Source organism: Salvelinus namaycush, chromosome 2 (genome assembly GCF_016432855.1).
Source record: "Salvelinus namaycush isolate Seneca chromosome 2, SaNama_1.0, whole genome shotgun sequence".
Taxonomy (NCBI): domain Eukaryota; kingdom Metazoa; phylum Chordata; class Actinopteri; order Salmoniformes; family Salmonidae; genus Salvelinus; species Salvelinus namaycush.
In genome coordinates, this window is record NC_052308.1 from 41195453 (window position 1) to 41339631 (window position 144179).

A 144179-nucleotide genomic window follows, 5' to 3' on the forward strand; every position below is an offset into this window, starting at 1 on the left:
CGGGCTGTTTAGCAAGGATACTGCAGGAGCCTCTATGGAATCGACAGACCCTTCCACCGGTGCAAACAAAGGACTAGCGGCACGAGCTCGCTACTGCGCCGAATCTCGAGAGTTTCATTTGCTAGGCCCTATACACTCTGACATTTTCTTTCAAGAACGGTTACTCTTAAATTCGGTTGATTTAAGATTAAAATTAACCAGGGCCAAGGATGATTTTTGCCTGATGTCTCCCCAAGACGGGGATTTTAGTTTGAAAGTGTTGGGGGCCACCCTTTTTATTAAAAAAGTGTCTGTATCTCCGGCCGTACGCCTGGGTCACTCACATGCTTTGATGAAAGGAAATGCCCTTTACCCTCTCCAAAGAATTACCATGAAAACCTTTAGCATACCTGTGGGCAGTAGAATCTGCAGTCAAGAAAACCTATTTCTAGGCCCTTTACCTAGATATGTGGTTATAGGTCTGGTTGATCACGCCTCTAATACGGGGAGTTTAGATAAAAACCCCTTTAATTTTCAACACTTCAATGCAGAGTATGTAGCTCTCTGTCAGGACGGACGTCAGGTTCCGGCGAAGGCTTTCCAACCCCAATTTAATAACAACATATCTGTGCGAGAATTTTACAATCTATTCCTGGCTACAGGGCGACATCTAAAAGATCTCTCTTTACCTATTGACAGAAATGATTTTGCAGAGGGTTACACGTTGTATGCTTTCAATTTATCCCCTGATGATGACACCTCAGGAAATCTGTCTGTGGTGTCCCAAGGTAACCTCAGGCTGGAAATGCGTTTCCGTACACCTTTAGCCTGTACAGTTAGCATGATTGTTTACGCATGCTCTGATTCAATCTTGGAAGTGAATGCCCGAAGACAGGTCTTAGTGGATTATTATTAAGAACCTTTGAGCAAAGACATGAATACCCAAGAGTTGGACGGGCTCATGAGCCGCTTGATTGGAAAACAATTTTGTGGAGTGTTGGCTTGTGATGAATTACCTATTGAGATATGGCCTGAGAGGCCTGCAATGTTTATTGTCAATACCCATCCTAAACACATGCCTGGTGAACATTGGCTAGCTATGACATTAGAACAGGAAGGTGGACGAAAAATCTCAACTTTTTTTGATTCCTATGGCTTTCCCCCCGGTTTTTCACATTTCCCTAAATCTATTAAAGATTTTTTGACCCTAAACGGTACAAAGATCTACTACAGCATCAAACAAGTGCAAGATAACCTTTCCACTACATGCGGTCACCACTGTGTATTTTACCTGTGCCAAAGAGCCCGGGGAGTTTCTTTTGAAGATGTTATGTCTCTTTATAAGGATGATTTAAGAAGTAATGATAACCTTGTATCTTGTTTTGTTAGAAAATATCAAAAGTGTTCAAATGTGTGTCCTTTAAGAACGCGTAATCAAGGCGTATGCTCACGTCATATGTTTCAAGAATGCCACAAATGTTAACTTGCTTATTTTTCAAATAAAAAATTTATTGAATTTAATCATAGTCATTCAAAAGTCATTTTCAAAAGGCTAACCACCCTGAGAGATCGGGATTAGGAAAAGGTCCTGAGACGTTCATGGGTGTAAATGAGTTATCATCATCGTTTTCATAGGGGGGAGGTGTCGTTGGGGCATCTTTAGGGGTGCTGTATCTCGTTGAAGGCTTTTGTTTTAAAGCTTGAATCTGTTGACGAAGCTTATGGTTGGGTACACCGGAGAGGGGAATGTTGAGGATTGCCAGGGCCTTAAGAAACTGACGCCAGCCGGGAGGCCTTCGGTCATCAGCAACCTTGTGGGCCGCCGTGGTACTTTTAAGCAAGTCCAACATATGGGAACCCCTAACCACAGAGCCCTGAAGGATAAACTCTCCAGAGTCGTTCCAAGCAGCTATCCCCTTTGAGTCTTTTATCTTGTTCATAATGTATTTAACATTCTTCCTGTTACGTAAAGGCACATGTGTCAGTAGGTCATGCATAACTTTATCTTCAAATGGCATTTGAGCTTCACCAGACATATTATCACCACTAGGTAAGATCGCCGGTACAGGCCTTACAGGGGCATGGCTATCGTTAGGTTCGACATCTGTTAAAGGGTCCGGTAGGGAAAGGGTTAAATGGCTAGTCTCTCTCTCCCCTTGTTTTACCCGAGTCAAATACCTTTGCATTAGGTTTGTGTATTTTTGAATCTTATCATAGGGGTTCAATCCTTTTCGGTTCAAGACATCCTTCATGGCCGTATCCAAATCATTTTCAGCTGTTTGTCTGATATTTTCAGGACCCTGCATTTGTTTTTTAAGTCTATCCAACTCTTGTTGAGGCACCAAGTACATTTTAGTGGCCATCACACCGCGTGTTCAACCCCCACGTCTGGCCGCAATAAGGCTGGTGATGAAGGGCACGGCTATACTGAGTAAAGGCAGAAGAAAACCCCCAGACTGTTGTATACTATGTCTTTTCTTTTGAAGACTGGCCCTTTTATTGGCAAAGAGTTTGATCGCGGTCTTTTGTCTCTTTAATTTTTTCAATTGGTTCAGGGTGAGTGGAATGCGTCCTTTGAGAAGATTCAAAGCAATCTCACATAGGGCTAATATGAGATCTGAAGAACAGCGACCCAAGATGGCCTTCCGTTCTTTAGCTGTAGACCCAACTAGCCTTCTCAAGAGGGGCAGGTTTCTTTTTAAACGCAGAGACATAGCGTTTACTTTTTAGGAAGGTATGCAGCAGGCCTCTCCCCCGGAAACAGCCCTGTACGTAGCCTAAGGTGTTCTGGAGTATTTGCTTTTAAATCCACGATTAAATAAGAAAATGGCTCTTTGGTAGCGTCCTCATAGCTCTCCATAAAGTATGATTTCCGTCCAGGGTACATCTGCTGAGCTAGAGTGCTAATTTGCAGTTTGTCTCTAGGATTTTTAAACAATACCATGTAGTTGGCATTCAAGCTAATGGTCCGACTATTTTTACCTTGGTGAAACACATTCTGGACCAAGTAAAGCACGGACAGGTTTCTATGATGAGTATATTGGGTAAAAGCTCGTGCAATTTCGGGGTGTTCGCTACCAGCAAATAGCATATCGTCCAAAACCAGCAGATTATTTTTATGTGGGGGGAGAAGTTCATCATCAGACAGAGATTCGGGTATTCCTTCAACAAACTTGATTTTTATTGTCTTCAATAATTCATCATACAGAGGTTGGTAACATGAATAACACCATACAATATTGTCAGGCTTTTGAGATAACACATGTTCAGAATTCTCTAAAATACTTTTTACAAAAAAAGTTTTACCACTGTTTGAAGGGCCTGCAATTAATGCTGAAAAAGGCAATTGTAGACGGGGGTCAAAACCCTCGACAGCAGTCATTATATCTTAAGCTTTAAGACACACTGGGGGCTTGTATCATAAGTCAGTAGCCAAAGGGCAATGTGGTACCGTCAGGCATTAGACGTCTCTTGTCATAGACGACCCTGAATCTTTTAGTGAGTGGGGCGTTTCTTAGATGGAACCCCTTTTTATCCCTCACTATTTTGTTGTAGGAGCTCAAAATCTCCAAGTCACTATTCCTGTCATTTACGTAACCCTCGACCAAGCGCGTGATTGATTCCAAGTTTACACGCGGGGCATTTTCGTAGTTTTGAGTCACGCCTTTGGCTTTCAACACCACGTGATTGGCTTTAGTCCTAAACGCATAGCTTTTGGGACCACATGAGGACCATTCAGTGATATGGTCACCCTCTTCGAGTTCACTAGTTAAACCCCCAAGATAGTTGCTAAGTGGGGGGTTCCAATCCCCCGGCTTGCTTACATAGACCACAGAGTCTGTGTCGTGGTAAAGAACCCGCCGCTGAAGCTGTTCCATGAGGGTGTACAGTTCAAGTCGGCCATAGGCTGTGGTAAATGCTGCAAGAAACACATTTACATTACCCGGGGGTAGAACCCACTTTTGGTTGCGCCGCCATTGCACCAAGGCAATGTCTTGACTCAAGAATGAAAAATGTGAAATTTCGTATTGGTCCGAAAAAACAAATTCCAAAAATTCTTCCGGGTCTTTAATGATCGAAGTTGTTAGCATATTGCATCTCTGCGCTAATTTCCCCCAAAGGGAGTTCAAGTACAATTTCGAAACATTTCTTTTGGTTTTGTTGACCTCTATTCTGTCAGGGTCAAGAAGTATGCCTTCTCTGTCATGGTAGTCTTGAATGTACTTGTCTTTACTCTCTTGATCTGTGACCGATGCAGGATAGCCTGAAGCCATCTGCTTGCATCTCAAGAAGGTCTTGATGTACTCTTTAAAAAGTGTGTCTGATTTCCTGGAAAAGTTCCACACTTCAAAGATTTTGGCCACGCGATACCCCTTCTCTAAAGCCTTAGAGAATTCAACGGTGACCCATACACCGGTCAGGGCTCTTTCTTGATCTGAGTGATCACATGGGTTTTCCTGGTTGTTGTTTTCACAGCATGTGCGACAAAGGGGAAAGAAAAGTTTTCCTTTAGACCCCTTGTAAGGCAACACAGGTATAAACAGACCCCTAGGAGGGTAGACAGTCGCTTTGATTAAACCAAAATAATTTTGAGGTATGTCAAAGTCGCTGTGAATAATTTCAGGATGCCCTATAGGATAGCATGAGGAACTCATTACATGAGGATATAGGGATGTAAAATCTACATAGCCTATGGTCTCGTCGGGTTGAGCTACATAACGCAATGTCAAAGCATTGGTCCGGCCTCCAAACAAGGCCTGTCTCGGTTCCAGGGGCTCTGGAGGGTCATATTGGGTAAGGAAGGCCTGAACATGAGGATCCGCCTTTTTGAGGGCTGTCCATTCGTGCTCCCACAAAACCACAACTTTTAACCCGTAAGTAGCCTTTAAAGAATTCAGTTTGTCTTGAAACTCTTGGTACATTTCCCCAAAAGTCTTTTGGGTTAGGACACACATGGCCTGGGGAACAAAGCATAATTTACAACCGTGGAAGAAACAACCGTTGTACTCATACACTGTCTCAACCCCGTCAAGCTGTGTGTATCCATCTACATGGTAAGGCCCAAACGCCTTCTCACCCCTATTCAAAGCATGTTGGATAAAAATATCTTTATCCTGGGCCAAGTACTCCAACCATTGAATGGAACCACTAGAGTAGGCCTTGAATTGGCGTTGGTAGTTGTCTGGCGATGGGATAGCTATAGATGCTGGAGTTAGATAGTGTGTACGATAGGTTTTCATGCACGCGGGTTTTCATGCACGCGGATGCAATAGTTGTACAGCTCCAGGGGTCAATGCCCGCATCTTTGATTACCTCTTCTCTGAATCTGAGGCATCCTTCACGAAGTATAACAACGTCATTGTCACAGTATGATTCCATCTCTTTATGAAAATCAAAAGTGCCATGTCTTACTGTCTCGTACCACGTCATGAATTTCTCACGCTCTTTGGGAGACATTTGATCACACCCGTACATTTCGGGGGATGGATAAGATCCTATATAATGTAGATTCTCCTCAGATGTGAAGAAGTGGGGGAAATAACCTTTGACAGAGTTTTCAAAACCCAAGGCCTCTGGCATTTGAGCCAATCTCATGGGTAAGAAGCTTAAGCTGTCAATGTATCTCTGTTTGAAGGCTGGGTCAACAAAACATAAGATTTTACTCCCTTGAGCAATAACACTTGGCGCAACGCCTTGCTGTATCAAAGGGTTCAGAAGCAGATAGGAGTCATAGGCTCTAGCATTGTGAGCTATAAACGTGAAGTTTCTGTACTGGGCCTTTCTAAAATGTTTTAGAAAGAGCCGGGCACAATTGGGCCCCTCGGCCGACCACTTTTCACCCTTGAAAGTCATGGTGGATACAAAAATAGGCAAGTGAACCCCTGATTGCTGATTTGTCTCAAAATCATAAAAAACATATTTCTCTGTATGTTCATCTTCAGCCAAGGGCTGAATGTAACACTCATGTGGTACTTCTTGAAGCACTTCTGCGTCTCTGCTTTTCAAAGGCCCTTTACAGATTGGGAAATGTAGAATTCCACAAACATGGGGTTTAGGGCTGTCTATTTTAAGTTTGTAATTGCAATGACATTTTGGACATTTCTTGTTAATGTCACAACTGCTTACAGATTTACAGGCCTTGGGGTGCCATGTTTCAGTTTTGTGTTTTTCGTAACAGTAGGCCGAACGACATGTGCGGTGACAATCCTCACAGGGTGTCAAGTTTAGCATTTGCATAGGGCAATGTTTATCCAGACATACTGAACAGTTATAACGACACGAGTGACCCCCCAGGCGTGTGTAGCCTGTATGACAGGCGGGACAAACATATGGGGCGCCTAAAAAAGCTGTGATGTTAGTTACGGCATAGTAATGCTCATTTTGCACATAAAAGTACATAGTCTTAGGCTGTGGCGCTTGTATATTTTGGAACTTTAAGAGAGCGTCATTAGCTCTACTGTGGTACAAAACCACAATCTTGATATTCAGAAAGTTTTCAAATTTGACTATGTCCGAGAAAGCCACAGGATCCTGTATACCGAGACCGACAACCGTTTGTAGCTCTTGAGCTTTCTGTAACGCTGCGCGTTCTGTACATCCTGGGCTGAGTAAGTGGGCCAGCCCTAGGGCAAAGCATAGCTTATTACCAGGATTGGGAACGATTATGAGGTAGGCCCTTTTATTGCTTATGATTTCTGACTGCATTAGGCTATCGAGCTTCCTTCTCTGACCACCGCCCCCTTGTGGTTGACGTACTAATTGTACTACAAGTTCGAGGGTCCTATCTGCTAGCACGTTTAAATTTGACTGAACAAGGCGGTCTAGCAGGTTAACAAATTGTTCAAGATCTGCTTCACCATTCTGTAAAATAAGCGATACACGCTCTGCAGACTGTCTCCACAAATTTCCAACTGTAAGAGATCCCTTGGTTCGCTATAATCTCTAACTCTATCTAACAGTTCATTCAAAGTGTCCATAAGCATTACGTAAAACACAGCATATTCCCGAATCTGACCCCCCCATGCGAAATTGAAAAACTGTCGAACCTCAATATTGTGGAATTTATTTCGATACAAAACATGTACACTGCGATCAAGACCATCCCCATCCTGATTTGCTAGACAATTGTCCAACTGTTCAAAAACATCGTATTGGGTTTCAGACTCTTCGGACATGGGTGTTAAAGGCTGGCTTAGAGGTGTAGGTGGTGCAGAATTAAACCTAGGGCTCTCGTTCTGTACACTGCGCTCAAGACCTTCCCCCTCCAGATTTGATAGACATTTGTTCAGCTGTTCAAAAACATCGTATTGGGTTTCAGACTCTTCGAACATGGGTGTTAAAGGCTGGCTTAGAGGGGTATGTGGTTCAGAATTAAACCTCTGGCTCTCGTTCATCTGGGTAATTAAAGATATGATTGATTCGGGTATCTGTGATAACCTGTTTTCATCGGCAGGCCCTGACTCATTCATACGTGTAATAATTTCTATGAGTTCGGAGGGAATCTGGGATAATAGGTTTTCATCTATAGGCACTATGTCAATTAGCCCCGAATCATTCATATGGTTAATTATATCTTGGAGCTCTGTAGGGATTTGCGCTAAGAGGTTTTCAATTGTCTCGCTTAGGTCTATAGGTGGCGCCATTTGTCTACTTAAGGATGTGTGTTCTTGTGTTTTACATATGTGTTTTTTAACGTCGGTATTTGCTTGTTTTAACCCTACTGTTGTTTAACATGCGGGGAAGCTCTCTACGCCAGAATGACACATCCTGACTGTATTGATGCTCGAATAGAATACACATACGGCGTTGAAGTAAAGCCTTTCGTGATCTTAAACCCTGTGTAAAAGCCTTGAAAAACCTGGCTTGGTCTATTTCAGAATCGGCTGTTGCCCCCCCAGAATTGGCCTCTTCAAGAAGGTTGGCCACTTCACAGAACATTAAATCGTCTACCTCAGAAATGTCATTTAAACCTTTGAAATCATCAGGCTTCGATGTTCTGTTGACTGGGGTCTTTGGCGCCTCCTCGGGGTCTAGATGTGTAGCTTCTTGGATGTCTTTATACGCCGGGGAGGAGTCTGAAATAAAAATAATACATACAAAAAAATAGGTTATTAACCCTAAAATATGTTTGATAAAAATGTAAAATACATTTCAGATATAAGCCTATATATTAACAATACATTAATTAAATACCTCGGCTTTTTTGACGAGGGCTGTTCTGAAGAAGCTCTGAGAACTCGGGAACATGTCTTTGGGCAACCCTAATTACCGCATCTGCCTGGTCTGTAGCTTGTGAGCCTGAAAAAAATAAAATAAAAAAAAACAGCATTAGGCCATGTTTTAACATATTCAGGCATAAAAATAAAATATATATATATATATATATATAAATAATAAAAATAATAATAATAATTGATTCATACCTTGTCCTTGGAACGCTGTCTCGTGAATACCCGCCCAGTAGTATTGTTCGGGTGAAGCGGACCTGTGGATCTGGGCACTGATTGTCCGTTGGTGTTTAGAAATATGGGGCGCACCGGGGTCCTGGCCCAGGGGAGTTGACCTGCCGTTTAAAGTCTCTGTTCGCGGCTTGTGTGTAAATACATCCTGGGAGTAGGGCAGAATTGTCTCGTAGGCATATCCTTCACAGAAACCGTGCAGACTCCCTATGGCATCATTTAACCTTCTAGGCTGTATGTCCGCTGTAAACACATAAAATAACTTTTAATATAAGATGCCGACACTTTTTGTTTTTAAGGTATAAATATTCTTACGGAATTCTTGGAGCTTACTTACTACAATTCAGGGTCGGCGTTGGGATGCAAGCAATTTGTTCCGGAGACCCTATGGCCGGTTCGAGCTCAGTTATACCTCGGAGAATCTGCGTGAAGGTTTGAGAATCTAAAAAAACATTAGATAATATTAAAGCTATAATCATTTTAGCTAATATTGACATGTTATACGTTAAGAATCCGGGCCCTAAGGCCTGTTTTATATTTCTATAACATACAACGTTTTCAAACAATTCCCCACAACAAACAAATCTAATATATAGCATATATAAATATTTATTTCAAGAACTAACCTTCAGAAAGATCCATGAGGAGGTTTTTCCCAGATTATCTTTTTAACGGGTCCGTCCGATAACTATTCCTGGGGGGGATGCTGTAGGGTAAATTTGTAGCGGCGCTAAAACGGGTCTAACAGGGGACCTGTTTTGCCTAGCTTTTGTACCCTTCTAACTCGAGGGGTGTCGTATTTTTTCGCGCTAAAACCCTCCCAAGATATATTTGACACATTTCAAACACATGGTATTGGGGGTGTCTAAACATTAGGATCCTTTTGGATATTCTAAAATCTCCGGGGTGCTAGCACCTAGATGCAGGGGTGGGGTGGTCTCGACATCGCTGGGATGAATGATTTTTTAGCCCACCTAAAAAATAGTTTTTGAAAGGACTTTGTGTTTAGGAGGCTTAAGACACAATATTATTGTTGAGGGGGTAGGCATCTGTTTTGCAGGATAGTGTAAACCCCTTTTTCTGTTTTTGAAACACACACACACAGCCACTACAGAAAACTCCCTCACGCACATACGCGCGCACATGTCTTTTTTCCGCAAGTTTTTTTCTCAGGGACAGACTGCGCTAAGAGTGAACAAACGCGAGAGTTCATAACGTGGTGAGATTCGGCTTTTAAAAACCCTTTATTTCATTCAAAATATTTAGTACATACATTTTATAGCCTTACATTCTTAAGGTATTTTACGATTCCTTTCTTACAGATCCAGGGGGCTTATGCAACCATCCCCCATTATCAGTGTCCAGTTCGCCCTCAAAAGGCCTGGCTCTCTTGCAAGGTCCATCAACACTTGGTAAGTTTTCACTCCAGGGGTAGATCCGACGTCGGGCCTTTTGGTCTTGACTCTGTCTCAAGGAAAGCCTCGCCCAGCGCTGTAACTGTTCACCATTTTGGAAGAGAATGTCCAGCTTATTCATAAGGGTTATGAAAATCGGATAATCCACCCATTTAAAACTAAACACAGGCATAAAAAAGTTTACCTCTTTGCAGGCTCTGGAAGCTACAGGAGAATTGACAGACTTTGTAGCATTAGCACCATCATAAACTTCACAGGCTAAAATTGTCACTTTGTTATTAGGGGCATAGTCCATTGAAGCGATTCTTAGAGCTTTCAGATCACTGCGTCCGCAGACCTGTTCTTCCAACGCATAGCCCGGCACCTGTGTACCACTCAGAGCCTGTTCAATTTTGCAGAGCGCCAGCCTGATCTTTAGCCATTCTCTCATCCCCAGAGCAGGAGAAAAAATCCCAGGTTTTGCATGATAAAGGGGTTTGGGTCCACTGTCTGTGAACATCTTTACCGTAGAATCCTCCGGGTGGAATATGTAAGAAATATGGCCCTCACTCGTACCCAAAAATCCTTTAAAACATTCTGGAGCTTCACACAGAACTTCTTCAAGGCTTTGGTCACTGGGTTCATGACAAGCCGAGCATAACATCCCTAAAATTGGCATAGGTGTCATTTTTGTTTAATATTCAGGGGGGTTATCATGTACAGTCTTAAACAGGAATTGTTCAGGCGCTTTATAAGGGGCATTAACCAACCCAAACCGTGAGAAACAGTAACAGGTTGACCTGACACCTGGTCACTTACTCAACCCCCCAACCCTACCCCCCTAACCACCACGATGTCCTGACCTGAAACCCAAATATTGGCATGCACCCTTCTACAGGACATAGGGTCATAAATCATTACATAGGGTCATAAATCAGGCTTGGGTCATAAATCATTACCGGTTGACCTGACAACTGGACCCTTACTCACCCAACCAGCCCCCACCTAACCACCAGGCTTGCCTGACCGGCAGCCCTTGGGCATGCACACGTCATCAGGACATAGGGTTCACATAGCGGTCACATAGGTTCACATAGGGTCATCAATCAAAATTTTGACGCGTGACATCTACTTTAATCTCTCTGAGGCAGATAAATAATAAAACATGTGGTAGACCCTCTGTTAAATAAAACATTTCTTGAGGAAGGATCAAAGCCAAAATATGATCAATGGCTCATTCGAGAGAATACATCCTCCCGAGTTTTGACATCAGCCAATATTGAAATCTGACATGTATGATAGCCATTTTTGCTATCTAAATGTCGTATTCCTATTAATCTAATTGCTCCCGAGTGGCGCAGCAGTCTAAGGCACTGCATCTCAATGAAAGAGGTGTCACTACAGTCCCTGGTTCGAATCCAGGCTGTGTCACATCTGTGATTGGGACTCCCATAGGGGCGCCCACAAATCAAATGTATTTATAAATCCCTTTTTACATCAACCGTCACAAAGTGCTATACAGAAACCCCACTTAAAACCCCAAACAGCAACCAATGCAGATGTAAAAGCACGGTGGCTAGGAAAAACTCCCTAGAAAGGCAGGAACCTAGGAGGAAACCTAGAGAGGAACCAGGCTCTGAGGGGTGGCCAGTCCTCTTCTGGCTGTGTCGGGTTGAGATTATAACAGTTTGGACCAGCGTCGTCCGGTTTTGGCCGGGGTAGGCCGTCATTGATAATAAGAATTTGTTCTTAACTGACTTGCCTAGTTAAAAAACGGTTCTATTTGAAAAAACGTCCAATGTAGTGAGAGCGACTTGATCACATCCTGCTGGTTTTCTGTGTGCTTGACCGCCAATAATTCAAATACACGAGAAAACATTCAAAATTAGTTAACCTTTCCTTTAAGACGCTTCTTAAGTTTTAGCATAATGCATGTTTTGTGAGGTCTGCTCCAAAAAGGGTACTTGCTATATTTCCATTATTTTGGATTATTGAAGTCATCTTACACCTTGATGACATTTGCATAGGATACAAGACATCAAAGCAATAACGAACTGAGCAGAATCATCACAATAAATGGCAAAACCATTAATCAGTCCAATTGTATTGAGGATTCCTTTAATTTAATGTTCTTTCTGCATTAAGACACTAAGACCGGGATTCAATCTGATTGCTGATGTAGATAATGCCGCTTTTAAAGACAATGTTCCCACTTTTGCGGAGATTGCATTCACAATGAATGCTGCAGATGCCGGATCAATCAGGTATTACCTTTAAATGTTGACTCAAGCGAGCTTTAACGCAGATCTAACGCGGATCAGATTGAATTTCGGCCTAAAACATGAGGGTCTACCTATATAAAGCAAGGAAAAATGGACCAATATAAACGTACCACCCCTCAACTTCAATTTACTGCAATTGTACATAAGAGTCAAAATATTTAAAAGGTCCATGTCAATCTTAACAATCATTTTTTATTATTATTACTATGATTTCATACAGAATAAAAGTAGTGCATATATGGTCCTGGGGCTTACCATTATATAATACTAATACATACATGATCTTGGGACTTACAATTATCTAATACATACATGATAGTGTGGATTACCATTATCTAATACATTGTGTTGAATGATCCCATTTCTCAGAAATAAAGCATAATCCGATGGTGAAACACATGGATTATTCCTGCAATGATGTTCAATTGCACTTATTACAGGGCACAGGTAATATTGAAACATTTCAGAATTTAGGTAACATGCTGAAAATCGAATTGCAGTTTCTATTTAAGTGTGTAAACCTAATGCTAGTAAAAGTTTCTCAACACAGTCATCAATTGTCAGAAGTTAAAATGTATTCCTTTACTTCAAAAACAGAAGTATACAAACTGACAGAGAAGGTTATTTAAGCAATAAGCCATGAGAACCAGTGGATTATTGTGAATAAACCATGGCTAAGGTTGGCTTGCTACCAAAACTCCTTGCTCTGGCCAAACGCTCTGCCACACCCACGGACAATATGTTTCTTCTCTGCAATGAGGCTAGATCTGAGTACCTCCCTGACGATTTCTAGAACGCAAACACATTCTAACCATTCTGATTGGTCCCAGAAACTGATGGGTTGGGCCAGAGCCAGAACACTTGGGTAAAGCAGCGTTTTGATACTCTGATTGGTTAGAGATGATCCAATCAGTGATGATATTGTTTTGTACAACACCCCTCATTTTGACAGCTTTACAAACAACTTCAACTATGGCAATAAATGTTGATTTGATTTCTATTGCAACATTGTTGCACAGATTGGAGAGGCAGACAGCAAGGCTTATACAACCCCCCACTTTTGAAAATCAAATGAAAGGCTAGAAGTAATAGGTAATGTTTTTTAGTGGAGATAAAGTTTATGAATTGCCTGGCTGGGCTGTGGGACAGTGGAAGCACAGTGATAATTAAAATGTTTAATAATTAAAATGGATAATCCGTGAATAACGCATATCAACCAATCAGCATCCAATATCAAAATGTCCCATTTTATAGCATACACTTTCATTGGCATCAGCGCTAGGGTTAAACATTTTACAAATGTTCCATCCAGAGAAATTCATTTTCTTCCGGACAACCCGGTATTTCTCACCAAAACCGGAAGGGTCATTCAAAAGAATTATAACGCATATAAATAGGCTTGTGTCTGGATTTGATTAGAGCTTTGATCGAAAAGCCTGATGCTACCTGAGGCTGATGAGCTATACATTAAATACATTTTATGAGCCCTACAATAAAGACATTTAATGAGCCCAAGCCCAAAAGAGCCCAAACAATTGTGGCATTATCCAATACATGATCTATATATGATCTAGGCTACTGCACATTACACACAACAGAACAATATAAAAGCCCATAGGTGTAGCTAGCTACATGCTCACTTGGGTAAATACAAGAAACTAGCTCCAGTAGGCTAATGTTTTTGAGTGTGAACTGTATTAATGTACTGCAGTGGTGGAAAAAGTACCCAATTGTAATACTTGAGAAAAAGTAAAGATACCTTAATAGTAAATGACTCAATTGAAAGTCACCCAGTAAAATACAACTTGATTAAAAGAGTCTAAGAGTATTTGGTTTTAAATATACTTAAGTATCAAAAGTAAATGTACTTAACCCTTGTGTGGTGTTTGGGTCTGAGGGACCCATTTTCATGCTTACTAACAGAAAAATGATACAGTTAATTATTGAGGAGGATTCAGGAGGAGGATGCTGGTGCCCAATCCGCCCGACCCACAGAACAAACAACTCCAATACCGGAAGTATGTGTGAGTGATGTTGCATTTGTGTGTGTCTGACTCTCCTAACTTGGCCTGCTGTAACTATATATGTGAGTGAGTGAGTGAGTAAGATGTTAGTAAAATTCCTGAACGAAGTGTTGTCATCACTCTAGATTGCAGCTGGAAGCAACAAGAAGAAGCGCTGCGATGTGTGTGGGCCCAAGAAGGGCAGGAAGACACAGTACACATGCATCATGTGTAAGAAATACATTTGCAACACACACACAGTAAAACTCTTTACCTCATGTGGTGTGTAGACCGTCCATAATTTGTGATCAATGGGGCTCATTTCTCATTTCCATAAAATACTGTTTGTTAAATTTGTCCTTTCAATTTGTTCAGTTCGAAGCAATAAACATCAATAGTGATGAAAACCTTGTTTCATTTATATTTGTTCAATATAAACATGATTTATTCCACCAATGTCTTGATTATAATTGACTGTTGTTTACAAAAATCACATTTGATAAAAAATACAAAAATATCAGATAAATAGAAAATATTAACCATGTATAATATCTATATTGCTTGTAATTGATATAAGTCAACATCAAAGTATTAGGTATTTTTACGTAAATTGTTATGGCTGTATTGTTTTAAAAACCCAATAATGTCGTGGGTCCATCAGACCTGCGAACATTCGGTAAATAACAAAAACATGAACTCCACACAAGGGTTAAGTGAAGAGATGTACTGAAACTGAAGAGCTATAGCTAGGTAATGACTTCCTTTTCCACGTGAAAAAAAATGGTGGACCAAGACCTGCTAGCTACGTTAGCTAGCTAGCTTGGATTTCCTACAAGGAATCTTCCTCCCGAAAATATATTTTTACAGGTGGGTGTGACACCTACTCCCGTTGCCTGCTGCACCGCTGCTTGGATTCCACCCTGGTGATCTGTTCACCGTCTGCCCTGGCCTGTCTCCCCCTGACTGGTACAGGAACCCTCGCCACACTCCCCCCTCTCTCCCAAGCTTTTGCTCACCTCCAGCACACTGACAATTTTTTTCTTGTGCTTTATGTTGTTTGCCTCATGACTCCTGTATGCTTTGTTGGCTATGAACTTGCTTGTTTACCCGACCGTGGGACAGACTATGTTTGTTCCCACACCCAGGACACTTACACTCTATTGGTTATACAGACTCTTGGCCTCCCATCCTGTTCTAACCACCTCTCGCCAGCTTTGTATTCATGTTACCTGATGAAATTGCTGTACAATATGGTCTTGTTGCCATCTAATGCACATTCAAATGTCATAAATCAACACTCCGAACTCTCCCTATCCTCTGCCATGCCCTGATTGTATTACTGCTGATGATATCTGGAAATGTGCATGTACACCCTGGCCCATCTACTGTTGCTGGCTCCAATTCTCACGTGTGCTCTGATATCTGATTTACTGATTTCTGCTATCGTAAAAGCCTGGGTTTTCTGCACGTTAACACTAGAAGCTTATTACCTAAAATGGATCAACTGAAAGTGTGGGTTCACAGCTCCAATTCAGATGTGTCGGTCATTACTGAGACGTGGTTAAAAAATAGTGTTTTGAATACTGATGTTAATCGTTCTGGTTATAACCTTTTTCGGCAAGACAGATCTTCCAAAGGTGGTAGAGTGGCAATCATTACCAAGGAACACCTTCAGTGCTCGGTCGTCTCCGGCAAGTCTGTCCCCCCAAAAATTGATTTGCTGGTTTTAAGCATTAACCTTTCAAGTAGCTCTTTGTTGACTTTTGCTGGAAGTTATTGTCCACCATCAGCACAGGCTTGTACCCTAATGCCCTAACCTCTCTCATGGCCCCTTACACAAACTCTGAATTTGTTCTGCTAGGTGACCTAAACTGAGACATGCTTAAACCACCTGAACAAGTCCTTAAGCAATGGGACTCCCTAAATCTTTCTCAGATTATTACCAATCCCACAAGGTATGACTCCAAACACCAAGAAAAGGCTACTCTCCTTGATGTTATCCTCACAAATAATCCTGAGATATCAGTCTTGTTTTTCTGTAATAACTTTAGTGATCACTGTTTTACAGCCTGTGTTTGTAACGGCTGCTCAGTGAAATGACATGTCCTGATTTTTCATAGAAGCTTGCTAAAAAACTTTATTGAGCAAGCCTTCCTTCATGACCTGGCTTTTTTTTCAGTGGTATTGTTAACAAACACACCCCCATAAAGAAAATTTGTTCAGCCCCTAGTTCGACAGTGATCTGGCAGAGTTACTCCACCTCAAGAATTCCATTTGGCAAAAGGCTCGGCACACGCACACTCAGGTTGACTGGCTTTCGTTTAGGCAAATGAGAAATAAGTGCACTCAGGGTATCCGGCAGGTTAGTTACTTTAACCTTTTCTCAATAGGGGGTGCTGTTTTCACTTTGTAAAAATTTCGTTCCCAAATTAAACTGCCTCGTACTCAATTCTTGCTCGTACAATATGCATATTATTATTACTATTGGATAGAAAACACTCTCTAGTTTCTAAAACCGTTTGAATTATATCTGTGAGTAAAACAGAACTCAAGTTGGAGCAATTTTCCTGTGAGGAAGTGAGAAATCTGAAATAAGGCAGGCTGTTCTGGGGTCAGTTTATTAATTTGCATGTCTTCTATTGGTCGAGATGCACTGCATACGCCTTCCCCTAGATGTCAGCAAATAGTGAGAATTGGAATGGAGTTGCTAGGCAGATCTGACGCCATATAAATGGGCTGGGAACGTGGGGTCCAGTCTTTTCATCTTTCGCCATGACGCAAGACAGACCTCAGGATGGCGTTCTGGAAAGCTACCGTTATAGGCCTTAGATATATCCGGCTCTGATTTTATTCGATATAGGTGTTAAAGACATCATAATGTTGTTATTTTAAACCGAGTTATATCAGTTTATATCAGTATATTGCGATTTTCGGTATTTTATTTGTGCTGCGTTATGGTGAGTTGGACACGTCTTCGCCACATGGTTAATGTTTACTGCTAATTCCAAAGTTGAAGGCGACAATCTACAACCGAGCAACGATTCCTCTGGACAAAGGACAACTTGCCCAAGATTCTGATGGGAGCTCATCAAAAAGTAAGAAGTATTTATGATGTTAATTCGTTGTTCTGTTGAAAAATGTAAAACTACTGTTCCGCCATTAATTTCGGTGCGGTCTCGCTTTAACGCACGCTGTATGTCGTAGTAACGTTAATTTTAAAAATCTAACACAGCGGTTGCATTAAGAACTAATGTATCTTTCATTTGCTGTCCAACCTGTATTTTTTAGTCAAGTTTATGATTAGTTACTGATTAGATTAGGTGCCTCTCCCAAGATTTCTCCCGACATATTGTTGGCAGCTTGGCTACTATTCTCATTGTATAACCACGATTTGTGCCGCTAAATATGCACATTTTCGAACAAACTCTATATGTATTGTGTAATATGATGTTATAGGACTGTCATCTGAAGAAGTTTGAGAAGGTTAGTGAAAAAATTAATATCTTTTGCTGGTTTATTCGTTATCGCTATTGTTGGCTTGAATCAATGCTGTTGTGTGGTTGGCTATTGTAGTAAGCTAATATAATGCTATATTGTGTTTTCGCTGTAAAACACTTAAAAAATCTGAAATATTGGCTGGATTCACAAGATCTTTGTCTTTCATTTGCTGTACACTGTGTATTTTTCATAAATGTTTTATGATGAGTATTTAGGTAATTCACGTTGGTCTCTGTAGTTATTCTAGTTGCTTTGGTGAGAGTTGTGATGGTGGCTGCAATGTAAAACTATGATTTATACCTGAAATATGCACATTTTTCTAACAAAACATATGCTATACAATAAATATGTTATCAGACTTCTTGTCATTAGGGGGTGCTGTTAGCACTTTGTGTAAATTACGTTCCCAAATTAAACTGCCTCGTACTCAATTCTTGCTCGTACAATATGCATATTATTATTACTATTGGATAGAAAACACTCTCTAGTTTCTAAAACCATTTGAATTATATCTGTGAGTGAAACAGAACTGGACTTAGAGCAATTTTCCTATGTGGATGTGAGAATGCAACATTTTGCAAGCTGTTCTCAGATCTGTTTATAAATCCGCCTGTCTTCTATTGGTTGAGATGCACTGCATACGCCTTCCCCTGGTTGTTAGCGAATAGTGAGTCTTGAAATGGAGTCTCTAGGCAGATCTGAAAGGTTATAAATGGCTTGGCAAGGAGGTGTGCGTTCTTTTCCCTCTTCGCTCTGACGCAGAAAGGAGCTTGGCATATCGTACCAGAACCTTCGGTTATAACTCTTAGAAATATCCGGCTGTGTTTTTATTCGATATAGGTGTTAAAGACATCATAATGTTGTTATTTTAAACCGAATTATATCAGTTTATGTCAGTATATTGCGATTTTTCGGATATGTATTAGTGTTGCGTTCTAGGGAGTTGGTGATGTCTGGACCACATGCCTAATGTTTACTGCTAATTGCAACGTTGAAGAGGACATTCTACAACCGAGCAACGATTCTTTTGGACAAAGGACACCTTTCCCAAGATTCTGATGGGAGTTCATCAAAAAGTAAGAACTATTTATGCTGATAATTCGTTGTTCTGTTGAAAAATGTTACATGCATAAGCCGCCATTAATTTCAGTGTAGCCTCGCTTTAACGCACGCTGTATGTTGTAGTAACGTTCATTTTAAAAATGTAACACAGCGATTGCATTAAGAACTAATTTGTCTTTCATTTGCTGTCCAACCTGTATTTTTTAGTCAAGTTTTGGATTAGTTACTGATTAGAATAGGTGCCTCTCCAAAGATTTCTCCTGACATTTTCTTTGCAGCTTTGCTACTTTTCTCATTGTATAACCACGATTTGTGCCGCTAAATATGCACATTTTCGAACAAACTCTATATGCATTGTGTAATATGATGTTATAGGACTGTCATCTGAAGAATTCTGAGAAGGTTAGTGAAAAAATTTATATATTTTGGTGGTTTATACGTTATCGCTATTTTTGGCTTGAATCAATGCTGTTGTGATGTTTGCTATTGTGGTAAGCTAATATAACGCTATATTGTGTTTTCGCTGTAAAACACTTAGAAAATCTGAAATATTGGCTGGATTCACAAGATCTGTGTCTTTCATTTGCTGTACGCTGTGTATTTTTAAGAAATGTTTTATGATGAGTAATTAGGTAATACACGATGGTCTCTGTAGTTATTCTAGTTGCTTTGGTGAGAGTTGTGATGGTGGCTGCAATGGTAAACTATGATTTATACCTGAAATATGCACATTTTTCTAACAAAACATATGCTATACAATAAATATGTTATCAGACTGTCATCTGATGAAGTTGTTTCTTGGTTAGTGGCTATTTATATCTTTATTTGGTCGAATTTGTGATAGCTACTGATGGAGTAAAAAAATGGTGGAGTAAAAAAGTGGTGTCTTTTGCTAACGTGGTTAGCTAATAGATTTACATATTGTGTCTTCCCTGTAAAACATTTAAAAAATCAGAAATGATGGCTGGATTCACAAGATGTGTATCTTTCATTTGGTGTCTTGGACTTGTGATTTCATGAACATTTTATTATATGATATCCCTGTGGCTTTAGGCTAGGCTATGCTAGTCAGCTTTTTTGATGGGGGGATCCCGGATCCGGGTTTGTGAGGCGTTAGAGGTTATCAGACTGTCATCTGATGAAGTTGTTTCTTGGTTAGTGACTATTTATATCTTTATTTGGTCGAAATTGTGATAGCTACCTATGCAGGAAAAAAATGGTGGGAAAAAAAAGTTGTGTCTTTTGCTATCGTGGTTAGCTAATAGAAATACATATTGTGTCTTCCCTGTAAAACATTTAAAAAATCAGAAATGATGGCTGGATTCACAAGATGTGTATCTTTCATCTGGTGTCTTGGACTTGTGATTTAATGATATTTAGATGCTAGTATTTACTTGTGACGCTATGCTAGGCTATGCTAGTCAGCTTTTTTACTGATGGGGGTGCTCCCGGATCCGGGATTGTGATGAAGTAGAAGTTAAGGAGCAATTCTCTCTCTGTGGGTCTATCCCCAAGAAGTTCTGGAAAACTATACACCCTCCTCCTCAGAGCTGCCCATGTCCCTTAATGTTGATGTTGTGGTTGTTACTGACAAGGAGCACGTCTGAGCTATTTAATCACCACTTCATTAGTCAGGATTCCAATTTGACTTAGCCATGCCTCCTTGCCCGTCCAACATTTCCTCTTCTCCCACCCCTTCTAATGTGACTAGCCCTGATGCTCCTCCCTCCTTTTGCCCTGCCCCGCTACAAAGTTTCTCCCTGCAGGCAGTCTCTGAGTCCGAGGTGCTAAAGGAGCTCCTTAAACTTGACCCCAAAAAACCATCAGGGTCAGATGGTTTAGACCCTTTCTTATTTAACATTGCTACCCCTATCATCGCCAAGCCTATCTCTGACCTTTTTAACCTGTTTCTCCTCTCTGGGGAGGTTCGTATTGCTTCGAAGGCAGCCACGGTGTGTCCTTTATTTAAATTGAGATATCAAGCTGATCCTAACTGTGTTGGAAAAACGTGTCAATAATCAACTGACTGGCTTTCTTGACGTCTATAATATTCTCTCTGGTATGCAATCTGGTTTCCGCTCAGGTCATGGATGTGTCACTGCAACCTAAAAGGTCCTAAATTATGTCACCATTGTCCTATTTTTATTGACTTTTCATTGACCATTCCATTCTTGTGGTGCAGCTAAGGAGTATTGGTGTCTCTGACAGGTCTTTGGCCTGGTTTGCTAACTACCTATCTCAAAGAGCGCAGTGCATAAAGTCAGAACATCTGCTGTCTCAGCCACTGCCTTTCAACAAGTCAGTACCCCAAGGCTCGATCCTAGGCCTCACACACTTCTCAATTTCCAAGCTCTCTCATCCATGTATATGCAGATGATACAGTCTTATACTCAGCTGGCCCTTCCCCAGATTTTGTGTTAAACGCTTTCCAACAAAGCTTTCTTAGTGTCCAACAAGATTTCTCTGCTCTTAACCTTGTTCTGAAAAACCTCCAACACAAAGGTCATGTGGTTTGGTAAGAAGAATGCCCCTCTCCCCACAGGTGTGACTACTACCTCTGAGGGTTTAGAGCTTGAGATAGTCACCTTATACAAGTACTTGGGAGTATCGCTAGACGGTACACTGTCCTTCTCTCAGCACATATCAAAGCTGAAGGCTAAGGTTAAATCTAGACTTGGTTTCCTCTATCGTAAATGCTCCTCTTTCCCAACCAGCTGCTAAACTAACCCCGATTCAGATGAACATCCTACCCATGCTTGATTATGGAGAAGTCATTTATAGATCGGCAGGTAAGGATGCTCTCGAGCGGCTAGATGTTCTTTACCATTGGGCCATCAGATTTGCCACCAATGCTCCTTATAGGACACATCATTGCACTCTATAATCCTCTGTAAACTGGTCGTCTCTGTATACCCGTCTCAAGACCCGCATGTTGATGCGTATTTATGAAACCCTCTTAGTTCTCACCCCCCCCCCTATCTGATATATCTACTGCAGCCCTCATCCTCCACATACAACACCCGTTCTGCCAGTCACATTCTGTTAAAGGTCCCCTAAGCACACATATCCCTGGGTCGCTCCTCTTTTCAGTTCACTGCAACTAGCAACTGGAACAAGCTGCAAAAAACACTCGAACTGGACAGTTTTATCAGCATCTCTTCATTCAAAGACTCAATGATGGACACTCTTACTGACAGTTGTGGCTGCTTCGCCTGATGTATTGTTGTCTCTACCTTCTTGCCATTTCTGCTGTTGTCTTTGCCAAATAATGTTTGTACCATGTTTTGTGCTGCTGCCATGACATATTGTTGTCATGTTGTGTCACTACTATGCTGTGTTGTCATGTGTTGCTGACATTCTATGTTGTTCTCTTAGGTATCTCTTTATGTAGTGTTGTGGTGTCTCTCTTCTCGTGATGTGTCCTATATTTTTATTTAATATAGGACACTACAAAAGGCCTTTTGCCTTTTGGTAGGCCGTCACTGTAAATAAGACTTTGTTCTTAACTGACTTGCCTAGTTAAATATAGGTTAAATAAAATTAAAATAAAAAGTGTCAGAAGTAAAAGTAAAAGGGTGAATCATTTCAATTACCTTATATTTAGCAAACCAGATTGCACTGACTGTCTTGTTATTTTTTTTTGGGGGGGGGGGGGGGGGGTAGCCAGGGGCACACTCCAACACTGAGTCCGCCAGATTAGAAGCAGTAGGGATGACCAGGGATCTTCTCTTGATAAGTGTATGAATTGGGCCATTTTCTGTCCTGCTAAGCATAAAAAATGTAAGTGAGTACTTTTGGGTGTCAGGGAAAACGTATGTAGTGAAGTAAAAGTAAACTTTGTCAAAAATATGAATAGTAAAGTAAAGTACAGGTACTCCAAAAAACGACTTAAGTACTAACTTAAGTACTTTACACCTCTGCTGTACTGCATTGTATTATACTGTATTATATAGACTGGAATTACGCACATCGTTCAAACCATGATAAAGCAGGGAGAGAACATGTGATTCTGGCGAAGCACATGCTGCCTACAAAGTTACATGTATAGGCTAGCGAATTTGATTTGACTTTTGAAATATAATAGGGCCTATTTGTATAATTAGTAGGCTGACGCATATATACCTTTCATTATATTTCCCCTAATGTTATCAGCCTACCTCCTCTTTCTCTCTTTATTGTTGCTTCATTCCTTCCTTGCTTTCAACAGGTAAATGAAATAAGTTCTATTGTCCTTATCCTCATCATTCTAATGACAACCTTGAATAATATAGGACTTGAATTAGATGCAAAAGGATTTCACTTCTCTTCACAAAAATGGAATGGTTATGGGTCTAAATAAATAACTGCTATAGCCTACCGCCATCGCATGTTTGCCCTTCTTCATTATTGTCCTCCAAAGTTTTATCATTGGAATTGGAAATTGGAAAACAAGACAACGGTGTGCTTTAGGACCATGTGGACATCTCCGAAAACCACTCCCAGTGAAAGGGAGCGGTTTTGGGATGTAAATCTCGGTAACTGGGCTCCCGCCTTTCAACCCTAATCAGAGCATCATGGGATGAGAGACAGGTTGAAACCTTATCTTCAACGTTTGTGAACTGGACCTCCACTTAAGATGGCAATCAAACTGGATCCTGTTTCGATGGGGATTCCCCTGAGGGAAAGAGGCTAGCGCGAGGGATGACGGGGTAAAATTAACGTGTTTGGACTGCAGCCCTGGTATCACTTTGGCTCACGAGCCCAACTCCATTAAACAATGTCATGAGACTCGTTCAGTCACATGGGAAGACTTCATTGAGTTTAATGTTGACGTGCACTGTTGTGCAAATGGATACTATCCCCACTGGGAGACATGTGCAGGTCAAAACACAGATGTCATTGTAATAAAGAAGGGGGTGCTTCCCCTCTAGAACTCTGAATCTCACTCTGAGGATCTATCAGTCACGTTGGAAGATGTCTGATGGTAGGGTAGTGTCAGTAACAAAGAGACAGGGTAGGGTAATGTCGTTAACCCCTGCCGTGACGAAGAATCCTCTATTTCATGGAAGATCAAAGTTATGTGGTGTGCATGACACCATCCAAACAGTCTTTGAGAGTCAAGTTAACACTGTGTGTAACAGTGGTCACCAACCGGGCGATTGCAATCGACTGGTTGATATTCTAATATTCTTTTCTATTCTAGAAAAACAAGCCTTTATCTGATTGTCCCTGTTTTCATTTTTCTCCACTTTTTGGGTTGGTTCCTCTTTACGTTTACTGTGGATTTTCTTTGTTTTTTGCTTCTTCTTGGGCTAATTTAGTGGGTGCTCATTGTGGATGTATTTTAGGTCACAGTAGTCAACTTTCTGTGGACACCCTCATGAGTGTCTTTCCAAACCCTGCCTAAAACCTCACTTGTTTTGTTTGGTTGTTGTCAGTGACTTTTTGTAAGTTCCCCTTTCTGTTTGAGCGACCATTTTTGATTTTCTTGCTGGGTAATTTAACACTTGCACTACAACAAATACTGGAGCTCTATTGAATGAGTAGGGAAGTGTATTGATTAGCTTGTTTTGTTATTATTAGCGGCTTCTGTCTTTTTTTAATATAAAGGAATATTTCACTTTCTCTGTTCATAGGAGTAACAACATACATTTTTGCATGAGGCAGAAATAATGCAGTGCGACTCGAGTTTTGCTATCAGCTGGAAGACAGTGTTCCATTTTGGTCAGTGGAGGAAAGGGAGAGCAAAGGGACGTTGAGAGGCGGAACCTCAGTCTGCAGCTCTCCCTCCGCTGAGACTGACCATCAGATGCAGGCACCGTCAGCCCAGTAAAATAAAAATATTTATTACCTGGTGTGATCATGTAGCCTACCTCAAATATTGATTTTTTTTTTTTTTTTAATGGACTGAACAACAATTAGTTGGCAAGGCAATTCAAGCAAAGCCAATATGCAGTGATAATGTATTGGCCCTATAGCCTACTACACAAACCTTACAGCGACAGTACTGTTTTTAATAGGTTAATGTTGCATAGGCTTACGTTTTTTAAGTTATGTTGAAAATAATCCAAGCAGTAGATCTCTGCTTGCATTTTGACTCAAAGTGATCTTAACTCAAAAGGTTAGTGACCACTGCTGTACAATAATTACTGACAAATTCCCTCAAACCTTTTTCACAATAAAAAGGGAAGTAGGCCGATATTGTCTAACTTTGATAGCATAAGATTAGGTATCCTATAGTCTAAAATATTTCAAGCAATAATAAACAAGCATGTTTAAACCTCCGCTGTTGAAAATCAAATGATAGGCTAGAAGTAAAGGGAAATAATGTGTAGATGCTTTTTTTACTCTGATAGAAAGTTTATGAATTGCCTGGCTCAGCTGTGGGACAGCGGATGCTCAATGATAATTCAAATGGAACTGGCATTTGTCGTGGATTATTGTGAATAACTAACTCTTATCAACCAATCAGCATCCAGTATCCAAATTACCCGTTTTATAACACAATTTCATTGGCATCATGGCATGAGAGACAGGTTGAAATCCTTTTCTTCATTTGGTAGGGATAAAACAGGAGAATATCAGAAGTCAAATGAATCTAGTATGCCTTCATGGCATGTAGGGAGTACACTCAAAACAAATAACTATGGGTGTTCTGTTTGTATTTAATCTGTTTGTATTTAAGCTATTGATCCCCAAAAATATATCCTCTGTCCACTTGAGGTGATGACACCTTGTATTGCTTTGGCTCATGGGCCCAACTCCATTGAACAATGTCATGAGACTCTTTCAGTCACATGGAAAGACTTCCTTTAGTTTAATGTTGACTTGCACTGTTGCGCTGATGGCTACTAGGTCAAAACGTAGAGGATTGTTTGGTCCATTCTATTTCATGGAAGATCAAAGCTGTGTGTGTGGTGTGCATGAAACTGTCCAAACAGTCTTTGAGAGTCAAGTTAACGCTGTGTGTAACAGATAAATTCACTCAAACCTTTTTGACAGCAAAAACGGAAGCATGCAGATATTGTGTAACTTGGAGAGCATATGATTCTCTGTTAAATCTTTCAAGCAATATAAACTTAATTTGTATAAAAATAGGTACCTTTAGACATTTTTTTATATTTATATACAAAAATGGAAAACTTTCACAAGAGGGAAATAGTTGCCAAATTTCCATGTCTTCTCTTGTTTGATGAATTACGTGGTTGTTGATCTCTTACTGGCAGGTAAAACCAATCCTACAGAGAGAGAGAGAGTGAGAGATGTTACTCAGAGTAAAAGTAAATGAGTTTAAATACAAACATTAAGGTTAACTGAACGTTGCAACACATTATCTTTCGCATGCAATAAACTGAAAAATGTACAGTACTTTAATTACATTTTACTCAAGTAGAAATACAATTACTGAAAAATACTCAAAAGTACAAGTTCTCGGAAAAGCTACTCAATTACAGCAACGAGAGTAGTTGTAATTAGTTATTTTACACCTCCGCTTATGGGCTATCATGTGACATGACCTAGATTTAAACCTTTTATTATAAGCATTGTGTAGGAAAGAGAATTACACCAAAAATGAAATGAATTGTTTGAGGTTGATGCTGGACAAATTGACGCAAAGAAAAGGGACATTTGGCTGACAAAGCTTTAAATAAAAGTTAGAATCCAGGTCATGTGACATCATTGTCCTAAACACGGGTCCCTAGTCATATATTACACTGGTTCTCTCCGATCTCAATAGGGGTCCAGTCAATCCCAAATATGGGGCCACAATCCCAGATACCCTTCTTGAGTAATTGAGACACATAAATACCATTTTGAAATGAAAGACTCAAAACAAAACCAGACCCTGGCCATCTTAAGAGCTTGAAGCGGAATAAGGGTTCAAGATTTTATTTCCACATTTTTTTCACATTTCTGTTTTTTCATCAGAAATAATTGCTTATGTGTGTGTAAAATATAACTGTTCTCAATTTTTTTATTCATAGATTTTACATTGTTTAGCTGGAATGGAATGTTCGTATCCTGTATATTTGACTGTGATAGTGGTAGTCTCACCTATCTAGCTTAAGATCATTGCAGTTAATGTAGTCACTCTGGATAACAGCATCTGCTAAATTACTCAAATCGAGAGGTTCTATCTACATTTTTGTCCAAATTTAGTTATTGACATTGCCTTGTTCTGTTCAATGTTCTCTATTTATATAGTACTCTAAATACCCCAATTCATGTTGTTACGTTCAAAAGAATACAACAGAGACATTTCTAGCACCATTCAAACCAATATGGGTTCAGAACTTTAAAGCCAGTTATCTCAAAATCATCTTTTTGCAGATAGAACCGTATAGTCCCAAAATGTAAAATGTTAATGTTTTACATACAGATCTCATATTTCTGTATTGAATATTTTTTTCCACCCTTTTTAAGTATCATTTGTGGATGTATCCAAAAATATATATTTTGTTAATTTTGATGGATAGCATTCATCAAAAAACATTATTATTTGTCTCTCTGAAATGAAACCATCAAACAATAAAACCTAATTTACCAATATTTCTGAAAATTAAAATATAGCATTTTGGAATTAAACTCTTCAGATCTTCTCTAATGACCTCCAGAAATCATTTTGCATTTCACTCTCACTGAAGAAGTGGGAAGGAAGGGTAGTGGCTCTTACCAGCTCTCTCACTCCTTGGCTTTACAATATTGTAGCTCAATGTCCTCAATGCTGCTGCATGCCCTGTGGAACATATTACACAGGTTAGGTTTCAGTGCAGACTAGTCAATGGCATTGTGAGGGTGAGGTATCATATTCATGATGTAAATATAGGCTACCCAAGTTGCAACAGAACAGACCATTTCTGCAGTTTTATCCTAATCAATTATCTGGAACAATACATTCTTTGACCTGGACATAGGGATGGACACCAGGATCACTAGGATAACACTGAACACACCGATAAATGCTGCTGTCTAACATTTATATAGCCTATAATGTAGTTTTCCAGATATCTTTAGAGGAAAAATCAATATGAGTTGGAATTGATTATAAGTTGCAAATGATCTTGAGCCAAAACAATGAGTTCATCACCTGACAATTTCTGTAGCTGTAGCACACCAACAACATCATGTTTGTGTTGTGGTTGTTGTTGCTTAGCAATAGTGCCGCGCTGATCAGTGTTAATAGCCTTCAAAGGACTCTACTGTTCATTATGTTTTCTGTTTTTACCACCATGACATTTAAGGATATAATTAAATAAATGTACCTCTGGTTTTCAATTATGCTGGTACTGTGGATAAAGGCTTGGAGTCTCTGGAAAAAAAAAAAATGTAATTCGATTTTCATTTAGGAAGTAGAGAGGGAAGGGTTAGCATGGTTTTTCCCCACTGTTAGAGGTAAATGTAAACTACCACTGAACAAAAATATAAACGCAACATGTAAAGTGTTGGTCCCATGTTTCATGAGCTGAAATAAAAGATCCCGGAAATGTTCCATACGCACAAAATCCTTATTTCTCTCACATTTTGTGCACACATTTGTTAATATCCCTGTTATTGAGCATTTCTCCTTTGCCAAGATAATCCATCCACCTGATAGATGTGGCATATCAAGAATATGATTCTGCACCTTGTGCTGGGGACAAAAAAAGGCCACTCTAAATTGTGCAGTTTTGTCACACAACACAATGCCACAGATGACTCAAGTTTTGAGGGAGCGTGCAATTGGCAAGCTGACTGCAGGAATGTCCGCCAGAGCTGTTGCCAGAGAATTTAATGCTCATTTCTCTACCATAAGCTGCCTCCAACGCAGTTTTAGAGAATTTGGCAGTACGTACAACCAGCCTCACAATTGCAGACCAGGTGTATGGTGAAGTGTGGGCGATTAGTTTGCTGATGTCAACATTGTGAACAGAGAGCCCCATGGTGGCAGTGGGGTTATGGTATGAGCAGGCATAAGGTACGGACAACAAACACAATTGTATGTTATCAATGGCAGGGAACTCTTTGAAGACAGTACAAAACGTGTCAATTACCACGTCATTTTGAAATACCAGATAAATACCATCTGACACAGCATTACAGAATGAAGTGCTACTGAAATCACTTCAGGCTGTTTTCAGTGTTTCATTAACTTTGCATTAAGCACTAACCCAGAAAACATGTCCAGATTAACACAATGCGGTCTAAAATATTGGCTTCAAGTAGGCTGCCCACATTGGGCCGATGTGCATTTCCTCATCTACTCCACATTGGCCCCCAAGGCATTTCCCCAGTGTGTCCCAGTGTGGGAAGCCCATATCTTGTGAGGGCAGCCCTCACTTTGCTTGAAATAATCTAATCTTTTCCCAGCACACAATTCCCACATTGGCACAATGTGGGCCCAATGAGGGTTAAAACATTAGACCCATGTAAACTGCCCATATTGTGCCAATGCACCTTTACTCATAGGCTCCACATTGGCTCCAAGGCCAGCTCTCACTTTGCCTGAAATAAGCCCACCCCTAAGAAGCAGGATGTGCAGGTCCTGGGGTGGCGTGGTTACACGTGGTCTGCGGTTGTGAGGTCGGTTTGATGTACTGCCAATGGCGTTGGGGTAATGGTATGTGTAGGCATAAACTATGGACAATGAACACAATTACATTTTATCGATGCCAATTTGTATGCACAAAGATAGCGTGATGAGATCCTGAGGCTCAGTGTCTTGCCATTCATCCGACGACAACACCTCATGTTTCTGCATGATAATGCATGGCCCCATGTCGTGAAGGTCTGTATACCATTCCTGGGAGCTGAACATTTCCCAGTCCATGGCCTGCATACTCACCAGACATGTCACCCATTGAGCATGTTTGGGATGCTCTGGATTGACGTGTACGACAGCGTGTTCCAGTTCCCGCCAATATCCAGCAATTTCACACAGCTATTGAAGAGGAGTAGGACAACATTCCACAGGCCACAATCAACTTTATGTGAAGGATATGTGTCGCGCTGCATGATGCCATTGGTGGTCACACCAGATACTGACTGGTTTTCTTATCTACGCCCATACTTTTTTTAAGTATCTGTGACCAACAAATGCATATCTGTATTCCCATCATGTGAAATCCATATATTAGGGCCTAATGAATTGATTTCAATTGACTGATTTCCCTATATGAACTGTAACTCAGTAAAACCTTTTAAATTGTTGCATGTTGAGTTTATATTTTTGTTCAGTATAGTTATCTCACAGCTTGTTGGCAGAGTGGGTGACAGCTTAGGTTGGCACTGCCATTGCTTGTTCAGTGTGTGATCCATCTTACCTTCTTCTCACTGAGACAGAATAGGGTTATGATCAGGATTGGTCCGCCGCACACTGCTGCAATGATAAAGGCTGTCTGGTAGGAGATGCTTGAATCGGAATGACCAGTTTTCCCATGCCGGAATTCCTTCACTGAGCCTTCATTGGACCTTTCTGAAATAGGAGCATCGTCCACATCTGTCCTCTCTGACAGGATATCTGAGGGAGAATGAGGAAGAACATGAGCCATTGTTTGGAGACTGAATCTTTATTCAAAGCTCAAGGGCATTTATTTGATGGTCCAAAGTGCAGTGGGGAACCATGAGTGCCATCTAGGCCTTCAGAGAAGGACAAAATGTTTTGACATTTATACAATTTAAACTCAAATGTTGTCATTTATATATCATCTTTACAATGCTTTAAATGATCTTCTGATTTCATCTCTTCCGTTTGTGTTGGAAAGAGAAGGGTTAATACTGAAGAGAAAAAAATATCCAATCACGATTTTCTTTGGTGGTCTCTGCGTAGAAATATATAGCTAGCTCAGCCAGGCCTTCAGAAGCTGGACAGAAGGCCTTTGCCATTAAACAACAGAGTTTCTAAACCCAGAGGTGCACGAAACCAAGATTCGAGCCAATGTCTTAAGTAGTTAAACATGTTATTACTCCAACCTCTTGAAAGCGACAAACTGACACGTTTTCATTTTCATGCAAAACAACTTCCTATCAAAGGAGTGCCTTTGCACATGGCCGTTTGGCGAGGGACGACCTTAGTAGAAGTGTTTCTAGTGCGCATGAGCTTTGCTTGCCAACATCGCCATAACATTGTCTACAAGTGTGATCGGAGATTCTACTGTAGAAGCAGTTTTAGCTTTCATACTGTACTGTCTTTGATTCAACTGTATTAGAGGTGAATCTTGGGGTGACAGTGGAGTGAACCAATCACATGTTGACTTGCAATGGGCGGGACAGTTTAAAAAAGGGACGTGTCTAGGCCTTCTTAAAGGCTTAGACGGGTCACTACTGAGAGCGCAAGAAAACATAATCAGTGGCGCAAGCAGTAGTTTTCTCATGCAAATACTAGTAACTTTAGTTAAGCTTGTGTTGTAGTAGAGTGACAATGGCGACAGCAGCTGCAGCAGCTGTTATCAACTTCAAGGTGGATGTTACTCATTTGTTAGCAACACCCTTTTCAAGATTAACTTTCACCCTCTTTCAAACTTAATTTGCAAATGATCATCATCTGGTGAGTGGCACAGTTTTTTTTTTGTTGCAACTCACTTGTTATTAGTTATCTCTTTGAAAGCAATGAAAAATTGCTGAACATGAACTTCCGATCACTGGTTAGGGAGTGAACGATACATGGAGAAAATCGGACGTGAAATGAAAATGGACGGCCCTCCCTGAATGCTTGAAAAAAAATGAGTGACTCTCCCCTATACCCCAAAACAATAATGAAAACAAAGTGGATAGCAGAGAACATGTCTACCGTTTACGCTCACTTCTTGGACAGACCAGAGCCTTAGATATGCAGTTTTAGAAACTGTTCTTCGTCCTCTAAGCATTTTATGGCAACACAGGAATGTTGACGTGCACAGGGCTGCGGGCCAGAAGGTTGTGGGTTCACAGACCACCGTGAACAAGAATAGGGGTGGAAAGATCTCCTTTATAGTAAAACCATTGCATGAATCTATCATCGTATTTGCAGGTCTGAGAAAAAAAATGCCTTTTATAAAAATGTCATGCAATTCTATGTCATTTTACATATTAGCTGACACACAAATTACAAAAATTACAGGCTAAGTATGGACAGAGATAGGCCTGTGTTCATCTTATCATATTTCTCCAATGCCAAATCAGTGTGTCTTGTTTACAACGAAACTGCCCCTGTTTGCAAATAATTATATCTGAGACGTTATTAGGAATACGAGCATGGTACTTTCAAAAGTTAGGCCTGCTTTCCACCCCAGACAGAGTAGGTTCAAGTTTCAGCACCATAATGTAAGAATCTGGCTTATTGTGAGGTCAATAAATCTGATTGATACATATGCTGTATTTTGTTTTTCGTCAAATCAATTATAGTAGTTGCAAGCTATCAAAGTTGACCTCTAGTCTTCCTTATCTTTGCGCTCTCCGTCTCAAACTGAACAGAACATAGGCTATAGGCTAGTCCGCCCGCAAGATGGTGCATTTTTAGATAAGGCCTATTTTCTGAAGAAACCTTTGACTTTCCTCCTGAACTGCCACTGCAGCCTTAAACAGCACAGCCATTGGTTAAGCAACACACACAAACGTTGTTGATCAGCAAGAGCAGATTAGGCCTGGGCTCAGGTTTGGAATATCCATTGCAGTGTGTAATGCAGACTAATTATATTTACACCATTCCAGCAGCTATTTTAGAAATATAAACTTATTCTGTGTTTATCCGAGCTGGCACTTCACAGCCTATAGGCTATGGATCATTTGATTGAGACCACAATATTGAAATTGATATTGCGCGCCCAGCGGAGAATCAGAGATGAGGGGCGGTATCAGACACACATCGTTATGTATATCCTAATAAGCAACTAGTTCTAAAACACTGAGAAATATTGAAATTTCATCAATTACAAATGACATGACCCTCCCCTGGACTAGATTGAAAAAATACGAATTCCTCTCCTCCCCCTGAAAAAGCTTGACCCTTGACCCCTTTTCCTCCAGGTAGTCATTCTGTACATTTCGATCTGTCCCTTAGTGTGATGAACGTGATCAACTATATTTGCACTGGGAAGTAACAGCTCATTTTCATTTTGGAAAATAAATGGTTGTGTTTTTGTATTGTTAGGATTTCATGAGGCCTAACATTATTTGATGCCGTGTGTGACTGCTGTCGCCTGTCTATCAGCCTTGTATATGTGTTTGACCAAAATTGTCTCACCTTCAGCACCATGGCGTGCTGAAGGTGTTGTTGTCAGCCTTGCTGACGATGTGATACTGGTTTTAGGCTACCAAAGGTTGTGTAAACAGTGTGTTTTTTATTTTGCTGGTTGCATTTATGCTGTGTCACGTGTGACTATGCCGTTTCTGTCTCTGTGTGTGCGGCAGCCCAAAGCGTGGCCAGGCATGTTTGATTCATTCATAATGGCATCAAAGCGCATTGCTCCTCCTTGGTCTGACTACAGAAGTTATAATGACAGGCACATTAAGTGGATGCTATGTTTTCTGTAAGTTTTCTTTTCTTTTTTTTTGAGTTTGATACAACATATTGGAAGATTACTGGTCCCGCTGAAAGCCTAGGTCCTATAGTCACTGCAGAAATGTTTCTAAATAAATGACATGGTGAAATGGTAATAGCACAGCATTTGGTAGTATCAGGTAAGTATCAGGTTAAGCCTTGATCTACAAGTTCCTCGCCCCGTGGAAATCCCCATCAAAATCCGTCTGTTTAAGCTGGATATCGTTTTTTTGCATGGGCTGCATCTCAATCCACCGCATCAGGCGACATTGCCCTTCAGCATCTGCTGTGAAAATTGGCCCGAGCTAGAGCTGTTTGTCAGACCATGAGAAATCCCCAAAATCAGGCTTCTCACAAAAACGTCTGTAGCGTCCGAACGGTTTGTCCTACACACTAACCTGTCTGTGGAAAGCTGAAACTCTCACGAACACGATGGTGTTCTCCAGAAGGTTCTCTCATCTGAAGATCCCCGGTACAAGATTTAAAAAATGAATGGAAGTACAATATACATGGAGACAGTTTCGTTCCTAAAATAAGGGGATAAATAAAAAATAAAAAAATATATAGTGAAAAATAAAATAATACAAATATTGTGGCATACAGCAGGTCAGCCACCAGGGGGAGACTCGTCGAGGCCTGGTGGCAGACGGAGTCTACATCACGAGCCCATGGCTCCCTCTGCTGGACGTGCCAGGTCTTGACGGGCTCTCCTACCAGGACTAATTGGGGCTGATTGTGGTTGGTGGGTAATCAAGGGCTGATTGCCCACCAGCTGTACGAGTCCCATAAAGCTGCCAGAAGGGCAGCACACAAGGAGGGGGACTAGGGGAAGAAAGGTGACTTCCGTATAGTTGGAGACGGTGCCCGAGCTAAAAGGAGGGAGTTCAGTGTTTGTGCCCGACAGGATACAGCAAGACCCGGAGCCCAGAAGACGGTATCCCGGAGAGGGTCTCATGGGGGAGACCTATCCTTTCTTTTGATTTATTATCTAAATAAACACCATTGAAACCGAGCTAATCCTACTCTGTCCGTGTCTGATCTGTGTAAACATCTTGACCAAACCCCCTGGTCTGCCAAAAGTGGTGGAGAATGCGGGCATTCTGATAACGTGGTCAGATCAGGGTTGACGTTTACACAGCATCAGCATGGAGGAGCTGATAGCTCAGTTCGTCCGGGCCCAGCAAGCACAATAGGCAGTTCAGGAATGAACGCTGGAGAAACAGCGACTACAAAACATCCTCCTCCTTGAGGAAATCAGGAAGCTGCAAGGAGGAGTGTCTCCTGAATCACATCCCAACCAGTTTTTAATCAAGCTAATGGAAGACGATGATATTGAAACATATTTCTGTACGTTTGAATGGACAGCGCTACGGGAAGGATAGCCAACTCCGCAGTGGGCAAGTCTGCTGGCCCCGTTCCTCTCTGGGAATGCCCAAAAGGCGTATTGGGACCTGACCAAGAACAGGCGGCTAATTACGGCGGACTCAAACGGGAGATACTCAGCCGCTATGGGTACAGCCTGGCCCATCAGGCTCAACTGTTCCACGACTGGAGGTTCGTACCCGACGCATCCCCCGAGCCCAGATGAGAGACCTACTGCGCGTCACCAGGGCATGGCTCCTAACCGACGTATCCACCCTCTCATTCCTCAACAAAGTGGTCCTGGATCGCTTCTACGGGCGCTACCCCACAACATGAAGAGGGCAGCACGTCTATGCACGCACCAGACCTTGGAGGGCCTCCTGGAAGCAGTGGAGACGCATCAGAACACTCAGGCCCTGCTTAGTACCACCCGGTATCCCGAGGCCATTCCCCTACGGGCGGCGGTATCCAAGGGAATCGCCAAGGGAGCTGTTCCACCTCTTTAGCCGGGTGGGCATCCCGAACGAGATCCTGACAGACCAAGGTACTGAGCAAGACCCGGAGCCCAGAAGACGGTATCCCGGAGAGGGTCTCATGGGGGAGACCTATCCTTTTCTTTAGATGTATTATTTAAATAAACACCCTTGAAACCGAGCTAATCCTACTCTGTCCGTGTCTGATCTGTGTAAATGTCTTGACCAAACCCCCTGGTTTGCCACCATTATATATATATATAGTTTCCTGCTCTTTTTTATATCTCTCAGATTTAGGACATACCCCCCCCCCCCCCCTGCTTAGACAGGGCTTAGACTCTAGAGGGTTAATACCAGTGGAAACAGTGCAGTCAAATAAATTGCTAAGCAAATTGTGTAGTTTGAATCCGTGGGAGGACACAAAGTAGTTCAAACAGGGTGCTTTGCTTTACCTGTGCTGAATACTTCCTTATAAGATGTCCTAGGATGGTTTGGCTCAGTCTTCGTGACTTGGTCGGGTGCCTCTGTAGTTGTGTGTTGTTTGTCTGGCTCCTCCACTGTCATCTTCAAACGTGGAGATGCTTCGGTCATAGTGCTTTCAATCGGAGGGTTCCAGTCATGTAAATATCTCTCTGAGCCTGGGTATTTTTCTCTAGTGTCCTCTAGTTGAGGGGTCTCTGTTGAAACCCCATCCTGAAGTATTCCATAGTTCCTGGCATCCAGCGACCTCTTGGCCAACACATAGGCAGTGCTCTCATCACTACTGGGGGTGATGCCAATCAACTTGTAAAGGAAAGGGACTGGTGTGACAAGCTTGGCCCCAGCAACAGCGAAGGGACTGTGGGGTGAGCCTGCTGCTTCTCTCCCTGCTGGTCGGTCTGTGGAAGTCTCCCTTTTCCTCTCAGTCTGGGGGTAGTAAAATGTCTCGTCATGGGAGCCAACGGTCCCCAGGAGAACCAGACTAGGAGGGGAAGACGGGGAAGGGTCGTTCGTGGCAGACGGGGTGTCAGCAACTGCCTGGTAGAGTGCAGAATCTGACTCAGTTCCATTGGGTGAAGGTGGATGAAAGTCCCAGTGTATATCCCCCTCTCTGCCCCCTCCAAGTGAACGTCCATCGGGGACAGTCTGCTGCAGCTCCCTGGGGAAGGGGGGTCTTACGGTATCAGAACTCACCAGGAACACCCGGGGCTCAGCGCCCTTGGTACCCAGGGATGGATGAGTCGGCCTGGGAGGCACAATCGAGGTGAGTTGGGAGAGGGTGAGCTGTGGAGGACTGCTCCATACGCTGTGGGACACCAGGGAGACATCAGGGGTCACCGGACCCACTGTTGGACATGTACACTGGCGTTCAGGTTCAGCTAGGGCAGAGGACAGGGACATGTAACATGGGAATGGTTAGGGTAAATAGCTCTAAGAGAACAGTCTGAAAACAGCTTTGAGTAATCATGGATGGCAAAATGTTTTCTTCTGAAACAGCAAAGTAAACATATACACAGAATCTCTTAATAATTTCTGAGAGCATTGCTGGCTTTTTAACATGAGGCATTGTTGAGGTGTGTGTTTGAGATTTTCTGGTGTTAATTTAGGTATTAACTAGATTTTATATGGGATATAATGTTATTTTCCTCATAACATGCAAGTTGACAGATCCAAATGAAAGATGATCCTTCCAGCCTACGCTCATAAAATATACCACTACGGGGGACAAATAGCAATAACAATCAATAAAGTATGTGGAAGTTATGGGAGACTGAAACCACCAGTAAAACTATACAAAACGACTACCTAGCTCTTAGAATGGATATTAATAGATATTATCATAATTATTAGTTTATATCTCCTGCTACCTGCGGTGGTGGTGGGAAGGGCAGTGGTGGATTCTAGGTAATCCTCTGCATACTCTTCCTCGCAGTTCCAGTCGACGGGCCCGTTGCTCTTGGTGATCAGGGTCATGTACATCTCAATGACCCCCCGGGCTTTCGTCAGAGCATCTCTGGGCGAGGTGCTGTGCATTCTGACAAACTTCAATGGGGTGTCCTGTGACACGGATGGCAGGAGAACAGGAGAGAGGAGATGGAACGGGTCACATTCATTCCCTACTAACAATTCAAAACCTCCTGAAACACTTTCAAGTGGTTTTTAATGGCACTTATTGAATAACACATCATGCTTAATGAATGTTTCTAATGATGAAAACTCAGATCTCAGTGAAGGGAGTTGCAAGAGGAGCAGGCCATTGTAGATCATTATATACAGTATTCTCACAAAATGAAAGTGTCTGTTTTCAAAGCTACTGCATTGGCTTTCGGCAATCTTGGCTTAAGTCTTAGAGTATTTAAAAGTTTGAAAGGGTTTTGTAAAGATCTCTAAAACAAATTACTTTGCAAAAAGTAAAACTATTTCAAAATATTTTGTTTGATTGCAGGAAATCAACTAAGAATTTTTTCAATCAATCACTCTGATTGGATCAAGTCATTTATTTTGTATTGGGGTTAATTTAATATTTGATCATGGATAAGACATTCACATTTAGCTTGCCCAAACTTCACAGTGAGGATGTTGGACAAGGGGTTCTCTTAATAATAAAGGAAAAATCAACCCCCAAATTATATTTTGGTAGTTTTTCCTTTGGTGTACTGTTGATACAGTACCAAATGTTTTGCATGTGAGCAGCAAAGATCATCCATTATATTGACAAGATAGTCGGGTGACCACTCTAATGGAAATACATTGACGGCAGGCGGGCGGAGGCGAGATTAGGAGGGACCATTCTATCCAGTGAGAGGGCAGATGAGCGTGTGAAAGTGAAAAACAGGCCCAACTCCTATATAAAGTAGTCTTTTTTTTAAGTTGCCGAAATGACACTTGCGTCCACTTATATCAGTGCATTCGTTGCAGCCTAACCATTACATTTTGTTGTTGACCAAATTCAAAACTCATTGACCTCCATACAAGAATGCCTCAATTCGTGGTTTTATTTTCTTGGACAGATTTTAGGTGGAGTAAACCCTCTCGCTTCGCCTGTCAGCAGCCAAATTTTCAAGACATAGGATTTTCAAGACGCAAAGTGTCACTTGCCACCTCATCATGATGATGCATTTTGCATGATGCACCTTGGCACAATCCAAAACACCTTTGGAAGAGACTGTTCCTGGACTAGAGTAGCAAAGCTCATAAGTAAGTAGCACTCACCTCAATCTCCTCATTAATTTCAGGTATGCAGTTTTGGGAGTAGAGGTCATATATGACCCTTTTCAGGAGTTTGACATAACGCCCGTTGTCCGATTTCCTGACATACTGGAAGTGTGTGTTCAGAAGCTCCAGGATTTGTGGAAATGCTGCTTTGATGTAACAGACTTCACTCTGTGTTTCAAAGGAAAAAGAAACCTATCGTCACTGCATTTTTTAACACTGATTTGTATTGAGACTTGACTCTCCTTTCCAAAAGCAGACCAGGGTTAGGGCTTAAATTTTTTTTTTTTTTTTTACATTATATAGATGTGGAAATAGCTGGCAAAATGGGCTTTTGGATGTCACATCCAGGCGTGTACTTAATGTATTTGTAGTCTTGGACCGACAATATACAGTGTATTTGGAAAGTATTCAGACCCCTTGACTTTTTACACATTTTGTTATGTTACAGCCTTATTGTAAAACTGATTAAATCTTTATTTTCCCTCATCAATCTACACACAATACCCTATAATGACAAAGCAAAAACAGATTTTTAGACATTTTTGCAAATGTATTACATTTTTTAAAGTGTTCAGACCCTTTACTCTGCGCTTTGTTGAAGCATCTTTGGCAGCGATTACAGCCTTGAGTCTTCTTGGGCATGACACTATAAGATTGGTACACCTGCATTTGGGGAGTTTCTCCCATTCTTCTCTGCAGATCCTTTCAAGCTCTGTCAGGTTGGATGGGAAGCGTTGCTGCACAGCTATTTTCAGGTCTCTCCAGAGATGTTCGATTGGGTTCAAGTTCGGGCTCTGGCTGGGCTACTCAAGGACATTCAGAGACTTGTCCCAAAGCCACTCCTGCGTTGTCTTGGCTGTGTAGTTAGGGTCGATGTCCTGTTGGAAAGTGAACCTTCACCCCCAGTCTGAGGTCCTGAGCGCTCTAGAGCAGGTTTTCATAAAGGATCTCTATGTACTTTGCTTCATTCATCTTTCCCTCGATCCTGATTAGTCTCCCAGTCCCTGACGCTGAAAAAAAAATCACCACATCATGAAGCTGCCACCACCATGCTTCACCGTAGGGATGGCACTTGGCAATCAAGCCAAAGAGTTCAATCTTGGTTTCATCAGACCGGATAATCTTGTTTCTCATGGTCAGAGTCCTTTAGGTGCATTTTGGCAAACTCTAAGCAAGCAGTCATGTGCCTTTTACTAAGGAGTGGCTTCCGTCTGGCCATTCTACCATAAATGCCTGATTTGGTGGAGTGCTTCAGAGATGGTTGTCCTTCTGGAAGGTTCTCCAATCTCCACAGAGGAACTCTGGATCTCTGTCAGAGTGACCATCGGGTTCTTGGTCACATCCCTGACCAATGCCCTTCTCCCCCGATTGCTCAGTTTGGGTGGGTGGCCAAACAATTTATTTAATCAATTTTAGAATGAGGCAGTAACGTAACAAAATGTGGAAAAAGTCAAGGTGTCTGAATACTTTCCGAATGCACTGCAGTTGTCCATTTTCAAAGGGGATATCCTGTTTTAACCTTAAGTATGATGATGGGGTGGCCACACCTATCTTGTTTATATACTTTATAAGGTCCTAAGGCCATTTGTAATATATTGATGCTGCAATTGGCCCAACATCAAGTTTGATGTTGGCTGTGCCACGCCCAGCCACCCACTGAAGTTACAAGTGTCCAGGGGCAAGCCTTCTTATATCCATGGTCTGATTGGCCTGAGACTCACATATGCATCTCCACAGACACGTTTGAGTGAAAATTCCCCAGAGAAATCCCCCCAATGGCTTGAAGGGTTTATAGACTACATATGGATACATACCCTTACCTAGATTGAATTTGGAAGTCTTCCCAAAAAGGGCAAAAAAAAGGCTCAGAAACTCCTGGTTTCAACATACTGTATGTGCCTCTTTTCATCCCTGCAGACAATAATCTGAAGAAAAAAGTGTGAAGTTCTCCCCTTGAAATGTCTTGCCACCCTACCCAATGGGTGTTGGGTGTATACACTGCAAGACCTTTGTCACAACTGAAAAACAGGCAAGAGATGAGCAAATTGCAATGTTTAAAAAAATATTCTAGTGTGAAAGACAAGTAAGTCCCTGTTGGTGTAAAACCCCGCTGGTGTAAAATCAACTCTGTTTGCCCCCCATCCCTCTCGGTAGTCAATCAACCCATTGCGAGATGCAATCCTACTGACAGTCAAAATCTTGACTCCGAGAACTTCAGAGACAGCTGATCTTCACATACAGTACCAGTGTTTGGAGACACCTACTCATTCAAGAGTTTTTCTTTATTTTTACTATTTTCTACATTGTAGAATAATAGTGAAGACATCAAAACTATGAAATAACACATGGAATCATGTAGTAAGCAAAAAAGTCTTAAACAAATCAAAATATATTTTATATTTCCAAGTCTTGAAGGAGTTCCCACATATGCTGAGCGCTTGTTGGCTGCTTTTCCTTCACTCTGCGGTCCATCTCATACCAAACCATCTCAATTGGGTTGAGGTCAGGTTATTGTGTAAGCCAGGTAATCTGATGTGGCACTCCATCACTCTCCTTCTTGGTCAAATAGCCCTTACACAGTCTGGAGGTGTGTTGTGTCATTGTTTTGTTGAAAAACAAACAATAGCCCCTAAGCACAAACCAGATGGGATGACGTATCGCTGCAGAATGCTGTGGTAGCCATTCTGGTTAAGTGTGCCTTGAATTCTAAATGAATCACAGACAGTGTCACCAGCAAAGCACCCCTAGAACATCACACCTTCTCCTCCATGCTTCACGGTGGGAACCACACATGTTGATATCATCCGTTCACCTACTCTGCGTCTCGCAAAGACAAGGCGGTTGGAACCAAATATCTCACATTTGGACTCATCAGATCAAAGGATATATTCTACCGATCTAATGTCCATTGCTTGTGTTTCTTGGCCCGAGCAAGTCTCTTTTTATTATTGGTGTCCTTTAGTAGTGGTTTCTTTGCCTCAATTCGATCATGAAGGCCTGATTCACGCAGTCTTCTCTGAACAGTTGATGTTGAGATGTGTCTGTTACTTGAACTCTGAAGTATTTATTTGGGCTCAAATGTCTGAGGCTGGTAACTCTAATGAACTTATCCTCTGCAGCAGAGGTAACTCTGGGTCTTCCTTTCCTGTGGCGGTCCTCATGAGAGCCAGTTTCATCATAGCGCTTGATGGTTTTTGCGACTGCACTTGAAGAAGTTTTCAAAGTTCTTGAAATGTTCCAGATTGACTGACCTTCATGTCTTAAAGTAATTATGAACTGTCGTTTCTCTTTGCTTATTTGAACTGTTCTTTTACCAAATACTGGTGGCATACAGAAGATAGCCCTTTCTTGTCACAACACAACTGATTGGCTAAAACACATTAAAAAGGAAAGAAATTCAACAAATTAACTTTTAACACGGCACACCTGTTAATTGAAATGCATGATTACCTCATGAAGCTGGTTGAGAGAATGCCAAGAGTGGGAAAAGTTGTCATCAAGGCAAAGGGTGGCTACTATGAAGAATCTCACTTTTTTGGTAACTACATGATTCCATATGTGTTTTTTCATAGTTGTGATGTCTATCCTATTATTCTACAATTTTGAAAATAGTAAAAATAAAGAAAAACCCTTGAATGAGTAGGTGTGTCCAAACTTTTGACTGGTACTGTATATTGCCCCATTCATGCCCAACAATACTTTTGGGAGAAGTTCAATTCATACAACCCTAAAGGCTTGAAGAGTTTCATAGACTACATAAGGATAAATACCCTTACCTAGATTGAATTTGGAAGTCTTCCAACAAGAGGAAAAAAACACCTCAGAAACACCGGCTTTTCACATATGTGACATTAATGAGGGTCGCCAAACCACACATATGAAATTTTGAAAAGATTATGCCTTTTTAACCCTTTCAAAAAGCCCCTATAACACCAATTGAATGCACTTCCTGCTCTGCTGGATCCCCTGCAGTTTGTGTATCGCACAAAGAGAGGTGTGGACGACATCAAGCTGTTTTTAATGGATACCATCGACAGACATCTGGAGAGCAGGAGGGCCTTTGTTTCTGGACTTTTCATCTGCATTTAACACCATGCAGCCTTCCACCCTAGCCAGAAAACATGACTCACAGTTCAATCTCGACCATGGCCTTATCTAATGGAATATGGATTTTTTAACTGACAGGCCACGGAGAGTGTATGTTAATGTCAGACACCCTACTCACTTGCACAGGTTCACCACAAAGGTGTGTATTGTCGCCCATCTTTTTTAATTTTCTACACCAATGACTGTCAGGGTGCCCATGCCCACCGCCATTTTGTGAAGTTTGCCGATGACACATTCCTTCTCTAACTCCTCTCAGGGTCTGAGCAGGACCACAGCCCAGCCCTTCAGGACTTCATTCTTGTGTGACAGTGCGCTGCTGGAGTTGAATGTGTCCAAGACGAAGGAAATGGTTGTTGACTTCAGGAATGGACGCCCCCCAGGATGGACCCAGTGATCATCCATGGTGAGGAGGTGGACATTGTGCACCAGTATACATATCTTGGTACCATCTTTGATAATAACCGGAAGTTTGAACAAAACACAGACGCCGTCATCAAAAACGCCCACCGGAGACAGTACTTCCTCAGAAACTGAAATCATTCAGTGTTCACAAATCTATATTGTAAACCTTTTACAGTTCTTTCATTAAGAGCGTGTTCTGTTTCTCTCTTTAAAATGCTGGTTCACATCCCTCCAAGGACCACCTCCAAGCCATTGTGAATACCTGCTCTAAGATCACTGTGGTGCCTCTCAGAAGTCTGGCCTCCTTCTTTGAGCAGCAGGCCAGGAGGAAGATGTATCGTGTAGGTCCCGTGTAGCTCAGTTGGTAGAGCATGGCGCTTGCAACGCCAGGGTTGTGGGTTCGTTTCCCACGGGGGGCCAGTACAAAAAAAAAAAAAAAAAAAAAAAAAAAAAGTATGAAATGTATGTACTTGTAAGTCGCTCTGGATAAGAGCGTCTGCTAAATGACTTAAATGTAAATGTAAATGTATGACATCCTGGGAGCCTGCACCCATGTCCTCAACCTGCAGTTAAAACTGCTCCTTGGACGCCACCTGCACTGTCTGAAGTGCTCCACCAATAGGCATATGGCCTCATTTGTGCCAGAGGCAATCCACCTGGTTAACAGGACCAACAAGGAAGATCTAGCGACTATTCTAGACATAGTTTAGCCCTGAAATGGATTAAGGACTGTGGCTACCATAAGTTTGTAGTTTCTTAAAATGCAACATTAACTTTTAATTGATGCCTTAGTGTATATATGGATGAATACCCTTACTTAGATAGAATTTTGAAGTCTTCCAAAAAGGGCTGAAAAAGGCTCAAACACCTGGTTTCAACATATGTGCCTCATTTCATCCCTGTAGACAAGTATCTGAAGAAAAAAGTGGGAAATTCCCCTCTTTGAAACGGCTTGCCACCTCACTCAATTGGTGTTAGGGTTATACACTGCAATAACTTTTTGATAACTGAAAAAGAGGCAAGAGTTGAGCATATTCCAATGTTTAAATATATATATTCTGGTGTGAAAGACAAGTCCCTGTTGACTCCCCTGGTGTAAATATCTACTCTCAGTTTGCCCCCATCCCTCTCAGTGGTCGATCATCCCATTGCGAGACGTTGTCCTTCTGACAGTCAATCTTTCCCCAATAACTTCAGAGACAACTGATCTTCACATATACTGCCCCTTAAATGCCCCCCAACAATACACAAAAAAAAGTTTCACATTTGTGCCGGTTCATGAGGGTCACCGAACCACATACAGTGCATTCGGAAAGTATTCAGACCCCTTCCCCTTTTCCACATACTGTTACGTTACAACCTTAATCTAAAATGTAATATATATTAATTAGCGTTCAAAAATGTGGGGCCCCTTAGAAATGTCCTTGTTTTTGAAAGAAAAGCTAATTTTTTTGTCCATTAAAACAACATCAAATTGATCCGAAATACAGTGAAGATGCTTAGTGGGACTCTCACAGGACAATGACATTATTATATTATTATTATAATATTTAGCAAAGATAGGTCTACAATTTGTTATTTTGTTTCTGTAAGGCATTTAACAAACTACAATGGACTAACATTGAAATTGGAGTTTATTCCAAGGCAATGCATAAAAGTCCGGAAATACACAACATGAATCAACCACATATTTTGCCATGGAGCACATTCTGATTGGCCAAGCCTCGACAAATCCACGACTACATCATCAAACCCAGCCATTCCGCAGCAACGCCAGCAAGTGCTCTGATAATTGAGATGGTAAAAATAGCTAAAATATTTCTCACACACCCTAGAACCTATATCGCTACCACCTGTGCTTAGATTTACCATTGCATTAGGCTTGTTAAAATAGAGCCCATAGAGTTGATGTAACGGTTCTCCTCTTCCTCTTCATCCGAAGAGGAGGAGCATGGATTGAACCAAGACGCAGCGTGATACTTAGACATGATATTTATTTAGACAGGACAAAACAACGAAGACAAAAAACGAACTATACTTGAATTAACTAACAAAATAACAAAACGAATGTAGACAAACCTGGACATAAGAACTTACATGTAACACGAAGAACGCACGAACAGGGAAATGACTACATAAAAACCGAACAAACAAAATGAACAAACAAACCGAAACAGTCCCGTATGGTGCAACATAGACAGACACTAACACAGGAGACAACCACCCACAAACAAACAATGTGACACCACCTACCTTAATATGATTCTCAATCAGAGGAGATGAAAACCACCTGCCTCTAATTGAGAACCATATTAGGTACCCATTAACCAACATAGAAACAGAAAACATAGACTGCCCACCCAAACTCACGTCCTGACCAACTAACACATACAAAACTAACAGAAAACAGGTCAGGAACGTGACATAACCCCCCCCTTAAGGTGCGAACTCCGGGCGCACCAGCACAAAGTCTAGGGGAGGGTCAGGGTGGGCATCTGACCACGGTGGTGGCTCAGGCTCTGGGCGAGGTCCCCACCCCACCATAGTCAATCCCAGCTTACTTCTCCCCCTCAGAATGACCACCCTCCTATTCCACCCACCTAATATAAGAGGCAACACAAAAATAAGGGACAGCTCCGGAACAAGGTAGCTCAGGACAGAGAGGTAGGTCAGGATAGAGAGGTAGCTCAAGATAGAGAGGTAGCTCAGGATAGAGAGGTAGCTCAGGATAGAGAGGTAGCTCAGGATAGAGGGGCAACTCCGGACTGAAGGGCAGCTCCGGACAGAGAGACAGCTCTGGACTGAGGGGCAGTTCTGGATACATGGCAGCTCTGGACGCTCATGACTAGCTGACGGCTCTGGACGCTCATGGCTCGCTGACGGCTCTGGACGCTCATGGCTCGCTGGCGGCTCTGGCAGATCCTGTCTGGTTGGCGGCTCTGGCAGATCCTGTCTGGTTGGCGGCTCTGGCAGATCCTGTCTGGTTGGCGGCTCTGGCAGATCCTGTCTGGTTGGCGGCTCTGGCAGATCCTGTCTGACGAATGGCTCTAGCGGCTCCTGACTGACTAACGGCTCTGACGGCTCGGGACAGACGGGCGGCTCTAATGGCTCGGGACAGACGGATGGCTCAGACGGCACTGGGCAGACGGATGGCTCAGACGGCACTGGGCAGACGGATGGCTCAGACGGCACTGGGCAGACGGATGGCTCAGACGGCACTGGGCAGACGGATGGCTCAGACGGCACTGGGGAGACGGATGGCTCTGGCCGGATGAGACGCACTGTAGACCTGGTGCGTGGTGCCGGAACTGGAGGCACCGGGCTAAGGACACGCACCTTCATGCTAGTGCGGGGAGCAGGGACAGGGCACACTGGACTCTCAAAGCGTACTATTTGCCTGGTGCGTGGTACCGGCACTGGTGGCACCGGGCTGAGGGCACGCACATCAGGACGAGTATGGGGAGAAGGAACAGTGTGTACAGGGCTCTGGAGACGCACAGGTGGCTTAGTGTGTGGTGCCGGAACTGGAGGCACTGGGCTGGAGACACGCACCATAGGGAGAGTGCGTGGAGGAGGAACAGGGCTCTGAAAACGCACTGGAAGCCTGGTGCGTGGTGTAGGCACTGGTGGTACTGGGCTGGGGCGGGGAGGTAGCGCCGGAAATACCGGACCGTGCAAGCGTACTGGCTCCCTTGAGCATTGAGCCTGCCCAACCTTACCTGGTTGAATGCTCCCCGTCGCCCGACCAGTGCGGGGAGGTGGAATAACCCGCACCGGGCTATGTAGGCGAACCGGGGACACCATGCGTAAGGCTGGTGCCATGTATGCCGGCCCGAGGAGACGCACTGGAGACCAGACGCGTTGAGCCGGCATCATGGCACCTGGCTCAATGCCCAATCTAGCCCTACCAGTGCGGGGAGGTGGAATAACCCGCACCGGGCTATGCACACGTACAGGAGACACCGTGCGCTCTACTGCGTAACACGGCGTCTGCCCGTACTCCCGCTCTCCACGGTTAGCCTGGGAAGTGGGCGCAGGTCTCCTACCTGCCCTTGGCCCACTACCTCTTAGCCCCCCCCAAGAAATTTTTGGGGTTTCTTCACGGGCTTCCGTGCTAGCCGCGTACCTTCATAAATCCGGTCTTGAGCTTGATTCTCCGGCTTCCAGCCACGTCTCCTTGCTGCCTCCTCATACCACCGCTCTTGGGCTCTCGCTGCCTCCATCTCCTCACGAGCGCGGCGATATTCCCCAATATGTGCCCAGTGTCCTTTTCCCTCCAAGACTTCTTCCCAAGTCCACGAGTCCTGATTGTTTGGTCGCTGCTCGTAGTCACACTGCTTGGTTCTGGTAATTTGGTGGGTGGTTCTGTAACGGTTCTCCTCTTCCTCTTCATCCGAAGAGGAGGAGCATGGATTGAACCAAGACGCAGCGTGATACTTAGACATGATATTTATTTAGACAGGACAAAACAACGAAGACAAAAAACGAACTATACTTGAATTAACTAACAAAATAACAAAACGAATGTAGACAAACCTGGACGTAAGAACTTACATGTAACACGAAGAACGCACGAACAGGGAAATGACTACATAAAAACCGAACGAACAAAATGAACAAACAAACCGAAACAGTCCCGTATGGTGCAACATAGACAGACACTAACACAGGAGACAACCACCCACAAACAAACAATGTGACACCACCTACCTTAATATGATTCTCAATCAGAGGAGATGAAAACCACCTGCCTCTAATTGAGAACCATATTAGGTACCCATTAACCAACATAGAAACAGAAAACATAGACTGCCCACCCAAACTCACGTCCTGACCAACTAACACATACGAAACTAACAGAAAACAGGTCAGGAACGTGACAGTTGAAATGTATTACATTTTGAGTTTGCATCCCAATGTTACACTTTATATGCATCACAGAAGACTGAAATACAACGAATCCGTTTGACATAGAAACACCCGTTTTCTGTGTTAAAAATAAAATAATGATGAAGTTATGAAAAATATTAACATTCCATCCATGAGGCCACTAGAGGACAATTTGGTGATTTGACTGCAGGAAAGGGATACTAACGATGGTTTGGGAAATAGCTTGGAGATTTAACAATGCTCCTACAAAGGTTCTAACATTAAACTTAGACTTAACTTCTTGGGGATATAGGGGGTGCTGTTTCGCATTAGCATAATTTGCTCAACAGATTAAACTGCCTAGTACTCAATTCTTGCTCGTACAATATGCATATTATTGTTATTATTGGATAGAAAACACTCTCTAGTTTCTATAGCCGTTTGAATTATGTCTCTGAGTGGAACAGAACTCATTCTACAGCACTTTTCCTCCCAGTGAGTGAGTTTTCAGAACTCTTGGCCTCTGGTTCCAGATCAGTTTTAAAGCCATTGTAAATCCTATGAGGATACAAACACTGCCCACGCCTTCCTCTAGATGTCAGTAAGTGGTGACAATTTGAATGGAGTCGATTGCGCAATCATGGCCTCTATAAATCACCAAATACCGGAAGTAGCGTTCTTTTGGACTCTGCGCTCAACGCAAGAAGGACATCTGACTGGCCTTTTTCCAAGCCTTGGTTTAGCCAGTAATATAGCGCCGGTCATGTTTTTACTTGTTATAGGTGTTAGAAACATCATAAGGTAGTTAATTTAAACCGTTTTATAGCAATTTATATCCGTTTAGTGCGATTTTGAGGCATTGCTTTCTGAGACACTTTGAACCGCTGGGCACGTTTCCAGTTCATGCCGAACGTTAGTGGGCATTTCCACATGGCAAGAGGACAGCTTTCGACCAAGAAAGGATTCATTGCCCAAGATTCTGATGGAAGAACAGCTCATAGTAAGAACAATTTATGATGATAAATCGTGTTTCTGTCGAAAAATGTTAAACGCTTATGCCGCCATTTTGTTTTGTATAGCTTCGCTTGGCGAACCCTGTATTGCACAGTAAGGATAATTTTAGAAATGTAATTCAGCGATTGCATTAAGAACTAATTTGTCTTTCGATAGCTGTCCAACTTATATTTTTTTAGTCAAGTTTATGAATAGATATCCATGAGACAAGATCACTGTGAAAGATGGCGACCGACATTTTCAGGCTAGTTTTGCTAGTATTGTCATTGTATAACCACGTTTTTTTATGGCTAAATATGCACATTTTCGAACAAACTCTATATGTATGTTGTAATATGATGTTACAGGAGTGTCATCGGAAGAATTCTGAGAAGGTTAGTGAAAAAATTAATATATTTTGGCGATGATAACGATATCGCTCTCTTTGGCTTGAATCAATGGTCGGGTAACGTTTGCATATGTGGTATGCTAATATAACGATTTATTGTGTTTTCGCTGTAAAACACTTAGAACATCTGAAATATTGTCTGAATTCACAAGATCTGTGTCTTTCCATTGCTATGTGCTGTGTATTTTTAAGAAATGTTTTATGATGAGTAAATTGGTAAAACACGTTGCTCTCTGTAGTAATTCTAGTCGCTTTGGTGAGATTTGTGATGGTGGCTGCAATGGCAAACTATGATTTATACCTGAAATATGCACATTTTTCTAACAAAACCTATCCTATACAATAAATATGTTATCAGACTGTCATCTGATGAGGTTTTTTCTTGGTTAGTGGCTATCAATATCTTAGTTTAGCCGAATTGGTGATAGCTACTGGTGTTGAGAAAAAAGGGTGGACAAAGAAAAATGGTGTCTTTTGCTAACGTGTTTAGCTAATAGATTTACATATTGTGTCTTCCCTGTAAAACATTTTAAAAATCTGAAATGGTGGCTTTATTCACAAGATCTGTATCTTTCATTAGGTGTCTTGGACTTGTGATTTAATGATATTTACATATTTAGATGCTACTATTTAATTGTGACGCGATGCTAATCAGTGAGGGGGGGGTTGGGGGTGCTTGTCAGTTGGGACGCTAGCGTCCCAACTATCCCAGAGAAGTTAAGGTGCTTTGGGGAAACCAACCCCGGCCACTCATGTCTCAACAGATAGTCCTTTCCTCTTAGCCATATCAACTTTGCTTCCTGTAACACTAGACTCAAGGTGTAGTAAAAGTTATCAAGCTAGTCATCTTGACTACTTATGTCATTCTAGTTTTGATAGGAGACAGAATGCTGTCGGACCATCAAATAATTGGCATATACATTACTCTTGCTGAATTTCCACATGGGTGAGAATATTGGAAATGTAATCAAAGCCTATTGGATGATAACTTGTTTTTAACTAGGACAGAGGAATGTATAACTGACTTTTTCAGACATAACATAGGTACAGCAAATCCCCTTATTGTATGGGACACTTTGAAATATGCCTTTAGAGGCCATGCAATTCATTACTCATGTAACGGCTTTCCTCTTCCTCTTCATCCGAAGAGGAGGAGCAGGGATTGAACCAAAATGCAGCGTTTTGATACGACATGATTTTTAATTAACAAAACAGAAAACACGACGAACACTTGAATAGTTACAAAAACAATAAACGACGTAGACAGACCTGAACGACGAACTCACATGAACCACGAAGAACGCATGAACAGGAAAACTGACTACATAAAACGAACGAACAAACAAACAAAACCGAAAACAGTCCCGTGTGGCGTAACATACACAGACACTGACACAGGAGACAACCACCCACAAACAAACAGTGTGAAAACACCTACCTTAATATGGCTCTCAATCAGAGGAAATGAAAACCACCTGCCTCTAATTGAGAGCCATATCAGGTCACCCTTAACAAACATAGAAACACACAACCTAGACTACCCACCCAAACTCACGCCCTGACCGTCAAACACATACAAAATAACAGAAAACCGGTCAGGAACGTGACATAACCCCCCCCTCAAGGTGCGTACTCCGAACGCACCACCAAAAGTCTAGGGGAGGGTCTGGGTGGGCGTCTGACCACGGTGGTGGCTCAGGCTCAGGGCGAGGTCCCCACCCCACCATAGTCAATCCCAGCTTACGTCTCCCCCTCAGAATGACCACCCTCTTACTCCACCCACCTAATTTAAGGGGCAACACCAAGATAAAGGACAGCTCCGGGACAAGGTAGCTCAGGACAGAGAGGTAGCTCAGGACAGAGGGATAGCTCAGGATAGAGAGGTAGCTCAGGATAGAGAGGTAGCTCAGGATAGAGGGGCAACTCCGGACTGAAGGGCAGCTCCGGACAGAGAGACAGCTCTGGACTGAGGGGCAGTTCTGGATAAATAACAGCTCCGGCCTGAGGAACTGCTCATGGCTGGCCGACGACTCTGGACGCTCATGGCTGGCTGACGGCTCTGGACGCTCATGGCTGGCTGACGGCTCTGGACGCTCATGGCTGGCTGACGGCTCTGGACGCTCATGGCTGGCTGACGGCTCTGGACGCTCATGGCTGGCTGACGGCTCTGGACGCTCATGGCTGGCTGACGGCTCTGGACGCTCATGGCTGGCTGACGGCTCTAGACGCTCATTGCTGGCTGACGGCTCTGGACGCTCATGGCTGGCTGACGGCTCTGGACGCTCATGGCTGGCTGACGGCTCTGGACGCTCATGGCTGGCTGACGGCTCTGGACGCTCATGGCTGGCTGACGGCTCTGGCAGATCCTGTCTGGTTGGCGGCTCTGGCAGATCCTGTCTGGTTGGCGGCTCTGGCAGATCCTGTCTGGTTGGCGGCTCTGGCAGATCCTGTCTGGTTGGCGGCTCTGGCAGATCCTGTCTGGTTGGCGGCTCTGGCAGATCCTGACTGACAAATGGCTCTAGCGGCTCCTGACTGACTAACGGCTCTGACGGCTCGGGACAGACGGGCGGCTCTAATGGCTCGGGACAGACGGATGGCTCAGACGGCACTGGGCAGACGGATGGCTCAGATGGCGCTGGGGAGACGGATGGCTCAGATGGCGCTGGGGAGACGGATGGCTCAGATGGCGCTGGGGAGACGGATGGCTCAGATGGCGCTGGGGAGACGGATGGCTCTGGCCGGATGAGGCGCACTGTAGGCCTGGTGCGTGGTGCCGGAACTGGAGGCACCGGGCTAAGGACACACACCTTCAGGCTAGTGCGGGGAGCAGGGACAGGGCACACTGACCTCTCGAAGCGCACTATAGGCCTGGTGCGTGGTACCGGAACTGGTGGTACCGGGCTAAGGGCACGCACCTCAGGGCGAGTGCGGGGAGAAGGAACAGTGCGTACAGGGCTCTGGAGACGCACAGGTGGCTTAGTGCGTGGTGCCGGAACTGGAGGCACTGGGCTGGAGACACGCACCATAGGGAGAGTGCGTGGAGGAGGAACAGGGCTCTGAAAACGCACTGGAAGCCTGGTGCGTGGTGTAGGCACTGGTGGTACTAGGCTGGGGCGGGAAGGTGGCGCCGGAAATACCGGACCGTGTAGGCGTACTGGCTCCCTTGAGCACTGAGCCTGCCCAACCTTACCTGGTTGTATGCTCCCCGTCGCTTGACCAGTGCGGGGAGGTGGAATAACCCGCACCGGGCTATGTAGGCGAACCGGGGACACCATGCGTAAGGCTGGTGCCATGTAAGCCGGCCCAAGAAGACGTACTGGTGGCCAGATATGTAGAGCCGGCTTCATGGCACTTGGCTCAATGCTCAATCTAGCCCTACCAGTGCGGGGAGGTGGAATAACCCGCACCGGGCTATGCACACGTACAGGAGACACCGTGCGCTCTACTGTGTAACACAGTGTCTGCCCGTACTCCCGCTCTCCACGGTTAGCCTGGGAAGTGGGCGCAGGTCTCCTACCTGCCCTAGACCCACTACCTCTTAGCCCCCCCCAAGACATTTTTGGGGTTTCTTCTCGGGCTTCCTTGCTAGCCGCGTACCTTCATATCTGCGGTTTTGAGCTTGATTCTCCGGCTTCCAGCCACGTCTCTTTGCTGCCTCCTCATACCACCGCTCCTGGGCTCTCGCTGCTTCCATCTCCTCACGAGCGCGGCGATATTCCCCAATATGAGCCCAGTGTCCTTTTCCCTCCAATATTTCATCCCATGTCCAGGATTCCTGTGTAGCAGGCCACTGCTCGAATTCACGCCGCTTGGTTCTGGTGTGGTGGGTGGTTCTGTAACGGCTTTCCTCTTCCTCTTCATCCGAAGAGGAGGAGCAGGGATTGAACCAAAATGCAGCGTTTTGATACGACATGATTTTTAATTAACAAAACAGAAAACACGACGAACACTTGAATAGTTACAAAAACAATAAACGACGTAGACAGACCTGAACGACGAACTCACATGAACCACGAAGAACGCATGAACAGGAAAACTGACTACATAAAACGAACGAACAAACAAACAAAACCGAAAACAGTCCCGTGTGGCGTAACATACACAGACACTGACACAGGAGACAACCACCCACAAACAAACAGTGTGAAAACACCTACCTTAATATGGCTCTCAATCAGAGGAAATGAAAACCACCTGCCTCTAATTGAGAGCCATATCAGGTCACCCTTAACAAACATAGAAACACACAACCTAGACTACCCACCCAAACTCACGCCCTGACCGTCAAACACATACAAAATAACAGAAAACCGGTCAGGAACGTGACAACTCATCTATAAACAAAAGCAATTTAGGTCAAAGGAGTCCATACTAACAAAGGAAATAGAAGGTCTAAAAGAACAGATAAATAGCAATAAAAACTGTGCCATAGTGGCTCAGAATAAGTTAGGGGAAAAACCACAATAAATGGAGGAACTTATTCAAGAAAGATCAAGTGCAATGTATATTTTTTAAATAAAGCAAACTGGATGGAATATGGGGAAAAACTTACCAAATTATTTTTGAATCTTCAACACAGAAATGCTACCAAAAATAGTTTTCTGAAACTTGTTGCAAATGATGGATTCACCCATGATTAATCAAATTATATTTGAAAGAGGAAGCAATGTACTTTAAGCATACGTTTTTGTTTCTGTCTCTGCCTGGCCGGTTCCCCTCTCTCCACTGGGATTCTCTGCCTCTAACCCTATTACAGGGGCTGAGTCACTGGCTTACTGGTGCTCTTTCATGCCGTCCCTAGGAGGGGTGCGTCACTTGAGTGGGTTGAGTCACTGACGTGATCTTCCTGTCTGGGTTGGCGCCCCCCCTTGGGTTGTGTCGTGGCGGAGATCTTTGTGGGCTATATTCGGCCTTGTCTCAGGATGGTAAATTGGTGGTTGAAGATATCCCTCTGGTGGTGTGGTGGCTGTGCTTTGGCAAAGTGGGTGGGGTTATATCCTTCCTGTTTGGCCCTGTCCGGGGGTATCATCAGATGGAGCCACAGTGTCTCCTTACCCCTCCTGTCTCAGCCTCCAGTATTTAAGCTGCAGTACTTTATGTGTCTGAGGGCTAGGGTCAGTTTGTTATATCTGGAGTACTTCTCCTGTCTTATCCAGTGTCCTGTGTGAATTTCAGTATGCTCTCTCTAATTCTTTCTTTCTCTCTCTCGGAGGACCTGAGCCCTAGGACCATGCCTCAGGACTACCTGGCATGATGTCCCCAGTCCACCTGGCCGTGCTGCTGCTCCAGTTTCAACTGTTCTGCCTGCGGCTATGGAACCCTGACCTGTTCACCGGACGTGCTACCTGTCCCAGACCTGCTGTTTTCAACTCTCTAGAGACCGCAGGAGCGGTAGAGACACTCATTAATGATCAGCTATGAAAAGCCAACTGACATTTACTCCTGAGGTGCTGACTTGCTGCACCCTCGACAACTACTGTGATTATTATTATTTGACCATGCTGGTCATTTATGAACATTTTAACATCTTGGCAATGTTCTGTTATAATCTCAACCCGGCACAGCCAGAAGAGGACTGGCCACCCCTCAAAGCCTGGTTCCTCTCTAGGTTTCTTCCTAGGTTTTGGCCTTTCTAGGGAGTTTTTCCTAGCCACCATGCTTCTACACCTGCATTGCTTGCTGTTTGGGGTTTTAGGTTGGGTTTCTGTACAGCACTTTGAGATATCAGCTGATGTAAGAAGGGCTATATAAATACAATTGATTTGATTTGATTTGATTTCAATCTCCTCCATCTCCTCTAACCAAAGCTAATTGTATGGATTTTTTTCTATTATTTCTGTAAAATGAAAAGCCGTACAGAAAGACTCATGTGAAGTCAAAATTACAGAGGAGGAACTTCTTGATGCATTTAAAGCCTTTAAGTCCGAGAACCCCAGGGCAGGATGGTATATAAGTTGAGGTATACCAAACTCTTTTTTTATATACTCAGAGGACCGTTATTAGCATGTTTTAACCACTCCAGCTGTTTGCAAATGGTAGATTATCAGACAGTCAACAAGAAGGTCTGATGCCATTATTAGTGAAACAGGATATAAGTGGGAAATATAAAGATCAAGTCCACTAAAAAAATTGGAGACCCCTTACACTCCAATGTTGTGATGCAAAAATTCTCATAGAATTAAAAAGGTATTGTCGGACATTATTCATTCTAATCAGACAGGTTTTTTACATGGATGATACAGTGGAGATAATATAAGGCAAGTACTGGAAACAATAGAACACTATGAAAAATCTGGGAAACCAGGCCTGCTACTCATAGCTGACTTTGAAAAGGCTTTTGATAAAGTACGACTGTAGTTTGTATATAAATGCCTGGAACATTTCAATTTTTGACAATCTCTTATAAAATGGGTTAAAATTGTGTATAGTAAATCTAGGTGTAAAATAGTAAATAATGGCTACTTCTCAGAAAGTTTTAAACTGTCAAGAGAAGTAAAACAAGGTTGTCATCTATCGGCATATCTATTTAATATGGGCATCGAAATGTTAGCTATTAAAATAACCGTTGTTACTATGATGTTGGTAATGGTGCCGGAGGGGAAGGCTGCCGTCTTATCGACTTTTAACCAACCATGCAATTTTGTTCGTTTTTCTGCGTTGTTCGTAACTTGTTTTGTACATAATGTTGCTGCTACCGTCTCTTATGACCAAAAAGAGCTTCTGGACATCAGAACTGTGTTTGCTCACCTCAAACTGGAAAAAGAGTTCTTCTTCAATGAGTCAGAAACGAGGGATATAATACAGACACCCGACCAGGCCCAGATCCCCGTTATTCACTGGAGAAGGAAACGCAGATTTAGCAGAAAGAGATCAGGGTGCCTTGTGAGGATCTGGCGATGAGTGGCTAATCTGCCCATGCCTTCCGTCCTGCTAGCTAACGTTCAATCGCTGGAAAATAAATGGGGCGAACTGAAAGCACATTTATCCTAACAACGAGACATTAAAAACTGTAATATCTTATGTTTCACCGAGTCGTGGCTGAACGACAACATTAACAACATACAGCTGGCGGGTTAAACACTCTATCGGCAGGACAAAACAGCAGCCTCTGGTAAGATACAGGGCGGGCGCCTAGGCATTAATGTCTACATACCACCACAGACCGATGCTGGCACTAAAACCGCACTCAATGGGCTGTACACCGCCGTAAGAAAACCAAAAAATGCTCATCCAGAGGCGGCGCCCATAGTGGCCAGGGACTTTAATGCAGGGAAACTTAAGTCAGCTTTACCTAATTGCTATCAGCATATTAAAAGTGGCCTATCAGAATGAACAAAATTCTAGACCGTGGACAAAGCTCTCTCTCGCCCTCCATTTGGCAAATCTGACGATAATTCTATCCTCCTGATTCCTGCTTACAATAAAGAACTAAAGCAGGAAGCACCAGTGACTCGATCTATAAAAAAGTGGTCAGATGAAGCAGATGCTAAACTACAGGACTGTTTTGCTAGCACAGACCTGGAATATGTCCCGGGATTCTTCCGATGGCATTGAGGAGTACACAACATCAGTCACTGGCTTTATCAATAAGTTCAATGAGGACTTCATCCCCACAGTGACTGTAGGTACATACACCAACCAGAAGCCATGGATTACAGAAAACATTCACACTGAGCTAAAGGGTAGAGCAGCCACTTTCAGGGAGTGGGACTCTAACCCGGAAGCTTATAAGAAATCCCGCTATGCCCTCCGACGAACCAGCGTCAATTCAGGACTAAGATCAAATCGTAGTACACCGGCTCCGACGCTCGTCGGATGTGGCAGGGCCTGCAAAGTATTACAGACTACAAAGGTAAGTACAGCCGAGAGCTGCCCAGTGACACGAGCCTACCAGATGAGCTAAATTACTTCCATGCTCGCTTCGAGGCAAGTAACACTGAAAAATGCTTGAGAGCAGCAGCTGTTCCGGATGACTGTGTGATCACGCTCTCCGCAGCCGATGTGAGTAGACCTTTAAACAGGTCAACATTCCCAAGGCCGTAGGGCCAGACAGATTACCAGGACGTGTACAACGAGCATGCGCTGACCAACTGGCAAGTGTCTTCACTGACATTTTCAACCTCTCCCTGTCTGAGTCTGTAATATCAACACGTTTCAAGCAAACCACCATAGTCCCTGTGCCCAAGAACACTAAGGTAACCTGCCTAAATTACTACCGACCCGTAGCACTCACGAATGTAGCCATGAAATGCTTTGAAAGGCTGGTCATGGCTCACATCAACACCATTATCCCAGAAACCCTAGACCCACTCTAATTTGTATACTGCACCAACAGATCTACAGATGATGCCGTCTGTATTGCACTCCACACTGCCCTTTCACACCTGGACAAAAGGAACACCTATGTGAGAATGCTAGTCATTGACTACAGCTCAGCGTTCAACACCATAGTGCCCTCAATGCTCATCATTAAGCTAAGGACCCTGGAACTAAACACCTCCCTCTGCAACTGGATCCTGGACTTCCTGACGGGCCGCCGCCATGTGGTAAGGGTAGGTAACAAAACATCCGCCATGCTGATCCTCAACACGCGGCCCCTTAGGGGTGCGTGCTCAGCCCAGTCCTTTACTCCCTGTTCACTCATGACTGCACGGCAAGGCACAACTCCAACACCATCATTAAGTTTGCTGATGACAGAACAGCGGTAGGCCTGATCAACGACAACGATGAGACAGCCTGTAGGGAGGAGGTCAGAGACCTGGTTGTTTGGTGCAAGGACAACAACCTCTCCCTCAACGTGATCAAGACAAAAGAGATGATTGTGGACCACAGGAAAAGGAGGACCGAGCACGCCCCAATTCTCATCGATGGGGCTGTAGTGGAGCAGGTTGAGAGCTTCAAGTTCCCTTGCATCCACATCACCAACAACTAACATGGTCCAAGCACACCAAGACAGTCATGTAGAAGGCACGACAAAGCCTATTCCCCCTCAGGATACTGAAAAGATTTGCTATGGGTCCTCAGATCCTCAAAAGGTTTTACAGCTGCACCATCGAGAGCATCCTGACGGATTGCATCACTGCCTGGTATGGCAACTGCTCGGCCTCTGACCACAAGGCATTACAGAGGGTAGTACGTACGGCCCAGTGCATCACCGGGGCCAAGCTTCCTGCCATCCAGGACCTCTATACCAGGCGGTGTCAGAGGAAGGCCCTAAAAATTGCCAAGGACTCCAGTCACCCATAGGCTCCTAAATAGCTTCTACCCCCAAGCCGTAAGACTACTGAACAGCTAATCAAATGGCTACACAGACTATTTGCATTCGGCTCATGTGACAAATACATTTTGATTTGAAATTAGATCCAACAATAATATCAAGGTATTAGAAATCCAGGGTTTAAAAGCAATGGTGTCATTGTACGCTGATGATTCATGTTTTCTTATAAATCCACAACTTGGATCCCTCCACAGACGCTGGATCATTGGATTACAACCATAAGTGTACTATTAACGTATTTGATCACAAAAAAGTATGACTTTTACAGTACCGTGTAGTTTGCCAATAAAATGGTCTGATGGTGATGTGGATATACTCAGTATACATTTCCCAAAATAAATGAATGATCTCACTCCAATAAATGTTAATAGGAAGTTAAAAATAGGTAAGATATTGCTAACATGGAAAGGTAAATACCTGTCTATTTGTGGAAAAATCACCCTGATTAACTTTTAGTCATATCCCATTTTACCTATTTGCTCATGGTCTTGCCTATACCTATACCTTGCCTATACCTATACCTAGCGAACAGTTTTTTAAATAGTTTGAGAAAAATATTTTCCATTTTATTTGGAATGGCAAGTGAGACAAAATTAAAAGGGCCTATTTATATAATGAATTTGTATTCAGAGGGCAGAAATTATTAAATATTAAAGCGTTAGAACTCTCAGTAAAGGCTTCAGTCATACAAATGTCATACTTAAATCCAAACAGGTTCTCTAGGAAATTAGTAAGAATGTCTCACCCTATGTTCATGAATGGTCTTTATCCTTTTTTAAGATTTCAACCTCTCACTTTCAGTTATTTTAAAAGGAAATCATCTCCCAAATATCGCTATTTAAATTTTAAATTGATAAAATTTTAATGCACCAGAAAAGACATAACAAATAATACAATAAATATTGTGGTTAAACTCAAATATAATAATTGATCAAAAACATTATATATATTTTTTTTTAAAGTATAATCTTCATAAATTACATCATAAATATGCCTGTTGGGGTTATGTCACACATGCATTTAACAAAAATATAGGTAAATGTCTGCTCTACCCAAAATGCCAAACAACTAATTGCAGCATTACCGCAAAAATGGAAGAGGAAAGTGGAAGGGGGGAAATGTAAGGAACTTGCCTGTCAGCCCTGCATTAAAGACCATATTTGGTTAAAGAAAATTGTGATAAGGTATACCAGTTTCATTTAAGGACCAAAAAATTGACAGCCGTGCCATATAAATTTCAAAATAGTTTGGAAGAGATTTTTGACGTACCGATTCCATGGCAAATGGTTTTATGAACTTATACGCAAAACTTCATTTTTTACAATTTCAATTATTATACAAAATTCTTGCAACCAATAGAATGTTATTTATTTGGGGGATACAACCTTCCCGGCTCTGCATATTTTACGGCGAAGAGACCGAATCATTAGATGATTTGTTTTGGTACTGTCCATTTGTAGCTTGTTTTTGGTAACTGCTCCAGAAATGGCTGAAGAATTGCAATATTTACCTGGAGCTAACCCTTCAGATAGCACTACTTAGTGATCTGAAAAGTCATAGTCAATCTATCAACACTATAATAATACTTTTAGCAAAAATGTTTATTTTCAATTTAAAATCTGTAGGAACAATGAGAATAGAAAGTTTCAGAACTTTTGTGAAACATCACATTACAGTTGAAAAATATATGGCAAAAATAAATCCAATATGGATGGTGTTGAGAGATAGATGGGAGGGGTTGAATGGAGCTGAAGGTTGGGATTAATAACAACAAATAACAACACGATAACTAACGTAAAACATACTCTGTCCATATAACATATATGGTTTACGAACTTTTGTGAAAGACCACAGTTTGAAAGATATGGCAAAAATAAATCAAACCGGATGGACGTCGGAAATAGATATGAGAGGTTGAGGGTAGAGGAAGGACAGGGGTAAAAACAAACAAAATAGAACTATTGTAAAATAGACTGTGTCCATAAAATGTATAGAGTATGTATAAGCTGGAATTAGAGGCCTTGTTCACTAGTTTACTCCAATTAGTATATGTATGTATTTGTATATTTGTATATGTATTTGTATGTATATATATACACAGGAGTGACTGTTGCTGATAATGGGCCTTTGTAGGCCTATGTAGATATTCCATAAAAAATCTGCCGTTTCCAGCTACAATAGACATTTCCTATGTCTACACTGTATTTCTGATCAATTTTATGTTATTTTAATGGACAAAAAAGTAGCTTTTCTTTCAAAAACAAGGACATTTCAAAGTGACCCCAAACTTTTGAACGGTAGGGTATATATTTGCAAAAAAATATATGGGGATTGGAAGTGATGCAGACAATTACATTGATGGAAGCTACAATCTATCTGCAATATTACAGCTAATCTACCCCCTGGGAATTTTTTTTTTTTACCAACATACCAACAGCTTCTCATTATACTATTATGGCCTGTCTGTCAGATACAACACTTAACCACACCTTCCTAAATATGTCTTACATGCTTTCCTCTCAGTCTAAACACTTCCTAACCCCCTGAGATCCCCCTAAAGACCTCCCCTGCATGTTCCCCACCCCAGGGGACACAATATATATGGTAGTATATGGTCTGTCTGTAAGGTACATCACTTGCCCACACTGAAGTGATTGATCCTCTCCCCAGGTGAGAAAACCTTTAATCAGACCTCCTGTCACGCCCTGACCATAGAGAGCCCTTGTTTCTCTATTGTGTAGTAGGTCAGAGCGTGACTAGGGGGTATTCTAGATTATAATTTCTATGTTGTGTTCCAGTTTATATTTTCTATGTTGGTGTTTTGTATGATTCCCAATTAGAGGCAGTTGGTAATCGTTGTCTCAAATTGGGGATCATATTTATTAAGCAGCTATTTTTCCCACCTGTGTTTGTAGGATATTATTTTGTGTTTGTGCATGTGCACCACGTAGTCATGTTCCGTTGTTCGTTTATTTGATTTATTGTTTTGGCTTATGTTTCACTTTGGAATAAATATGTGGATATCAATATCTGCTGCGCCTTGGTCCCGTTCTTACTACAACCGTGACACCTCCATTTGTCAGAGACCTTGTTAACCCATAAACCATAAACTTGGGCAAGCTAAACTGTTAAACTTTTAAACTGTTAACCAGCAAGTTAAAATGAGGGAAGGCATCCCGACTCCGTGCTGCCACACAGCTCTCTCGCTCTCTATTTACCTCCTGTAACACAGTTTCTAGGTATCTTCAAGCCATTTCCCTTCCAGGTTATTAACAACCAAGGGCTCTTTCATGGGATTAAATTTGTCTTCTAAATGCAATTAGACTATTGCGTAAAGGCCGAAAGGAGCAAGATATGTAATGAACTTGAATCTCCTTGACAGATGTGAGAGCATTAGTTTCAATCAGTTTGCCAGCCTGGCACATCTTGAAAGTGCAGGACTATCTTGACACTGACTGATTGTGATGTTGTTTATCTTTGGTATACCATTCTTTATCTGCACAAATCAAACTTCTTTTGTTGTGAAATATGTAATTGCAGCGTAGTAGGAAATACTCACCAAACTCTGGCGCTCAGTGAACACGTAGGTTATTGACCAGCCATTCTCCAACTGATTATCAATCTACGTGGCAAACAAAGATACAAACATTGACATTTAAAACAGAAGCGTAGAATTGGGTAATGATTCACCAGGAGGAAAGTAGGAGCAGGCATGCAGCCGTACAGAATTCACGTCTGCCACATATAGTTCTCAGTAGTTATGTGTGTGGGTCACATGAGGTCAAAAAAATAACCGTTGAACAATAAAATAAGTCTAACTTGGGAGGAAACCTTAACATCAATACATTCAGGCATGACTTATGACCGTTTGAGTGATTTTAATGAACTGTATCTCAAGTTGATATTTCGTTTGTAGAGTCTGTTGATGTTACTGCATGATTTAGTGTGGTATGAGGTGTCCTCACCAGGCAATTGAGGTTGAGGAGGTGACCCTTTGTCACAGAGTGCCGACATGGACCAGGGACGCCACCCCACGCCAAAGGGAAGCACATGAGGAGGAGGAAGCACAGATGCCTAGCCTACAATGGACATAACATTATTATTACATTACCATTATTACTGCTGCTACTACTTCTGGTAATACTACTTCTACTTTTACAAACTACTACAGTACTACTACTATTACTAGATAGCACTACAACAACAACTTATTTTTCCACTACTACAGTACTACTGCTCAGGGATCTACATCTCAAAGTGTTGTTGCTCACCGTTAATAGGAGAGCAAAATAATGGAATATTGATCAATAATGTTCAATAGTGAGTTCCAAAATTATAGGCACAATGGTGCCTTTCATCCACACTTGCTTACTTAATATCATATTACATGAATACAATTCTAAGTCACATGGGGTATGAAACATTTTTTAAATATGTTTTCAAATTTGATATTCAATAAAATCATGCTATTTTTCTTACATAGCATCTTATGGCCTGTCTATTTGAGAACATTTTTGAGTTTTTGATGACAAACTTTTGAAGGCCATGTTGAGAGCTGGGAAAGAGCTAGTCAATCTGCTACCAATTCCATACTGTTGCAGAACACTGGTTATAAACATCTGGAAAAGCTAACTGCTAACAATAGATACTAGATCAAAATGTCATAATGCTTACAGCCCAAAATTGCTCGTAGTACTGTTTTTTCACTTTATTACAGAACTGAGGCTCTACAGAGGGCCAGACAGAGAAACAAAGTACTTGATGTAGCAAATTTAACTTTTTAATATTACGGTTTACCTTGGTGTAAACAGAGGTGACCCGACACAAATAACATGTGCACAGGCAACCTTTGCTAGTCAATGGATTCTTATTTGCACCTTTGGTTAGTTGAGGGGTTCTTGGAGGATCCTTTTTGCTGGCACGTGCGGAGCATTTAAAATGTATTTTTTACTAGTGGATTTGCCTGACAGGCACAGACTCAGCAACCAAGTCAAGGAAAGGGGGGTACCTAGTCAGTTGTCCAACTGAATGTATTCAACTGAAATGTGTCTTCCCATTTAACCCAACCCCTCTGAATCAGAGAGGTGCGGGGGTACTGCCTTAATCAACATCCACAGTGCCCAGGGAGCAGTGGCCTTGCTCAGAACGACAGATTTTTACCTTGTCCGCTCGGGGATTCGATCCAGCAACTTTCCGGTTACTGGCCCAAGGCTCTAACCACTATGCTACCTGCCGCCCCACTGAAGTAAAGAAATGTAGCTAGTCTTAAGGATCAATCTCAACACCTCCCCTTAGCCCTCCCCATCAATTTTGCGTTATCCTGCAAGCCGTATGGATTGGGAATTGTGCCTCAATTCAACTTTGAGCGAGGCGTAGTGCCTTTTCAGCACCTCTAGCTGGCCGTCCAAATGAAGCAAATCGAGTTTGTAATGACAGGTTTTTCTATCACTGAATAAAAATGTTTTCCTAGTTTATTATCAGTAGATAAATTGTATTTATATTAAACCATATATATTCTAGTGGCGGCATTCTGTCAGAAGATTGGAGAAGTAGCTTTCATAATGTTCTTTTTGGCCACCCGTGAGAGTAGTTATTTTTCCTGTGTTCTGTTTTAAAGTCATTAAAGGTTAAGATTGAACACGACCAGTTCTGCAGCCTTGTTAAAAGCTGACATACAAGTGTAGGATCTTAATTTGATCACACTTTTGTAACTGGGAAAAATGTAATTCTCCGCTGAAAATACAGACTAGCTTTGTGATTTATATAAATTCACTGAAAACCTGTACTAACATGGCTATATAAATAGTATTGCACTTTTCATATAGCCTACTTATGTCCAGCTAATAGCCTAACCACCAATTCAGCAACATTATGGACTAAACGTTGAAATCCTGTTGCTGCAGGATTATTTTGCTATGGCAATACTCGTCAAATTAAGATCCTATATCTGTAAGTGTATGTTACAAGTCATTATTTTGTTACAATATAATATTGATAATATTTAAATATTGATTAATATTATTGATTATATAAAAATGTGAATGTATAATACATTCATATTAACAATAACAATGATAATCATGTAAATACCAGTAACAATATATTATTTAAAATGTTCAAAATGGAACTCTAACCCGAACTTGAAATAACATTTTCAGAAAATAATATTGAAATGCAAAGATTCCTGGGGGCTCCTTTTCTTGGTGGAGTGTACTTCAAGGTAAGAGCAGTAATAGTCCTCCCAGCAGGGATTCGGCACTGTTTCAGGGAAAACGTGGGCACTTTCACATACTTTATGGAGATGGTTCTCCACATAATCATGTCCAGATGGAATATATGTGCTTATTTCCTTTCCTTTCTTTCAAGGCAAACAACTGCATAATCTATCTAATTGATTAAGTATGTTTTGCAATGAAATAAGGTGGAATTTGATTCCTAATAGTTTACCATAAGTGTTTGTTACTTATGGTTCCGGTGGCATGCATTGAAATGTGTGGGTTTCTCGTAGCTTTCCTTTGCAAAATAACTATGAATTAGACTTATTTTAAAATAATTGTCAACATGTAACATCTTAATATGGTGTGGGATGTTCACTGTATTGCAAGGATCAATAGCAGGTCTATTTCGCTCCAGCATCAGGCATATCCTGTCTGTTCACAATTCACCTCTGGGAACATGGCAGCACTCAACACCCGACAACAGAAAGACTTGGCCACTACTATCTAAAGGATTGTTTGTGAGGAATTTACCTCTGCCCTCGACTTGCAATTAAGACCGGTAAATTATTCTCTTGCACTGCTCACTTCTAAAGTGGATACCTACTAAACTAAAGTGGAATGTGAGAGAGGGGCGACAGTCACACTTTATTTGGATAGTCCAAATGCTTCATCTGTAAATGCTCTAGAGATGGTCATACCATCAACAAACTATCTATTGATAAGCAACAGCTTGCTAAGGTTAGGTTTATAGTAACGGTTAGGATAAGGGTTAAGGTTAGGGTTAGAGCTACGGTTAGTAGATAGTTAGTTGAAATGTTACTCAGTCTGTATAGTTTGTGCCTTCAGAAAGTACTCATACCCCTTGACTTATTCCACATTTTGAAAAATGGTTCAAATAGATCGAATGCAACATTGATTGAAAACATGTTTTTCTCTCACCCATACCGCATAATGACAAAGTGAAAACATGTCTTTTGAAATTTTAGTAAATGTATTAAAATAGAGAAATATGTCATTTGCATAAATATTCACACCCCTGAGTCAATACGCGTTTGAATCACCTTTGGCAGCGATGACAGCTGTGAGTCTTTCTGGGTAAGTCTCTAAGAGCTTTGCACATCTGGATTGTACAATATTTACACACATTTTATTGATTTTTTATTCTTCAAGCTCTGTCAAGTTGGTTGATGATCATTGCTAGACAGCCATTTTAATGTCTTGCAATAGAATTTTAAGCCTATTTAAGTGAAAACTGTAACTAGGCCACTCAGGAACATTCAATGTCGTCTTGGTAAGTAACTCCAGTGTATATTTGGCCTTGTGTTTTAGGCTATTGTTCTGCTGAAAGGTGAATTTATCTCCCAGTGTCTGTTGGAAAGCAGACTGAACAAGGTTTTCTTCTAGGATTTAGCCTGTGCTTAGCTCTCTTCCATTTAAAAAAAATCTTAAACAACTCCCTAGTCCTAGCTGATGACAAGCATACTCACAACATGATGTAACCACCACCATGCTTGAAAATATGAAGAGTGGTACTCAGTGATGTGTTGTGTTGGATTTGCCCCAAACATAACGCATTGTATTCAAGACATGTAGTTAATTTCCTTGCAACTTTATTTGCAGTTTTACTTTAGTGCCTTATTGCGAACAGGATGCATATTTTGGAATATTTTTATTCCGTATAGGCTTCATTTCTCTCACTTTGGAATTTAGGTTAGTATTGTGGAGTAACTATAATGTTGCTGATCCATCCTCAGTTATCTCCTATCACAGCCATTAATCTTCTGTAACCATTTTAAAATCACCATTGGCCTCATGGTGAAATCCCTGAGCGGTTTCCTTCCTCTCCAGTAACTGAGTTAGGAAGGACACGTGTATCTTTGTAGTGAATGGGTGTATTGACCCAAAGATATACTCAATGTCAGTTTTTTTTACCCATCTACCAATAGGTGCCCTTCTTTGCAAACCATTGGAAAAACTCCCTGGTGTTTGAATCTGTGCTTGAAATTCACTGCTCGACTGAAGGACCTTACAGATAATTGTATATCTGGGGTATAGAAATGGGGTAGTCATTTAAAAATCATGTTAAACATTAATTGCACACAGAGAGAGACCATGCAACTTATTATGTGACTTGTTACGCACATTTTCACTCCTGAACTTATTTAGGCTTGCCATAATAAAAAGTTAGAATTCTTACTGACTCAAGACATTTCAGCTTTTCATGTTTATTTAATTTGTAAAAATGTCTAAAATCATAATTCTACTTTGACATTATGGGGTATTGTGTGTAGATCAGTGACACAAATCTCAATTTAATTTAATATATATACACAGTGAACTCCAAATGTTTTGGGACAGTGAGGTTAAAGTGCAGGCTGTCAGCTTTAATTTGAGGGTATTTTCATCCATATTGGGTGAACTGTTTGGAAATTACACCCCTTTTATACACAGTCCCCCCATTTTAAGGGACCAAAAGTATTGGGACAAATTCACTGTATGTTAGGTACTAAAAAGTATTTTGTCCCATATTCATAGCACACAAATTACTACATCAAGTTTGTGACTACAACCCCTCCCCCACAACATTTTTTAAAAAATTATTAAACATTTGGACATTGTGTTAACAAACCTCCAGACAAGCTTCAATGCCATACAACTCTCCTTCTGTTGCCTCCAACTGCTCTTAAACGCAAGTAAAACTAAATGCATGCTCTTCAACCGATCGCTGCCCGCACTTGTCCGCCCGTCCAGCATCACTACTCTGGACGGTTCTGATTTAGAATATGTGGACAACTATAAATACCTAGGTGTCTTGTTAGACTGTAAACTCTCCTTCCAGACTCACATTAAACATCTCCAATCCAAAATGAACTCTAGAATAAGCTTTCTATTTCAAAACAAAGCATCCTTCACTCATGCTGCCAAACATACCCTGTAAAACTGACTATCCTAACAATCCTCGACTTTGGCGATGTGATTTACAAAATAGCCTCTAACACTCTATTCAACAAATTGGATGCCGTCTATCACAGTGCCATCCGTTTTGTCACCAAAGCCCCATATACTACCTACCATTGCGACCTGTACGCTCTCGTTGGCTGGCCCTCGCTTCATACTTGTCGTCAAACCCACTGGCTCCAGGTCATCTACAAGTCTCTGCTAGGTAAATCCCGCCATAGCGGGGCATAGAAGTTCACTGGTCGCCATAGCGACACCCACCCGTAGCACGCGCTCCAACAGGTATATCTCACTAGTCACCCCTAAAGCCAATTCCTCCTTTGGCTGCCTTTCCTTCCAGTTCTCTGCTGCCAATGATTGGAACGAACTGCAAAAATCACTGAAGCTGGATACTCATATCTCCCTCACTAGCTTTAAGCACCAGCTGTCAGAGCAGCTCACAGATCACTGCACCAGTAAATAGCCATCTGTAAATAGCCCATCCAACTACCTCATCCCCATACTATATTTATTTATTTATTTATCTTGCTCCTTTGCACCCCAGTATCTCTACTTGCACATTCATCTTCTGCACATCAATCACTCCAGTGTTTAATTGGTATATTGTAATTACTTCGCCACCATGGCCTATTTATTGCCTTACCTGCCTTATCTTACCTCATTTGCACACACTGTATATAGACTCTGTCTACTGTATTATTGACTGCATGTTTGTTTATTCCATGTGTAACTCTGTTGTTGTATGTGTCGAACTGCTTTGCTTTATTCTTGGCCAGGTCGCAGTTGTAAATGAGAACTTGTTCTCAACTAGCCTACCTGGTTAAATAAAGGTGAAATATAAAATAAATAAATAAAAATTACCTTCCCTATATCTGTCTGGTTCCCCACTCTGTTCCCTGCTTCTGCATTGATTGTCGTATACCCGTGTGCTGACGCTGTTCCTGTCTTGTTTTAGGTCTGTTCCTGATCAAATGTTTGACTTCCCGTACCTGCTTCTCATCCCTGGCGTTGGTCCTTACAATTGTACCCAGATACTAACAGATTAATTGGAAAATGTTGCATCACAAAATGTGACTGTCTGAACATGATACCCTTCCATTGGGGTTACCACTGTTGCATGTTGCATAATTCACTCTGTCTGGGCATTTTGAGCCAGGTTCCATACCACAGTGCCAGGGAATTCCATCAAACGGTGCAGGGAGCGAGAGAAGGAGAGGGAGAGACAAAAAAAGTATAATAATCCCATTACCATTATAAAATGTAAGTCTAAAGCATTTAGCTAGGCTTTTAGACACGCAAACCCGCTGTCGTCACTTCCTGTTGAATGTGGAACGAGGGAGAGATCAGTTTGATGTTTTGGACATTTTTGAAAGTATTTTGAATACGTTTTTTTACTAGCTAGTTACCTTTTGAGTTTTGATCTCGTGACGCGGTTCGCATCAGTTGCTGGGACAGCTACTATCTTTCCCTTGATCCTGCCGACCAAGGCCGGGTCTAAGGAGCTGCTAACTAGCTGCCTATCAAGCTAACGGGCTTGAACGCAGTCCGCGACGTAGTTAGCCATTGTGTCTGGGACCGTTAATTGTTCTGGGCTTGTGGCGGTCTAGACACCTGCTGTTTGTTGTTATTTTTTATCTTCCCTGTGACCTGATCTGTCTGGAACTGTGACGAGTAATTAACAGCGTAACCTACGTTGCTACAATGACAAAAACCAAAGCCGGCAGGTGTACTGTTGAGAACAGTGTTGTCTCTTTATCACCGGTGAAGGACCTTTTAAACAAATAAAATAGTTCTACAAACAGTTGTTACAACAACAAGAAAATAGCTTCAAGTGTGGTGGTGGAGTCAACTAATAAAATAATGGATGACCTGACCAGAGAGGTCCAGGAACTGAAGAACAGTTCTACCCAGGGTCAGCTCGATGAGTTTAAACGGGAGATCGGCAAGAGGACAGCAATCTGTAAGTCATTGAGAGAGGACACCAGTTCTGTATGTGAATCCATCATAACAATGACTGAGAACTCACATTATCTCGAGGGACCAGAGAGCTTAGGGACATTGCTTACATTGGCTATGACAGGCTCATTGTCCATCCTCCCTCCAAAAAGCCTGGATTGGGTAAGAGAGCCAGCCCAATGGGTTCGTAGCTTCAACTCCACAGCACACACACCAACTGATTAATGAACTGCTGAATGTATATTTTTTTATCTTGCTTTGTTTGCTCTTTTTTATATTACTTATATCTCTGATAAGCTACCCAGGAAAGGGCTAAAAATATCCCATATTAACATATGTAGCCTTAGAAATAAAGTTCATGAAATCAAGAACTTGCTAACATCAGATAACATTCATATATTAGCCATTTCTGAGACTCAGTTAGATAATTAATTTGATGATATGGCTTTTCAACCTCAGCGATATCGTGCAGCAATCTATCTAATAGAACTCAGAGGGTTTTCTTTTAATGGAAGTTTCTCTGTCAAACATGAAAAGTGTGGTATACCGCAGGTCAGCTCTCTAGGCCCTCTCCTCTTTTCTATTTTTACCAATGACCTGCCACTGGCATTAAACAAAGCATGTGTGTCCATGTATGCTGATGATTCAACCATATACGCATCAGCAACCACAGCTAATGAAGTCACTGAAACCCTTAACAAAGAGATGCAGTCTGTTTTGGAATGGGTGGCCAGTAATAAACTGGTCCTGAACATCTCGAGAACTAAGAGCATGGCATTTGGTACAAATCATTCCCTAAGTTCTAGACCTTAGCTGAATCTGGGAATGAATGGTGTGGAAGTTGAGGAGACTAAATTACTTGGTGTTATATTAGATTGTAAACTGTCATTGTCAAAACATATAGATTATATGGTTGTAAAGATGGGGAGAGGTCTGTCCGTAGTAAAGAGACTCTCTGATTTTTTGGCACCACACTCCATAAAGTTAATGTTTTAAATGTATGTAAATTGTAAAGTCTCTTGTCTGTAATGTCTTTTTCATTATATGTCGGACCCCAGTAAGACTAGCTGCCTCCATTGGCATTGGCTAATGGGGATCCTAAAAAATAAAAAAATAAAAAATACAAATAAAGGAGGAGATTACTCAGTCAATCATAATGCTCATCAGTCATCTTCTCTGTGAAAATGTTAACGAGAAATGCTTTTTTAAGCATTCAGGCAGAATTCCCATATTCAGTCACAGTAACAGACACCAGATTGTGGAAAATGTTTCAACTTTTCATGCAAATCTCTGATTCATCCCATAGATGTAGTCATGCCATTGGAATACTCTTATTCCTGTCTGGTTTCAGCCATCTAAAATGTGACAACTTTAGTCTCAGCAGGTCCTATATCGGCGATATTACAACTACAGGCTTTTCTGTGTCCCAGGTTTTGATTTAGTTTGATATACAATACCAGTCAAAAGTTTTTACACACCTAATACATTCAAGGGTTTTTCTTTATTGTCTACATTGTAGAATAATAGTGAAGACATCTGTGATGGACAAGTCCGTCACTGGCCGCGGGCAGCATTTGGTAAACTAACTCACACACGCATCACCCCCTCCCTGCTCCGTTATCAGCTCAGTTAGCAATGTGCGTCGACACACAAGTTAACTTTGCTATCTTAGTACCTACATTACACACTTTATTCTTACCTCCTGTGAGTAACAGTTTGTTATGGCATAAAGAATATACAGACAAGCGTTCATGTTTAATTTAAGCAACGTTTACTGTACTTATCAATGTTACGGATGAGCGTGCTGTTTGTTTGGTTCTGTTCCGCTCTCTCCGTCTCTGTAGCTTCCGGGTATGCTGGGATAAGGACCACGGCAATCGGGATGGCTTTGTAGTGCCTGTCCCGAATGGCTCATTCATGTGATTTGGCATATTGGAAGACACCATGTCAGTAGAGATTAGATTTTGCAAATGTGTTATATTGTATCATGAGAAACGAATTGCAAAGGTGCAATGTATATAATTCATGATGTTTAGCTGAGTTGAAAATTTAGGCTTTTATGGTAATTGCTTTATTAATTAGTGTTTGGTATGTTCTGATGGGAGGGTCTTCCCCTACAAAAGGAGCCTCTCTTTCAGTTCAAGGGGGGACCATTTTGGATTGAGCTGTTGATGGGGCAGCATTGATTATAGCTGTCCCATAATGTATTATTTTGGTGGCAGTACTGTTGTTTCTCTTCCGGATTCAGTACTTTTGCGGCTACGCTATCTTTTTATTTGATAGAGGTTACTGTAGGTTTTTCAGTGCAGTCTTCTGGACTACTCTACGTGACAACCTCAAAACTATGAATTAACACATATGAAATCATGTAGTAACCAAAAAAGTGGTAAACCAATCAAAGTATATTTTATATTTGAGATTCTTCAAAGTAGCCACCCTTTGCCTTGATGACAGGTTTTCACAATCTTGGCATTCTCTCAACCAGCTTCATGAGGTAGTCACTTGGAATGCATTTCAATTAACAGGTGTGCCTTGTTAAAAGTTAATTTGTGGAATTTATTTCCTTCTTAATGCATTTGATATAATCAAGGTAGGGGTGGTATAAAGAAGATAGCCCTATTTGGTATAATAACAAGTCCATGTTATGGCAAGAACAGTTCAAATAAGCAAAGAGAAATGACAGTCCATCATTACTTTAATAAGACATGAAGGTCAGTCAATCCGGAAAATTTCAAGAACTTTGAAAGTGCAGTCACAAAACCCATCAAGCGCTATGATGAAACTGGCTCTCATGAGGACCGCTACAGGAAAGGAAGACCCAGAGTTACCTCCGCTGCAGAGGATAAGTTCATTAGAGTTACCAGCCTCAGAAATTGAAGCCCAAATAAATGCATCAGAGTTCAAGTAACAGACACATATCAACATCAACTGTTCAGAGGAGACTGCATGATACAGGCCTTCATGGTCGAATTGCTGCAAAGAAATCACTACTAAAGGACACCAGTAAGAAGAAGAGACTTGCTTGGGATAAAGAAACAGGAGCAATGGACATTTGACAGGTGTAAATCTGTCCTTTGGTCAGATGAGTCCAAATTTGAGATTTTTGGTTCCAACCACAGTGTCTTTGTGAGATGCAGAATAGGTGAACGAATGATCTCCGCATGTGTGGTTCCCACCGTGAAGCATGGAGGAGGAGGTGTGATGGTGTGGTGCTTTGCTGGGACACTGTGATTTATTTAGAATTCAAGGCACACTTTACCAGCAAGGCTACCACAGCATTCTGCAGCATTACACAATCCCATTTGGTTTGTGCTTATTGGGACTATAATTTTTTTCAACAGGACAATGACCCAACACACCTCCAGGCTGTGTAAGGGCTATTTGACCAAGAAGGAGAGTGATGGAGTGCTGCATCAGATGACCTGGCCTCCACAATCACCTGACCTCAACCCAATTCAGATGGTTTGGGATGAGTTGGAACGCAGAGTGAAGGAAAAGCAGCCAACAAGTGCTCAGCATATGTTTGAACTCCTTCAAGACTGTTAGAAAAGCGTTCCAGGTGAAGCTGGTTGAGAGAATGCCAAGGGTGCGCAAAGCTGTCATCAAGGCAAAGGTTGGCTTGTTGGTTATACATGATTCCATGTGTTATTTCATAGTTTTGATGTCTTCACTATTATTCTACAAGTGGACCCTAACATAACCATACATTTTACTGTTTTGCATTGACAAGGCACTTGGCCCAGAACATGACTTTTGAACTTCTTCAATGTATTTCAACATGAACATTTTTGAAAGTTAATGTTCAAAGTGCATAAGCACTAAATCTATCATATTCCACGAAATACAGTTTTCCCGAATTTGTCCCACAGTAGTGCATCATTACCATCACGCTGTGCTTTTTCAAAATTGTGCATATCAAGTCACACAAGAACTGGGAAGTGACAGTGAAGAACAAGGATATGACATATAATATATTATATTATATATCCACCTCCAAGTAAAGTAACTTGGAATGTGTCAAACGGTTGTAAGTCATCTAGATCGTCCTCTATTTGGAAGGATACATCTCATTCTATTGTGGTTGGAGTTTATCAAATGGAAGCTGATCATATTAACAAAGTAAACCTGGTAGTTAAATCCCAAAAATGTGCAAATTGTCATTAAAACACTGTCATTACCACCACAAATAGGGTCGGTAATGACAATTTCCAGGTTATTGCCATCAGAAAAGAATGACTTTTTGTATAACTTTTGTATCAAATGGGTAAACCCCTGCTCAACATTGCTCATTGCATAATCTTTTACTATTTTTATAACAATCGATCATATTGTAAATACCCATTTCCACAAAGTTATTTTTAACAACATTATCCTGTCGTTATTGCCACACAGTCTTTACCACCACAATCTACAAATATTTCTGAATAAAAAATATATGTACACATTAAATATCACACTCCTCTCTTCATCAAGTGTAAAGCACTTGTTCTCAACAGATCAACTTAAAAATGAGTAAGTACATAACCATTTCGACAGGTAATTGCATTGTTCATGGTACTGTAGCTGCCGTGCAGGTATACAAACACAGGCAGCAAACAGCCATATTTATTTCTAAATGTAGTCGTGACAAATCCTATTGACAGATAAACCAAATAATCCCAAACCACATGTTGTTTGTGATTTTATGATGGTTTTGTGATGTGATGGTAATAACATTTGCAGAAGTAAATTCCATCTATTGTTGAATAAAATGGTCACAGCCAATACCAGGTTATGGCTCCTGATAAAAGTATTTTTTGAGAAACATTTTATTTTAAATATGACATGCCAAAAGTGCCCGTAGTTTTGAAAATCACCCATATACAATGACATCTTGAGTTCTGGATAGTGGAGCAGTGTTTAGGGACACTACAACTTGTTATCTACTACAACTTGTTATCTACTATGTCCTTAAACCGGGCACCCCAACTGTGATTTTACTCCCCCCCCCCCGCCCCCCCCTCAGTACGGCCCCACGTGTTCATCTATAAAACAACTAAACGTATGACTTTCTAGCATTAAAATAGTTACACAAACTAGCAGCTCAAAGAACCAACAAGAAGAGCTGAGTTAGTGAGTCAAGAATTTACATTTTAAAAGACACTTATGTCCTCTTAGATGTTTTGAGTGTGGTACTGTGTGTTCTAGCTGCGCCACAGAAGTTGTTTCATAAACCTGTGACGTGTCCCGGGCTCATTACATGAAGAAAAAATGCTATTTATTGTCACTTCCCTAAAATCTACTGGCTAGACATCTGGGTATCACGTTACAGACTAAATACTTCACAGTAACAGTAACCACTCTGTGCATTGCCTGGGCTACTGCAGTAAATTACTCAGATTAATACAATTAAATAACTGTCTTGTCAAATTCACACATGCGTCAATGGCTTAATAAAATACAATTGTTATAGTAGGTACTTACTATTAGCAGCCCATCAGTTATTACCGTTAACAAAACATTTTGGAATGTTACCAGTACCTCAAAATGCCCAGGTTCCAGAGTAGGGGACCTACCTTGGCTTTGTGGGCTGGTTTGTGTGTGTTCATCTGGCTGACCTAGGCAAGTAGAACAGAGTAGAGTCCACTTTTAGAGTCATTGGAGCAGAGTTCCTGTCTTTGGTGAAGATGAGATTATTTCCCACTTGATGTGCATAATGATGAAGAGCAAAGAGAAGGAAAGGAGTGACAATCCGAAAGAGGGAATGATCAACGTCCGGATGTTGACTTACAAGAAGTCTAGGGTCCAATGGTCAACTTTGCTTAGCCATCTCTGTCTTCAATGACTGACTGAGCGAGTGTGGGTGGTGGTGTGTGTGAGTGACCGCCTATCCTCACTGGTACCTCATTGAGAGGCAGTCTTAAAACCCCTCCTCTTTCTCTCTTTCTTTCTCCCTCCCCCACCCTCTCTCTCTAACTTGTTCCTCTGACTTGCTCTTTCATTTTCTGACTCACTCTTTTCCCCTTTCATTATCATCCTCACTCTCCATCTCTCACTCTAACTGCTTTAAATGTCCATCAATCTCTTTCTCAATCTCTCTAAAGTCCTCATACTTTCCTCGCGACATGGAGCGATACCCTTGTTGAACACTCATGAAACCCAATGCAGTCCTATAAGATGTTTATGTTAGTCTAACTCCTTGACACAGTAGGACCTCTTGTTATTTGTCTTGTAACTTGCCCATAATCTGTCCAAGACACTGTATGTGAAGCCACTTCGAGCAGCTCTGGAAACACAAAGGGTCTTTTCTCATTCAACTTTTGCAGAGACAACCAGAAAAACATTTCTCATGAAGTCTCACGTGATCAGGGTGAATCCTCATGGCAACAGTTAAACATGGTGAACATGGTGGTGGTGTGCAGGGGTGGAAATGGAAACAAATCACTCTAGGAACCCTAGAATGTAAAATCCTTGAATTCAGTGCATTTGTACATGTCCAAATTATTTCACTCATTGAATTCAATTTCAAATACTGAGGGTGTGAAAAAGATTGGTTCAAATTTAATTGCCCTTGCCCTCAGTTCAGAAAATCATTTAATTCAATCAGGGGATTGACTTAAAAAGTAAAGGAAATGACCTTATACCTAGAGGTCACAGAGGTCAAAGACTAGTAACACGGGGTCATATAATTATCTTATCCTTCTGCTTGTAATACCGACAGTATGTTTTTTGTTAGTTCTAGGCTGAAACCAAAGCCTACAATTCATAGCGACGGGAAGTAGCGGTGTTGGAGATGCTGCAGCACCTCCTGGTAAATGTTATTAAAATTGCCAAAATGATATAATTAGTCTTGATTGATGTCATATTGTACAATATGTTCGTCTCCCATCTTTTTGTAAACCGGAGCTATTGGTTACATTCAAGACAAGGTTGTTTCGATTGATCTCATTTGGTCAGTATCAAAGTAGCCTGTCATTTCGGTATTTTTTGTGGTATTTAAACATATTCTGCTAATGTCACCAGTCTGTAAAACGGAAGTACTGTATAGTTGCATGAAATGCATTCATAAAAGGACACCATTTTGACCCCTTGGGCTGACCCAAAAGTACGCTCTGTACATAAGACTTTTTTGAAAACAGTCGTGAGTTAAATAACTTTCTAACCTGTAGTGACTAGGCTACTGGTATCCAATCTAGGCCTAGGCCTACTCATCATAGCAGGAATTGTATTTTAATGTTTGTCTGCAAATGCAACGATAGTTGCATGTGCTTTATTATTAAGGATAATTCTTCAGTGCTGGTCATGTGTTTCAACCATAGCTCCGGGAAGATGTTTTGAGTAGGCGCGGGTGAACACCCCTTAACCTAACCCTTCCCACAGCTATGGTGAAAAATCAGGACCAGAAATGATGAAAACTAGCCCTAGGCTTTGGGTCAGCCAATGAATCAATACACATGTCCTAGACAAGACAAATGGTTCCATGCCTTTTTCATTACATATTGACTTTCAACATGTCAATATATGGCCACTAAATCATGAGACGAGGCTGCTGGGGCAGAGTTTTCCCTGATCTTGTAGTTGGCCAACCTAACCAATTCCGGACCCATGTTGTAGCATATGACATAATAAATCAGATGTAAAGAAATGGCCTTATTTGGGCTATGATGGGACCTGATAATTTGTCTAAAAAAGGTACTCATACAGTATGGCATCACTATTGTGTTGATTGACAAAGCAAAAACAGGTTTTTAGAATTTTTGCAAATTTATAAAGATAAAAACAGAAACACATTATTTACATAAGTATTCAGACCTTTTGCTATGAGACTTGGAATTGAGCTCAGGTGCATCCTGTTTCCATTAACAATCCTTGAGATGTTTCTACAAATTGTTTGGAGTCCACCTGCTGTAAATTCAATTATTGGACATATGGAAAGGCACACACCTGTCTATATAAGATCCCACAGTTGACAGTGCATGTCAGATCAAAAACCAGGCCATGAAGTCGAAGGAATTGTCTGTAGAGCTCCGGCAAAGGATTGTGTCGAGGCACAGATCTAGGGAAGGGTCCCAAAAAATGTCTGCAGCATTGAAGGTCCCAGGAACACTGTGGCATCCATCATTCTTAGATGGAAGAAGTTTGGAACCACCACGAATCTTCCTAGAGCTGGCTGCCCGGCCAAACTGATCAATCGGGGGAGAAGGGTCTTCGTCAGGGATGTGACCAAGAACCCAATGGTCACTCTGATAGAGCTCCAGAGTTCTTCTGTGGAGATGGGATAATCTTCCAGAAGGACAAACATCTCTGCAGCACTCCACCAATCAGGCCTTTATGGTAGAGTGGACAGACGGAAGACACTCCTCAATAAAAGGCACATGACAGCCCTCTTGGAGTTTGCCAAACGGCACCTAAAGATTCTCAGAACATAAGAAACAAGATTCCCTGGTCTGATGAAACAAAGATTGAACTCTTTGGACTGAATGCCAAGCGTGCTGTCTGCAGGAAACCTGACACCAGGCCCACGGTGAAGCATGGTGGTGGCAGCATCATGCTGTTGGGATGTTTTTCTCACGGCAGGAACTGGGAGACTAGTGAGGATCGAGGGAAAGATGAACGGAGCAAAGTACAAAGAGATGCTTGATGAAAACCTGCTCCAGAGCTTTCAGGACCCCAGACTGGGATGAAGGTTCACCTTCCAACAGGACAACAACCCTAAGCCCACAGCCAAGACAACTTAGGAGTGTCTTCGGGACAAGTCTCTGAATGTCCTTGAGTGGCCCAGCCAGAGCTCGGACTTGAACCCGATCGAACATCTCTGGAGAGACCTGAAAATAGCTGTGCAGCGACTCTCCCCATCCAGCCTAACAGAGCTTGAGATGATCTGCAGAGAAGAATGGGAGAAACTCCCCCAATACAGGTGAGCCAAGCTTGTAGCGTCATACCCAAGAAGACTTGAGGCTGTAATCGCTGCCAAAGGTGCTTCAACAAAGTGCTGAGTAAAAGGTCTGAATACTTATATAAATGTTATATTTCAAAAATGTCTAAAAATCCGTTTTTGTTTTGTCATTATGGGATATTATGTGTAGATTGATTAGGGGGAAATAAACAATTTAATCCATTTTAGAATAAGTCTGTAACGTAACAGAATGTGAAAAAAGTCAAGGGGTCTGAATACTTCCAAATGCACTGTATGTATAATATGTTAACCTCAGTTTATGCACTAGGGGGGAGAGAGAGAGGCACACAGCTGTATATGAGCCTCTGTATTTTTCTGCATGTTTAAAAAAAAAAGATAGATTTACAGTTTGATAAAATTAGATTTTTTGGCAAGGACACTGTCCTCCACAACATAACATTCACTTCAAATCAAAACTCCAAACCTACAACCTGCTTTTGGACAAAATTACCTGGAAGGATTCCTACTACCAAAGACTCCTATTCACAAGCTATACTGCTACTGCTCTGCCAAACAAATGGCAGAAACCTGAAAACACCATCCAACCTGGAACTGAGTGAGTAATATTTAGTCTGAAGCTATTTTGAAAGCCAAAAAGAAAAATACATTCCAGTGATATATTTTACTTTATAAGAATTGAACGCTAAGTTAAGGCTACCAAGCTTGCTAGGACAGAACAGATACAACTTCAATTAGCACTGAGGTGTGAAGTGAGAGGTGTCAAAGCTTTCGAGCCCAACAATGGCAGGAGAGTCTCACAGTCTCACAGCCTACCCCACCCAAATTGAAGCTCTCTCCCGCTTTTCAGAGACCATCCCCTGTCATTTTCTACAAGGAATCTGCCCCCAGAAAAAAGATTCTCCCAAGTGGGTATGACACCTACTCCCGTTGCCTGCTGCACTGCTGCTTGGATTCCACCTGGCGATCTGTTCACCGTCTGCCCTGGCCTGTCTCCCCCTTTCTGGTACAGATACCCACGACACACTCCCCCTCTCTCCCGAGCTTTCGCTTGCCTTCAGCACACGCACTGTTGGGGCGAGTGACTGAACATACAATGGCTAGCCCCAAGTCATATTTTTTTCTTGTGCTTTATGCTATTTGCCTCATGACTCCTGTATGCTTTGTTGCCTATGAACATTTGTTGTTTGTTTACCCAACCGTGGGACAGACTATGTTCCCACACTCAGGAGTCTTATTCTCTGTTGGTTACACGGACTCTTGGCCTCCCATCCTATTCTAACCACCTCTCGCCGGCTTTGTATTCATGTTATCTGACGAAATTGCTGTACAATATGATCTTGTTGCTATCTAATATACAATCAAATGTCATAAATCAACACTGCAGAGCTCTCCCTGTCCTCTGCTGTGCCCTGACTGTATTAGTGTTGATGATATCTGGAAATGTGCATGTATACCCTGGCCCATCTACTGTTGCTAGCCCCAATTCTGACTTGTGCTCTGATATCTGCTTCACTGATTTCTGCTCTCGTAACAGCCTGGGTTTTTTGCACGTTAACACTAGAAGCTTGGATCAATTGAAAGTGTGGGTTCACAGCTCCAATCCAGATGTGTTGGTCATTACTGAGATGTGGTTAAGGAAGAGTGTTTTGAACACTGATGTTAAACTTTCTGGTTATAACCTTTTTCGGCAAGATAGATCTTCCAAAGGTGGTAGAGTGGCAATCTTTACCTTTATCTTTTGTCTGTCCGCAAACAATTTGATGTGCTGGTTTTAAGCATTAAACGTTCAAACAGCACTTTGTTGACTGTTGCTGGGTGTTATCGTCCTCCATCAGCACGGGCCTGTACCCTAACTGCCCTAAGCTCTCTCCTGGCCCCTTACATTAAGTATGAATTTGTCCTGCTAGGTGACCTAAACTGGGACATGTTTAAACCACCTGACCAAGTTCTAAAGCAATGGGACTACCTAAATCTTTCTCAGGGTATGACTCCAAACACACAGAAAATGCTACTCTCCTTGATGTTATCCTCACGCATAATCCTGATAGGTATCAGTCTGGTGTTTTCTGTAATGACATTAGTGATCACTGTTTTACAGCCTGTGTTCGTAATGGCTGCTCAGTGAAACGACCTGTCCTGATTTGTCATAGACGCTTGCTAAAAAAGTGTAATGAGCAAGCCTTCCTTCATGGCCTGGCCTCTGTAAATTGCTATAGAATCTGCTTGATCCCCTCTGTCGAAGATGATTGGTACTTACTTTTTGATATTTTCAGTGGTATTGTTAACAAACACGCCCCCATAAAGAAATAAGAACTAAGAACAGGTTCAGGCCCTGGTTCGAAAGTGATCTTGCGGAGTTACTCCACCTCAAGAATTCAATTTTGCAAAAGACTCGGCACATGCATACTCAGGCTGACTGGCTCCCATTCAGGCAAATGAGAAATAAGTGCACTCAGGCTATACGGAAGGCCAAAGTTAGTTACTTTTTTAAGGAGCAGTTCTCTTTCTTTGGGTCTAACCCCAAGAAGTTAATGTTGATGTGGTTTTTACTGACAAAGAGCACATGTCTGAGCTCTTTAATCACCACTTCATTAAGTCAGGATTCCTTTTTGACTCAGCCATGCCTCCTTGACCGTCCAACATTTCCTCATCTCCCAACCCTTCAAATGTGACTAGCCCTGATACTCCTCCCTCTTTTTCCCCTGCCCCGCTACAAAGTTTCCTGCTGCAGGCGGTCACTGAGTTCGAGGTGCTAAAGGAGCTCCTTTAACTTGACCCCAAACAACCATCTGGGTCAGATGGTTTAGAACCTTTCTTCTTTAAAGTTGCTGCCCCTATCATCGCCAAGCCTATCCCTGACCTTTTTAACCTCTTTCTTCTCTGGAGAGTTTCCCATTGCTTGGAAGGCAGCCACAGTGTGTCCTTTATTTAAAGGGGGAGATTGAGCTGATCTTAACTGTTATTGGCCAATTTCTGTTATTGTCAATAATCAACTGACTGGCTTTATTGATGTCTATAGTATTCTCTCTGATATGCAATCTGGTTTCCCCTCAGGTTATGGATGTGTCATTGCAACCTTAAAGGTCCTCAATGATGTCACCTTTGCCCTTGATTCTAAGCTATGTTGTACTGCTATTTTTATTGACTTGGCCAAAGCTTTTGATAGGGTAGACCATTCCGTTCTTGTGGGCTGGCTAAGGAGTATTGGTGTCTCTGGGGGGTCTTTGGCCTGGTTTGCTAACTACCTCTCTCAAAGGGAGTATGGCTAGACAATACACTGTTCTTCTCTCAGCACATATCAAAGCTAAGGTTAAATCCAGACTTGGTTTCCTCTATCGTAATTGCTCCTCTTTCACCCCAGCTGCCAGACTAATCCTGATTCAGATGATCATCCTACCCATGCTATATTACGGAGACGTAATCTTTAGATCGGCAGGTAAGTGTGCTCTCGAGTGGCTCGGGAATCTTAAAAAAGATTTTGGGGGGCTTTGTATCATTTGAATTACACAACATGCCTACCACTTTGAAGATGCAAAATATTTTTTATTGTGAAACAAACAAGAAATAAGACAAAAAAAACTGAAAACTTGAGAGTGCATAAGTATCCCCCCCCCCCCCCCCCCCCCCAAAGTCAATATTTTGTAGATCCACCTTTTTCAGCAATTACATCGGCAAGTCTCTTGGGGTATGTCTCTATAAGCTTGGCACATCTAGCCACTGGGATTGTTGCCCATTCTTCAAGGCAAAACTGCTCCAGCTCCTTCAAGTTGGATTGGTTCCACTGGTGTACAGAAATCTTTAAATCATACCACATATTCTCAATTGGATTGAGGTCTGGGCTTTGACTAGGCCATTCCAAGACATTTAAATGTTTCCCCTTAAACCACTGGAGTGTTGCTTTAGCAGCATGCTTAGGGTTATTATCCTGCTGGAAGGTGAACCTCCGTCCCAGTCTCAAATCTCTGGAAGACTGAAACAGGTTTCCCTCAAGAATTTCCCTGTATTTAGAGCCATCCATCATTCCTTCAATTCTGACCAGTTTCCCAGTCCCTGCTGATGAAAAACATCCCCACAGCATGATGCTGCCACCAACATGCTTTACTGTGGGGATGGTGTTCTCGGGGTGATGAGAGGTGTTGGGTTTGCGCCAGACATAGCATTTTCCTTGATGGCCAAAAAGCTATATTTTAGTCTCATCTGACCAGAGTACCTCTTCCATATGTTTGGGGAGTCTCCCACATGCCTTTTGGCAAACACCAAACATGCTTGCTTATTTTGTTCTTTAAGCAATGGCTTTTTTCTGCCCACTCTTCCGTAAAGCCCCGCTCTGTGGAGTGTACGGCTTAAAGTGGTCCTATGGACGGATACTGCAATCTCCACTGTGGAGCTTTGCAGCTCCTTCAGGGTTATCTTTGGTCTCTTTAATGCCTCTCTGATTAATGCCCTCATTGTCTGATCTGTGAGATTTGGTGGGCGGCCTTCTCTTGGCAGGTTTGTTGTTGATGCCATACTCTTTCCATTTTTAAATTATGGATTTAATGGTGCACCGTGGGATGTTTCTGATATGTTTTTATAACTGAACCCTGATCTGTACTTCTCCAGAACATTGTCCATGGCCTGTTTGGAGAGCTCCTTGGTCTTTATGGTGTTGCTTGCTTGGTGGTGCCCTTTGCTTAGTGGTGTTGCAGAATCTGGGGACTTTCAGAACAGGTGTGTATATACTGAGATCATGTGACACTTAGATTGCACACAGGTGGACTTTATTTAACTAATTTGTTGCAATGCAACAAAATAGGAAAAACACCATTATTTTGCAAGGCACTGTACAACACCCGTTCTGCCAGTCACATTCTGTTAAAGGTCCCCAAAGCACACATATCCCTGTGTCGCTCCTCTTTTCAGTTCGCTACAGCTAGCGACTGGACGAGCTGCAACAAACACTCAAACTGGACAGTTTTATCTCCATCCCTTCGTTCAAAGACTCAATCATAGACACTCTTACTGACAATTGTGGCTGCTTCGCATGATGTATTGTTCTTGCCCTTTGTGCTCTTGTCTGTGCCCAATAATGTTTGTACCATGTTTTGCGCTGCTACCATGGTGTGCTGCTGCCATGTTGTGTTGCTACCATGTTGTTGTCATGTTGTGTTGTGTTGCTACCATGCTGTGTTGTCATGTGTTGCTGCCATTGTATGCTGTTGTCTTATGTTTCTCTTTATTTTGTGTTGCGGTGTCTCCCTTGTCGTGATGTGTGTTGCGATGTCTCCCTTGTCGTGATGTGTGTTTTGTCCTATATTTATATATATTTTTTTTTTATCCCCTGTGAGCTGCCGGTGAGCTCACTTCAATTACCACCAAAATGGTCAGACCCCCCCCAGAGAGAAAATTGAGTGTTATCTTAAAGAAACAATATATAGTATTGTAGGCGATCCAACCAAATTAATATAGAAACGTAGCTATAGATCTTTAATTCTCATTGAAAGCAAGTCTGATAAGGGGTAGAGCCGTTCCATGTATTTCTATGTTTCCCATCCTAAAGTTTCAGTTTTTGAGTAATTTTACATCAGCATCAAACAGCTAAAAAGTATATAATATTTTGTTATTCAAAATATATTTGCTAGCGGTTTAGATGGTACAATGATGTGTTTTGTCACATAAACTGAAATGAGGCGGACATTGTAGAATTTCAGCAACCAGGCAATGGCAATGCTATGTCTGCATATTGTGCCTTTAACTTTTTTTTTTTTAACATTTCACTCTTATCATATTGTAGATATATGTTTATTCAGAAAATCCCTGAAAACAACTAAATGCTTAAGGGAACGTATCTTTAATTACTTCCGATATTGGAGATGTTGGTTCTGTTTGTCGGGCGGATGGGGCACCAACATCCTCCTCCTGAATCCTCCTCACGATGGCTGCAGAAACTGGGGTCCTTGGGATATGTTGCCTCGTGGATTTGAGGTCTTACCAATGCCTTGCCCAGCTCCTCGAGAAAGATCTGTCTCCTCTGGAGCTTCCCTCTGTTCCAATCTGGGTTCAACGACATCCAGATTACAAACGTGTTGTACGCAGAGATGTTGAAGAATATCACAAGTTGCCAGCGTAGGGTTCTTATTTTGCAGCTGTAGCCAGTCACCAGCTTGTCTAAATTGTCCAATCCTTCTTTTGTGGCATTGTAATCCATTATGATTTCTCTTTTTTCATGTTCCTGGCCACAGATTCTACCATTCCTATGAAGCGTACTCATGAGTACCACATTTTTGCCTTTCTTTGGCACGTAGGACACTAGGGACGTGTCAGCCATGAACACAAACTTAGAGGAATTGATAGGTCTGTTCCATGTATTGAACAGCTGAGGTGGGAGCTCTGGCTTGTTTTTTCGCACTGTTCCTACCATCGTCAGCTTCTTCTTGAGGACCTCCTCTCCCAGCTTGTGCGAGGTAAAAAAGTTATCGCATGTGATGTTGTGGACACGGAGTCCCTGTGTCATGTCCAAGACAACCCACATCCTTTGGTTATTTTTTTATATATTTTTTTTATTTAACCTTTATTTAACCAGATAGGCCAGTTGAGAACAAGTTCTCATTTAAAACGGCGACCTGGCCAAGATAAAGCAAAGCAGTGCAACACAAACAACAACACAGAGTTACACGTGAAATAAACCAACGTACAGTCAATAACATAATAGAAAAGGATGGAGAAGGGACTCCTCCATCTGGCTTCACCATATACACTTGCAAGTTCCACACATGTGATGAAGCAGCATCACAGGCAGCCCAGATCTTGATTCCATATTTTGCGGGTTTAGACGGTATGTACTGCCTGAAGGGGCAGCGACCCCTAAATGGCATAAGCTGCTCATCAACAGTAACATTGGGCCCAGGGTTGTAAAACAGAGAAGCTGGTCCACAGACTTGTCCCACACTGACCTGATTGCAGCTAGCTTGTCTCTCTGCCGCCGAGCTGGTCTGGGGTCTCGGTTAACGAAGCGGATAATCCTGGAAATAATGTGGTCGTTTTCCAGAGACATTGTTGCACTGAAAAGTTCTCTGCCAATTTCTGCATCCCACAGGGATTCTATGGATTCCCTATTGGATCGGAACACACCAGCAAGGATAAGAATCCCAAAGTATGCATTTAAATGAGTTTGCTCCATCTCCTTCCATCTCTCTCCAAAAACACGCCTTCCCTCCAAATTAGTCCAGTCCCCCAAAAAATTCTGGATGGTGTCTGGGATGAACAGTTCAAAATAAGACTTTATGTCTTGCACATGAGTAACCACCATCTGCGTCGGCCCTGGTTGCATCCTTATCACATTGGCTGCCATACGTGGTGGGTAATTCCTTGGGCAAGAAGACTATTACATTTCAGGCTGCTGATGAGCTGGTTGCTGACGGGCTGGTGCTGGTTGAGGATCAATCTCACCCTCTTCTTCCAACTCACTGTCAGACTCTGAATGAACAGAGACATGATCCTCATATTCAGAATATTCATCATCTTCCAAAGTGGAAGACTCTCCTTCCACACTAGCTTCTCTCTGCAAAAATAGGCCCTATGAGCAAAGATTGTTTATGCCATACTGATTGATTTGTGGTAAGGAGCCACCCATGCAAAACTATTTATTTGTTGTGTCTCTACCCCAATTTGCACCTGGATTGGTGGATTGGTGTGTGGGAAAATAAGATTGTTTTACAATGTATCGAAATAGTGTATTGTGATAACATTGAAAATGTGCTGGCACTATATTGTGCAGTTTCACACATTACAAAGGGTAAGGAGTGTGAGAAAAGTGGGAGACAGGCAGACAGGCAGGGAGACAGACAGGTTATTGGTACTATGTTGAAACAGCAGTCCCAGGGATGAGGAAGACAGAGTGAAGGCACACAGCACACATTTAGGTTTCATTTTTACTTGTTTTCACCTACGCAAACACTTTCCCACACTTGGGGAAACTGGACCAAAACAACATATACATGTGTACGGGGGAGCACAGTGTGCACTCAATGAAAATGTATTATTCTACATGTTCTTCACAGAAAATGAGCCAAGGCCAATGAGTCTCAGGTTGTACAATTTTTCCTTTAGTAAACATTGAAAATGGGTCCCACAGACCCGAACACCACACAAGGGTTAAGAAATTAGCATCCCGTCATGCTTATGGTCATGTAGAAAAATGCCGGGCAAGCCATTATTTTGGCTATCATGGCTATATGTATTGACATATCGCCATAGTTTGGATCATAATTTAAGGATTGGGCTATTTATTTGGGCTGTCATGGCTATGCCCCCATAGGATGACAATGCCCCCATCCACAGGGCATGAATGGTCACTGAATGGTTTGATGAGCATGAAAACGATGTAAACCATTTGCCATGGCCATTTCAGTTACCAACTGAACACATGTGGGAGATTCTGGAGTGGCGCCCGAGACAGAGTTTTACATCACCATCAACAAAACACCAAATGATGGAATTTCTTGTGGAAGAATGGTGTCGCATCCCTTCAATAACGTTCCAGACACTTGTTCTATCTATATTGATGTGCATTGACGCTGTTCTGGCTCGTGGTGGCCCAACGCCCTATTAAAACATTTTATGTTGGGGTTTCTTTTATTTTGGCAGTTACCTGTATGTTTGGACAATACCCTAATAAAATTTAACGATGCAAGAAGATTGACAACTTCACATAATTACGTTACAGTACATTTGATCTTATAGTTGTTAGTATTAATATCTCCATGAACATTAGCAGAATATTTTTGAAGAACTTCTATTGCTCCAACATTTTTTTGCTGAAGTATATTCAGGGAATCTTATTGAAACCATCATGTCATAATGTCACACTATAACTTCGTGACCATTGTAGGAATATTCCCTGCTTGTTGTCATGGGTGTTTAAAACCACATATCCATCGACATCAACAGAATGTTGCTGTCATGTTTCCTCAGAACCACTTCCATTGGTCCCACATTTTGTTGCGGCAGTATGTTCTAAAAACATTAATGGAAAATTGTGTTATTACATACAAAAAATGTGGTCATTAAAAAAAACATTTGTGGGACGTTATCATCCTATTGTTAGCTCAATGTCACGATCGTCTTCGTGAGAGAGAGAGGACCAAGGCGCAGCGTGTGCAAACTACATCTCTTTATTTTGGAAGAGAGAAAAACACGAAAACGAACACTATACACAAACTAACAAACGACCGTGAAGCTAAATAACGTAAGTGCACAGACAAGCAACAAACGTTCAACATAGACAACACCCCACAAAAGCCTACTGCCTATGACTGCCTTAAATATGGCTCCCAATCAGAGACAATGAATGACAGCTGTCTCTGATTGAGAACCAATCTAGGCAGCCATAGACATAACTAGACAACACTACTCTAACTCTGCCCCATACACATACAACACCCCTAGACATACAAAACACATACCTTCCCCATGTCACACCCTGACCTAACTAAAAAACATAAAGAAAACAAAGAATACTAAGGCCAGGGCGTGACACTCAAACCATAACTATAACTCAATGGGAATGTTAGATCATGTTCTGGGAATGTTCCCGGTTTGCTGGGCTGTTTGTTTTTATCAATACACATCATTGGTTGTTAGGCCTATACAGGATCTTCATTTGACCACCCTGTTGCAGGAGAAATGTTCCTACATCGCAGGAAATTAAAATGTGTATTCTATTCAGGTTTAAAAATGCTTCTAAAGTTCATCATTTCCACTTTAACATTTCTGACTTGATTTTCCCTAATAAAAATGTATCAACACATACAAAATGGCCATGAATTATAATCCACATAGAAATTCACATTTCATATTGCTGTAGGATTATTTTCCTGCTATGAGAAATTGATCAAGATAAGATCCTGTACCTGGGTAGCTGTCTCGGATGACATCTCCATTCATGTTAGTGGAACGTTCCAGTAATGTTTTCTCAGAACCAGTTTAATTGAATCCAGACATGATCTCTGAAGAATGTTTAGGGAACTTTAATGGAATAATCATGTCATGACGTCCCAATATAACTTCAGGAGAGCATTGTGGGAATTTTCCCTGTGTTGTCATGGGTGATTTTAATTACATCTCCATCAACATTAGTAGAACGATCCCAAAATGATTTCTGAGAACCATTTATATTGCTATTACATTTTGTTCTGGCAGTATGCTCTAAAAACATGACTGGTACATTGTATTATTACATTACCTGGAAACCTAATGAGAAATTGAGTGGTTGAAAAATTCTGAACAAATTGTATTTTATTTACATATTTTTGGGATGTTATCATCCTAATGTTAGATAAAACCCTAACTAGAACTTAATGGGAATATTGAGTAATGTTCTGGGACTCTTCCCATTTTTCTGTGTTAGTACTCCAAGGAAAATAGGGTAGGAAGGATGGGTAATGGAAAGGGGAAAAAAAGGAATGGTGGAAAGAAGTTAGACTGACAAATATGCACCCAGGCCACACAGCATGGAGCTACTGACCACTTAGTCAGTAGAATCAGAGAGTATGTCAGTGGTCAAAGTCTCCATGACACATCTTCAACCAGAAATACATTCTTACTTTGGGAAAGAGCTTAGATCTCATGGATTGCACAGGAGGAGGGAGCGGGGATTCATCGAAGAATGTACTGATTGGGAAATGTTCCAGTGTTTTCGCAGTTCGGATACTTCTCAGCTTTCCAGCACCCACTTTTCTCACTCCCTCAGTAGGGAGGAGGTCATAGGGTCATAGAGATTTCTCTTTCTAAATAACACAAAAACTATTTGAAGGAGTGGGATGTACAAATTCCTTTAAAAAAATAGTGAACTGCAGGGGAAAGTACACTAACCATATTAACATCTGAAAAATGTTGGTCGGGATACTGCACGACTATACTGCACTTGCATTTGTGTCTGAAGAAAATTCTCTTAACATAACATGAAATGTTCCAAAAAGACTGCAACAGCAAGAGTTATATTTGTAATACTTGTTTCAATGTGTCACTTATGGACAGTGCTTAATTTGTAAATAGGGAGGTGACGGAATAAGTGAAAGAAAATAAGTATAAGACTAAACAGTACAGATAATGAGATGGTAAAAATAGTGTGAAGGTGAGGTTGGAAGCCCGAAAGGGCCAATATGAAAATCACACCACAAATATAAGTAAAAAAGTTTGTTCAATTAGTTAAAGTATATTAATTATAGTTGTACACAATATACTCAGTAAACAAGAAAAAACATGTTTGATTATGTGTGCATGTGCATGTGAGCGTGAGAGTTAGGTTAGGCAATATGGAGGGGATTATTAGGTAGTTTGGTTCAGTTAGAGCTAAACTGTACCACTATTGTTCCACCTCATTTTGTCCTCGTGTGTGTTTGCCAAAGTGTTCTACATCTGTGGAAAATAGCAATGTAATTCTCTTTTAAAGACAATTTGTTTTATTCTGTGCATGCTTTATTTTGTGAAAGTAATTAACATTAAATAAACATTTACAGCCCCTTGTCTGAGTGGTCTCTCAGATTAACACAAAAAAGGAATGTCATATTTACTTAGTTTAGATGCACAAAAGAATACTGCCATATTAATGGAATGTTTACATGTGAGGTGGTTTACATGCTCACCATCAGTAAAGACATTGGGTGTTTCTCAAAATGCATACTACCGTGCAACGAGCACGGGAGGGTCAGATTATGAGTCCAAATCAAAGTATGGGATACTGATCACGGAGTGCATTTTCTTGAAATCAATGGGGGCCAATATTTGAGCTGGAACAAGAGAGAATACACTCCTACTTCGGAATGAAATGTTGCCTATTCACATCTCATATGTATGTTGCCTGACTACAACATTTAATTTAATTTTGTAATTTTTATTTAACCTTTATTTAACCAGGTAGGCTAGTTGAGAACAAGTTCTCATTTACAGCTGCGACCTGGCCAAGATAAAGCAAAGCAGTGCAACCCAAACAACAATACAGAGTTACATCTTGCTCTGGGAAAACAAGTTGAAATCTCTCTGGGGCCGATGAGAGCTTTATGGATGCTTCCCTGGCATCCGAGCTGGGCATCCCCAATCAGCCCCTCTCCATTCCCATGGACGTTAGAGTACTGGAAGGGTGCTCTATAGGCCAGGTCACCAATAATACCACCCCCATAAACCTACGTGTGTCAGGGAACCACAGCGTGATGATCCAATTCCTGCTTATTAAGTCAATCCCCTTATTGATTGATCTGCTGGTGCCACCATGGGCTGGAGCCCGTTCTGCCACGCTCATTGCCTGAAGTCAGCGCAGCCTGTCCTGGGTCGTCTCCCAGGGAGCTTGGAAGTTACCACAAACCTCTCCGCCATTCCTGCGGAGTACCAGGACCTCTGGGAGGTGTTCAGTAAGGCCAGGGCTTCCGTCGCACCAACCCTATGACTGCAGTATCGACCTTCTCCCAGGCACCACTCCGCCCTGGGGAGGACTGCACTCTCTGTCGGGTCTGGAGAGCAAGGCTATGGAGACCTACACTACCGTTCAAAAGTTTGGGGTCACTTAGAAATGTACTTGTTTTTGAAAGAAAAACAACCTTTTTGTCCATTAACATAACATCAAATTGATCAGAAATCAATTAATGTTGTAAATGACAATTGTAGCTGGAATTGTAGCTGGAAACGATATATTTTTTATGGAATATCTACATAGGTGTACAGAGGCCCATTATCAGCAACCATCACTCCTGTGTTCCAATGGCACAATGTGTTAGCTAATCCAAGTTTATCATTTTAAAAGGCTAACTGATCATTAGAAAACCCTTTTGCAATTATGTTTGCACAGCTGAAAACTGTTAACCTGATTAAAGAAGCAATACATCTTCCTTATTTAGACTAGTTGAGTATCTGGAGCATCAGCATTTGTGGGTTTGATTATAGGCTCAAAATGGCCAGAAACAAATAACTTTCTTCTGAAATTCATCTGTCTATTCTTGTTCTGAGAAATTATGTCTATTCCATGCAAGAAATTGCCAAGAAACTGAAGATGTCGTACAATGCTGTGTACTACTCCCTTCACAGAACAGAGCAAACTGGCTCTAACCAGAATAGAAAGAGGAGTGGGAGGCCCCGGTACACAACTGAGCAAGAGGACAAGTACATTAGAGTGTCTAGTTTGCCCCACAAGTCCTCAACTGGCAGCTTCATTAACCTCTCTTGGGTAGAGGGCAGTATTTTCACGTCCGGATGAAAAGCGTGCCCAAAGTAAACTGCCTGTTACTCAGGCCCAGAAGCTAGTATATGATTTTGACAGGAAAACACTCTAAAGTTTCTAAAACTGTTAAAATGATGTCTGTGAGTATAACAGAACTGATATAGCAGGCGAAACCTCGAGGACAAACCACCCCCCCCAAAAACAAATTCTGCCTTCCACTGTTTCCAATGGCTTTCATGTTTATTATGAGGCGAAGTCCTCCCAGATTGCAGTTCCTAGATGTCAACACAGTCTTTAGAAAGTGTTTTAGGCTGTTTTTTGGAAAAATGAGCTAGAAGTTGTAGTTTTTCTCAGTCGGTCCCATTTTGGCTGTAGTGTTTCCATGCGCTTGGGTGAAAGTGCCTTCTTTGTTATTTATCTCCGGTAATGAACATACTATTCTCCATCTTAAATTTTGTTGTTTATTTACGTATTAGGGTACCTGAGGTTTGATTATAAATGTTGTTTGACTTGTTTGGATAAGATTATTGGTAACGTTTGCGATTCATTTTGCATGCATTTTGAAGGAGGGAAACCGGTGGATTATTGAATGAAGCGCGCCAGCTAAACTGAGTTTATCGAACAAAGGGACCATTTGTGATGTAACTGGGACCTTTTGGAGTGCCAACAGAAGAAGATCTTCAAAGGTAAGGCATTTATTATATTGCTATTTCTGACTTTCGTGTTGCACCTGCCTGGATGAAAAATGTTTTTCATGTTTTTGTATGCGGGGCGCTGTCCTCAGATATGGTGTGCTTTCGCCGTAAAGCCATTTTGAAATCTGACACAGCAGCTGGATTAACAAGAAGTTAAGCTTTATTTTGATGTATAATACTTGTATTTCATGAATGTAAAAAATTTATATTTCTGTAATTTGAAATTCGCGCTCTGCAATTTCACCGGATAAGAAGTTAAATAGTACCCGCAAAACACCAGTCTCAACGTCAACAGTGAAGAGGCAACTCCGGGATGCTGGCCTTCTAGGCAGAATTCCTCTGTCCAGTGTCTGTGTTCTTTTGCCCATCTTAATCTTTTATTTTTATTGGCCAGTCCAAGATATGGCTTTTACTTTGCAACTTTGCCTAGAAGGCCAGCATCCCAGAGTCGACTCTTCACTGTTGACGTTGAGACTGGTGTTTTGCAGGTACAATTTAACTTCTTTCGGATCATTGGGATGCTAGCGTCCCACCTCGACAACATCCAGTGAAATTGCGGAGCGCGGAATTAAAAAAACAAAAGTAGTAACATTAAACATTCATAAAATTACAAGTGTTATGCACCATTCTTTAGCTTAGAATCTTGGTAATCGAACCGCTTTTACGGCAAAAGCATAGCATTTGATCATCTGAGGACCCACTTCCTGCATTAATGAAGCTGCTAGTTGAGAAATAGTGAGGCACTGGCTGGAGGGGGCGGAACATCCGTTCATTGTGTGGAATGACCACAAAAACCTGGAATATCTCCGCACAGCCAAGTGCCTCAATTCCAGGCAGGCTAGGTGAGCCCTGCTTTTCACCCTGTTCAACTTCTCCTGCTCATACCAACCGGGATCCAAGAATGTCAAGCCAGATGCACTGTCACGCCGCTATAGCCCCGCATCTACACCCCTGGAACCCAAGACCATCCTTCCCACCTCGTGCCTGGCAACAGGACTCAGCTGGGGGATAGGGAAGCAGGTTTGTGAGGTGCAGCGTTCCCAGCCGAACACCAGGGGGGTCACAGATAACTGGATATTTGTTCCTGACGCTGTCCGCTCCTTGGTCCTGGAGTGGGCCCAGTCTACCAAGCTTGCCTGCCACCCGGGCTTTCGTCGGACCCTGATCTTCGTGCGGCAATGCTTTTAGTGGCCTACCATGGTTCCTGATGTCTTCGCGTTTGTCGGCGCATGCACGATCTGTGCGCAGAACAAAACTCGCCGGCAATCTCCGGCTGGTGACCTTCACCCTCTGCATGTTCCTCGCTGTCCCTGGTCTCACATATCCCTGGACTTTGTCACGGGTCTCCCCCCGTCTGATGGCAACACCGCCATCCTGACAGTAGTGGACCGGCCCAGCTCATGGTGCAGCATTTTTCCGGATCCATGGACTCCCAGTGGACATGGTCTCCGACCGGGGTCCTTAGTTCTCGTCCCGGTTCTGGAAGGCATTCTGCACACTCTTTCGGTCGTCGACCAGCCTGTCCTCTGGGTTCCACCCCCAGTACAACCGCCAGTCGGAGCGAGCCAACCAAGACCTGGAGACAGCTTTTCACTGCCTAGTCTCAGCCAACCCCACCACTTAGAGCCATCAACTATTGTGGGTCGAATACACCCGCAACACCCTTCCTTGCTCTGCCACGGGTCTCTTGCCCTTTGAGTGTTCCCTGGGTTATCAGCCCCCGCTCTTCCCTGAGAAAGAGGACGAGGTCGGCATACCCTTGGTCCAGATGTTTGTCCGCCGCTGTCGTCATACCTGGAAGAGTGCCCGGTCAGCTCTTCTCAAGTCCACCTCCAAGTATCGATGACAAGGTGACCGCCACCGGACCCCGGCTCCCCGGTATCATCTCGGGCAGAGGGTATGGCTGTCCATCCGAGATCTGCCCCTCTGGGTGGAGTCCCACAAACTTTCCCCACGGTTTATCTTCCCTTTCCCCATCTCCAAGATCATAAGCCCCTCTGCTGTTCGTCTTCTGTTGCCCCGTACTCTCCGTATACATCCCACTTTTCATGGGTCTAAGATCAAACCCATTTCTCACAGCCCTTTGTCTCCTGTGTCCAGGCCCACCCCTCTCCCCCATCTCATCGATGGCCAACACGGTGAGGCACGGTGAGGCGTCTCCTGAAGGTTCAACCTCGGGAAAGGGAATTCCAGTACGTGGTTGACTGGGAGGGTTATGTCCTGGAGGAGAGGTGCTGGGTCCCGGCTAGGGACATCCTGGACACAGGCCTCATCGCTGATTTCCAATGCCAGCTCCCCGGTCAACCAGGTATTCACCCAGGTAGGACGCCTGGTGGCACCTCTAGAGGGGAGGGTGCTGTCACACACTGATCTTGTCTCCACCCCCTCCAGGTGTCACCTATCTTCCCTATTACCTCAGTGTATTTATACCTGTGTTCTCTGTTTGTCTGTTGCCAGTTCATTTTGTTTGTCAAGCCTACCAGTGTTTTCCCCTTGCTCCTGTCTTTTTCTAGTTCCTGTTTTCTAGTTTTCCCAGTTTTGACAATTTCTGCCTGCCTGCCATTCTGTACCTTGTCATCCCACCCTGGATTATTGACCTCTGCCTGCTCTGACCCCGAAACTGCCTGCCGTTCTGTTACTTTTGGACTCTGATCTGGATTACTGAACTCTGCCTGCACTTGGCCTGTCATTTTGCCTGCCCCTGTTCTAGTAATACACTTTTGTTACTTCAACACTGTCTGCATCTGGGTCTTCTACTGAAACGTGATACATGAATTATAATCCACATAGAAATTCATATTTCATGTTGCTGCATTATTATTTTCCATCTGTGAGAAATTGGTCAAATTAAGATCCTGTACCTGGGTAGCTGTCTCGGATGACATCTCCATTCTTGTTAGTGGAACGTTCCAGTAATGTTTTCTCAGTACCAATTTAATTGAATCCAGACATGATCACTGAAGAATGTTTAGGGAACATTAATGGAATAATCATTCCCTGTGTGTTGTCATGGGTGATTTTAAATGCATCTCCATCAACATTAGTAGAACGCTCCCATAATGAGAACCATTTCTATTCCTATTACATTTTGTTGCGGTAGTATGTTCTAAAAACATGACTGGTACATTGTGTTATTACATTACCTGGAAACGTAATGAGAACTTTTGTGGAATGTTCTGTGGTTGATACAGATGTGCAAAACATTTTAGTGACAGTCACATTGAATGTTTTATTATTTTAATGTGTTTGGGATGTTATCATCCTAATCTTTGGTAATGTTCTGTGAATGTTCCCATTTTGCTCTGTTAGTACTCCAAGGAATATAAGGTAGGAAGGAAGGGTAAAGGAGAGGAAGAAAATGTAAGGAATGGTGGAAAGAAGTTATAGACTGACAAAGATGCACCTAGGCCACACAGCATGGAGCTACAGCACTGAACTCTTAGTCAGTAGAGTCAGAGAGTATGTCAGTGGTCATAGTCTTCATGAAAAATATTCACCCAGAAATACATCCTTACTTTGGGAAAGAGCTTAGATCTCATGGATTGAACAGGAGGAGCGGGCGGGGAATCATCGAAGAATGTACTGATTGGGAAATGTTCCAGTGTTTTTGCAGTTTGGGTACTCCTCAGCTTTCCAGCGCCCAATTCTCTCACTCCCTCAGTAGGGAGGAGGTCATAGGGTCATAGAGATTTCAAACTGGTTCTATTTCTAAATAACACAAAAACTATTTAAAGGAGTGGGATGTACAAATTCCTTTAAAAGAATTGTGAACTGCAGGGGAAAGTACACTAACCATACTAACATCTGAAAAACGTTGGTCAGAATACTGCACGACTATACTGCACTTGCATACGCTGATTCGTTGAGTGAGTTTATAAGGGAGTGCATAGGAGATGTTGCACCCACTGTCACTATTAAAACCTACCCTAACCAGGAACCGTGGATTGATGGCGGCATTCGCGCAAAACTAAAAGCATGACCCACCACATTTGACCATGGAAAGATGACAGAGAATATGGCTGAATACAAACAGTGTAGTTATTCCCTCCGCGGCAATCAAACAAGCAAAATATCAGTCTACTGACAAAGTGGAGTCGCAATTCAACGGCTCAGACACAAGATGTATGTGGCAGGGTCTACAGACAATCACTGACTACAAAAAGAAAATCAGCCACGTCACAGACAGCGACGTCTTGCTTCCAGACAAACTAAAAACATTCTTTGCCTGCTTTGAGGATAAAACAGTGCCAACGACGCGGCCTGCTACCAAGGACTGTGGGCTCTCCTTCTCCGTGGCCGACGTGAGTAAGACATTTAAACGTGATAACCCTCACAAGGCTGCCGGCCCCAAACAACATCCCTAGCCACGTCCTCAGAGTATGTGCAGACCAGCTGGCTGGTGTGTTTACGGACATTTCAATCCCAGTCTGCTGTCCCCACATGCTTCAAGATGGCCACCATTGTTCCTGTATCCAAGAAGGCAAAGGTAACTGAAGTGAATGACTATCGCCCCGTAGCACTCACTTCTGTCATCATGAAATGCTTTGAGAGACTAGTCAAGGATCTTGTCACCTCCACCTTACCAGTCACCCTAGACCCACTGCAATTTGCATACCGCCCCAATAGGTCCACAGACGTCTATCTCCATCACAGTGCACACTGCCTTATCCCATCTGGACAAGAGGAATACCTATGTAAGAATGCTGTTCATTGACTACAGCTCAGCATTCAACACCATAGTATCCTCCAAGCTCATCATTAAGCTTGAAGCCCTGGGTCTCAACCCCGCCCTGTACGATTGAGTCCTGGACTTCCTGAAGGGCAGCATTTCCACTTCGCTGATCCTCAACATTGGGGCCCCACAAGGGTGCGTAGTCAGCCCCCTCCTGTCCTCCCTGTTCACCCGTGACTGCGTAGCCCTGCACGGCTCCAACTCGATCATCAAGTTTGCAGACACACAACAGTAGTAGGCTTGATCACCAACAATGACAAGACAGCCTATAGGGAGGAGGTGAGGGCACTCGGAGTGTGGTGTCAAGAAAACAGCCTCTCGTTTAATGTCAACAAAACAAAGGAGATGATTGTGGACTTCAGGAAACAGCAGAGGGGAGCACCCCCTTATTCACATTGAAGTGGAGAAGGTGGAAAGTTTTAAGTTCCTCACCGTACACATCACGGAAAAACTGAAATGGTCCACCCACACAGACAATGTGGTGAAGAAGGCGCAACAGCACCTCTTCAACCTCAGGAAGAAGAAATTTGGCTTGTTACCTAAAACCCTCACAAACGTTTACAGATGCACAATTGAGAGCATCCTGTCGGGCTGTATCACTGCCTGGTACGGCAACTGCACCGCCCACAACCGCAGGGCTCTCCAGATGGTGGTGAGGTCTGCACAACGCATCACTGGGGACAAACTACCTGCTCTCCAGGACACCTACAGCACCCGATGTCACAGGAAGGCCAAAAAGATCATCAAGGAAAACAACCACCCAAGCCACTGCCTGTTCACCCTGCTACAATCCAGAAGGCGAGGTCAGTACAGGTATATCAAAACTGGGACCGAGAGACTGAAAAATAGCTTCTATATCAAGGCCATCAGACTGTTAAACATCCATCACTAACACAGAGAGGCTGCTGCCTACATACAGACTTGAAATCATTGGCCACTTTAACAAATGGAATACGAGTCACTTTATTAATGCCACTTTAATAATGATGTTTACCTATCTTGCATTACTCACCCCATATGTACTGTATTTTATACCATCTATTGCATCTTTCCTATGACGGTCGGTCATTGCTCATCCATATATTTACATGTACATATTCTTAATCCATCCCTTTACTTAGATTTGTTTGTATTAGGTAGTTGTTGTGGAATTGATAGATTACTTGTTATATATTGCTGCACTGTCGGAATTAGAAGCACAAGCATCTTGCTACACTCGCAATAACATCAGCTAACCATGTGTATGTGACCAATACAATTTGATTTGATTTGTGTCTGAAGAAATTTTATAGAGTTATATTTTTAATATTTGTTTTGTGGGTGTCATTTATGGGCAGTGCTTAATTTTTAAATCGGGAGGTGTCGGAAGATGAGTGAAAGAAAATAAGTGAAAGACAAAACAGTACATATAAAAAACTGGTATAAACTGTGTGCAGGTGAGGTTGGAAGCCCAAAAGGGGCTATGAAAACCATACCACAAATAAGTATATTAATAATAATTGTACAGGATATACTCAGTAAAGAAGAAAAACCATGTTTGTTTATGTGTGCATGCAGTGGCGAATTTAGGCATAGGCGTCATTGGCAGTTGCCCAGGGCGGCATTTTGCCCGGGGCGGCATGGGAAGCACCCACAAAAGAAGAACAAAAGAAAAAAGAAAAAAGAAATATATGTATTCCGAATGGTGACATTTGCACGATCGGTTTTCTATCGCTCATTTGCACGCCACGTCAATGATATCATGTCACCGTGTAGGACTGTGGGTCAATTAACCTTGTCGGAGTGGGCGCCCTGATTCTAGTTCGTGAGCTAGGTAGGCTACTGCCTGGGAAGGTCTTCCACTCGGAAGTACGATATGGGGAAGGTGCGCACCTCTAACTTTGTACAGTACTAATGCAATTAGTTGTGCAATTTAGTTTGTGTGTTTCTTGTTTGAAGTGCAATAGTGTAATAATCAGGTTCTCTTCTTTATAAGTGTGTTATTCTATTTGTGTATTTGTGTGACATAGGATTTGTGCAATTTATTTTTATTTGTGTGTTGTTATGGTAATAGTGTAATAATTCAATTATCTTTTTTATTTGTATTTATATACTACAATTTGTTTCTATTTAGCTTTGTTACATCTTTTTGATATTTATGAGTCTTATTTTTGTATATATATTTACATTTATATAGTTTAAAATATTATGACTATTTATTTGTGTTGTTCCAAATGTCTGAATACAAATTAGTTAGTGCAGAATGGTGCTTTTATGGAGGGGGGGCACGCTGAAGGGGGGGGGGGGGGGGGGGCTTCGCCCAGGGAGCCATACAAGCTGGAATCGCCAGTGTGTGCATGTGTTTGTGAGTATGAGAGTTAGGCTATATGGAGGAGATTATTAGGTAGTTTGGTTCAGTTAGAGCTATTCTATACCACTATTGTTCCACCTCATTTTGTCCTCATGTGTTTACCAAAGTGTGCTACATCTGTGGAAAATAGCACTGTAATTCTCTTTTAAAGACAATTTGTTTTATTCTGTGCATGCTTTATTTTGTGAAAGTAATTAAATAAACATTTACAGCTGCTTGTCTGAGTGGTCTCTCAGATTAACATAAAAAAGGAATGTCATATTTACTCAGGTCAGATGCAAAAAATAATACTGCCATATTAACGGAATGTTTACATGTGAGATGGTTAACATGCTCACAATCAGTAAAGACATTGGGTGTTTCTCAAAATGCATACTACCATGCAACGAGCACGCAAATTGGAGCACGGGAGGGTCGGAGTATGAGTCCAAATCAAAGTATGTGAAACTGATCACGGAGTGCACTTCTCGAATGCGTACTCCATTTGTAAATATTTTGAAGCATGCATCGATGCAAGCTTCAAAAGAAAATATGCAAAGAAATGTGACGCAACCACGTAAAAATGGCGCACATTTTCTTGAAATCAATGGCAGCCAGTATTTGAGCAGAAGCGAGAGAAAATACACTCCTACTTTGGAATAAAATATTGCCTATTCACATCTTAAATGTTGACTGACTACAATATTTTATCTTGATTCGTTAATAAATACATACTGTGTTAATTTTGGCATGGTTACCTACCTACAATACAAACCGTAGGGTTGTAGTAAGGCCATCGTAAGTTTAACTGGCTAGATACTACTCCCACAGTTGACAGTGAACGTCAGAGCAAAAACCAAGCCATGAGTTCGAAGGAATTGTCCGTAGAGCTCCGAGACAGGACTGTGTCGAGGCACTGATCTGAGGAAGGGTACCAAAACATTTCTGCAGCATTGAAGGTCCCCAAGAACACAGTGGCCTCCATCATTCTTAAATGGAAGAAGTTTGGAACCACCAACGCTCTTCCTAGAGCTGGCTGCCCGGCCAAACTGAGCAATCGGAGGAGAAAGGCATTGGTCAGGGAGGTGACTAAGAACCCGATGGTCACTCTGACAGACCTCCAGAGTTCCATTGTGGAGATGGGAGAACCTTCCAGAAGGACAACCATTTCTGCAGCACTCCACCAAACAGTCCTTTACGATAGAGTGGTCAGATGGAAGTCTTCCTCAGTAAAAGCCATGACAGTCTGCTTGGAGTTTTCCAAAAGGCCCCTATAGGACTCTAAGACCATGAGAAACAAGATTCTTTGGTCTGATGAAACCAAGATTGAACTCTTTGGCCTGAATGTCAAGCATCATGTCTGGAGGAAACCTGGCACCATCGCTACGATGAAGTAAGGTGGTGGCTGCATCATGCTATGGGGATGTTTTTCAGTAGCAGGGACTGACAGACTAGTCAGGATAGAGGGAAAGATGAACGGAGCAAAGTACAGAGAGATCCTTGATTAAAAACCTGCTCCAGAGTGCTCAGGACCTCAGACTGGAGCGAAGATTCACCTTCCAACAGGACAACAACCCCAAGCACACAGCCAAGACAATGCAGGAGTGGCGTCTGGACAAGTCTCTGAATGTACTTGAGTGGCCCAGCCAGAGCCTGGATTTGAACCTCATCATTGGTCTCTGGAGAGACCTGAAAATGGCTGTGCACCAACACTGACAGTGTCGGTCCAACCTGACAGAGCTCGAGTGGATCTGCAGAGGAGAATGGGAGAAACTCCCCAAATACAGGAGTGTCAAGCTTGTAGATTTATACCCAAGAAAACTCAAGGCTGTAATCACTGTCAAAGGTGCCTCAACAAAGTACTGAGTAAAGGGTCTGAATACTTATGTAAATGTGATATTTTACTGCTGCTCTTTATTTGTTATTTTTATTTCTTACTTTGTTTAGGTATTTTCTTAAAACTGTATTGTTGGTTAAGGGCTTGTAAGTAAGCATTTCACTGTAAGGTGAAATGTAACCTGTTGTATTCGACACATGTGACAAATACAAATTGATTTGACATATTTCAGTTTTTTTTCTTTCTTTGTTTTTTCTTTGTCATTATGGGGTATTGTGTTTAGATTGGTGAGTGGGAAAAAAACAATGTAAATAATTTTAGAATAAGGCTGTAACGTAACAAAATGTGGAAAAAGTCAAGGGGTCTGAATACTTTCGAAATGCGCTGTAGCTAGCTGATAGTTTTGAGGCAAAGCGTTTGGTTTGTGCATATCTTGTTTCATCTCTTGCCATTGTCCTGGCTAGATGAAGGAAGGGTCAGTGAAGGTGTAACTCAATAGTGCTAACTGGCTAGCTAGCCACCAAAGTATTCAGACCCCTTGACTTTTTCCACATTTTGTTACGTTACAGCCTTATTCTAAAATGTAATTTAAAAAAAATCCATCAATCTACACACAATACCCCATAATGTCAAAGCAACAACAGGTTTTTGCAAATGTATTTTTTGCTGATAATCGCCTCGCAGCATTGTCACTGGATTGTTCTATCCAAACGGTACCATCCCTTCCTCTCTTTGGTGGTGGAGCGGGCACCTGCTCAGTGCGTACCATTATGTATTTTTTGCGCTTAAGCCTCGAAGCTGTAGGTTCGGGCTGAGTTTCAGAATCAGAAGAATAATCATCTAAGATATCATGATTCATTTTTATCATGATTCATTGGAGTCGTTTTCGTTCAGATCTTGTAGCAGCGCTAACGCAGCATGTGCATCCATCCATCTTGGTCTTCTTGCCATTGTAAATGATGCACGTTGTCAATATGCACTCCAAGTAGGCCAAAGTATATTGATAAATCTGATTGGATCTTATGGACTGAAATTTGTTGGACATACCATTTTGAGATTATAATTAGAATAAAATAATATCATAGAATGGCCCGCACTGTTTTTCATGCATAATTGGTGATTACATAATTATGCATTGTTCGCTTCCCCTCGCTCGACAACTCCCATCATTTCTCCCCCATCATTCTTTATTTAATCTGTTATTATATGTGTGAAATTTGTTTCGTTATAGGTTAGGTTCAGTTTCGAGGCAATTATCGGGGTAATTATCAATTGGGAACTAAACCCTCTAATGTTAGGAGAATGAGCAGAGCAGGCCCTACTGTCGAGAGAAGGAGGGGGAACGGGGGAAAACCATTCAAATAATGACATCCTAAAAGTGGTTAAAACTCCAGTTCTGTTTGTGATATAAGCCGCATCTAACCCTCAGCCTTACTCTTCAGTAGATCAAAACAACCCGATGCAATGTGATTTATCTTTGTCATATCTGTTTGTCTTCCATTTCTGACTTTGTCGAGGATTGTGCTGCCAAGTGCAAAATCAATTTTCCCCTTAGGGAAATAATAATGTTTAAATTTAATTTGAATGTTATGTTTTTCTACTGAAGCATTATTTTTCAGTAATATTTTGCAGCGCCAGCAAGACAAGCACGCAATATGCCATTTAGAATAAAGTTGATACTGTATGGTTTTGGCCCCCTGATAATTTCCATTGTTCTCCCAAGTGTTGTTTCTTCAATGTTAAGTTGAACGAAAACACCAAATGCTTGAAATACTTCTGGAGGTAAAAACTTGGATGGTGAGATGCAGAGTCCTAGAATAAGGAATTGACATACTCAATTCAAAAGTTTGTAGTAGCAAAAAGCACTAGTGTGCCGGGTTCAAAAGGCATACACTGGTGATGTCATACACTGTCGTAGGGAGGAGACCAAGGCGCAGCGTAGTATGCGTACATTCTCTTTATTATAATAATGAACACTGAACAAAACTAGCAAAACAACAAAACGAACCATGAAGCTATACAAAGAGTGCTGAACAGGCAACTACACATAGACAAGAACCCACAAAACCAAAAGGGAAAATGGCAACCTAAATATGATCCCCAATCAGAGACAACGATAAACAGCTGCATCTGATTGGGAACCAATTCAGGCCACCATAGACCTACATATACAGTGGGGCAAAAAAGTATTTAGTCAGCCACCAATTGTGCAAGTTCTCCCACTTAAAAAGATGAGAGAGGCCTGTAATTTTCATCATAGGTACACTTCAACTATGACAGACAAAATGAGAAAAGAAATCAAAAAAATCACATTGTAGGATTTTTAATGAATTTATTTGCAAATTATGGTGGAAAATACTTGCACAATTGGTGGCTGACTAAATACTTTTTTGCCCCACTGTACCTAGACATACCAAAACCCCTAGATATACAAAAAACCCTAGACAATACAAAAACAAGCATACCCACCCTCGTCACACCCTGACCTAACCAAAATAATAAAGAACACATAGATAACTAAGGTCAGGGCGTGACAGTACCCCCCCCCCCCCCACCCCAAAGGTGTGGACTCCCGACCGCAAACCTGAACTTATAGGGGAGTGTCCGGGTGGGAATCTACCCTCGGTGGCGGCTCTGGTTCTGGACACCGCCCCTCATCTTTACACTGATCCCTCCGCCTTTGTAGATCCGGACCGTGGATCATCGGCGGAGGCTCTGGACTGCGCATCATCGCCGGAGGCCCCGGGCTGGGGACCGTCGCTGGAGACCCCGGACTGGGGACCGTCGCTTTAGACCCCGGGCTGGGGACCGTCGCTGGAGACCCCGGGCTGGGGACCTTCGCTGGAGACCCCGGACTGGGTACCGTCGCTGGAAACCCCGTGTTGGGGAACTTCGCTGGAGACCCCGGACTGGGGACCGTCGCTGGAGACCCCGGGCAGGGGAACTTCGCTTGAGACCCCGGACTGGGGACCGTCGCTGGAGACCCCGGGCTGGGGACCTTCGCTGGAGACCCCGGACTGGGGACCGTCGCTGGAAAACCCGGGCTGGGGACCGTCGCTGGAGACCCCGGTTTGGGGACCGTCGCTGGAGACCCCGGGCTGGGGACCGTCGCTGGAGGCCCCGGGTTGGGGACCATCGCTGGATGCTCCGGACTGGGGACCGTCGCTGGAGGCTCCGGACTGGGGACCGTCGTTGGAGGTTCCGGACTGTGGCCCATCATTGGAGGTTCCGGACTGTGGCCCGTCATAGGAGGTTCCGGACTGTGGCCCGTCGGTGGAGGTTCCGGACTGTGGCAACAACCTTCATCAGCCTCCATTTGCTCTGAACTCTCCTGCCCAAAAAATACATTACAACTTAAAGTATATTTCAGTGAGTGCAGGTTTTTCCTTTTCTCTAAAATGGACAGTCCTAACATCAGTGGAAGCTCCTCAGAGGAGGAAGAGTGGGACCATCCTCCTTAGTGAAAAGTAAAACTTTTTTTTTTTTTTTAATGTTTTTTATATAAAAGTATACTAAATAAAATCCTGTCACAAAACAATTGGTTAAAACATACTATTTTGCAATGAAGGTCTACAGTATCATAGTCGCACGCACACCTCATGTAGCCTAGCCCATAGGCCTATATGTTTTGATAAATTCCCCTAACTTTGACAAAATCCAGAGGACGTCTTCCAACCTGTCAGAGGTCTTGCAGCATGAACTGACATATTGTCCACCCAATCAAAGAATCAGAGAATTAATCTAGTTCTTAAAGCACAAGATACAGCTTGCTAGCACTGCAGTGCAGAAAATGTGGTGAGTAGTTGACTCAAAAAAGAGAGAAAGACAACAGTTTAATAGTTTTTTCACTTTCAGTTTCCCTTACTGAGCTAGCAAATGCAGGTAGCTAGTTTAACCTACTCAAACACCCTGCTCAAAAAGAGGGATGCTATGTTAGCTAGCTGGCTATGACTATCCAACGCAACACTAGATCTCTTCCAAGTCAAGGTAAGCTTTTGGTTTTACAAATGTATTGCCACCGTGGCCCGCCGGTGTGTGCTAAACTGCTTACTGACTGTACACTGTAACGTTACTGCATGATTGTAGCAGGTTTACTAATGCATTAGTTCTATTAGCTATGTTGACTATGACACTACTTTAGCTAATATGATGACTACAATGTCGGCTCTGTGTAACAGTTATGATACGGTTTGGCTGGAAAAGTTTTTTTCACTTGGTCACATACAGCTGATGTGTTGTGCATTGAAGTCCACAAGCGAAGAAGGGAAAGATGTGAGAAGGAGAACGCATAGATGTGAGAAGGAATGCAACGTGGCTGTTATGAAAGTGAACTGTGTTAACGAGTGATCAGGGTGTATTCATTCCACCGATTCTGTTGAAAAGCATTTCTTAAATGGAACAAAACAGGAATAAACATACATGGATTTGTCCAATATAAACTATTGTTTGCAACAGTTGGACTAATGATTACACCCTATTTCAGCTAGATGAAGCTAGAAGGCGGTATTGAATGTGTCACTGTCTGCCCATGTGTCACTCTCTGTCACCTCACATTTTTCTCTCGACCTGTAAACTCGACGTTGTAAACTTTCATTCTTAGGCTAGGTTGTAGCAACCTCATGATGGGTATAGGGAACATCGGAATATCATGTAGTAGCCTAAACCTATAGCTGTTACATTGAACTGAGTGAATGGAATATGAATGACATTCCTCCAAAATGCTGTAATAAGGCCATGCTCATATTTTTATTTTATTGTTCTCCCTCATCTTAAACGGCACTGACCACCACTGCCTAACATTGTGTGGGCCCACTGTGTGGTTATAGCTATAACAGGATTGTGCGGACTCAGCTTTCGAACACTTCTGAGTTATGAAAGTATTAGGTGTTGGTGTGAATTACTCTGTTATCATAAGAGTTTGAAGGTCTCCACTCGAAAGCTTACTCCCTACAGCCCTTGACACACACCATAGGGAGTCTCACTCTCTCTCATTCTTTTAGTTTTTCAGATTCACTAGCAGGCTTCTTAGTCATCATTTGTTACATTCTGACTAAATCATGAACACATTGGTGTTGCATGTCACCACATAACACAGATCATTCTCATGGATTCAACAGCAGCGCAAGAGCAAAACAACTCTGTAAACGGAAGCCAGCTCTTTTTGTGGTTGCGATCGTTTTGCAGCTCTTTCTTCCCAATCCAATATCATTCAAATTAGATTTTGGAGCTATGCTGCCTTGTAGTGCGCCCAAATGTTTCTTAATTTGTTGTGCTTTTACAGATCTAATAACCAATGACATTCCATTATTGCACTGCATTTTATCGGAGGTTGTGGGCTGCTGGGAATGGTAGGGTGGTTAGAGAGCAGGCATGTGATCTTGGAATGGAGAGGTGGTTAGGGAACAGGCATGTGATGTTTCAACTTTATCGAAAGCCAGATTGGGGCGTTAAGAATGATATAAAACATTTTAGCACGTTTTAGGGAAGACCCAGATGCAGACAGTGTCGAAGTAACAAATGTTTATTAATAGAACAGGGGGCAGGCAAAATGACAGGTCAAGGGCAGGCAGAGGTCAGTAATCCAGGTCAGAGTCCAAAGATATAGAACGGCAGGCAGTCTCAGGGTCAGGGCAGGCAGAGGTCAATAATCCAGGGTGGTGTGACAAGGTACAGAACAGCAGGCAGGCTCAGGGCAGGAAAAATGGTCAAAACCGGGAAAACTAGAAAACAGTAACTAGTAACAGACAGGAGCAAGGGGAAAAACGCTGGTAGACTTGACGAACAAAACGAACCGGCAACAGACAAACAGAGAACACAGGTATAAATACACTGGGGATAATGGAGAAGATGGGCGACACCTGGAGTGGGGTGAAAACAATCACAAAGAAAGGTGAAACAGATCAGGGTGTGACAATTTTTGTTTCAAACTCTGTGGACACACTTTATTCGATCAACCCGATTTTGCGATTCTGTTTTGTACACGGATTCAAGAAACGAGAGTACTGCGGTATGGATGGTGGATCAGGCTACACAATCAATCATTGCTATGGTGTGTTTATGTCATATTGTCTGCACACACTACTGCCTGCACACAAATACACACTCCCATCTGCACACACACTGCTGCCTGCACACTCAGACTTCTTATTCAGAACAGCGGAAGCAGCATCCACCTGTGAGGGCAGTCTGCATGGTCGTGTAAGAGGTATTTTACAGTACCCCAAACTATTCTGTCATTTCATTTGACTGTGAGAAAAATACACACTGTGTAATTACTGCAATGTGGCTTCCATTGCATTGAGCACTCAAGTCTTACATAACAGAGTCAGAAACTGCCAGATCACCACTTAGAGATATTGAAATCCTTAACAGTTTAACAGCTGTGGTTTTGCACATTGTTTGTGGCATTTGTACATTGATGTTGACGTACTTTCTTGACTTGATACAGTCATATGTCTTTTTGTGTATGTACAGTTTGCTCTGTCTGAAAGTTGGATGCCTTTATCATATCATATGTCTTTATCAAGTTCCTTGCAGGCATTCATCTACATATTTCCTATAGCAGAGATTTGGAATTAATACTTTCCATAACTAATACAGTGAGCTCCAAAAGTATTGTACACCTTTTTTAAATGGCTGGGAAAATAAATATGACTTTGTTTAATATAAAAGGCCTTAATAATAACCCCCAGAAAAGGAAAAGAATATTGCTAAAACTGAAGAGGTGATATTATCTTTCTCCAAGAAAGGGAAGCACAGCCGTGAGCTTTCCAGTGACACAAGCCTACCAGACGAGCTAAATTACTTCTACGCGCGCTACGAGGCAAGTAACACTGAAACATGCATGAAAGCATCAGCTGTTCCGGATGACTGTGTGATCACGCTCTCAGTAGCCGATGTAAGTAAGACCTTAAAACAGGTCAACATTCACAAGACTGCAGGGCCAGACAGATTACCAGGACGTGTAATCCGAGTTTGCGCTGAGCAACTGGCAAGTGTCTTCACTGACATTTTCAAACTGTCCCTGACTGAGTCTCAAATACCAACATGTTTCAAGCAGACCACCATAGTCCTTGTGCCCAAGAACACTAAGGTAACCTGCCTAAATGACTACCGACCCATAGCACTCACGTCTGTAGTTATAAAGTGCTTTGAAAGGCTGGCATGGCTCACATCAACACCATTATCCCAGAAACCCTAGACCCCACCCCAATTTGCATACCACCCCAACAGATCCATAGATGATACAATCTCTATTGCACTCCACAGTGCCCTTTCACACCTCAACAAAAGGAACACCTATGTGAGAAGGGCCTCCCGGGTGGCGCATTAGGGCCTCCCGGGTGGCGCAGTGGTCTAGAGCTGTGCCACCAGAGACTCTGGGTTCGAGCCCAGGCTCTCTTGCAGCCGGCCGCGACCGGGAGGTCCATGGGGCGACATACAATTGGCCTACCGCAGTCCGGTTTAGGGAGGGTTTGGCCGGTAGGGATATCCTTGTCTCATCGCGCACTAGCGACTCCTGTGGCGGGCCGGGCGCAGTGCACGCTAACCATGTTGCCAGGTGCACGGTGTTTCCTCCGACACATTGGTGCGGCTGGCTTCCGGGTTGGATGCGCGCTGTGTTAAGAAGCAGTGTGGCTTGGTTGGGTTGTGTTTCGGAGGACGTTCTCATCCCCATCCTGTACTCTCTGTTCACTCATGACTGCACGGCCAGGCACAACTCCAACACCATCATTAAGTTTTCTGACGACACAACAGTGGCACAACAGTGGTAGGCCTGATCACCGACAATGATGAGACATATAGGGAGGAGGTCAGAGACCTGACCGTGTGGTGCCAGGACAACAACCTCTCCCTCAACGTGATCAAGACAAAGGAGATGATTGTGTACCACAGGAAAAGGAGGACCGAGCACGCCCCCATTCTCATTGGCGGGGCTGTAGTAGAGCAGGTTGAGAGCTTCAAGTTCCTTGGCGTCCACATCACCAACAAACTAACATGGTCCAAGCACACCAAGACAGTCATGAAGAGGTCACGACAAAACCTATTCCCCTCGGAAGGCTGAAATAAATTGGCTTGGGTCCTCAGATCCTCAAAAGGTTTTACAGCTGCATCATCGAGAGCATCACTGCCTGGTATGGCAACTGCTCAGCCTCCGACCGCAATGCACTACAAAGGGTAGTGCGTATTGCCCAGTACATCACCGGGGCCAAGCTTCCTGCCATCCAGGACCTCTATACCAGGCGATGTCAGAGGAAGGCCCTAAAAATTGTCTAAGATTCCAGCCACCCAAGTCATAGACTTTTCTCTCTGCTACCGCATGGCAAGCGGTACTGGTGCGCCAAGTCCAAGAGGCTCCTAAATAGCTTCTACCCCCAAACCATAAGACTCCTGTACAGCTAATCAAATGGCTAACCAGACTATTTGCACTGCAACCCCCCCCCCCCCCCCCCCCCCCCCCCGGAACGCTGCTGCTACTCTACGTTTTTATCTATGCATAGTCACTTTAATAACTCCACCTACATATTACCTCAATTACCTCGACACCGGTGCCCCCGCATATTGACATTGGCGCTGTTCCGGTACCCCCTGTATATAGCCCCGCTATTGTTATTTACTCCTGGTCTTGAATTATTTGTTATTCTTATCTCTTACTTTATTTTGTAGTTATTTTCTTAAAACTGCAGTGTTAGTAAGCATTTCACTGTAAGGTCTACCTACACCTGTTTTATTCAGCGCATGTGACAAATAACATTTGAATTGATTTATTCTGTACGTTCAGAAACCACACACACAAACCATATTGAACATTATTTGCCAACATCCTAACTGGAACTGGGCATCTTTCTTGGTGAAGATTGAGTTCAGCTTTTGTATTCTAGCAACATATTGTTTGAACGTACAGTCCTTTACAATTTTACTCGAGTAAAAAAACTGCAAGAAAAAATGTAGGCCTACACGTAATGGCTGTCTACTTTATTGAAGTAGTTGTAGTGGTTGAACAACAAAAACAAAAACGAGTTTTACTTGAGAGAAAAAAACAGCAAGAAAATACATTTCATAACCCATATTTCCGTATTAATGTAGTGATTGAAGAATAAAACTGCATTCCCACCCCCGACCCCTAAAGGCATAGTATCATGGCAGGTCACCTGTCAAGTCAGTCAGTCAGTCATTCAGTCATTTCTGCTCAATAGTACTTGAATGTATGATACTCTCCAAAGCATGGCCTTCCACAAAGCGGGTTTTCATATCCACATTATCCACTGCCCCCATTTTGAGGTTATAGTCAAGCACACAATCTGTCTTGATCTTTCTCTCTCCCGTCAGGTGGTCCACCTTCCCTGTGGCAGACATGGTTGCTCTATGGACAGTGAAGAGGACATGGACGTCTCGTTTGTCATGCCACTTTACTGCTAGCTGTTGATCTTTCTCCTTGAACTCCACCTCCCCCCTCTGCATCTTCCGTATGCCGGCATACCCTAAAAGACAATTTATGCTGTACCCGAAAATGTGGTAAGAGGTTCCATATGGACGGTGTGATGCAAATGCAGAGCCTCCGGAGGCGTGCAGAGGCCAAATTGGGTTCCGTAACGCATCGCTGTGCGCCTCCCAAATCTTGTAACAATGCGGAGGCCTCCGTATAGCTCTGCGTTGACATGATTGGTTAACGGTAGGTGGGGGGCGGGAGGTCCTGTATAAACACAAACACACTTCCTTGACATCTTCCTTCTCAACAGCTCTGCGCTGCTCCGCAAAACACAAGAAGTATGAATGCTCTGATTTCTGCAGAGGCCATATCACCGTAAATGCTGCACAGCCAATGCAGACGTTGGATTGACCATACAGCACCTTCTACTGTTCCACCGGACTGTGCCCCCCACCCCTAAAAGCATAGTATCATGACAGGTCACCGTTCAAGTCAGTCAGCCAGTAATTGCTGCAGATGTGCTCAATAGTACTTGAGCGTATGGTACTCTCCAAAGCATGGCATTCCACAAAGCTGTTTATCATGTCCGCATTATCCACTGCCCCTATTTTGAGGTTATAGTCAAGCACGCAGTCTGGTTTGATCTTTCCCTCTCTCCCGTCAGGTGGTTCACCTTCCCTGTGGCCAACATGGTTGCTGTATGGACAGTGGAGAGGACATTGATGTCTCGTTTGTCATGCCACTTTACTACCAGCTGTTGATCGTTCTCCTTGAACCCCACCCCCCCTTCTGCTTCTTCCTTATGCTGGCATATCCTTCCTGTTTGACCCGACTGTTCCAAAGGCCCCTGTGCTGTTGGAGAGTATATGCTGGAAGAGTGTGGGACTACTGTACCAATTGTCCACGTACAAAGTGTGGCCCTTCCTGAGATGAGGAGGCAGCATGGTCATCACCACGGACCTGGACACCCTTAACCTCTCAAAATGTTGGATGTCAGTTGTGGATCCTGTTTAGACTATAATGTTTTGGACAAATCCTGTCTTCACAAATCAAAGAAAATTGTCTTTAGTCACATGCTTCGTAAACAACAATGAAATACTCAGACTCATCTAAGAATTAACAAAAATCTCTAGAATTTCCAGTAACGTGTATTCATGGATGCCAATCAAAGCCAGGCTTCCCCCAAAAATGTACCAATAAAAAAGAATACAGAATTTATCTTTCGTCTGTCTGTGTTTTCATAATTTTCCTTCAATTCGCAAGAGGCTGAATGTATCTCACAGGAGAAAGCATCCGAGTGAGCGAAACAGCACCCCTCTATCTCTCTACGTGTAGGCCATTTATCTGATGCTGTATAGTCCAAACGAGTATGACATTGTTGCCACCCGTAGCATTGAAGGCAAGGGAAGCCAATGACCATTTGGCCTCCTTTGATAAAAAAATCCTATAAAAATTTGCCAATCAGTGTTGAGCTAAACTGAGCGAGCTCAACTGTGAATGGTCCTGGCGCACTAAAAAAAAGTTTAAAGGGAAGCCAGCTTGGATTTTGGCGTCACTCCTATGAAATCCCTTCGAGTGCATACATCATTGACAGAAGAACTTTAATTGTTGCATCTCATTGTGTTGTTTTCCTCCGGTGGCTATCTAGCTAGCTAAAATTGTCCCTTTCCTAAATTAGCCGTGGATGGTGATAGGGATTTGGACTTGTTGTTTAACTTAATTCTCTGTACTGTATTAAAATAAGCAGAGGTGATTTGACGATGTTGATATGTTGAAGCTGAAATGTTGCTGGAATAGTGGAGGCAGCTCCTGTTTTTCTTTGTGACTTGCATTATTTCTCTGAGGTTCTAATTCATTTGTGGTCCGAAAATGTCGGAATCATTAATAAATCTTCTTAGGGCTAGGCCCCTTTTTTCTCAATTTCCACCTGAATGACATGCGCAAAGTAAACTGCCTGTTGCTCAGGCCCTGATGCCAGGATATGCATATAATTGGTAGCATTGGAAAGAAAACACTTCAAAGTTTGTAGAATTGTTAAAATAATGTAGGAGAATATAACACAATAGATATTAAAATCCAAAGAAAAACCAACCGGGTATTTTTATTTTGAGAGAGACCATGCTCTTACAATGGAAAGTATAGGGACATACTGAATTCTAGCTCCCAGTATGCAATTCCTATGGCTTCCACGGGGTGTCAGCAATCTATGTTCAAGGTTTCAGGCTTGTAACTTGCAAAACGAATAAGAAATATCAGTTTTAGTACAGGGACACAGTCGTGTAAATTCGTGTTTGGGCGCGCCATGAAGACAAGACGCACCAGGTTAAAATCGGTTTCCTATTGAACATACTTCTTTCCGTAAGAAATATTATAGTTTGATTACATTTTAAGGTATCTGAGGAGTAAATAGAAACGTATTTTGACTTGTTGAAACAAAGTTTAGGGGTAGATTTTCAGATTCCTTTTTCTGCATGTTGAACGAGTGGATTACTCAAATCAATGGCGCCAACTTTTTGGGATATAAAGGATTCTATCTGACAAAACGACACTACATGTCATAACTGGGACCCTTTGGATGACAAATCATAGGAAGAATTTCAAAAGTAACTGAATATTTATTTGTGAATTTTTTTTTTTTTTTTTTTTTTTTTTTTTTTTTTTTTTTTTTTGGGGGGGTGGATCAGCTTAATATTGCGGAAAGAATGTTGCTTCCAATGTAATTGTCTGCATCATTTCCAATCCCCCATATTTTTTTGGGTAAATATATATATCCATTCACGTATGCATACATATACACATATATACATACACATACCTACATAGACATACATACTTTTTTAAAGAGTATACCTTTATTATTATTCCCCGCAAACCCTACCACCGATCCCCCAATTGGAGTAAACTGATAAACATTTCTGTTTTTTACCTTCAATTTATACATCTTATACACATTTTACAGACACAGTCTACTTTATAATAGTTCTCTCTTGTTTGTTCTTAGTCCTTCCTCTATTTCTGTTGTCCATCCAGTTTGATTTCCACTTGTAACTGTGCTATTTCACAATAGCTCCGCACCTATACACATTTCACAGATCCCGTATGCCCTACATTGTTTATCTTGTTATTAGTCCCACCCTTCAGCTCCACTCAACCTTTCCCATCTATCTTCCAACATCATCCATTTCGGATTTTTATTTGCCATATATTTTTCAACTGTGCTGTGATGCTTCACAAAAGATTTGAATCTTCCTATTCTCATAGCTTCCACGGATTGTAAATTAAAAATAAACATTTTTGCTAAAATAATTATTATATTATTGATTGATTGACTATGGCTTTTCAAATCCCCCAGTATTGCTATCTGTAGCGTTAGTTCTACGCAAATGTTGCAATTCTTCAACCATTCCTGGACCTGTGACCAAAAACGAGCTACATGCGGACAATACCAAAATAAATGGTCTAATGACTCTGCCTCCTCACAGCAGAATCTACAGAGCTGGGAAGATTGTATCCCCCATATATATAACATTCTATTAGTTGCAAGAATTTTGTACAATAATTTAAATTGAAAAATTCGAAGTTTTGAATCCGGCGTTGTTTTGCGTATCAATTCATACACCATGTGCCATGGAATGGGTACATCGAAAATCTCTTCCCAACTATTTTGCAATTTATATGGCACAGCTGTAAGTTTTTTGGTCCTTAAATGAAATTGGTATATGTTTTTATTTATCACACTTTTCTTTAACCATTTATGTTCTTTAATATAAGGCCGACATACAAGTTCCTTACTTTTATCCCCTTCCACCTGCCTCTTCCATTTTTGTGGTAATGCTGCAATTAATTGGTTGTAATTTTGGGTAGAGCAGACATTTCCATATGTCTGTGTTAGCTGCATGTGTGACATTACTCCACCAGTCCTATTTATGATATCATTCACAAAAATTATACCTTTTTTAAACATTTCTTCGATAAATACAGTTTTTTTATCAATTACTATATTTGAATTTAACCACAAGATTTGTTGTACTATTTGTTCCGTCCTTTCAGGTGGATTAAACTGAAATTGCAACCAACTTTCTAAGGCTTGTTTAAAAAATAAAGATATTTTGGAGATTATTTCCTTTTCAAGCAACCGAAAGTGAGCAGGTGTAATCTGAATAAAGGGAAAAAGGCCCTTCTTGAACATAGGATGAGACATTCGTACCAATCTACTAGAGAACCAGTTTGGATTTAAGTATAACTTTTGTATGACTGATGCCTTTAGTGAGAGGTCTAATGCTTTAATATTTAATAATTTCTGCCCTCCGAATTCATATTCGTTATATAAATAGGCCCTTTTAATTTTATCTGGCTTGCCGTTCCAAATAAAATTGAATATTTTTTGTTCATATAATTTAAAAAGCAGGTCACTAGGTGTAGGCAAAACCATAAGCAAATAGGTAAACTGTGATATGATTAAAGAGTTAATCAGGGTGATTTTCCCACAAATAGACAGGTATTTTCCTTTCCATGGTAGCAAGATCTTATCTATTTTTGCTAACTTTCTATAAAAATTTATTGGAGTGAGATCATTTCTTTCTTTTGGGATTTGTATACCGAGTATGTCCACATCTCCGTCAGACCATTTAATTGGTAAACTACATGGCAATGTAAAATGTGTATTTTTTAGTGATCCAATACGTAATATGGTACATTTATCATAATTTGGTTTTAATCCAGAGAGGATAGCAAATGTATCTAGATCCTCTAAGAGGCCGTGGAGAGATTCTAGTTGTGGTTTTAAAAGAAAACATGAATCATCAGCGTACAATGACACCTTAGTTTTTAGGCCCTGGATTTCTAATCCCTTAATATTAATGTTTGATCTAATTTTAACAGCTAACATTTCGATGGCAATAATAAATAGATATGCCGATAGTGGACAACCTTGTTTTACTCCTCTAGATAGTTTAAAACTTTCTGAGATGTAGCCATTATTTACTATTTTACACCTAGGGTTACTATACATAATTTTTACCCATTTTATAAGAGATTCCCCAAAATTGAAATATTCTAGGCATTTATATATAAACTCCAGTCGTACTTTATCAAAAGCCTTTTCAAAATCAGCTATGAAAACCAGGCCTGGTGTCCCCGATATTTCATAGTGTTCTATTGTTTCCAGTACTTGCCTTATATTATCTCCAATGTATCGTCCATGTAAAAAACCTGTCTGATTAGGATGAATAATATCTGACAAAACTTTTTTTATTCTATGCGCCAAGCATTTTGCTAGGATTTTTGCATCACAACACTGAAGTGTAAGAGGTCTCCAATTTTTTAAATGGACTGGATCTTTATATATACCACTTGGGTCCTGTTTCAGTAATAATGATATCACACCTTCTTGTTGCGTGTCTGATAATCTATCATTTATATAGGAGTGGTTAAAACAAGCTAATAATGGTCCTTTGAGTATATCAAAAAAATGTTTGTATACTTCCACTGGTATGCCATCCAGTCCTGGAGTTTTCCCATCCTTAAAGGCCCCAATTGCATCAAGTAGTTCCTCCTCTGTAATTAGGCCTTCACATGAGTCTTTCTGTACAGATGTTAATTTTACATTATTATTAGGGAAAAAATCCATACAATTAGTTTCAGTTAGTGGAGATGGAGGAGCCTGAAACGAAAATATATTCTTAAAGTACTTTACTTCCTCTTTCAAAATATCATTTGGTGAATCATGCGTGACTCCATCATTTGTAACAAGTTTTAATACGTTTTTTTTGGTAGCATTTCTATATTGAAGATTGAAAAGGAATTTGGTGCATTTTTCCCCATATTCCATCCAGTTCGCTTTATTTTTGTAATATATTACACTGGATCTTTCTTGAATAAGTTCCTCCATTTCTTTTTGTTTTTCCTCTAACTTATTCTGTGCCTCTATGGTACCGTTTTTATTGTTATCTAACTGTACTGTTAGTCCTTCAATTTCCTTTGTTAATATGGACTCTTTTGATCGAAATTGCTTTTGTTTTATAGATGAGTACTGAATTGCATGGCCTCTAAAGCCACACTTAAAAGTGTCCCATACAATATGGGGATCTGCTGTACCTATGTTATGTCTAAAAAAGTCAGTTATAAATTCTTCTGTCCTAGTTCTAAACAATTTATCATCTAGTAGGCTTTGATTAAATTTCCAATATCCTCGCCCACGTGGAAATTCTGTAAGAGTAATATATATGCCAATTATGTGATGGTCCGACCGCATTCTGTCCCCTATCAAACACTTTTTAACTTTTGGTGCCAGAGAGAATGATATAAGAAAGTAGTCAAGGCGACTAGCTTGATTAAGCCTCCGCCATGTATATCTCACTAGGTCAGGGTATTTAAGTCTCCATATATCCACTAATTCCAATATATCCATGACATTCCTGATTTCCTTAAGTGCCTGAGGGTGATAGTTTGTAGTGTGATTTCCTTTCCGGTCCATAGAGGTATTTAAGACCGTATTAAAATCTCCCACTATAATAATAGAGTCTAGTGTTGCTTGTAGAGTTGATACATTCTTATATATATTGTCAAAGAAGCTTGGATCATCATTATTCGGACCGTATAGGTTAATAAGCCATATATGTTTATTGTCCAATAACATATTTAAAATAATCCATCTACCTTGAGGATCTGTTTGGACAAGTTGCACATTTGGATCAAAGTTATTATTAATTAAAACCATCACCCCTTTTGAATTTCTTTGCCCATGGGAGAAATATATTTCGCCCCCCCAGTTCTTTTTCCACAAAACTTCATCTAAAACTGTCGAATGGGTTTCCTGTAAACAGTAGATATTATAATCCTTCTCTTTTAGCCAGGTAAATACTGATCGTCTTTTCTTATTATCTGCTAAGCCATTACAATTGTAACTGGCTATACTTATTTCACCACTTACCATAATGAGACACACCTTTCAATTATTTTTATCAAAATATATGTTTGTAAACGTCCTATTAAAAAGTAACATAATGATTGAGTGTCTATATAGTTGTACCATGACATTTGCATCTCCACTAAGCAAACCTCCAATTGGTCCCCACTATTCCACCCGCCAAAAGCCCCCATCTCGAGTTGGGTTGTCATCCCAATGACCGGCAGACCACCCCCGACCCCCCGCATCGCACAGCCCCGGACCGACTGGGATCCATCCTTCGAAAAGTGCACACAGCGCCATCCACCGAACCGAAGCAGATCCATTGCCAAATGCATTTCCATCGCCCTCACCTCTTTTTATTACATATTGCTGTGAATCATCCTCTATAGTCCCTAACATCTTTTACTTCTTCCTTCGCAACAGTTGTGGGATACACACATACACCCACACACATTCAGCCCTTACCCCCACACAACCATAAGCTCACCCTCTCAACAATTGCACCATCCCAGAGCCCAACTCAAGATGGATCATGATTTACAAATGTACTTGCAGTTGCAGCTGCATGAGAAGGCCTGCAAGACCGCGCAAAAAATGAGCATAAATGTAGAGATTTATTTACCATTGTCACATCCTAAATGATGGAGGTCAAATGTACACCTTCTTCCTGAAACACCCACAATACGGTCATCCATTTTGACCATGTTCCCAAGCATCTCCATGCAGTCCGACTTGATTTCGTGCCACCAGGGCCAAAATAATATGCCCCCTCTCTGAATGTCCGAGTGTGACCCCCTCCCCATGGGTTACTGCAGCTAGTGTTGCCAGCACTGCCACTGCCTGGGTGGGGGCACCCCACCGGAATCCCCACCGGCTAGGTACAAGGTCGTCAAGGTTCTCATTAGCAGCTTTGAGAATTTCCTTGTTTATTATGCTCTCCCTTTAGGGGGCTTTGGCTTTGCAGGACCAACCCTGCCAAGCAGGCTCAGAATCTTGAGGGGGCAGTGCTGCTCTTGGTCCCTGACCTCATTTTGGCTGCATACAGACCGCTTACAGCATGCACATAAAACAGTTAGGGACTTCTCCTTAGTATCTGGGCCATTCATGTGGGTGTCTAGGGTATAGGGCCATGGACCGTACCATTAAAATAGGATAATAAATAATTAGATATAATTTATTTTAAAAATGTAGTTCCCCATGATAGGACAATAAATAAATAAGACGTATAATTCATTATAAAAGTATATCCATCATCTGAACAACATTGAAAGCCCTCTCATACCCGGCCCACAGCAATACACTGGCTCTGGGATATGCAACTATTTCATTACTCACTCACTCAACTTTCCAAACATAACAAATAAAAATAAACACACACCACACCATCCACACATACTGTGCCTTCTGTTTACTTAGTTTTTATCTTCACTATGTAGAAATAGTGCTTGTGTTCAATTAGTTATATATGAAGATTTATAGAAAAGCTATATTTTGTATTGTATTGTTACAATCAATAACCGGGCTTGAATTGTGTTTATTTTCCTCATCTATGAGAACTTTGTAATTTTTAAAATAACCATGGAGTAGTCTTTGTTTCTCTGAACAACTGGTTATCAATATATAGTTTATCAACGACGAGAGCTACTCGTTTCGCTTTTAATCTATTTTCTTTGAAAATTGGATACAGAACTTTGCGCCGTTCTGCAATTTCTTTCGGAAACTGATCATTCATGCCAATTTTGGTCCCAGCAAGTCTTTTACCCAGGCTTTTAACCATTATTTTATCTTTAAATGAAGCAAATTTGGCAACGATTGGGCGTTCGTACCTCTGCCCTCTCTGTCCGAGGCGGTGTACACGTTCAAGTTGGATCTTATCGATAACTTCGCGTGGAATCTGAAGCGCTGCAAAAAGGAACTCTCTAACTACAGATTCAGGAACCTCTCCTTCTTTCTCTTGGATACCTGTAAGTACCAAATTCTCTCTCATGGATCTAGTTTGTATGTCTAGTAAGCATTCCTTCAGAACGGTGTTCTCCTTTTTAATTTCATTCATTTCGGTTTCAATTTTATTGACTGTCCCTTTTAGCGCGTGTGTTTCCTTCTCCAATGTCGCAGCTTTTTCATCACTCATCTCTAGGCTTGCCTTCAACTCTTTTATATCTTTACTAACTAATTCAAGTATACCCAGTTTGTCATTTATTGATTTTAACAGATCGGTTTCGACCTTTACCATTTATTTGTGAATTAATGAAACCTGTGCTGGTGGAAAAATATTTTTATGTGCGGCAACGTCCTCAAACAATCGCATGGCATGCTTTCGCTGTAATACCTACTGTAAATCGAACAGTGCAGTTAGATTAACAAGAATTTAAGCTTCAACCGATATAAGACACTTGTATGTACCTAAAGGCTAGGTGTCCCACTAGCGGGACACATAGCCCTATTTTATTTATTGACCATGCTGTAGGTCATGTAACTGTTTGTTGCTGTACATGCAATATTCTTTGTGGACCACTGGAAAGAGGATGTTATCCAGTTTTGTGATAAAAAAGGTGTAGTTCAATTTGTTCTGACACTGTGTCTTCTTATTTTCTCAGCCTTTAGATCACAGACACCAGGCATATTATTATTATTTTGTGTTTATTTATTTATTTGACTAGGCAAGTCAGTCAAGAACAAATTCTTATTGATAATGACGGCCTACCCCGGCCAAACCTGGATGACGCTGGGCCAATTGTGCTACGCCCTGTGGGACTCCCAATCACAGCCAGATGTGACACAGTCTGGATTTGAACCATCTGACCGTTGCGCCGATCTGCGTCACAAATAAATATTTTGGATGCTGATTCGCTGCTTCTCTCCCACAGCTGCGCCCCATTGTTACTGTTGCTACGACTAACAGGCTGGTGTGAGCAGTTCCCAGGAAAGGCGGAGACAGATCGGGAAAGCAATATAATGGCTAACACACTATATATACAAAAGTATGTGGACACCCCTTCAAACAAGTGGATTTGGCTATTTCAGCCACTCCTGTTGCTGACAGGTGTATAAAATTGAGCACACAGCCATGCAATCTCCGTAGATAATCATTGTCAGTAGAAGGACCTTACTGAAGAGCTCAGTAACTTCCAACGTGGAACCGTCATAGGATGCCACCTTCCAAACAAGTCAGTTCGTCAAAGTAGTAGGCCACACGAAGTTCACAGAACAGAATGGCCGAGTGCTGAAGCGCGCAGCGCATAAAAAATTGTCTGTCCTCGTGTTGCAACACTCACTACCGAGTTCCAAACTGCCTCTGGAATCAAAGTGAGCACAATAACTGTTCTTTGGGAGCTTCATTAAATGGGTTTCCATTGCCGAGTAGCTGCACACAAACCTAAGATCACCATGCGCAATGCCAAGCGTTGGCTAGAGTGGTGTAAAGCTTGCCACCATTGGACACTGGAGCTGTGGAAACGCGTTCTCTGGAGTGATGAATCACACTTCATTATCTGGCATTCCGATGGATGAATCTGGGTTTAGCAGATGCCAGGAGAACGTTACCTGTCCCAATGCATAGTGCCAACTGTACAGTTTATTGGAGGAGGAATAATGGTCTGGGGCTGTTTTTCATGGTTCGGGCTAGGCCCCTTAGTTCCAGTGAATGGAAATCTTAACGAACGACATACAATTACATTCTAGACAATTCCGCACATCCAACTTTGTGGCAACAGTTTGGGGAAGGCCCTTTCCTGTTTCAGCATGACAATGCCCCTGTGCACAAAGCGAGGTTGGCTGGCCTGCACAGACCTCTGACCTCTGACCTCGTTTGAGATTAATTGGAACGCTGACTGCGAGCCAGGCTTAATTGCCCAACATCAGTGCCGACCTCACTTATACTCGTGGCTAAATGGAAGCAAGTCCCCGCAACAATGTTCCAACATCTACTGGAAAGCCTTCCCAGAAGAGTGGAGGCTGTTGTAGCAGCAAAAGGGGGACCAACTCCTTATTAATGCTCATGATTTTGGAATGAGATGTTTGACAAGCCCATGTCCACATACTTTTGGTCATGTATATGTAGCTAGCTAGCTACCTTAGATAGCTGGCTATGGTGAGAGTCAACAGTGTGTTCTGCTAATTGGCTAGCAACCCATTTTACTGTATAAATTAGCTTGATCAACAATTGATGTCTTTTTCAAATTTTAAGGGGAGTTGACTATATACTGTAGTTAGTCCACTAAAGTCTGCTTGCTTACAACTGATCGTCTCATCATATCTCCACACAGTTTGCACCAATGAGATTATCTCCACATATAGGTGAAGCTTGCTCTGCCACTCCAGTACTGTTACACCGTGTACAGCATATTTGCTTGACTCAATACTTTTAGAGATATACCTTACTCCACAAGGGTGAAAATCCTACATTCATGCATATTGAGTTTTTCCTTGCCACAATGAACAGGAAAAGGTTGTGTGAGGTATAAAGTCAATAACAATCTTGATATCATTAGCTAATTGATTTGTCATGCCTATGCCATACCAATTACTATGAACGTTTAACCATCACATGCGGTTATTAATGATATTGTAACCCGTGGACCTGTGATAGAGACATTGTCTAAAGCTTAGACAGTCATTCTTGTCCTAAAAACAATCACTGATGTTCAAGAAAGGTTGCAATTTACATAAGTGATGTGCAACTAGGTTTCTTAAATATGGTTTGCAAAATTGCCAGAACTTTGCTGAAGAGCAAGTGCATTTCCGTACTGAAATTATTTTTCACAGAATATATTATTCACTTATGACTAGTGGTTGCAAACAAAGTAGCACTGGTAATTATGACTGAACAGTTTCAGCAGTACTGTATAGCAACAACCTCAGTACAGTTAGTTTTATTTAAGTGGTTCAGGGTAGTAATGCCACCATGGTGCATCTGTGAAAATGCAATGATGTCAAGGGGAAAGGGTTCCAGTATTGGATATGTATTACACAGATAATACAAGGAACACAGAGGCACATGAGAGGTGTAAATGAAGGGGTTGGAGTGGAGGCTTGGTAGTTGGAGTTTCCTGTAGGATGGTCGTGGTAGTTAGGAAGGTTTGTAGTTTATGGCAGGGAGATAAAAGCGCGTATTAGGATACACAACATAAAAAGTATATGAATGATAAAGTAGGGCAAATATAGTGACTAATATGTAGGGAGACTGTCAGAACTGAGCATAACGGTACAATAGTGGACCCAAAGTGGCCAAGGAGGGAATGAAGAGGATCTTAACTTGTAGGGGGGAAAAAAACACATTGAGCCCAATGTTTAATGAAAAGAGCATTGCAATGAATTTACAGAGAGTCTGAAATATTTATATTCTGGGCTTGATAGTCTGGACTTTAGTACTGGGAGGAATGAGCTGCTGTGTAAACACTTATCATTAGCACAATGGTTACATTTATTTGGTAATAGAGGAAGTATTGTTGATTTAAGGGGAATTAAACAGTTGCTACATACATTTTATGACTAAATATGTACCCATTGATTCTTGAAGAATATAACTTATTGTCACGGCAAGGTGCAGCGTGGTGTGCGTACATTATCTCTTTATTTGGGAAAAAGACGCTGAACAAAACAACACTACAAAAACAAACCGTGAAGCTAATGGCTATGTGCCCTAAACAAAAGTCAACTTCCCACAAAGACAGGCGGAGAAAAGGGATACCTAAGTATGGTTCTCAATCAGAGACAACGATAGACAGCTGCCTCTGATTGAGAACCACACCCGGCCAAACACAAAGAAATAGAAAACATAGAAATAAAGAAACTAGAATTCCCACCCTAGTCACACTCTGGCCTAACCAAAATAGAGAATAAAAGCCTCTATGGCCAGGGTGTGACAGTACCCCCCCCCCCCCCCTCCCCCCCCCAAAGGTGTGGACTCCGGCCGCAAAACCTGACTCTAAAGGGGAGTGTCCGGGTGGGCTTCCTTTACGGCGGCGGCTCTGGTGGGGGACGTACCAGCTCTCCCCCCTCCGCCTCTGGCTCCCCCCACTTTGGTGGTGCCTCTGGTGCGGGGACCCTCGCTTCCAACACCGGACTAGGGACCATCGTAGCGGGCCCCGGACTGGGCACCCTAGTTGCGGGCCCCGGACTGGGAACCCTCGTTGCGGGCCCCGGACTGGGCACCCTCGCTGGAGGCTCCGGACTGGAGGCCGTCGCTGGAGGCTCCGGACTGGAGGCCGTCGCTGGAGGCTCCGGACTGGAGACCGTCGCTGGAGGCTCCGGACTGGAGACCGTCGCTGGAGGCTCCGGACTGGAGACCGTCGCTGGAGGCTTCGTGCCATCGATCATCACTGGAGGCTTCTTGCTATGGATCATCACTGGAGGCTTTGTGCCATGGATCATCACTGGAGGCTTCTTGTCATGGATCATCACTGGAGGCTTCTTGCCATGGATCATCACTGGAGACTTCTTGCCATGTATGATCACTGGAGGCTTCGTGCCATGGATCATCACTGGAGGCTTATTGCCATGGATCATCACTGGAGGCTTTGTGCCATGGATCATCACTGGAGGCTTCTTGCCATGGATCATCACTGGAGGCTTTATGCCATGGATCATCACTGGAGGCTTCTTGCCATGGATCATCACTGGAGGCTTCTTGCCATGGATCATCACTGGAGGCTTCGTGCCATGGATCATCACTGGAGGCTTCTTGCCATGGATCATCACTGGAGGCTTCGAGCCATGGATCATCACTGGAGGCTTCGTGCCATGGATCATCACTGGAGGGAGGAGACGTATGGGCCTTCTGGTACGTTGAGCTGCCACAGGGCTCACCAGGCTGGGGAGACATACGGGAGGATTAGTTCTAGGCGCAGGCACAGGACTCACCAGTCTGGAGAGACATACAGGAGGCCCTGTTCTAGGCAGAGGCACCGGATACACTGGGCCGTGGAGGCGCACTTGAGGTCTTGAGCGTAGAGCCTGCACAACCCGTCCTGGCTGGATGGTTATTTTCACCCTGCAGATGTGGTGCGCAGGCACAGGACGCACTGGGCTGTGCAGACGCACCGGAGACACAGTGTGCGGAGCCGGCGCAGGATATCCCGGGCCGTAGAGACGTACTGGCGGCCAGATGCGCTGAGCCGGCATCCTCCGACCTGGCTGGATGCCCACTCTAGCCCGGCCAATTCGGGGAGCTGAAAGGTAGCGCACCGTACTGTGCACGTGCACTGGAGACACCGTGCGCTCCACCGCATAACACGGTGCCTGACCAGTACGACGCTCGCCACGGTAAGCACGGGGAGATGGCTCAGGTCTCCAACCTGACTCAGCCACACTCCCCGTGTGCCTCCCCCCCCAGCGCCTCTCGGGCTTCCTTGCTAGCCGAGTCCCTTCGTAACGCTGCCACTCTGCTCTTGCTGCCTCCAGTTCCTCCCGTGGACGGTGATACTTCCCAGCCTGCCTCCAGGGTCCCTTACCGTCCAGGATCTCCTCCCAAGTCCATGAATCCTGGACACGCTGCTCCTCTTTACCACGCTGCTTGGTCCGTTGGTGGTGGGAAGTTCTGTCACGGCTGTCGTAAGAAGAGGACCAAGGTGCAGCGTGGTGAGCGTACATTTTCTCTTTATTTGGGAAAAAAGACGCCGAACAAAACTACAAAAACAAACTGTGAAGCTAAAGGCTATGTGCCCTAAACAAAAGTTAACTTCCCACAAAGACAGGTGGAGAAAAGGGCTACCTAAGTATGGTTCTCAATCAGAGACAACGATAGATAGCTGCCTCTGAGTAAGAACCACACCCAGCCAAACACAAAGAAATAGAAAACATAGAAATAAAGAAATTAGAATGCCCAACCTAGTCACACCCTGGCCTAACCAAAATAGAGAATAAAAGCCTCTATGGCCAGGGCGTGACACTTATTTATTTTATTTATTTTATTTCACCATTATTTAAAAAGGTAGGCAAGTTGAGAACAAGTTCTCATTTACAATTGCAACCTGGCCAAGATAAAGCAAAGCAGTTCGACACATACAACCACACAGAGTTACACATGGAGTAAAACAAACATACAGTCAATAATACAGAAAAATAAGTCTATATACAATGTGAGCAAATGAGGTGAGATAAGGGAGGAAACGGCAAAAAAAGGCCATGGTGGCGAGGTAAATACAATATAGCAAGTAAAACACTGGAATGGTAGATTTGCAGTGGAAGAATGTGCAAAGTAGAAATAGAAATAATGGGGTGCAAAGGAGCAAAATAAATAAATAAATACAGTAAGGGAAGAGGTAGTGGTAGTTGTTTGGGCTAAATTATAGATGGGCTATGTACAGGTGCAGTAATCTGTGAGCTGCTCTGACAGCTGGTGCTTAAAGCTAGTGAGGGAGATAAGTGTTTCCAGTTTCAGAGATTTTTGTAGTTCATTCCAGTCATTGGCAGCAGAGAACTGGAAGGAGAGGCGGCCAAAGGAGGAATTGCCTTTGGGGGTGACCAAAGAGATATACCTGCTGGAGCGCATGCTACAGGTGGGTGCTGCTATGGTGACCAGCGAGCTGAGATAAGGGGGTACTTTATCTAGCAGGGTCTTGTAGATGACCTGGAACCCGTGGGTTTGGCGATGAGTATGAAGCGAGGGTCAGCCAGGTCGCAATGGTGGGTAGTATATGGGGCTTTGGTGACAAAGCGGATGGCACTGTGATAGACTGCATCCAATTTATTGAGTAGGGTATTGGAGGCTATTTTGTAAATGACATCGGGTATTGGAGGCTATTTTGTAAATGACATCGCCGAAGTCGAGGATCGGTAGGATGGTTAGTTTTACGAGGGTATGTTTGGCAGCATGAGTGAAGGATGCTTTGTTGCGAAATAGGAAGCAAATTCTAGATTTAACTTTGGATTGGAGATGTTTTTTGTGAGTCTGGAAGGAGAGTTTACAGTCTAACCAGACACCTAGGTATTTGTAGTTGTCCACATATTCTAAGTCAGAACCGTCCAGAGTAGTGATGCTGGACGGGCAGGCAGGTGCAGGCAGCGATTGGTTGAAGAGCATGCATTTAGTTTTACTTGTATTTAAGAGCAGTTGGAGGCCACGGAAGGAGAGTTGTATGGCATTGAAGCTAATCTGGAGGGTTGTTAACACAGTGTCCAAAGAAGGGCCAGAAGTATACAGAATGGTGTCGTCTGCGTAGAGGTGGATCAGAGACTCACCAGCAGCAAGAGCGACATCATTGATGTATACAGAGAAGAGAGTCGGACCAAGAATTGAACCCTGTGGCACCCCCATAGAGACTGCCAGAGGACCAGACAACAGGCCCTCCGATTTGACACACTGAGCTCTGTCGGAGAAGTAGTTTGTGAACCAGGCGAGGCAATCATTTGAGAAACCAAGGCTATTGAGTCTGCCGATGAGGATGTGGTGATTGACAGAGTCGAAAGCCTTGGCCAGGTCAATGAATACGGCTGCACAGTATTGTTTCTTATTGATGGCGGTTAAGATATCGCTTAGGACGTTGAGCGTAGCTGAGGTGCACCCATGACCAGCTCTGAAACCAGATTGCATAGCGGAGAAGGTGCGGTGGGATTCGAAATGGTCGGTAATCTGTTTGTTGACTTGGCTTTCGAAAACCTTAGAAAGGCAGGGTAGGATAGATATAGGTCTGTAGCAGTTTGGATCAAGAGTGTCCCCTCCTTTGAAAAGGGGGATGACCGCAGCTGCTTTCTAATCTTTGGGAATCTCAGACGACACGAAAGAGAGGTTGAACAGACTAGTAATAGGGGTTGCAACAATTTCGGCAGATAATTTTAGAAAGAGAGGGTCCAGATTGTCTAGACCGGCTGATTTGTGGGGGTCCAGATTTTGCAGCTCTTTCAGAACATCAGCTGACTGGATTTGGGAGAAGGAGAAATGGGGAAGGCTTGGGCGAGTTGCTGTGGGTGGTGCAGTGCTGTTGCCCGGGGTAGGGGTAGCCAGGTGGAAAGCATGGCCAGCCGTAGAAAAATGCTTATTGAAATTCTCAATTATAGTGGATTTATCGGTGGTGACAGAGTTTCCTATCCTCGGTGCAGTGGGCAGCTGGGAGGAGGTGCTCTTATTCTCCATGGACTTTACAGTGTCCCAGAACTTTTTTGAGTTTGTGTTGCAGGAAGCAAATTTCTGCTTGAAAAAGCTAGCCTTGGCTTTTCTAACTGTCTGTGTACATTGGTTTCTAACTTCCCTGAAAAGTTGCATATCGCGGGGGCTGTTCGATGCTAATGCAGAACGCCACAGGATGTTTTTGTGTTGGTTAAGGGCAGTCAGGTCTGGAGAGAACCAAGGGCTATATCTGTTCCTGGTTCTAAATTTCTTGAATGGGGCATGCTTATTTAAGATGGTGAGGAAGGCATTTAAAAAAATAACCAGGCATCCTCCACTGACGGGATGAGGTCAATATCCTTCCAGGATACCCGGGCCAGGTCGATTAGAAAGGCCTGCTCGCTGAAGTGTTTCAGGGAGCATTTGACAGTGATGAGTGGAGGTCGTTTGACCGCTGACCCATTACGGATGCAGGCAATGAGGCAGTGATCGCTGAGATCTTGGTTGAAAACAGCAGAGGTGTATTAAGAGGGCAAGTTGGTTAGGATGATATCTATGAGGGTGCCCGTGTTTACGGCTTTGGGGTGGTACCTGGTAGGTTCATTGATCATTTGTGTGAGATTGAGGGCATTAAGCTTAGATTGTAGGATGGCTGGGGTGTTAAGCATGTTCCAGTTTAGGTCACCTAGCAGCACAAGCTCTGAAGAAAGATGGGGGGCAATCAGTTCACATATGGTGTCCAGAGCACAGCTGGGGGCAGAGGGTGGTCTATAGCAGGCGGCAACAGTGAGAGACTTGTTTTTAGAGAGGTGGATTTTTAAAAGTAGAAGTTCAAATTGTTTGGGTACAGACCTGGATAGTAGGACAGAACTCTGCAGGTGATTGCAACACTGCCCCCTTTGGCAGTTCTATCTTTTCTGAAAAGGTTGTAGTTAGGGATGGAGATTTCAGAGTTTTGGTGGTCTTCCTAAGCCAGGATTCAGACACGGCTAGGACATCCGGGTTGGCAGAGTGTGGTAAAGCAGTGAATAAAACAAACGTAGGGAGGAGGCTTCTAATGTTAACATGCATGAAACCAAGGCTATTACGGTTACATACGTCATCAAAAGAAAGCGCCTGGGGAATAGGGGTGGAGCTAGGCACTGCAAGGCCTGGATTCACCTCTACATCACCAGAGGAAAAGAGGAGGAGTAGGATAAGGGTACGGCTAAAAGCTGTGAGAATTGGTCGTCTAGGACGTCCGGAACAGAGAGTAAAAGGAGCAGGTTTCTGGGGGCGATAAAATAGCTTCAAGGTATAATGTACAGACAAAGGTATGGTAGGATGTGAATACAGTGGAGGTAAACCTAGGCATTGAGTGATGATGAGATATTGTCTCTAGAAACATCATTGAAACCAGGTGATGTCATCGCATGTGTGGGAGGTGGAACTGAAAGGTTGGATAAGGTATAATGAGCAGGGCTAGAGGCTCTACAGTGAAATAAGCCAATAAACACTAACCAGAACAGCAATGGACAAGGCATATTGTCAGGAGAGGCATGCTTAGCCAAGTGATCATAAGGGTCCAGTGAGTAGTGAGGTTGGTTGGGGTCTCGGCAATTCAGACAGCTAGCCGGGCCATGGGTAGCAAGCTGGCAGAAGATGGAGGTCTGTTTTTAGCCACATCGTGCGTTTCCGTTGGTAGATTAGTGGGGTTCCGTGTGGTAGAGGGGACCAATCCAATTGGCAAAATAGTTATAGTTATAGTGGCCCAAGAAAATTGTCTGATAGACCAATTCAGATAGCAGCCAATAAGATAGCTAACGATTAGCGGGACGCAGATGGGCGTTCAGGTTACGTCGCGACGGAGGGGCCAGTTGGATAACTCCCTCGGGCAGATAACGTCAGTAGTCCAGTCGTGAAGGCCCAGTGTCATGCAATAAAATGCAAATTAATTACTTAAAAATTATACAATGTGATTTTCTGGATTTTTGTTTTAGATTCCGTCTCTCACAGTTGAAGTGTACCTATGATAAAAATTACAGACCTCTACATGCTTTGTAAGTAGGAAAACCTGCAAAATCGGCAGTGTGTCAAATACTTGTTCTCCCCACTGTATATACACGGGACACGACAAGACGAGGACAAAGGACGTCTGACTGCTATGCCATCTTGGAATACAAGGTTATAAATGCCCCATGAGTTTAGTTCAAATGTCGTACCTCATCAAAACTCAAAATATAAGCTTGTTCACTCCAATGTTTGTAAACAAACTAAATGTAAAAAAAAAAACACTATACAGCATCAAAACATGGTTAAAACTATCATAGATGGTCAGTCCTTGCATCCACAGCCCTGTCTATGAATTTGAGTGGTTACATTTCTCCAACCCCATCCCTCATCTTTTTAAGAGTTTTGAGTACATATGAATCAAGTCCAAAACCTATTTTGAGGATCTTATATTTTTTGTCAATAGGACTGGAATGAGTTAGCTTCAATAGTGAGTGCAGCACAAATAAATACATCTCAACTGAAAAACCACAGGACCCAGTCATCTCTTCAATTTCCTATTTAGGAGCAGCTGCCCTGAGATAACATATACCGCCACACCAAACTGGAAGTCTTCCGACTAGCTTGGAAAGACAGTACCGTGCAGTATCGAAGAGCCCTCACTGCTGCTCGATCATCCTACTTTTCCAACTTAATTGAGGAAAATAAGAACAATCCAAAATTTATTTTTGATACTGTTGCAAAGCTAACTAAAAAGCAGCATTCCCCAAGAGAGGATGGCTTTCACTTCAGCAGTAATAAATTCATGAACTTCTTTGAGGAAAAGATCATGATCATTAGAAAGCAAATTACAGGGCCTCCCGGGTGGCGCAGTGGTCTAGAGCACTGCATCACAGTGCTAGCTGCGCCACCAGAGTCTCTGGGTTCGCGCCCAGGCTCTGTCGCAGCCGGCCGCGACCGGGAGGTCCGTGGGGCGACGCACAATTGGCTTAGCGTCGTCCGGGTTAGGGAGGGTTTGGCCGGTAGGGATATCCTTGTCTCATCGCGCTCCAGCGACTCCTGTGGCGGGCCGGGCGCAGTGCGCGCTAACCGAGGGGGGCGGGTGCACAGTGTTTCCTCCGACACATTGGTGCGGCTGGCTTCCGGGTTGGAGGCGCGCTGTGTTAAGAAGCAGTGCGGCTTGGTTGGGTTGTGCTTCGGAGGACGCATGGCTTTCGACCTTCGTCTCTCCCGAGCCCGTACGGGAGTTGTAGCGATGAGACAAGATAGTAATTACTAGCGATTGGATACCACGGAAATTGGGGAGAAAAGGGGATAAAAAAAAAAAAATTAAAGAAAAAAAAAGAAAGACAATTACGGACTCCTCTTTAAATCTGCGTATTCCTCCAGGGCTTAGCTGTCCTGGATCTGCACAGCTCTGCCAGGGCCTGGGATCGGAAGAGACACTTAAGTGTTTTAGTACTATATCTCTTGACACAATGATGAAAATAATCATGGCCTCTAAACCTTCAAGCTGCATACTGGATCCTATTCCAACTAAACTACTGAAAGAGCTGCTTCATGTGCTTGGCCCTCCTATGTTGAACATAATAAACGGCTCTCTATCCACCGGATGTGTACCAAACTCACTAAAAGTGGCAGTAATAAAGCCTCTCTTGAAAAAGCCAAACCTTGACCCGGAAAATATAAAAAACTATCGGCCTATATCGAATCTTCCATTCCTCTCAAAGATTTTAGAAAAAGCTGTTGCGCAGCAACTCACTGCCTTCCTGAAGACAAACAATGTATACGAAATGCTTCAGTCTGGTTTTAGACCCCATCATAGCACTGAGACTGCACTTGTGAAGGTGGTAAATTACCTTTTAATGGCGTCAGACCGAGGCTCTGCATCTGTACTCGTGCTACTAGACCTTAGTGCTGCCTTTGACACCATCGATCACCACATTCTTTTGGAGAGACTGGAAACCCAAATTGGTCTACACGGACAAGTTCTGGCCTGGTTTAGATCTTATCTGTCGGAAAGATATCAGTTTGTCTCTGTGAATGGTTTGTCCTCTGACAAATCAACTGTACATTTCGGTGTTCCTCAAGGTTCCGTTTTAGGACCACTATTGTTTTCACTATATATTTTACCTCTTGGGGATGTTATTCGAAAACATAATGTTAACTTTCACTGCTATGCGGATGACACACAGCTGTACATTTCAATGAAACATGGTGAAGCCCCAAAATTGCCCTCGCTAGAAGCCTGTGTTTCAGACATAAGGAAGTGGATGGCTGAAAACTTTATACTTTTAAACTCGGACAAAACAGAGATGCTTGTTCTAGGTCCCAAGAAACAAAGAGATCTTCTGTTAAATCTGACAATTAATCTTGATGGTTGTAAAGTCGTCTCAAATAAAACTGTGAAGGCCTTCGCATTACTCTTGACCCTGATCTCTCTTTTGACGAACATATCAAGACTGTTTCAAGGACAGCTTTTTTCCATCTACGTAACATTGCAAAAATCAGAAATTTTCTGTCCAAAAATGATGCAGAAAAATTAATCCATGCATTTGTTACTTCTAGGTTAGACTACTGCAATGCTCTACTTTCCGGCTACCCGGATAAAGCACTAAATAAACTTCAGTTAGTGCTAAATACGGCTGCTAGAATCCTGACTAGAACCAAGAAATTTGATCATATTACTCCAGTGCTAGCTTCCCTACACTGGCTTCCTGTTAAGGCAAGGGCTGATTTCAAGGTTTTACTGTTAACCTATAAAGCGTTACATGGGCTTGCTCCTACCTATCTTTCCGAGTTGGTCCTGCCGTACATACCTACACGTACGCTACGGTCACAAGACGCAGGCCTCCTAATTGTCCCTAGAATTTCTAAGCAAACAGCTGGAGGCAGGGCTTTCTCCTATAGATCTCCATTTTTATGGAACGGTCTGCCTACCCATGTGAGAGACGCAGACTCGGTCTCAACCTTTAAGTCTTTACTGAAGACTTATCTCTTCAGTAGGTCATATGATTGAGTGTAGTCTGGCCCAGGAGTGTGAAGGTGAACGGAAAGGCTCTGGAGCAACGAACCGCCCTTGCTGTCTCTGCCTGGCCGGTTCCCCTCTTTCCACTGGGATTCTCTGCCTCTAACCCTATTACAGGGGCTGAGTCACTGGCTTACTGGTGCTCTTTCATGCCGTCCCTAGGAGGGGTGCGTCACTTGAATGGGTTGAGTTACTGACGTGATCTTCCTGTCTGGGTTGGCGCCCCCCCTTGGTTTGTGCTGTGGTGGAGATCTTTGTGGGCTATACTCGGCCTTGTCTCAGGATTGTAAGTTGGTGGTTGAAGATATCCCTCTAGTGGTGCGGGGGCTGTGCTTTGGCAAAGTGGGTGGGGTTATATCCTTCCTGTTTGGCCCTGTCCGGGGGTATCATCGGATGGGGCCACAGTGTCTCCTGACCCCTCCTGTCTCAGCCTCCAGTATTTATGCTGCAGTAGTTTATGTGTCGGGGGGCTAGGGTCAGTTGGTTATATCTGGAGTACTTCTCCTGTCTTATCCAGTGTCCTGTGTGAATTTAAGTATGCTCTCTCTAATTCTCTCCTTCTCTCTTTCTTTCTCTCTCTCGGAGAACCTGAGCCCTAGGACCATACGTCAGGACTACCGGGCATGATGACTCCTTGCTGTCCCCAGTCCACCTGGCCTTGCTGCTGTTCCAGTTTCAACTGTTCTGCCTGCGGTTATGGAACCCCTACCTGTCCCAGACCTGCTGCTTTCAACTCTTAATGATCGGCTATGAAAAGCCAACTGACATTTATTCCCTGATTATTATTTGACCATGCTTGTCATTTATGAACATTTTGAAAATCTTGGCTCTCTCTAATTCTCTCCTTCTCTCTTTCTTTCTCTCTCTCGGAGAACCTGAGCCCTAGGACCATACGTCAGGACTACCGGGCATGATGACTCCTTGCTGTCCCCAGTCCACCTGGCCTTGCTGCTGTTCCAGTTTCAACTGTTCTGCCTGCGGTTATGGAACCCCTACCTGTCCCAGACCTGCTGCTTTCAACTCTTAATGATCGGCTATGAAAAGCCAACTGACATTTATTCCCTGATTATTATTTGACCATGCTTGTCATTTATGAACATTTTGAAAATCTTGGCTCTCTCTAATTCTCTCCTTCTCTCTTTCTTTCTCTCTCGCGGAGGACCTGAGCCCTAGGACCATACGTCAGGACTACCGGGCATGATGACTCCTTGCTGTCCCCAGTCCACCTGGCCTTGCTGCTATTCCAGTTTCAACTGTTCTGCCTGCGGTTATGGAACCCCTACCTGTCCCAGACCTGCTGTTTTCAACTCTTAATGATCGGCTATGAAAAGCCAACTGTAATTTATTCCTGATTATTATTTGACCATGCTTGTCACTTATGAACATTTTGAACATCTTGGCCATGTTCTGTTATAATCTCCACCCGGCACAGCCAGAAGAGGACTGGCCACCCCTCATAGCCTGGTTCCTCTCTAGGTTTCTTCCTAGGTTTTGGCCTTTCTAGGGAGTTTTTCCTAGCCACCGTGCTTCTACACCTGCATTGCTTGCTGTTTGGGGTTTTTGGCTGGGTTTCTGTACAGCACTTCGAGATATTAGCTGATGTACGAAGGGCTATATAAAATAAACTTGATTTGATTTGATCAAATACTCAGATGACACTGTTATTCTTGATACATGGAATTCTAGGGTGGAGACAGGGAGTGAAAAGGAGAGAGGGCGGTATCTCTGACTAGAGATTTGTCAAATGTGAGTGAGTTTGTCTCTGCTTGGCCACCTGCCTGCCTGTCAGTCAGTCAGTCACATATTTGGGCTGTTACGATTTAAGCAAGCTTTGATCTCTTAATGTTTATTCTTACTACTGTCTAGACCCCTTCAACTAGTATCCTCTTTTTACCCAATATGAGGAATCTACTTGTATCGGAACACATAAATTGCTATATCTTTATGCTGATTGTCCAAGATCATTTCATGAAGACATATCAATATTCACTCTAAACTCTAGTGCTATTTTGAAATCAGTAAGAACGGCTGAGTATATGATTGATGGTCAAAGAGCAATAATATTTTTACCCTTGCCAATCACCAAACCTGCTCCCACAGTTGCTGATTTCACCATCCTCCATCCGTTTAGAAAATATACCACTTGCATTAGAAGAATGCGCCAAAGTGATAAAAAACAGCAACAAACATCTGTGTCCTGAAACTGTTTTCCAATAAAAGCCTTTTACTGTATGTACTGACCGAGTGGCTTTTTAAATGTTGTTTCTATAATGTACCTTGTAATATAGGAGACCTCCTTTGCTGGTGTAGATGGACATTACAAGGATGGGCTCCTACAAGTGCTCATCGAGAATGACCAGGGCCCATAAACTCTGAGTAGGAGGGCTGATCTTGGATCAAATCCCCTCTGCCCACTTATAATATTGCTCATTATGATCTTACCCTTTAAAAAATCTTAGTCTGAATTGTTCTCTTGGGTCAAAGTAAATTGTTATCTTGGGACCTAGGCTACTTGTATCAGCTGGTATAGATTAACTTCATGGCAATGAGATCTACATGTGCTCAGTGAAGTTACTTTCCCTCTAGTGGCCACCACCACTCTCCAGCCTGGTACTGGAAATCCTAAGGGGACAGGCAGACATACTAGCAGACTGGGCAACAGAATCAAAAGTAAATGTTGTAGCTAATGGTGTAATTACCTTGACATGCTTTTCAGATAGTGGCTAGACAGATGCCACCGAGTCTTCATTCTGAATGGAAAAGAAAAATAAATAGATACTAATCAAGCTGATTCATACAGTAAAACAGGTTGCTAGCCGGTTAGTGGAACACATTTTTGCCTTACACTATCTAAGATAGCTAGCTACATATTAGCCATCATATTGCTAGCTTTCATTTCAGCACCTCGTTTGCCCGATCTGTCTCCCCTTATCCCGGGAAATGCTTGCCTGTTAGTTGTAGCAAAAGTATCTATGGGGCGGAGTTGAGGGAGATAAGCAGGGAATCAGCATCGAACCCTTTTATTTGTGACGGAGATCGGCGCGCCAGTCAGTCAGATTCGGTAGGCAGTCAGATTCAACATCAACACCGGCACAGTTTGTGTTGTAATTATTTAATACTGTTTTATTCACATGTTTTCAAGTACTGGTGGCAAATCATCAAATCAAATCAAATAAAAGTTTATTTGTCACGTGCGCCTAATACAACAGGTGTAGACCATACAGTGAAATGCTTACTTACAGGCTCTAACCAATAGCACAAAAAATGTATTAGGTGAACAATAGGTAGGTAAAGAAATAAAACAACAGTAAAAAGACAGGCTATATACAGTAGCGAGGCTACATACATACACCGGTTAGTCAGGCTGATTGAGGTAGTATGTACATGTAGATATAGTTAAAGTGACTATGCATATATGATGAACAGAGAGTAGCAGTAGCGTAAAAGAGTAGCCCGGTTAGACAATGTGCGGGAGCACTGGTTGGTCTGCCGAATTGAGGTAGTATGTACATGACTGTATAGTTAAAGTGACTATGCATATATGATAAACAGAGAGTAGCAGCAGCGTAAAAAGAGGGGTTGGGGGGGGAACACAATGCAAAAGTCTGGGTAGCCATTTGATTACCTGTTCAGGAGTCTTATGGCTTGGGGGTAAAAACTGTTGAGAAGCCTTTTTGCCCTAGATTTGGCACTCCGGTACCGCTTGCCATGCGGTAGTAGAGAGAACAGTCTATGACTGGGGTGGCTGGGGTCTTTGCCAATTTTTAGGGTCTTCCTCTGACACCACCTGGTGTAGAGGTCCTGGATGGCATTCTTGCATAGATTGTAATGGATACATATGACTTTTTTGAAGGTTGTACTGATTATGATGAACTAATGCTAAGCTAATTGGAAGCTATGTGTGGAGCCATGTTGGTTTACATCATATAATGCATTCTGGGTGTCACGTAAACGTCTATCAGACCAAAGATGTTATAACAAAACGACGTGAATAGATGGTTCACTTGTGTTTCGAGTAAACTTCCAGATATGAATGATGGGAAGTGAATGATGGTAGATGACACACCCCCTTCAACATGCACACTACAAACAGACCCACCTCATCATGTCACCTCTTCTTATCTTTGGTTGAAGTGGAAAAACATACATGATGGCGTGCACAAACTCTACCCACCGTCGGATTACTTGAAACAACGGGCAGGCGGGAGGCCAATTATACATTTGCAGAACAAGTCTATAGCCAAATGACTTTTCTGCATGCTCACAACAAAGCCCCAGAGCTTCCACATCACAGGAAGTTGCTGCGCTTTACGAGTACACATAGTGTTTTTTGGGTGAGCCCTAGCTCCTTGCACGTTTTCTAAGTGCCAGCGGCCCACACTGTGGTCCCTCTGGAACTTTTGTGCTTGCGCAGGTTACAGCGGTGGTTTGCCAAGCTACGGCTAGACCCTGTGCGTCATCGCCATTGTCTATTGGCTGTTCCCCGCTCTCTCAGAGCAGATCTGGATCATTGGAGAAACATGCATGTTTTGACGCATGGTGTTCCCATGGGCAGTGTCCTCGCACATCCTAGTCTTCAGATACGCATCCTTGATGGGATGGGGCGGGACATGTCAAACTCTGGCAGTGGGGTGTGAGTGGTTTGCAATGGCACTGGAAATGGTTCTGTTGGTGCTACGGGTCCCATGCTTTGAGGACACCATGCTTTGGTTTGGTCAGACAACCGGACCAGAGTGGCTTACGTGAACCGCCAAGGGAGAGTGAGATCTCCTGCTCTTCACACCCTGGTGGAGCAACTGTGGCTCTGGACTTACAAGCATCTTCTCTCATTGTCGACACCTCACATTCCGGGCCACCTCAATGTGGGAGCAGACCTCATGTCCCGACGAGGCCCTCAAGATGACGAGTGACGCCTACACCCCAATATTGTCCTCAAGCTATGGGAACTATTCAGTAGAGCTGAGATGGATCTTTTTACAACACGAGAGAAAGCACATTGCCTCCTCTGGTTCTCTCTTCGGGCCCAGGATGAACTGGTGCTGGGATTAGATGCATTCGCATACCACCCGTGGCAGAGAGTTCTCCTCTATTCTTTTCCCCCAATGTCCTGCATTCTCCCAAGGGCTGTCGGTCATCCTGATAGCTTCCGATCGCCCATGGTTCAGATGATTTAGATACTGATCTCGAGCCCTTGGCCAATTCCACATTTTGTTGGCTGCTGTGATCAACGCGATACAGGGCGCGTGGGTCAACTCTATGACTAGGACTTATGCTAGTAAGTGGGACGCGTTCGCGTGCTGGTGCGACGGTGAGTCCACCCCGATGGAGAGTGTTCTCCCTTTCCTACAACATCTGTCACTTCCTCGCTCTCTCTCTATCTCTAGTCATAGAGGGGTTGTGGCCAATGTTCAATGTGGTTCTATGCACATGTACGCCAAACACTTCTATGGAGGGAACGGCATCGTGGGAGGTCATGTAATACTCTGAAAAGGTCACACACACAAACTGACCTCACTCACACATTCTCACTTTATGTGTGTGTGTGCGTGCGTGCGTGCGTGCGTGCGTGCGTGCGTGCGTGCGTGCGTGCGTGCGTGCGTGCGTGCGTGCGTGTGTGTGTGTGTGTGTGTGTACAGGTTCCATTGGGGGCAGGTGTGGGTCTAGCCTGTCAGTACCAGGGCAACAACCACGTGTGTGACACTGTATGGAGATGGAGCAGCCAAACAGGTGAGACTTGTTCTATCTGTCTAACGGTTGGAGTAAAGTCTCCTCCTCTTGTCCAATCAGGGCCAGATCTTTGTGTCTTTCAACATGGCAGCTCTGTGGAAGCTGCCGTGTATCTTCATCTGTAAAAACAACAAGTTCGACATGGGGATGTCTGTAGAGAGGTTCTGTGCTAGCACTGAGTACTTCAAAAATATATACTATATTCCTGGCCTCAAGGTATGACACATATACACACGCAGTAAGTAATACAATAATATAATATACAGTTGAAGTCGGAAGTTTACATACACTTAGGTTGGAGTCATTAAAACTTGTTTTTCAACCACTCCACAAATTTCTTGTTAGCAAACTATAGTTTTGGCAAGTCGGTTAGGACAACTACTTTGTGCATGACACAAGTAATTTTTCCAACAATTGTTTACAGATTATTTCACTTATAATTCACTTTATCACAATTCCAGTGGGTCAGAAGTTCACATACACTAAGTTGACTGTGCCTTTAAACAGCTTGGAGAGTTCCAGAAAATTATGTCATGGCTTTAGAAGCTTCTGATAGGCTAAGTGACATAATTTGAGTCAATTGGAGGTGTACCTGTTGATGTATTTCAAGGCCTACCTTCAAACTCAGTGCCTCTTTTCTTGACATCATGGGAATATCAAAAGAAATCAGCCAAGACCTCAAAAAAAAAGTATAGACCTCCACAAGTCTGGTTCATCCTTGGGAGCAATTTCCAAATGATTGAAGGACCACATTCAGCTGTACAAACAATAGTATGCAAGTATGAACACCATGGGACCACGCAGCCATTATACCGCACAGGAAGGAGACGCGTTCTGTCTCCTAGAGATTAACGTACTTTTGTGAGAGAAGTGCAAATCAATAACAGAACAACAGCAAAGGACCTTGTGAAGATGCTGGAGGAAACAGGTACAAAAGTATCTATATCCACAGTAAAACAAGTCCTATATTGACTTAACCTGAAAGGCCGCCCAGCAATGAAGAAGCCACTGCTCCAAAACTGCCATAAAACAGCCATACTACGGTTTGCAACTGCACATGGGGACAAAGATCGTACTTTTTGGAGAAAAGTCCTCTGGTCTGATGAAACAAAAATAGAACTGTTTGGCCATAATGACCAAGGATTTTGTTTGGAGGAAAAAGGGGAGGCTTGCAAGCCGAAGAACACCATCCCAACCGTGAAGTACAGGGGTGGCAGCATCGTGTTGTGGGGGAGCTTTGCTGCAGGAGGGACTGGTGCACTTCACAAAATAGATTACATAATGAGGACGAATAATTATGTGGATATATTGAAGCAAAATCTCAAGACATCAGTCAGGAAGTTAAAGCTTGGTCATAAATGGGTCTTCCAAATGGACAATGACCCCACGCATACTTCCAAAGTTGTGGCAAAATGGCTTAAGGACAGCAAAGTCAAGGTATTGGAGTGGCCATCACAAAGCCCTGACCTCAATCCCATAGAAAATGTGTGGGCAGAACTGAAAAAGCGTGTGCGAGCAAGAAGGCCTACAAACCTGACTCAGTTACACCAGCTCTGTCAGGGGTAATGGGCCAAAATTCACCCAACTTATTGTGGGAAGCTTGTGGAAGGCTACCCGAAATGTTTGACCCAACTTAAACAATTTAAAGGCAATGCTACCAAATACTAATTGAGTGTATGTAAACTTCTGACCCACTGGGAATGTGATGAAAGAAATTAAAGCTGAAATAAATCATTCTCTCTACTATTATTCTGACATTTCACATTCTAAAATAAAGTGGTTATCCTAACTGACTTATGACAAAGAATTTTTACTAGGATTAAATGTCAGGAATTGTGAAAAACTGAGTTTAAATGTATTTTGCTAAGGTGTATGTAAACTTCCAAATTCAACTGTAGCTAGCTAGCTAAACAATGAACCGGCATAATCCCAACTCATACTACTACCAATACAAACATTTTCATAGCTGTAGTATGAATCTGCAGGTAGCTAAGGCTAACCAACTAAGTTCAATGTTAGTTAGCTAACATTAGGCTATAACTAGCAATGCAAATAGTTTCTGATTTGAATAACATTACTACACAGATCAAATACCCATAACGTTAGCTTGTGAGCCAAAAAACGAGCGTTCGCTAGCTAGCTAACAGTATTCTTTAACTTGCAATGAAAACATCTTATGAAATCTGAAAATGTAACTAGACTCTGGAACCATTTAACTCTGTTTTGTTTGTACCTACATCTTGTTTGGCCAGCATTGTGTCAAGTCACACTGATCATGACGTGCGCAGAAAGGAGCCCATCATACCTTTTGCCAACTGATCTGTCGATAGCGCCTACTAAATTCAGTCTATCAATATTGTTGAGAAAATAAGCAAATCTTTTGTAGTTCTCGATGGCTAACGTTATATCTTTCAAAAAATTCTGCAGTAGAAAGGACTATCAACACATACTGAGCAGCTCATGCTATAGAAAGAAACATCTTACATGGCAGAACAATCCACTCAACTTCATGCATGTCCAGCCCAACGATTATCACAGCCAATCATGGCTAGTAGGAAGGTTCTTGTCTTTTTTTCATGGCTAAACCAACTAGGCTCAAAATTGAACAACTGTATTCATATTTACAGATGGAATACACGTTTGTTATTAATGCACATGTACCAGAAGGCATTTCTGCTAATGCATTTTGCGAGCAAGGTATGGGATATACGTAGGTATGGGAAATGCTGTACCAGTCAAAAGTTTGGACACACCTACTCATTCAAGGGTTTTTATTTATTTTTACTATTTTCTACATTGTAGAATAATAGTGAAGACATCAAACCTATTAAATAACACATATGGAATCATGTAGTAACCAAAAAAGTGTTAAAGAAATCAAAATATATTGACGACAGCTTTTCACCCTTGAATAACCTCTAACGCCTCCCAAACCTGGATCCGGGAGCACCCCCATCAGTAGAAAAGCTACTAGCATAACCTAGCATAGCGTCACAAGTAAATACTAGCATCTAAATATCATTAAATCAAAAGTCCAAGACACCAGATGAAAGATACACATCTTGTGAATCCAGACATCATTTCTGATTTTTAAAATGTTTTACAGGGAAGACACAATATGTAAATCTATTAGCTAACCACGTTAGCAAAAGACACCACTTTTTTTACTCCAACAGTTTTTTACTCCATCAGTAGCTATCACAAATTCGACCAAATAAAGATATAAATAGCCACTAACCAAGAAAAACTTCATCAGATGACAGTCTGATAACATATTTATTGTATAGCATATGTTTTGTTAGAAAAATGTGCATATTTCAGGTATAAATCATAGTTTACCATTGCAGCCACCATCACAACTCGACTAGAATAACTACAGAGAGCAACGTGTATTACCTAATTACTCATCATAAAACATTTCTTAAAAATACACAGCGTACAGCAATTGAAAGACACAGATCTTGTGAATCCAGACAATATTTCAGATTTTCTAAGTGTTTTACAGCGAAAACACAATATAGCGTTATATTAGCTTAGCACAGTAGCAAACCACACAACCGCATTGATTCCAGCCAAACATAGCGATAACGTATTCACCACCAAAATATATTAATTTTCACTAACCTTCTCAGAATTCTTCAGATGACAGTCCTGTAACATCATATTACACAATGCATATAGAGTTTGTTCGAAAATGTGCATATTTAGCGGCACAAATCGTGCTTATACAATGAAAATAGTGTCCAAATACTCAAGCAATCTGTCCGGCGCCATCTTGGAAAGACACCTATTCTTATCGAAAACTATTCATAAACTTGACTAAAAAAATACAGGTTGGACAGCAATTGAAAGACAAATTAGTTCTTAATGCAATCGCTGAATTACATTTTTAAAATTAACGTTGCTGCGCAATGCAGGGTGCGATAACGCAAGGCTACACTGCAAGTAATGGCGTCTTATGCATTTGACTATTTTCAACAGAACAATGAATTATCAGCATAAATAGTTCTTACTTTTTGATGACCTCGCATCAGAATCTTGGGATAGGTGTCCTTTGTCCAAAAGAATCGTTGCTGGGTTGGAGAACGTCCTCTTCCACGTTGCAATTAGCAGTAAACAATGGCATGCGAAAGAGAGATACCCAACTTTCTACAACGTCAGAAAATGAAATACCCGAAAATCGCAATATACTGACATAAACTGATATAAATCGGTTTAAAATAACAAGATTATGATGTCTTTAAAGCCTATATCGAATAAAAACAGAGCCGGATATATCTAGGAGCTAAAACCAGAGCTTCTAAAACGACATGCCAAGACCCTCTCTGCGTCAGCGCGAAGATCCAAAAGGAGGGTCACATCGATTCCAATCAATTTATAGACTTTCGGCTCTGCGTAGAGACTCCATTTCAAGGCCCTCTATTCGCTGACACCCAGGGGAAGGCGTATGCAGTGCATCTCAACCAATAGAGGACAGGCAAATTAATAAACTGGTCTGGGAATAGGGAGCAGATTTCAGCATTTTCAAATCCTCATAGGAAAATTGCTCTAAGTCCAGTTCTGTTTCACTCACAGACATAATTCAAACGGTTTTAGAAACTAGAGAGTGTTTTCTATCCAATAGTAATAATAATATGCATATTGTACGAGCAAGAATTGAGTACGAGGCAGTTTAATTTGGGAACAAAAAAAAAAATAGTGCTAACAGCACCCCCTATTGCCAAGAAGATAAGTACTGTAGGTGTGTCCAAACCTTTGACTGGTACTGTACATTTTAAAATAAATTACAAATATAGTCTAGTATTTATTGTCGTATCATGATGGAAGGGTCCCCAACCCTATACCTTAGACACCCACCTGAGCGACCCACACACTAAGGAAAAGTCCTTATCTGTTCTATCGGGCTTACTGCAAGTAGCCTATATGCAGCCAAGACAGAAAGATAAAACACAGTCAGAGACCCACTAAAGCAGCACTGCCCCTCAAGAGTCTGAGCCTACCTAGCAGGGTTGGTCCAACAAAGCTAAAGCCCCCGAGTGGGTGAGCATAATATCAATGGAATTTCTCAAAGCTGCTAATGAGAAACTTGACGACCTTGTACCTAGCCGGTGGGAATTCCGGTGGAGACAGGTAGTGGCAGTCCTGGCAACACTAGCTGCAGTAACCATGGGAGGGGGAAACAATCAAAAGGCACAACATAATCAAAAGGTCTGACTGCTCAGAGATGCTTGAGAAAACGGTCACAGTGGGGGACCAGCATGTGTGTGTTTTAAGGGAGGGGTGTATCTGAGATCCATTTTTGCATGCCTTCATAGACAGCTACAACTGTATACGCATTCGCACATCATCTTTTCTTGAGTTGGGCTCTGGGATGGAACAACACCTCAGCTTGTGGTTGTTTGTGGGGAAGGGTGAAGAGAGTGTGTGTATGTATTCCACATCTGTTGCTAAGGGGTAATGATGTTAGGAACAGTATAGGAGGAATCACAATAATTCTTTCCCAAAATAATAATTGTAATATTTGGAATGCCAGTCCTGGCTATAGGTAACAATCCTTTGTATGAAGTGCCTACATTATTACGCATATTATTAGTTAATTGTGGAAATAAATTAAGATATGCAAGATTTTTTAATATAAATTTTAATAACAGTATACAATCGAGGTGAGGGCGTTGGAAATGCTTTTTGCTGTTAATCTGCCTATGTTCTGTAGGTGGCACTGTGTGCTCTTTTAAAAGGATGGGTCCCAATCTCTCAAAGGCCCTAGGATCCAATTGGAGGTTTACACAGTACTCAATCATCATGTTACTTTTTAATGTTAAGTTGACAAACATTTATTGTGATAAATATAATTTAAACTTGTATCTCATTATGGTAAATGATGAAATAAGTATAGCCAGTTTTAATTGAAATGGCTTGGCAGATAATAAGAAAAGACAAACAGTATTTACCTTATAATACTCATTAAAGATGAGTAACATACTATTCCTTGCGAGAAATTGC

At 42.4% G+C, this 144179-nt stretch overlaps 1 protein-coding gene across 1 annotated transcript; it reads right to left on the reverse strand.

Moving 5' to 3' along the window:
* Positions 1–24908: 24908 nt before the first annotated feature.
* On the reverse strand, positions 24909–75183 carry LOC120026095. Its single transcript, XM_038970901.1, has 10 exons — positions 74925–75183; positions 62203–62316; positions 61797–61859; positions 38178–38348; positions 36833–37022; positions 35438–36343; positions 29957–30153; positions 27920–27966; positions 27331–27393; positions 24909–25894 (listed from the first exon to the last, which is right to left on the reverse strand). The coding sequence occupies exons 1-9, from the start codon at positions 74955–74957 to the stop codon at positions 27339–27341; spliced, it is 1776 nt and encodes a 591-aa protein (XP_038826829.1). The 5' UTR covers positions 74958–75183; the 3' UTR covers positions 24909–25894; positions 27331–27338.
* Between the last annotated feature and the right edge of the window lie 68996 nt (positions 75184–144179).

Bases quoted from the DNA above. Each gene is read 5' to 3' on its own strand.
- LOC120026095 (XM_038970901.1), bottom strand. From the start codon at position 74,957: ATGAACACACACAAACCAGCCCACAAAGCCAAG. The intron at 62,317-74,924 runs GTAGGTCCCCTA...TGTCCATTGTAG, and splicing joins AACCAGCCCACAAAGCCAAG to GCTAGGCATCTGTGCTTCCT. The intron at 30,154-35,437 runs GTAAAGCAAAGC...ATTCTCCCTCAG, and splicing joins TAAGGAAGTATTCAGCACAG to ATATCCTGTCAGAGAGGACA.